General features: G+C 34.1%; 7 protein-coding genes and 1 pseudogene across 8 annotated transcripts; 5 read left to right on the top strand and 3 right to left on the bottom strand.

Annotated features, from left to right (window-relative positions):
- Positions 1–32,328: 32,328 nt before the first annotated feature.
- LOC120086218 (autophagy-related protein 8i-like) lies at positions 32,329–34,377 on the top strand. The gene is made up of 5 exons (XM_039042757.1): positions 32,329–32,436; positions 32,550–32,605; positions 33,183–33,235; positions 33,863–33,981; positions 34,092–34,377. Exons 1-5 carry the CDS (start codon positions 32,397–32,399, stop codon positions 34,178–34,180), a joined length of 357 nt encoding a protein of 118 aa, XP_038898685.1. The 5' UTR covers positions 32,329–32,396; the 3' UTR covers positions 34,181–34,377.
- Positions 34,378–36,760: 2,383 nt separating this feature from the next.
- On the bottom strand, positions 36,761–42,898 carry LOC120085833 (E3 ubiquitin-protein ligase HEL2). Its single transcript, XM_039042045.1, has 7 exons — positions 42,449–42,898; positions 41,111–41,416; positions 40,012–40,220; positions 39,506–39,554; positions 39,330–39,419; positions 39,119–39,181; positions 36,761–38,725 (listed from the first exon to the last, which is right to left on the bottom strand). Exons 1-7 carry the CDS (start codon positions 42,614–42,616, stop codon positions 37,139–37,141), a joined length of 2,472 nt encoding a protein of 823 aa, XP_038897973.1. The 5' UTR covers positions 42,617–42,898; the 3' UTR covers positions 36,761–37,138.
- Positions 42,899–71,183: 28,285 nt separating this feature from the next.
- LOC120086912 lies at positions 71,184–73,733 on the bottom strand. The gene has a single exon (XM_039043720.1). The coding sequence runs from the start codon at positions 73,416–73,418 to the stop codon at positions 71,472–71,474; it is 1,947 nt and encodes a 648-aa protein (XP_038899648.1). The 5' UTR covers positions 73,419–73,733; the 3' UTR covers positions 71,184–71,471.
- An 882-nt stretch (positions 73,734–74,615) lies between these two features.
- Positions 74,616–77,295, bottom strand: LOC120085198 (tRNA:m(4)X modification enzyme TRM13 homolog). 2 transcript variants are annotated; one of them, XM_039041088.1, is made up of 9 exons: positions 77,058–77,295; positions 76,887–76,952; positions 76,445–76,801; positions 76,112–76,364; positions 75,915–75,972; positions 75,630–75,716; positions 75,407–75,541; positions 75,026–75,164; positions 74,616–74,910 (listed from the first exon to the last, which is right to left on the bottom strand). In XM_039041088.1, exons 1-9 carry the CDS (start codon positions 77,129–77,131, stop codon positions 74,676–74,678), a joined length of 1,404 nt encoding a protein of 467 aa, XP_038897016.1. In that variant the 5' UTR covers positions 77,132–77,295; the 3' UTR covers positions 74,616–74,675. The 2 variants fall into 2 exon arrangements, with proteins under 2 accessions (XP_038897016.1, XP_038897017.1); XM_039041089.1 differs by having other exon boundaries at positions 76,445–76,771; positions 77,058–77,292.
- Positions 77,296–89,453: 12,158 nt separating this feature from the next.
- On the top strand, positions 89,454–90,699 carry LOC120087275 (peroxidase 5-like). Its single transcript, XM_039044223.1, has 2 exons — positions 89,454–89,684; positions 89,935–90,699. Exons 1-2 carry the CDS (start codon positions 89,454–89,456, stop codon positions 90,697–90,699), a joined length of 996 nt encoding a protein of 331 aa, XP_038900151.1.
- A 3,325-nt stretch (positions 90,700–94,024) lies between these two features.
- LOC120084577 lies at positions 94,025–95,992 on the top strand (annotated as a pseudogene).
- Positions 95,993–122,433: 26,441 nt separating this feature from the next.
- LOC120087269 (peroxidase 5-like) lies at positions 122,434–123,659 on the top strand. Its single transcript, XM_039044212.1, has 2 exons — positions 122,434–122,670; positions 122,880–123,659. Exons 1-2 carry the CDS (start codon positions 122,437–122,439, stop codon positions 123,657–123,659), a joined length of 1,014 nt encoding a protein of 337 aa, XP_038900140.1. The 5' UTR covers positions 122,434–122,436.
- Positions 123,660–129,162: 5,503 nt separating this feature from the next.
- LOC120087220 (peroxidase 5-like) lies at positions 129,163–130,600 on the top strand. Its single transcript, XM_039044133.1, has 3 exons — positions 129,163–129,402; positions 129,733–129,931; positions 130,020–130,600. The coding sequence occupies exons 1-3, from the start codon at positions 129,163–129,165 to the stop codon at positions 130,598–130,600; spliced, it is 1,020 nt and encodes a 339-aa protein (XP_038900061.1).
- Positions 130,601–144,179: the final 13,579 nt, after the last annotated feature.

Genomic DNA, 144,179 nt, shown 5'->3' on the forward strand with positions numbered 1-144,179 from the left:
ATGCAAGTATAGAATAAAGGGGCTTGGTAGAAATCTCTTGCTGCCCATGTTTTTACATTGTTTTTCTACTCGTGCTCAAAAGATAATCTCGCTCTCGCGAGGATCGGCCCGCTCTCTGCTTCCTCGCCCTAAGGTTCTCTCTCGAGTTGCTCTGAGCGATCTACGGCGTCACCATTCTTCTCTTGCTCCGCCTTAAAACGAAAGGAAAACTCTGCACAAAGACGAATTGATTAACCGATCAACCCCTTTTCTGAAGGATGCCTTTAGTATTTATAGAACATCCAAGGTGAATGATGGCTTCTCTCTCATGATTGATCAGATGGGACGACTTTAATTCTCCTGACTAATGCACCGAATATTTGTCACCGAAAAGCTTAATGTACTTGTTATCGTTAATCGACTGTCAACTTAATTCGGATTTGACTGTTATCAGCTTTATGTCCCATCGCAATTAATTAGCCTTTCACCCAGATGCGCCCATCATGTTGCGTTGACCAAGTTGCGGCAGTCCTTCTCGGGTGAATATTTGCGAACACGATCACCGCACCGCAAAGCCTTGCGGTAATGATGCGCTCGACCAATGATTTCCTATGATCGCAATTTCAGCCTTGCGTCAACGCATATTCTGCATAAAAATACAAAGATCAACTGTTCTTTTGCGATGAATGCATGCGACCACAATATTATGAAATTGATGCTTAATGGACGCAATTTATCATGTTTTATCAATGCAATCCAACATTGTTTAAGAACTTAGCACTATGATAACGTGCATTTTTGCCCGTTATCAGAAGCCTGGTAGACTAGTGGGTTCTAAAGATAAAAATCCTCAAAAAAAAAATAATTAATAGTAAAAAAGTCTTAGTTAAGTATGTAAATACCCATAAAGAAATTCATGATATGACTAGTCAGGAAGGTCAAATACCTAAAGATAATAATGAAATTTCAACTATGTCATAATAAGAAAAAGATGGAACTGAATTAATGTAGTTATTGATAGCATTTTTGCGTATAATATAGCTCTTGATATCATATTTGAAAATAAGGATCCTGAACCAAAATCTATTGAAAAATATTGACATAGAAAAAATTGGCTTCATTGAAAAGAAGTAATCGAGACAGAATTAAACTTACTTTCAAAATGTTAGGTCTTTTGACTAGTAGTCCAAACACCAAAAGGTGTCAAACCTGTGAGATACAAATAAATATTTGTGAGAAAAAGAAATGAAAATAACGAGGCCACAAGATATAAAGCAAGACTAATTGCAGAAGGTTTTTCACAAAGACCTGACATTAATTATGAGGAGACATATTCTCCGATGGTGGATGCAATTATACTAAGATATTTAATTGGCCTGAATATGTATGAAAGTCTAGATATGCATCTTATGGAAGTGGTCACGACATATGTATATGGATATCTTGATAATGATATTTATATGATAACCTCAGAAGAATTTAAAGTATTTGAAACATATAAATCAAATTCCTGAGAATTGTATTCAATAAAGTTACAGAGATCATTATACGGATTGAAACAATCAGGACGAATATGGTACAATTGCATGAGTGGATATTTGTTGAAAGAAGGATATCAAATAATCTAATATGTCCGTATGTTTTTATAAAGAAATCACAATCAGGATTTGCTATTATAACAATATATGTTGATGATTTAAATATAATTGAAACTCCTGAAGAGATTTCAAAAGCAATAGAATATCTTAAGAAAGAATTTTAGATGAAAGATCTCGGAAAAACAAAATTTTGCCTTGGTTGCAAATTGAACATTTAGCATATGTGATATTTACTCATCAGTAAACTTATATAGGAAAATTTTTGAAAAGATTTTATATGGATAAAGCATATCCATTGAACATTCCAATGGAAGTTCGCTCACTAGATGTGAAGAAAGATATATTTCAACTTCGAGATAATAATAAAGAACTTCTTGGTTCTGAAGTACCATATCTTAGTGCAATTGGTGCACTTATATATTGCTAATAATACAAGATCAAATATTGAATTTTTAGTAAATTTACTGGCTAGATATAGTTCTTCTTCAACAAAAAGACATTGAAACGGGATTAAGCATATACTCTGTTATCGCCAAGGAACAATCAATGTGAGTTTATTTTATTCAAATAAATCAAATTTTAATCTAGTTGGTTATGCAGATTCTAGATATTTATCTGATCCACACAAAGCTAGATCTCAAACAGGTTATCTGTTCACATGTGGATGAACTGCTATATCATAGCGATTGGTGAAACAGACCATAATAGCCACTTCCTCAAATCATGCCGAAATTCTTGCAATTCACGAGGTTAGTTGAGAATGTGTATAGTTAAGATCAATGATTCAGCACATTCATGAAACATATGACTTGTCTTTTAATAAAAATCTTCCAACAATATTATACAAAAACAATACAACATGCATATCCCCAATCAAAGGAGAATATATTAAAGGAGATAGAACAAAGCATATTTCACCAGAACTTTTCTACAGTCATGATCTTGAAGAAAATAGTGACATCACTGTACAATAATTTGTTCGAAGGATAACCTGACAGACTTATTTACAAAATCATTACCAATAGCAATCTTTGAAAAATTAATGCACAGCATTAGAATGCACGGCGACTTAGAGATCTTAAGTAATGTTTTCATGAGGGGGAGTAAATATATTGTATTCGTTTAGAAGTATATATTATATAAAATATGTACTTTTTTTTCTCATCACTAGTGTTTTTTCCCATTGGGTTTTTTCTAGTAAGGTTTTAATGAGGTATATTTCATATATATAATGGACATCTAAAGGAGAGTATTATTAATATTTTAATATATCTTAGATAGATGCCCAAGCTTAGTGTCAAAAGCCAAGTGTCCTCCTTTCATTACCATATGTGTTGGTCATATGTCATACAACAACCTATGCTTGGTGTCCAAATGTGTCACATCCTACTTGCCAAAATCCCTATAAATAAGTGGCCATTTGTGGATTTTAAAAACACCCATACATTGGGCAAAATCCATGAATTTTGGAGAAAGTGGAGAAATCTTAAGAAATTTTCATATTTCATATTTTGTTATTTATTTATTTATTTATTTATTTATTTATTTATTTTATATTATATTTTATTGCTATCCATGTTACCGTTGTGCTCCTCAAGTTCATAACATTGCTTACATTTTATTTTTTTTCATAATATAAAAATTAAAATATCATTTTGATTCTTATACTTTAATTTGGATTTTATTACATTTAATCCTTATACTTTACTTATTTGATTTTAATTGCTGTAATTTTGATAAATCTTAAAATTAGACTTTTTAAAATTAAATTTTATCAAAATTGATTAAATAATAACTATAATTTTCATGTAAGAAAAGACATTGTGTGAATATATTTTGACACTATATAAAGATAAGACTAAGAGGGATTTAAAAGAAAAACATCAATAATAATTTTGTTCACATGAGATTTCAAAAAGAACTTTAATTCGTGGAATAAAACTGATTTCATTGATTTATAGTGGTTACAGTCTCTAATATAAAATCTTTTAATGTTTCTCTCGATCGTAGACTATGATATGAGGGCTTCCAAACTATTTCTCAAATCAGAGAAGATTAATCTTCAACTTATAGATAGTAAAAAACAATTAACTGGTCAAATTTTTCTAGTGTTGGAATCTTTTGAATCTTGAATCTTGAATCTTGGAATTTTTTGGATATGTCAATAATTCAGTGCATTTCTCACCGAATGCTATAAAATGAAGGATGATCTCTATTTATAGATTTTTGAGGAAACTTACATGGGCTTGAGCTTAGTTGACTTTGGGTCTAACTTTTAGATTTGGACTTATTTGGACTTTAATCTAAGTCTACTCAATTTCACTAGGTTTGGATTATTTAGCTTTGGCTCAGTTTATTCTTAGCAAGCTAGAGCAAAATTAATCTCAAGTTCAACCACACAATGTGGCACAATTTGATTAGACTAGCTCACATTGATCAATGGACAAACAATTTGTAATTTGTCCCAAGTTTATAAACATACACATAATTTTGTAGTCTGTCCCAAATTTATAAACACATATTTTTCTCATTAATCTTTCACAATTTGTACTTGGCTGAATTTTCTGCATCAACAAGACGAACTATATGGGCTAGTTTTAAGAAGTATTAAAAATACAAAAACTAAAATTGGACATGTAAAAATACGTAGACCAAAATATTATTTTAAATTAATATAAATCTTTTTTATCCCTAAATTTAGAGAACGCCAATTTGTCATTATGTGTAGTAGATATATCATCAACATTTTTTAAGGCTAGTGACTTATTATTCTCTCACCATCATAATTGATGTGAATCGAAGAAAAAATGTCTCTATTGAATATAAATAGATTTATAGTTTCGAATCTCTCCTCTCATATTGTGCTAAAAAGATTGTATTTTTTTATATATATTATATACAAAATCAATGTACTTATAATGAATGGGTTGAAAAGAACAGAACTAATTATAAAAGTGAAAGTTTAAAAGACAAAATGTACATTGCTGTCCTTGAATCAGGTGCACAACCTTCCCTTGACTAACAATTTGTAAAATATCTTAATATTTATCCAAATAGGGTGATAATTATCATTTGAGACATTTTATTAAAAAAAAAAAACTTCCAAAGATCACCGATGAAGATAGTGGTAATTACAATTAAAAATTAAACCTTCAAATTTTTAGGAATATTAAAATTGGACCCTCAAACTTTTCTATAACTATTATAAGTTTGAGGGTTCAATTTTTATAATTAAAAATTGGAAGATATAATCGTAACTACCATTATATTTTAGGGTTTTTTTTTTCTCAATTATCCCCTCCCAAAAAAAAAACTATCATCTGCGGTCATTAAATCTTCCATGTAAACCATAGCTAATCATATTACACTGATGATAATAATAATTATTATTTTGAATACAACAAAATAGGATATAAAGATTTAAACTTCTAGAATTAAAAAATATATATATATATACCTTCTAATTTCAAAGAATAAAGTATATATATTTTATGTCCATTGTTGTTCAGCTATGAACATTTAAGTCGACCATTTGAAAAAATAATAATAAATGATAATAACATCAATGGTTGTAGCAAAAATAAAGGTTTTAATACAAACGAAATTATGGTTTAAATACTCCATTCTTACCATTAAAGGCATGCCCACTCTTTGCCATATCTATGGAAAATTATATTTTTAGTTTGAAGTTAGATTTAAGTTGTATTTAGATTTTTGAATTTTCAATCTTAACCATTTTATCTCTAAAAATCTTTAATTATTCCCTTCAAATCCATTCGAATCGTGTCGCGGGATGTTCATCATCAAATATGGGGATGTGGTTAGACTTAGAGCTTGTGGGTCAGTTCACCATCTACTTGACAGTAGGGGTGTTCAAAAAACCCAATCAACCTAACTCAACGTTTGGGTTGAGTTGGGTTCAAATAAATGAAAAGTTTATGGGTTGGGTTGGTTCATGGGTTCACCTAATATAACCCAAACCAACTCGAATTTATTATTAACTTTAAAATATATTTTTTTTATTACTTATAACATAATTATTTATACATATATTGATTTTAGTTTTATTTAATTCCAATATTTTTTGAATAATTTATTTTTCAACAACTCTTAAAAGTAGTTTCTTTGCATTCTAGAAAGAAAATCTTAATAAATTGAAATTGATTTGTTAATCTTAATTCAATATATGAAAATAATTAAATTAGAATTTTACATATTTACCTTTTTAGAACAAAATTTTAAATAAATAAACCGATTAACTTGAACCAATCCAACTCAAATATTTCATGGTTGAGTTGGGTTGAGTTTATTTTTTAATAAGGGTTATTTAGGTTGAAAAAATTTACAACCTAACAATTAGGTTGGGTCTAAAAAGTTTTTCAGTCCAACCCAACCTAATTCATGAACAAGTAAGAGAAGATAGATGGAAGGGGTGGAGAAAGAAGAGAGAAAAGAAGAGAAAAAATGTTTTTTTAAATTTTAATAAATAAAAAATATAAAAAATATAAATATACTTGTTTTTACCCCCAAAAAAAGTGTCAATTTGAAAATTTAGATATCCAAATGCAACTTATTCAAAACTTCATGAGCAGAAGTATATTTTCTTTCATTAAAAAATAAAAATAGAAAATATTTGTTAAAGATAAAAAATTAAATTAAATAAAAAGAGAGCATGAAGAAATAGTCGCATCGTGATAACATTTTTTTCATTATATTATAAAGGTTAAATTTAAAAAAAAAAAAAAAAATACTCCTAAACTTTGCTTCTTGTTTAAAAAATATCCCTTTATTTTAAAAATTGTCATATCGTCTCTAAATTTTCATAAATGTTTCAGAATTATCTTGGAGTAGAATTCTTTTGAAATTTTAGACATAAATTAAGACTTGGAATGATTTGGTATTGTGATTCAATTTTTTATTTTAGGTTACCGCCACGGTAATCGAGTCTGTTTCATAAAAGTTCAAGATAATATTGGAACTTTTGAAAATATAAGAGTATTGGTTTTTTGAAAAAAAAAAAATAATAAAGTTGAAGTATATCTTTTATAATTTAACTTATTCTAAAAGATATGGTGGAGAGTCACATCCCTCTAATTTTCAAGATATCTATTACATTTTAATAATATAAAGACAGAGGGAAGAAATAATAAAATCCAGCTGGTTTAAGAAACAAGAAAAGGATAGAATTGTCATTTGGCATGAAGCTGAAATTATTTGGTGAAAAGACAAAAAAAAAAAAAAATGTTAGCATTTGATGTCGGATCTGAGTTGGCGCTCGCTTAGAGAAGGTCAGAATTGTCCTTTTGACATATTTCACATTTGTATCAAATCTACTTGGTTACAAAAATAAGAAAATGCCCTAATGTCATGAACAAGAGCCATAATGCTTCTCATTTTTGTCTATTAATACTTCTCGTTTTTGTCACGTCCCTCGTGAGACGAATAATGTTGTCCGTGCTTTTGTGACTTTAACTTTCTCTCAAGATTTTTCTTGAGTTCCAATTTTTTTTTTCCAATAATATTCTCCTATCATTAGTGGTTTTATTCGTCCAAAAACAATAAGGAAATGGTATAATTGAGATTTCGCATAAAGATGGAAAGTATTTGGAAAAAGACTAATATCCAATGACCTTTTCTTTAATTAAAATAATAATAATAATAAATATCCGGAGACCATTGATTTTGCACTATCCTCACGAAAAGGGTAGATAATTGTCATTTTGCAAAATTATAGAAAAAAGGAAATTAATTTTACATTTAAATTGCTGAGGTGTTACTCATAAATAAATAAATAAATAACATTTGCTGAGGTGTAGAACTTTTTTTTAGTGATAATTGGTGCATCTCCGTGCATATCATTCAATTATAAAGAAAAAAATAGTAAAAAAAAATATATTTTTTAATAAAAATATGTTGCCATGTAGCGATTTGTGATTGTGCATTTTAATCTAACGTACAAAAATGAGTGTAGTCTAAAATGTGTTGAGATACTTTTTTTTTCTTTCTATTCTAAATTAAGGATGTGTTTGGTATGTGATAAAAGTAGAGAGTTGAGTTGAGTTGAGTTGATAATTATTATCTGGAGAGTTATATTATTTGGGGAGTTAAATTGTCTGTGTTTGTTGTGCAGAATTGAGTTAAGTTGGTAATTATTGTCTGTGTTTGTTGTGCAGAGTTGAGTTGAGTTGGTAATTATTGTCTGTGTTTGTTGTGCAGAGTTAAGTTGAGTTGAGTTGGAGAATCTGATGCAGTTTTTTGTGAATGAGATTAGTTCTATTTTTTTCTGTTTGTTTTTTATTCCATTCTTTTATTTTTTTAGCTTTATGCTTTGCTATTGTTGATTAATTTTCAAATATACACGTATTTTCTTAAATCATTTATGACATAAACTGGACAATCTCAATTTTTTTTCTCAATTTGTAGAACATAATAGATTATTTTTCATATATTCTTTTCAAAAACTGTAATAATTCTAATTCTCTTCAATTGGTAAAACATATCAATAAAATATATTTCATATTGTTGCTCAATTAATTGGTATATTGTATGTATATATATTGAATTTTTGTATATATATTAAAGGTATATATATTTCATATTGAATGTTTGTATGTATATATATCCAAAAAAAATTCACAAAATATATGTTCTTTTCAATATTTATTGTCACACCCCGCCCCAGACCACCTTCTTAGCCAAGATAAAAGTGTGACTGCAACAGTTACCAACTCTTGGGCTGCCACTTACTGCCTAATAACTCTTGTGGAATAACTCTGATACCAATTATAATTCATATGCAACGGGACGTCTTTAGGCCTACAATTTATTAACTTAGAAACATAATATGTTTAGAGTTATTACAACACTAGATTTACAAGTCCCAAAACCCACAAACCCTAGTCCCTATATGAACAATAGTAACGTGTGTACAATATTAACAGTAACCACCTAGCAAACGGTTACAAGTCTTTTGGTTCTTTAGTGGCAGAGCAGGCGCAGAGCTATCTTCAGAGGATTTGACCGCTACCTGTGGGGGAAAAAAATAAAACATTTGAAAATGGGGTGAGCTTACACCCAGTGAGTGACCGAGAAAACATAGTAAATTCTCATGCATAATTTCAGAAGGTAGTTTTATCTGAAATATAATTTAATGCAGCATAAACAATTTCCAAGCGTAATGTATATAAAACTGTTTTAAACATAAAAGTAAAATCATTTCTCAAATCAAAGTACTGTATAATGGGTAAAATAATCTCAACACTAACTGCTAGTCCAGAGAGAACCCTTTTGTTCAATCTCCGACTTAGTACACCTGTGGCCACATTAGGTACTACTGCTTAGATACCTTCTCCTTGTACTTTAGTATCGAGCTATTAGGATACCTTCTCCAACGTACTTCAGTATCCCGTTGGTTTGGTACCTTTTCCAACGTACTTCAGTACCAATAGATACCTTCTCCTTGTACTTCAGTATCTAGTTGGGTGGATGCCTTCTCCTTGTACTTCGGCATCGTATTTTATCAAAACTATTTAACAAATTTTCTCTTTAAAGCATGTAAGTATAACACATATACAACATGGCTTTAAAGTTGGTAACGCATGCTAGATAAAATATATACACATGTGTAGATAGTTTTGCAACAGTAGGCATGCGTTCAACTCACAATTCAAACTTGCTTGGAAACCACTTCATAAAACTAGTAGGCATGAGAATTATTTTCACAAATATGCTTTCTGTAAATGTTGTAATTCAAAACAGCTTAAAAAAACATTTTAGTTCGAAAACATTTTAGCCATTCATCTTGATTTCTTAAGAGTTTTTCACTCTAGTAGCTCCTCGGGCTCCTTTTCACCCCTAGAATCCAGATTCAACTTACAACTTAGATTACTCATAATTCTGAATCTTATTTTGAAATACTTCCTTCTACAAACTTATTCTAAAATGTCTCAGGAAGCTTACCCTAAAATTTCAACTTAAAAATTCTCGTGGTTTGGCCGGAATCACAGAATCTTCAAGACTGGCTCAGACTGATTCGATAGTCTGACCCTTCTGCATTCTTTTCAATCTCCAGCTCGGTTTCTTTGAGTTTTTTCCTCTGACAGCCCTACTCTGAAAACTAGACTTCTAGAGCTCTCGGGTGGCTTTGAAATCACTCCAAACGCACAAGTAGATTGGGAGATCTCTTCATCCAAAATTGATACGTTCTTCTCAACCCTCACTGTTCTCCCTCTCCTTTACGAAATTTATGATTTTGTGATTTGAAAATGAAATCCATGGGCGTGACGTTCCTTTCAATCGCGTAGGCGTGACATTCGAATGCAGCATCGGACAAGGCGTGACTAACGCGCTGCTCTCGCTCTCTCCCACTTTCTCGCTCAAAATCTCGTTTTCTCCACTCTCGCTCTCTCCCACTTTCTCGCTCTGTCTCTTATACACATCTAGATGTGTATAAGAGACAGGCGTTACTACATGCACAAGCTGCTCTCACTCTCTCCACTCTTGCTCTCTCCCACTTTCTCGCTAGTCTTGCTCTTTCCAATCTCGCTCTCTCCCACTTTCTCGCTCAAAATATTGCTCTCAATGATCTCGCTAGTCTTGATTTCAATGATCTCGCTCTCAACGATCTCGCTGATCTCACTCTCAACGATCTTGCTTTTAGCTCATACTTTTCCTTTTTCCACGATGTAAGTCTACCCATGTGTGTGCTCTGCATTTCAACAGTCGACATTTCTAGTGAGATTTTCTTCTAGAGCGAGATCCTCATCACAAAATTAGCGAGATTCAGCCCACATTTCTAGTGAGATTTCCTTCCATAGCGAGATTCAGCCCACATTTCTAGCGAGATTTTCTTCTAGAGCGAGATTCTCATCACAAAATTAGCGAGATTTCATTTGTCCACGGTTGAAGTTTCGACTTATGTACAATCCTTTATACATATTGTTTTCAAGTTTTTCTTTGTTTGTCGAGTTATGTATGTCGAAACTTCAACCTACGACAACCCTAATATATATATTGTTTCCAAGTTTTTCTTTGTTTATCGAGTTCTCAACGTTCGACCTCTATATTAATCCAATCCTCAACCCTCGACTTCTAGCAAAACAACAATATTTCTCTAATATAATAAGTTTTGAAAACAATCATATTAATATAAAAGGTCCTAGTTTTGAGGGGATAAAAAATGAGAGTTTTGAGTGGGTACAAAAGGAGGTTTTAATAACCCATAGATTTTCTTTATGGGCTTAACAAACATGGGTAATAAATACCCACCCAACTCAACTCAATTCATGCCCATTTATCAAACACCCCCTAAGTTTCACTAAATTGTTGTTTTTGTAAGTACATAGATTTGATGGCAAAAGTTGGATAAAAGATTCACTTGAGTTTCACATGCCCTCAACACTAGATTTATAATGGGAAAGAAAGACACCTGCAAGACAATGAAGAAGAAAACACATGTGTGGTGTCTTTCACAAAACCTTTGATTTTAGCAAAGGGTTAGAGCTAGTATGCAGAGCAACTTACCTTGAGGTGTATTATTTTGGATTGACAATCCTTTTTAGTCCCTAAACTTACATAAAAGTAACAATTTAGTCCATCAAGTTAAGTTTGTTATGATTTAGTCATTGTACTTTTATTTTTATAATAATTTAATCATAGTGTCAAGATTTAATGAATGTTTTTGCATAAATAAATCAATAAAATAATTAAAGACTCAATATTTTTTCAAAATACAAAGTTACATCATAAGCTAATAAAAATTGACATCTATTTTTTTTTAACCTTTTTAAGCAAGAGACTAATTATTACAAATTTAAAAGTATAAGAACTAAATTGTTACTCTTGGAAGAGAAATTTCGACCAATCATAAAATGCCATATGTTCCTATCTAGCAATATGATCTCAACATTAGACTTATCGAATTCAATGGTGATTAAGTACGGAGCGCGGTCAATAAATTTGGTTAGAGGTCCAATTGAGCTTAAAATTATAAATTGAATAGGGTTGATTAACTAAAGTTGCTCGAGTCCAAAGTCCAACCTAATTCAAGCCCATAGTGAAAATTTTAGGCCAAAGAAGATATTGGGCCCAAGCCCATGTAAGGCCCATGAAAGCTTTACAAATAGAGGTTTTACTCTTTCATTTGGAGAGGATTTAGAGAACTAGAGATTGAAGCTCTGAAGATTGAAATTCCAAAATTCCCAAGATCAATTTTTGCTCTCTTGAAAAGATTAGAAGACATACTAAAGCTCTAAATACTTAAGCTCTCAAGATCCAAAAACTGAAATTCCCAAGCTTTGAAGACTAAAACCCTCAAACTAAGTGCTAAAGACTGAAGCTTCTCAAGTTTCAAAGATTGAAGCACTTAAGTTCTAAAGAACTGAAGATCGAAACTATTGGAAGGCTTCAACAGGTTGACTGTATCTCCACAACCTACAAGCTGAAGATTCAATCTCCTTAAGAAAAAGCTCACAAGTCGATCAACAAGCCAAAGGTTGATCTAAGTAGATCAACAAGTTACAAGTCAATCCGAGATGATCAACAAGCTAGAGCCGATCCGAGCAGATCAACAATCTAAAAACCAATCCAAGCTTATCAACAAGCTAAAGGTTGACCAGAGCAAATCAACAAGCAAGGGGTCGATCCGAGCATATCAACAAGCTAGAAGTCGATCTAAATCGATCAACAAGCCAGGGGTTGATCAAAACTGATCAGTAAGCCAGAGGCCAATTCAAACCAATCAACAAATCATAGCCTTATCCTAACCGATCACAAATTAGAGGCTGATCAAAACCGATCAATAAGCCAGATGCCGATCCAACCCAATCAACAAATCCAAAGGTCGCTCCTCCAAGAAGATCATCAAACCTAAAGATTGACCATCCAATAAAATTATCAAGCCCAAAGGCCTATCATCTAAGAAATTCAACAAGCTTAAGAATTAAAGTTTACTTTTCAGAGAAAGCATCAAATGATCAAATATTAGAGATTATACTCACTATACTAAAATTAATATAAATACAAAGTTCAAATTCAACAGGTTAAATTTCTTCAGAAATCTCGTTGAGTAGTCACATACTAAAGTTCAACATTAACTTGTTACAAAATTGAAAATACATGGACTAAATTGTTACAAACCAAAGTTTAGAAACTAAACTGTTACTTTCGTGAAAATTTAGGGACCAAAAGTATTTTTTTGAAGGATAATACCTGCAGCGAAATAGATCGTGTCCCATTTTTTATTTTACAAAACAATTTAAAGCAGAGGATGGAAACATGGATTAAAAAAGATCAATTAAGCATGTTGTTCATAATGACTAGAGAGAGGAAAGAAGACATTTCAAGAACCCACCCTTGAAGAAATCAGTATTCTCGCTTCCTCTTTTGATCTACTATGCGAACTCGAACTGTCTCTCTTTCTCCTGATTTCACAATCACGAAAATGTAGCAAACACAAAGGAACACCACCACAAGGAATCTTTCATAATCTCTAGGATGAGAATCGACTAAGAGTTTGTGGGCTTCAGTGAGATTAATTTTTTGGAAAAAGGGGAAAAGCCATTTTGATGAGAGAATTTCTTTTTCACATAGGGAACCCACACAAGATGGAGAGAAAGAAACCAAGCCTATATAACCATTTCCTTGTGTTCTCACGATCTGTAGAGAGATTAAGGGGAAAAAGAGGGGAAGTTATAAAAATAACTCCATCTCATTTATTTGAATTCAAAAATTTCAAAACAAAACTAATTACATTAAACTAACTTTAATATATTTAAAAAATACTATAAGTTATATCCCATTTAATATATCACCTATAGTTTATTATATCGCATATAACAAGATTTATAGTTTATTAATCTCTCATATAGCCTATAGAATTAATATGAATCATATTGGTATTGATTTTAGTCTATAATTTTATATGAATCATGTTCATATAATTAATATTTGAATCATATTCAAATATTTATTTCTCTCAATGAAAGTTTATATTATAATGTATCATATACAATATATTCATTATACCTTATGTAATTAATTTCTTTCAATTAATTTGAACAATTCAAATTAATTTGAAATTAATTCAATTCTCATTAATCTAATTGAGCTAACAAAGAGACCTTATAGACATATAGATTAAAATTTCAATGATACTTGGTTAATTAATTAAATTTGTTAGTTAAATTAATCAACCTTCATTAACTGTCGGCCACTCCACTAAACACCGACAACTGCACTTTTCGTACTATAGATATATTCTTGTGTCCATTCGATATAACCAACCAAAAGTGCATTGACCCTTTACAAATTGCTCGTAAGTACAGATGCGTCAAAATTATCATTTTACCCTTATAATTACATCTAACTCCTTAAATGTAAGAATAAACAAAGTGCATGTGGGAACAATTTGGATCTTAAGCACTCTAAATTTCATTGATTTTAAAGATAGATCATGCATGCAAATAACATTGAAATTAGGGTTTGAGTTACAACATATGTAGCTCCAAATTGACCACCAATTCCACTCCAATCTTCTCACGAATTGGTTGTGAACCACCATGAGGGTCTTCCGAAATATTCTCTGGCCTTAGAACGAGATGATGAAATCTAGTGAGTGACTAAATTAGGGATGAATTTTATAATAGAAATTGAGAGAGAATCGAGGACTTATATTCTAAAACTCTTTTAGAATCTCTAAGTTGCCGAGAAGAATTTGTTCTTCAACTAATTTGAAAATCACCAAAACATCCTATTTATAGAGCAATTACATGCAAAATTGAGTTAACTAAATTTTGACACTTCAAAATGCACTCAATTTAGTGGGATAAGTGACATTTTGTGGAATCAACACTTTGCCAAATGAATTATTCACTAATTCAGTAAAAGTTGGATTTTTTCACCAAAAATCATTCTTAGATCCTTCCACTAAGTGAAATCAACATGTTGTCTTTTGACTATTTTGAAGTCAACATTTGACTTTTGTAAAATTTTAATTAAATACAATTTTAATTCAAAACTAATTTTGGAAGTTCCCACTTAGTGAAGTCAACTTTTAACCTTTGACCTTCAAAGCTTGGTGAAGACAACATTTGACTTTGAGCATCTTTGATTACTTCCATTTAATTCAAAATTAATTCAAATAATTAATTTTAAGTCGAATTAATATTAAATAATTCATTAAACAAATTATTTAATTTAATTTAATATTAAATTATTAAATCCAACACTAATCTCGATGAATTCTTATTTATAGTTTTAACATTTAATTCCCAATTGATTGATACACCATTAAATATATCGCATATATTTAAAGTTTATTCCCTAATTCGAATATGAACACTTCAAACTCACTCATCACATGGTTCTAAAGTTTAATCCGATATGAGCTAGTAGGGGGACCTAATGAACCTAAGATCATGAGCTCCAACGATCCGAGATGAATTGACTAAACTCTTTCAATCGAATCAACCAACAATTGTTAACTACTAGGACACTTTACTAAAGTCCAGTAGTTGCACCGTTTTCACTGTAGATATATTTCTATCCACTTGATTTAACCATGATCAGTAAGTCGATCCTTCATAGGTTGTTCATATTTACAGTTGGGTCAAAATTATCATTTTACCACTGTAATACATCTTGCTCCTTAATTCTTCACTTATCCACTAATGAACAATTGGTTTATGGTCTTACCAATAGACCGAGTCTCTCTTAGTCATAGAGAGGGTGGGGCCCCATGTTTAATATACTAGGAGTCCGTACTTAAGGGAACAACCTATCTGCTAACCTTGAAATTGAGTAGGAGAAAATTCCATCTTGCAGGACTATGTCCCTAGCTATTTACCCGGTCTTACCCCTAAAATGGGAGGCTTATTGAGCGACGATGTTGAGTCACTTTCACCCATGCAAATTAAAGGATAATTCTGAATAAATAGAAGCTCATAGTTAGCTCAAGATTAAGATCGAGTTACCTTAGTGTTGGGGTTGATGCCCTAAACTCTCGTAGAGTCCTATAGTTTGTAAACACCTGTATGAACAAATGCTTGTGATGTAATAATATGAGATATTTTCTTCACTGTTGTCTATGAAATATGAGATATTTTATTTGCATTTACTACAAACCAATAAACAAAGATCCCTGGTTGTCGTTGTAATTTAAGTATATATGTGGAGACATACAAGTGGATCGTGCCTTAAGTGATAGCCTAAATGGTCTTTAGTATATGGATATAAGAGGGAAACCTTATCCTTGTGACACTACGGATACAGACCGCTTTGTAGATAGTTACAAGTGTTGTGACGTGCTACAGATGGTCTGATCATGATCATTCATTTGGAGACATGCGAGCAAGGGTGTCCTATACAAAGGAGTTTATATAAGACCAGACTACGAAGTGTTTAGTTCGTTATATAATGTTGTTCATAATAGAGACTTTCATTTCACTAGGATGACCATAGGTAACAATTAACATAACCTTAATCCTGAGTGAGTTGGGAACTCCTGCCTATGAGGGTGGTCCTTTGATTTTCATGGGTGCGAGTGGCAAGATTGCCGACTCAAACCTACCACTTTAGGGATTTGTCTGATTGAGGAGCTGGGAACTCAGCTACACAAAATGGAATTCACTCATTCTGAAGTAGAGGTAAGTAGATAGATTGCTCCATTAAAGGCTGATTTCGGGGCTTGAACGATGTGGCACAACACACCTTCTTATGGCTCGAGAGGTGTCCACTTATAGTAGGACTATGATGTATTGTTCATTAGAGGAATCAGTGGTACTTAAGGAGTTAGATGTAACTACAGGGGCAAAATGATAAATTGGACCAACTATGCTTACGAGCGATCTGTGAAGGGTTATCGTACTGTTTACTGGTTATATCCAATGGACACAAAAATATATATGTAGTGAGAAGAAGGCAGCTATCGGTCTTTAGTGGAGTGTCCGACAGTTAACGGATGGTGGATCTCGTGATTAAAGAGTTTAATCAGCTATTCACGTACTGTTGGAGCTTTAAGCTACAGGTTCATAAGGTCCCCTTGGTAGTTCAATGGATTCAAGTTGAGAATAAGTTTTTGGGTCAGTTTGAAGTGTTCAAATTGACTAGAGGGAGTTTGATTATATATGATATGTGATATAGTTTACATGATGTATGAGATACATTGATTGGAAGATTTTGATATAAATGTGGTTTATATTTAGTAAAAGAGAAAAGGATTATGGTTTAAATGTTATATATGATGTGATATTAAAACTATTAAATGTTATATATGATGTGATATTAAAACTATAGATTATAAATATAATATGATAAGTTAGTTATTATATTTATTTATAATTAAAACAATATATGATAATTATGGGTAGTTTCTCCTTTAACCATGCGTGAAAGTGGGAGGTTATGTTCAGTTTTCAAAACTAAAGGATAAAATGAAAAATGTTTCATTTTGAAAGGAATTTCTTCATTGAGAGCATTACCAATCGTTTAGCTGAGACTATATGATAGCCTTCTAAGCGAGAGCCTAAACGATCGTGTAACGCGCTTCTCTCTAAATGATCATGTAAAGTTTTACTAAACGATCGCGTGCCTAGCGAGATTCTCTAAACGATCGTGTAAACGATCAAGCCTATTTTTTTTCTAAATGATCGTGTACCTGCTGAATTTTACTAAACGATCAAACACACAGAGTCTATACGATAGACAATATATTTTCCCACTTGCTTGGTCGTATAGTTCGATCGCCATTTCCTCCGTCCCTCTACCGAATCCAATAGAGTCCACACCTCTTGGATTCTCACTTCGAGAATACCAAGGTTGTTGAGTGGTGGTGTCTAAGAGGTTACTTATTCGTAGAGAAGATTGTTCGTGACTATTAGACGATTAGGTAGGCGATCTGGGCGAGAGCGAGAGATTTTTGTCCAAGTTCTTCACGAGAGTAAGAGATCAATAGAAAGGTATGTCTCTCATTCCTTTTATTTTAAATTTATAAAGCATGCTGTAATTTGTTAGAAGATGCATAACTTATTTGTATGTTTGTGAATGCCATTAATTCTGTCACAATGGATTTGAATCGATCGTGCTTCCGCTCATGGGTTCTTTTTGATAAGAGTTCCTTCACTTAGGTCATCAAAATGAAACAGACAATTTTAACAGTAAACGACATTATAAAGAAAAGTAACTGCTTCATGGTCCGATCTCATGCAAACATCTTTTGCATAGGATGCCCCTACTTGCATATCTCTACATGAACTATTCAGGATCACGTCGTTCGTCTTAAATATAAAGTGGGCTGCATCCATAGTGTTTCCAAGATAAGGTACCCAACCCTATCACTATACTTATAGACTGTTTTGGCTATATACTCAAACTTGATTCACTTTTACGTCTCCACATAAAGTTCAAGTATTCATACTATAGCCAAGGGTTTATTAATTTATTGGACTTAGGCTTTAACAAGTGCAATTTATAATTCAATAACAACTTTACTGAATATTCCTCAATAACATCTTTATTGCAAAATAGAATATGTTTAATGTTTACAAACTGCGAGTTTTAAGACATACAATCCGATGACTGAAAAAACCCGATCAACCAAATAACCAAAAAAAATCCAATCAACCCAACCCGATCCATACAGTTTGGGTTGGGTTATCAACTCATTTGGGTTGGGTTGGGTTGGGTTCAAATAAATGAAAATTTTATTGGTTGGTTTAGTTCATGGGTTTACCTAAAATAACTAAAACCAAACCGATCTTATTGTTAATTTTAAAGTATGTTTCTTTTACCTATGATACAATTATTTTTACATAAATATATATTAGTTTATTTCGTGATTTTTTTGGTTAATTTATTTTGCAATAACTCATAAAAATAATTTTTTAGCAATTTGAAAGAACAAACAATATACGAAAATAATTAAATACAATTTTTATATATTAACATATTGCTTATTTTTGGAACAAACATTTAAATAAATAACCCGACTAACTCGAACCAACTCAACCCAAATGTTCCATGGTTGGGTTGGGTTGGGTTCATTATTTAATAAGGTTATTTGGGTCGAAAAAATTTACAATCCAAACAATTAGGTTGGGTTCAAAAAATGCTTCAACCCGACCCAACTCAATCCACGAACATCCCTAACTATCACCTATACAGATCAAAGAAACGCCTTCATAGACAAGAGTTCCCAACTCACTCACGATTTAGGTCAAGTCACCTATGATCATCCTGATGAAATGTAAGTAGTTTCTAGCAACAGTGTTATAAAGAGAGACTATCCATTTCGTGGTCCAGTCTTATACAAGCTCTTTATATAGAATACCCACACTCACATATGTCCACATGAATGATCAGGATGAGATCATTTGTAGTACTTTACCATATAAATTAACTCCGAAAAAATGGAAAGTGAGTATTTAGTGAAAATTTGAGGTTAAAAGTGTAAACCTCGAGGCATAGGGGCCAAATTTAAGTAAAGTTCAAATGTCAAAGATAAAATTGTAGCATTTTGAAACCTAAGAACTATTAAAACTAAGCTCAAATTTTAAGGACCAAATGTATACCATTTTGAAACCTATGGACTAAATAGAAACTAGACAAAAAAAATTAATAATAATATTGATAAATTAACAATAAATTAAAATCCAGTTTATCAAAAAACATAAGAAAAGGGAAGAGTTAAAATTTTATTTAGGGGACGTTTGACGCACGATAAAAGCAGATAGTTGAGTTGAGTTGAGTTGATAATTATTATTTGGAGAGTTAAATTATCTGGAGAGTTGTATTGTTTGTGTTTGGTATGTAGAGTTGAGTTGAGTTGGGTATTGATCTCTATTTTTGTAAATGAAATTGATTTTGTTTTTTTTTTTTTTTTTTTTTTTTTTTTTTTTTTTGCTATTGTTGATTTTAATTTTCAACTATACACATATATTTCTAACTTTTCTAAGATAAAAAAAAAAAATTCCAATTATTTTCATTCTCAAAACATAACAAATTCTCTACAAAGTATTCATATACAAAACACAAAATTTTTAATTCAATTTTTAAAACACTCAAATAAAAGTGATTATTCCATTCAAAAACCCAAGTTAATCATGAATTACTTTAAAAATTAAAAATAACTAAAAGGATTAGTGCAATCAAATGAAACTATTGACAATGTTTTAGATAGAAGGGATGTCACTTAAATGTTAATCTTAAAAAAACCAAAATCTTACAATTTAAATCATAAAACCAACTATTAGATAATCTTTTATTACCAATTTCTGGAATATGAATTTACTTTTTTCTAAAATCGGTATAATTATTTTAGAAAATATTGTTGCCTGTTTTTTCTACTATTATGTTGCATCAGTGTAAAAACTATTTTTTTAAAAAAAAAAATTAAGCCATAACTTTAAATTCCACTATTTCGTTAGAATTATGTAATATTTGAAAACATCAAGGATATATTATTTAAAACATATTGTTGAACTTTTGATTAGTGAAATAATAATAGGACGTCGTATGTAATATTCTTTTTAGATCTAAGAAAAAATGAAATAGAAGAAAAATAATTAGGTCTAAAAGAATAACCATAGAAAGAAAATCAAAAAAGAGAAAGGAGGAGTTGAGAAAGAAAAGGGAAAATAAAATCCATACGAGCTAGACATAGAAAGAAGAGAGAAAATGAGAAAGACGAACCAGATGGTGAAAGAAGAGAAAAGATGAGAGAAGATGAGTAAATGTGAAGAGAGCATGAAGAGAGAGAAACGACAAAGTAATTGAGTAGGGATGGAAACGGGACTGAGGCATGGCGGGGATGTACTCCCATCTCTGTCCCCCCCATTCCCGTTTTGGGGATTGGAGTTGCGGTCGGAGAATCCCTGTTCGGGGATTCGGGTCCCGAGGGGAAAAATCTCCATTTTTTATTTTATTATTTTATTATTTTTATTATTTAAAATTAACTAAATTTAACATTTGTATTTAAAATTATAATTTTATATAGAAAATTAGTATTATTGTACATTAGTTGTTAAATTAAACATTACATGTTTTTTTATTATAAATTAATTAAAAAATTAAATTATTCTATTAGATTTTTAAAATTAAAAAAGAAAAAAAAATGAAACATACTATTTCAATAATAATAATAATAGTAGTAGTAGTAGTAATAATAATAATAATAATAAAATAATAATTTATTATTATTATTATATATTAACAATTTAAAAAAAATCGAGGCGGCGGATGGAGATCAGGTTCGAGGTTGGGGATTGGGTGGGGATCCCCTCCCGTCCTCGATCGGGGACTCGATTTAAATCCCCAGTTCGACCCCCGTCCTCAATCAGACTGGAGATCCCGCCCCGATTGGGTTGGGGACCCGACCTCGTGGGGAATTTTGTCATCCCTATAATTGAGGGAGTTGGGAGAATAATGAAAGCGCGTGGGAAAATGGGTGAGAGTGAGAGCGATAAAATAGTGGGTAATTAAACCCATCATTTTATTTTTATTAGTGGTCATCGAAGTTGGGCACACAAAGGTGGTAGGCAGAATATGTCACTGAAGTTGCTTGCCCAAAGGTAGTCGTTGGAGTTAGTCGTTAGAGTTGTCGTTGGAGGTGGTTGGTGGAGCCTAGAGTTCTTTGTCGAAGTTGGTCGTTCAAATGTGAAAGTTAGAGTTTTTTGTACCAATGTGGTTTTCGGAATTGGTTTCCGGATTTTCGTTGGAGGTGGTTACCGGAACTCGGAGTTGGTCGCGGAGTTGGCCACCCAAAGGTGATAATTGGAGTATGTCGCCAGAGTGTGGTAGCGGTAATCGCCAATGGAGACCGATGGGTGTAACCATTAAAAACATTGGAGAGAGAGAATTGGGGAGAGTTGGTAATATAACCAACTCAACCCCACCAACATTTAAAGTTGGTTGTCAAACATTGAGTTGATAAAATAACACCAACTCAACCCAACTCTCCTATTTGTCAAACACCCCCTTAGATATCCGTGAATCTAGAAAAAATAAGTTAAAATTTTAATATATGTTTAAGTTTAGAGTTTAATTGGATGAAATTGTAAATTGAGATGAAAATTGATAAAACTTGGAAAGAAAAAAATGCAAGCATTATTATAAATATTATATAAAAATAATAGATGCCCATTAGTGTCATGCTTAGTGTCCAATGCCAAGTGTCATTTTCTCATTATCACATGTGTTGCCTATGTGTCATTCAACCACCTAGCCTAGTGTCCAAATGTGTCACTTCGTACTTGCCAAAATTTTCTATAAATAAATGGTCATTTGTAGATTTTGTAGTGATATATACATTGGTGAGAATTCCACTTCAATTTACATATTATCCAATTTTATAATTTTAGTTATTTTATGCTTTTAGTTATTTTATTTATTTACTATTATTATATAAATATGTTATTATATTATATTTTCTCCATATCCGTGTTCCCGTTGTGCTCCTCAATTTCACAACACATTATCAGCACAAGCTTCTGTCATTTTTCTCGCTAAAGGTAAGTCTTAAAGGTATGTCGGTTTTTCCCTCTTTGTTATAATTAATAAATTTAATATTATTTTGTATATTCAATATCTATTAAATTTTTAACGTAAGTACAATATTTTATGATAGTGCTGCCATGAAAAATCTTACAAAATTAGAATTTACCGCCTTTGATATTAGGCAATAATTATTTATTATGGGTACTTGATGCCGAAATCCACCTAGATGCTATGAATCTTGGGGAGACTATTAAAGAAGGAAATATAGTCAGGACAAAGCAAAAACTATAATTTTTCTTCGTAATCCATGAGGGATTGAAAATGAAGTATCTTACAATAAAAGATTCTTGTATCTTGTGGACAAACTTGAAAGAGAGATATGATCATAAAAAATAGTTATTCTTCCTAAAGCTTGTTATAAGCCGATGCACGTGAGACTACAAGATTTCAAATCAATAAGTGATTACAACTCCGCATTATTTAAAATTAGTTCAAAATTATTGTTATGCGGAGAGAAAATTAGTGATGCTGATATGTTAGAGAAGACATTTTCTACATTTCATGTCTCAAATATGCTCTTGCAGCAGCAATATTGAGAGAAGGGTTTTAAACAATATTCTGAATTAATTTCATGTCTCCTCGTGGCCAAATAAAAAAACGAGTTATTGATGAAAAATCATGAATCTCGACAAACCGGAACAACACCATTCCCTGAAGTGAATGATATGAATTTTAATAGTAGTCATGGTCAAGGTCGTGATCGTGGCAGAGGGAGAAATAATTATTATTTTCATTGTGATCGTTCTAATCATTTAAATTTCAAAAGAACACACAAAATGATGATCACAAAGGAAAAGCTCCACAAGGTAAAAGTTAAAAAAGTGTTAAAATAAATGATTCCGATGCGGAATGACTGGGCATTGGTCAGTACCTATTGTATATCAAAACACTTAGTTGACCTCTATCAAGCCTCTCTAAAGGAAACAGAGAAAAATGTGGAAGCAAATTTTAGATACAGGATAATGACATATTTGATGTTGGATCAATATCAGCACACAGCGGAAGGGAACAGGATCCATAAGCACTCTAATTCATTAATTTTAGTTGAAAAGAAACATGCTAAAAATAGAGTATAATGGGTTTCAAGAACATACCTTGGCCGAACCAACGAAACTCTATTTCCAACGGCTAAATCCTCAAAATCCTTATGTAGACTACTACAAGATCTTCCCTACTATTCTCTTGGTGCTCTAGATCGAGTTATGGAACTCAAAATAAGCTGGAATCAAAGGAAATATGGAGAAAGCTCACTAAACCAACCCATTGAAGAACATCTTCTTCATCCGAATTTTTCAGCAAAAATTCAGTCGGTTCCTTGTCCCTTTCTTCATTCCAATCTCTTTAATATATTGTAGACTACCATGTAAAGAGATGTGCTGCATGGGATGCAACTCATGCTTGGAGTAAACTAAAGGAAAAGGTGGGTTCCTTGTAAGTTAGTTGAAGATGAAAAACCCCATTTTCAATTTTGTGTAATTTTTCAATTTCCAAAAACTATTTTGATTTTAAAATCATATTTTATTTCTAAAATCAAAATTTATTAATTTTACAAATTAAATTTTCATAAATTATAATTTTCTAATAAAATTAATAATAAATTATATTTTTAAACAATTTAAATAATTCTAATTAATTTAATATCCAATATTAAATTAATTTTTACACAAATTCATCTTCATGTATTTAAATCATATTTAAATATATTTTCTCTAATTCCGTTTGATTCTAATTTGAACGTTTCAAATTAACTTATCACACTACTCTAGAGCTAATCCATTTCCGAGCTAGTATGGACCTACAGATCATGGGTTCCAACGATTCGAGATTAATCGGCTAAACCCATTAGACCGATCTAACCCCCATTCGTTAACTAATGGGTCACTCCACTAAAGCCCATAGTTGACTCCTCTCACTGTAGATATATTATGTCCACTCGATATAACCATAATTAGTAAGTTAACCTTTCACAGGTTGTTCGTAATAACGGCTGGGTCAAATCTCTATTTTACCGTCGAAATTACCTCTTGAGTCCCCACTGATCCCCTAATGAACAATTTTTGTGTGATCCAATCACAAAACCAAGTCCCTCTCATGTCAAATGAGAGGGCGGGATCCCTTGTTCAAGCCCTAGAATCAGCACTTAAGAGAACTACCTCTCTACTATCCTTAAAGCGGGTAGGAGTGAATTCCCTCTTTCACTCTATGTCCCTAGCTATCTATCCGGTCTTACCTCTGAAATGGCAGTTATATTGAGCCAGTGCTGTTGAGCCAATCCTCACCTATGCAAATCTAAGGGCAATCCCAGATAAACAGGAATTCATAGTTAGCTTATTATTAAGGTCAAGTTACCTAGGCCATCACTTTGAAATAGTCAGTCTTAAACAGTAAACAGCATTATAAAGTAAGAATGACTCATTTCGTGGTCCGATCTTGTGTAAACTCTTTTGCACAAGGACACCCCCAACTCCTCATGTCCAACATGAACGAATTAGGATCACTTCGTTTGTAGCACTTTACAACTCCTTGTAACAACTACAGAGCAGGTTGTATCCAATAGTGTTACCAGAATAAGGTACTCAACCTTATCCATGTACTATAGATGATTTTGACTATTTACTCGAACCTGATCCACCTTTATGTCTGTACATAAAGTTCAAGTACTCATCCAATAGTCAATGGACTTTTAGGTTTATTGGATTTCTATTCAAGCAATAGATCTATTCAATAACACCTTTATTGAATTTTCAGAATAAGTTCCATTGTTTACATACCACGAGGTTTAGGACATAAAACCCAACATTTGACCCATCCCATATGGCAAATTTGGATGTGGCAGACTTCTTTGAATCTCCTGAAGAGAATATTGGCACAGTTGGTGGTACATCAAGTGTTTCTTTTGACTTTGAGAATATTTAAACTTAATGTTGTTTTTTTTTTTTTTTATCTATCTTCATGTTTTTTTTAATAACTTTTGTATATTTAAAGTGTTGTTTTTCTTATTTTAATTATTTCTTTTTAATGAAGAAACATGGATCATTTTCATATGTTGGGTGACTAAAAAATGAACAAAGAAGATCTATGTCTGGCAGACAATGCAACTACACATACAATACTTACAAATAAAAAATATTTTTTCAAATTGACAATGCTGAAAAAAAAAATAAATACAATATCAGGTTCTGCAAACTTGATTGAAAGTTTTGTAAAAGCAAATATTATTTTGCCTAGATGAACAAAATTTACAATTGACAATGCATTGTTCTCTAGTCACTTAAAAAGAAATCTTCTAAAATATATGTTACAATGGTTATCATATTGAGACTGACAGTAAGAATAATGTAGAATATCTATATATCATATCCACTGTCTCAAATGAAAAATGTATATTGGAAGAGTTGTTTGCTTTATCTTCTGGATTGTATTATACTCATATACGAGTAATTGAAACATATGCAACAATGAACCTGAAGTTCATGAATCCAGACATATTTACAATTTAGCATGACCGATTTGGTCATTCAGGATCTATAATGATAAGGAGAATTATTGAAAATTCAAATGGACACCCATTAAAGAACCAGAAGATTCTTCAATCTGATGAATTATTATGTGATGCTTGCTCTCAAGGAAATTTGATAATTAGACCATCACCAACTGAAGTGGAGACTGAATCACCTGCATTTTTAGAAAGAATTCATGATGATATATGTGGACCCATTAACCCACCAAGTGGACCATTTAGATATTTTATGGTATTAATAAATGCATCCAGCAGATGGTCACATGTGTGCTTATTATCAAGTCGAAATCTTGCATTTGCATGATTACTTGCTCAAATAATTAAGTTAAGAGCACAATTTCGTGATTATACAATTAAGACCATTCTTCTTGATAATGTTGGTGAATTTACATCCTAAGCTTTTGATAATTATTGTATGTCAATTGAGATAATTGTTGAATATCCTGTAGCTCATGTTCATACACAAAATGGTTTAGCATAATCATTTATAAAACGTTTGCAATTAATTGCAAGATCGTTACTTATGAGAGCTAAGCTTCCTTCATCTGTGTGGGGACATGCTATTTTGCATGCAGTGTCACTTGTACGTATTAGGCTAGTAGCTTATCATAAGTACTCGGCATTACAATTAGCTTATAGTCATGAGCCAAATATTTCTCATTTGAGAATTTTTGGATATGCAGTATATGTTCCAATTGCTCCACCACAATGCAATAAGATAGGTCCTCAAAGGAGGTTAGGAATATATGTTGGATATGATTCCCCATCAATTATTAAATATCTTGAACCCTTGACGGGTGATGTATTTACTGCATGATTTGCTGATAGTCATTTTAATGAGACAAATTTTCAATATTTGGGGGAGGAATTAAGAAGTTAAATTACATGAAATGCATCGTTATTGTCTCATTTAGATCCCCGTACAGATCAATGTGAACTTGAAGTTCAGAAAATAATTCATTTGCAAAATATAGCAAATCAACTACCAGATGCATTTATAGATGTAAAGAAAGTAACTAAGTCACATATACCAGTTGCAAATGTTCCATAAAAAATTAATATCCCAACACAACAAATTGTCACTAATGAGTCTAGAACACACCAGAAGCGTGGTAGATGAGTGGGTTCCAAAGATAAAATTTCTTGGAAAAGAAAAATAATTAATAGTCAAGAAGACTTGGTTGAGGATGTAAATGCCCATAAAGAAATCTTCGACATGAGTAGTGAGGAAGGTGAAATACCTAAAAATAATAATGACATTTCAATAAACTATGTCATGTTAGGAAAAAGATGGAATCGAACTAATGTAATTATTGACAACAATTTTGCGTATAATATTGCTCTTGATATTATATCTGAAAATGAGGATCCTGAACCAAAATCTGTTGAAGAATGATGAGATAGAAAAGATTGGCTTTAGTGGAAAGAAGCAATCGAGGCAGAATTAAACTCGCTTGCAAAACGTCAGGTTTTTGGACTAGTAGTCCGAACGCCAAAAAGTGTTAAACCTGTGGGATACAAATGGGTATTAGTGAGGAAAAGTAATGAAAATAATGAGGTCACAAGATATAAAGCAAGACTAGTTGCACGAGGTTTTTCACAAAGACCTGTTATTGATTTTGAGGAGACATATTCTCTAGTGATGGATGCAATTATATTAAGATATTTAATTGGCTTAACTGTGTATAAAAGTCTGGATATACATCTTATGGATGTATTCACAACATATTTATATGTATCTCTTGATATTGATATTTACATGAGAATCCCAAAAGGATTTAAGGTACCTGAAATATAATTCTTGAGAATGGTATTCAATAAAGTTACAAAGATCACTATATGGATTGAAACAATCAGGACGAATGTGGTACAATCGCCTGAGTGGATATTTATTGAAAGAAGAATATCAAAATAATCCAATATAAGTTTTTTATCATCCTGACGTCGAGCTATTTTTCCGCAGGACCTCCCCTACAGAATATGAACTTTCTACTTATGATCGTCACTAATTGAATTATAATCAAATTTCTTTGGGTCATTCACCAATGTCAGTAGTGGATGATTATACAATTAGAAAAAATTTGAATTCGCTTCAAATTTAAGTCTAAAATAAGTAAATCCGTTGATTAAAGAGTAAATGGAGCCCAGGAGGATTGACAGGGCGAACTGCTAGTTTTCGGATACGAGATATCCATCCTAGTCATTATGGACGCATTTGCCCAATTGACACGTCTGAAGGAATTAATGTTGGACTTATTGGATCATTAGCAATTCATGCAAGGATTGGTCATTGGGGATCTCATATGTTTTTGGTAAATAGTAATTTGTAGTTTTATCATTACATAATTGAGTCTTTTTTTCCATTACATCCCGAGCTACGTGTGTTTTTATATAAAAAAAAATCACAATTAGGACTTTCTATTATAACTGTATATGTTGATACTTAAATATAATTGGAACTCCTGAAAAGCTTTCAAAGGCAATAGAATATCTTAAGAAAGAATTTGAAATGAAAGATCTAGGAAAAACAAAATTTTGTCTTGGTTTGCAAATTGAGCATTTAGCAGATGACATATTTATTCATTAGTCAACTTATACAGGAAAATTTTTGAAAAGATTTTATATGGACAAAGCACATCCATTAAATATTCCAATGGAAGTCCTTTCATTGGATATAAAGAAAGATATATTTCGACCTCGAAAAGATAATGAAGAACTTCTTGGTCCTGAAGTACCATATCTTAGTGCAATTGGTGCACTTATGTATCTTGCTAATAATACAAGACCAGATATTACATTTTCAATAAATTTATTAGCTAGGTATAGTTCTTCTCCTACAAAAAGACATTAGAACGAAATTAAGCATATACTCCGTTATCTCCGAGAAACAATCTATATGAGTTTGTTTTATTCAAATAAATCACATTTTGATCTAGTTGGTTATTGTAAACTCGTAAATTGAATCTCTAAGCATAAACTTGACAAAATCTAATTTAGTGATTCTAAATAAGCACATGGACAGTGATGAATGATGGAAATGGAATGTGGATGATGTGTTATGCTTATTTAGACTTTATGCGATACTACTTCTAGATGTATGTGTTATTAATGAAATGCTTGTAGTATGTTATGCATTGTCACAAGTTTCCTTGCGCTGAAACCAAGTATAATTCTAACGCGAGTTTCTCGGTGTGATCTGAGGTCGAACACAAGGATTGCTTAGTTAGTGCGTTACGTTTATGATATATGCGACCGGGATTTTTCAATTAATAAAAGTTGTGTTTATACAGGTATTTAAAGTTGCGGTAAAGTAAAATTGTGCGATAAAGTAAAGTTGCGTTAATAAAATAAAGTGCGATAAAAGTAAACCTAAGCTAGTATGATACAAGGTACAGGATACTGATACATGATACTGAGTTTGAGACTGACTGTGAAGATTATACAAAGGGTCGTGTTATGCGATGACAAGTATTTATGTATGAATCAAAAATAGAAAAGATAACTAGTATAAACATCACAAGTTATTAATTGCATTAAAGACATAACTACGGTTACGCTTTCCTTTAGCGTACATCTCTCGGTGATCGGCCGTGTTCCCACATCTCTGTGGTGAAACAGGGATGAACGTAATGAACGCAAGATTGCTTCCATCTCTAGAAGTACTTCTCGCTTTAGTTAACGCATTCTTCTAACTTTTTCTCGACAGGAGGAATGGCATCTTCACCTTTTTCACTTCTGCTTTCACAGGTGAAGATGTCGTCTAGCATGCTTTAGCTAAACATATTTATTTCTTTAACACAGATTAATTTACTTGTTAGATTCATGCTAATTACCAGAGGATTAAGAAAACATCATGGAGAAAGCGATTCATGGAGGAACGGAAATAGACAGAAAGATGGTGATGGAAATAATCATGACATTTAATACTAATATTTAGCATCTGATACATGGTGTGAATGATGGAGATTAAGAAGATGAATACAATTGATGATAAAGAGATAGAAACAAATACAGAAGAGTGCCAACATCTTGATACAGATCTGGACGGTGGATTTGCTTGCCTGCGAATGGAATAAATGTAGAGAAAAGCTTCCTCTCAAGCTTGCTCATCTGGTAGAAGTGACCTTGGTACAGAGCTTCCACGACGGGGATAGAAAGGATTTGCCCTGAGACTCACCTCTTGGCCTTGTCTCTTAAAACTTCTCGAATCTTCTCCGATCAGGCTCTTCAGACCAGTCTCTCTCTCAATATACAAATATCAAAATATGCTCGTATCTAGTATATCTTCCAATAGAATATCAGAGGCTATTTATAGGCTCAGCTTTGACTCTCTGCAGTGTGGACTCCACTTTATTGTTATGGTAATTCCGGAAATGGTGGAGTGAATATTCCTTCTATTACGCGATCAATCCCATCAGAAATACACAACGGTCAGCTATACACGTGTCAGGATCCTCCGTAATTGCGTTGCTCTTTTGCATCTTCGATCATTTGTCCGTATGCGGTGTTGTTTTTTATTACCGCATGCGGTTGAGATTGCGTTAATCGCTTAGCTCTTGATCGATTGTTGCATGCGTCGTCATTGCGTTGATCGTCTATTCATTTCTGAATGATTAGCGCAATGCGACGTAGATGCGTTGTTCTTTTTGTCTTGAGCCATGAATGCATGCAATGACTTGATTTCCTGCAAAACAGACTTGAAATATTCTCTTCTACCATCGCAATGGTGTCAGTGGGTGTATTGATGACAATTTATAATTCTTGCATTTCTTAGCTAATTTCTCTACAATTGACGCAACTTTTCTTTCTTTTGGTCGCAATATCTAAATAAAACAGTATAAATAACTTGTATTTCTACAAGGTATCAATTATGCAAATTCTGGATATTTATCTAATCCACACAAAGCTGGATCTCAAACAGGTTATCTGTTCACATGTGGAGGAATTGCTATATCATGGCGATCGATGAAACAGACTATAACGTCCGCTTTCTCAAATCATGCTGAAATTCTTGCAATTCACAAGGCTAGTCGACAATGTGTATGGCTAAGGTCAATGACTCAACACATTCGTGAAACATGTGGCTTGTCTTCTAATAAAAACCTTCCAACAATATTATACAAAAACAACACAACTTGTATAGCCCAAATCAAAGAAGGATATATTAAAGGAGATAGAACAAAACATATTTCATCGAAGCTTTTCTAACACTCATGATCTTAAAGAAAATGGCGACATCACTGACAACAATTTGTTCGAAGGATAACTTGATAGATTATTTACAAAGACATTATCAATTGCAATTTTTGAAAAATTAGTGCACAACGTTGGAATCCTCAGAGATTTAAGTGATGTTTTCATGAGTGGGAGCAAATATATTCTTTTGAAGGTAAAATTATATGAAATATGTACTTTTTTTCCTTCACTAGGATTTTCTTTTCCATGTGGTTTTTTTCTATGTAAGGTTTTAATGAGGCATATTTTCATATATATAATAAGCATCTAAGGGATGTATTATAAATATTATACAAAAACAACACAACTTGTATAGCCCAAATCAAAGAAGGATATATTAAAGGAGATAGAACAAAACATATTCATCGAAGCTTTTCTACACTCATGATCTTGAAGAAAATGGCGACATCACTGTACAACAAATTTGTTCGAAGGATAACTTGATAGACTTATTTACAAAGACATTATCAATTGCAACTTTTGAAAAATTAGTGCAACAACGTTGGAATCCTCAGAGATCTTAAGTGATGTTTTCATGAGTGGGAGCAAATATATTCTTTTGAAGGTATAAATTATATGAAATATGTACTTTTTTTCCTTCACTAGGATTTTCTTTTTCCATGTGGTTTTTTTCTAGTAAGGTTTTAATGAGGCATATTTCATTATATATAATAAGCATCTAAGGGATGTATTATAAATATTATACAAAACCAACACAACTTGTATAGCCCAAATCAAGAAGGATATTATTAAGGAGATAGAACAAACATATTTCATCAAAGCTTTTCTACACACATGATCTTGAAGAAAATGGCGACATCACTGTACAACAAATTTGTTCGAAGGATAACTTGATAGACTTATTTACAAAAACATATCAATTGCAACTTTTGAAAAATTAGTGCACAACGTTGGAATCCTCAGAGATCTAAGTGATGTTTCATGAGTGGGAGCAAAATTATCTTTTGAAGGTATAATATTAATGAAATATGTACTTTTTTTCCTTCACTAGGATTTTCTTTTTCCATGTGGTTTTTTTCTAGTAAGGTTTTAATGAGGCATATTTCATATATATAATAAGCATCTAAGGGAAAGTATTATAAATATTATATAAAAATAATAGATGCCCATTAGTGTCATGCTTAGTATCCAATGCCAAGTATCATTTTCTCATTATCACACGTGTTGGCTATATGTCATTCAACCACCTATGCATAGTGTCCAATGTGCCACTTCCTATTTTCCTTTCTATGAATAAGTGGTCATTTATAGAGATATATATATTAGTGAGAATTCCACCTTAATTTACCTATTATCTAATTTTATAATTTTAGTTATTTTATTTATTTATTATTATTATATTATATTTTTTTTCATATCTGTATTATTAGTCTAACGATCTCCTACCTAAGCTATATGTTAAAATTCTGAGTGTGATTTAAATAAAAAAATATATTTTATCATCATCTCTTTTTATACGTCTTTCCCATTTGTACGGCATCGCAAAGAGAGCGCTAATGGGGAAAACCAAATCCTTCAAGGACGAGTTCACCTACGGTATGATTGACTCTCGTGGCTTGATAATTATCGTTATTTTTCATCAATCTTTTCTCTCGTTTGATATTTTTTTTGAGATCGATGTTTAATCACGGCCTTGATTTTTTTCGTAGAACAACGATTTGAGGAGTCGTTCGAAATATTGGCCAAGTATCCCGATCGAGTCCCTGTAAGTTGCAAAATTCTCGTCATATGTATCTTTGTTTACAGAAGATTCGATCCTAGTTGCATCTGTTTTGGATTTTGTCGAGAAATTGTACTAGAAAATGGTGAATTTGTGAATTAAATCGATATGTAATATCGGTGACTCAGAGCTCTGCAGGTGTCGAATTCTTAGGTTTTTATCCCTTTTCCTCTTTACGAATTTTTTGGGAATAGCTCGAATAATTTTCTATGCAGGATGTTTTTCAAATTATGTCCTATTGGGGAATGAAATTCTAAAGTTATCTGAGGATTTTAGTCAATGTTTCCTTTGTTATCCAAGAACAAAATTGTATGAGGATTTTCGCACATCTCGTGGCCTGTTGATTGTATTCAAATTCATTTTTGGTTGCCTTAGACAGAGCTATTGAAGGAAACACTCACTATTTTTGTTCCCAAAATTCAATGCCACGGAAAATAATATGCAGTCTCAATTATGTAATCTTCTTATGTCTGAGGTGCAAATGCTAGATAGATATTCATTTCCTCCAAAATCCATGGAAGGGAATTGATGGTTTTCCTTTTGTTCTTTCGAGTAATTGCAGGTAATTGTTGAGAGATATGAGAAATGTGAACTTCCTGAGATGGAAAAGAAGAAGTGAGTTTCCTCAATGTTTCACTTCTAATTTTATTGAACTGTCTGAAAATCATTTGAATGAAAACAAAGATTATCACCTCAGCATTACACTCTTTTCTTGATTGGTCATGTTTGTTTTTGTTTGGCTATAACTTCTTTGGTATTCTCTATTATCTGGCCATCCCAAAAACTTGTGTATTATTTGTCTATTCATACCTTAAAGATTAGTAAATTTAGTGTCGCGTGCTATTCTACAAATATCAGTGTGACAGTTATAATAGTTGAATCATGTTTTTGGCATAAAACAGTGTTCTATAGATTTCTCACCTTGTCAGTTATGAGTCTGTTTGATAATGTTCTCATTTCTTGTTTCCTACTCACGTTTCTCACTTTTTAAGTAACAAACTTGCCTGTTAAACATTTTTGTTTCTTGTTTCCAAGATTTAAAAAACCTTTCTGAAAAAGGGGCAATTTTTGAGAAACTATGAAAAAGTAGAAACGTGAATATGATAAATAAACAAGAACGTTATTAGAATAGACCCTTTCATACTTGAAAGGCAGTTGTGATCCGAATATAACACGACATATTGTGTCAACACAGTTTTGCTTTCTCTATTGAATGTCTTTTGTTTTCCTATTTGATTAAAGGTACCTCATTCCTCGAGACATGTCTGTTGGCCAATTCATCCATGTTCTGAGCACCAGGCTTCATCTAGCACCTGGAAAAGCTCTCTTTGTATTTGTAAAGAATACTTTGCCTCAAACAGGTAGAGTTGCACGTGAGCTGATGCTGCTGCCCATTTTCGTGCTCGTTCTCGTGCTTCCTTTTCAGTTCCAGTTACTAAGATGCTAAATAATTGACTCCAAATTTTTGCAGGTAGCTTAATGAGTACGGTGTACAATTCATACAAGGACGACGATGGCTTTCTGTACATGTGTTACAGCAGTGAAAAGACCTTTGGCTAAGGCTAATCTGATTGAGATTTGCGAATGCTGAAGCTGTATATTTATGTTATCTCCTTGTGTCAATATATTCCTTGGACAAATTTGTTTTTACCACGTGGACATTATCTCTAAATTATAATGTTGATATGTATATCATCCTTCATATTGCAAATTCTGTCAAAATTTGAATTATGAAATTGTTTCAAAAGTACAACCAACATAGGATGTGCCCCACAGATTGAGTGGAAACTTAATTCTCATTCAGATTTGTATGGGTCTCAATCTATTACTCCAAATAGCTTCGTTTGATAATTTTCTGTTTTTGGGGAAAAAAAAAAGAATAATGGATAAGCTAAATTTTCAATGACAGAAAATCAGAAATAAAATGATTAAGATAAAGAAGAAATTGTCGGTGCAGAAGAATAGGATTGTCTGTACGGATGATCAAATCAGCTCAGAAGCTTAGAAACATCTGAATAAGGAGAGAATGAAATTCAGAATACTAACGTAAAGTTTTTCAAAATACGGAGTATATTTTACCCCCAATGATTTCAATATTTTCAAATTTATTTTGGAACCACAAATTTTAGTTGAATTGTAAATTTAGTCTCTATAGTTTGGAAAATGTTAGAATTTGATTTATAATTAGATTTTAGTTCTATGGTTTGATAAAATCCTATAAAATAGTCGTGAATGAGATTTTGGAGAGGAAGGGGAGTTCAGAAATTGAGGCTAAGGTCTAACAATTTGACATCAAATCCGTGTTCATAGCATTGCAATATTGTTTGGTTTTGTGAAATGCTCCCTCAACCTTCGAAGCCATCATGAATGGCATATTAAGACCCAGCTATAGAAGTATTTGTTAGTCTTCTTTGACGACAGCCTGATTTACAGACGAAAGATAGAAGCCCATGTGGATCATTTGACTACGGTGCTTGATATTCTGGTAACTAATCAATTCCTGGCCAATTTTAAAAAATGTCCATTTGGAGTTCCATGTATCAATATTTGGGTCATATTACATCTTCAAAGGGCGTGATGATTTAACAGGATCAAGTATAAGCAAGTATGAGAAAATTTCGCAGCTAATGCATTGTCAAGACTACCTCTAGCTCTCGAGTTTGGCTTGTTCATTGTTGTTTCAAGGAAATTGTGAGATTACATGCTGGGACAATTTTTACAAATATATTTTGGGAAGAGTTATTTCGTTCGTTAGGGACACAGTTATGACATAACACTGCTTATCACCCACAACACATCCTTTAGTACAGCCACCCATTTGACTCCATTTGAGGTATTGTATGACTGACCCTTTCCTCCCATTTTATGTTATGAAAGTGGACTGAATGTTATAGGTGAGGTTGATATGCAATTGTGTGACCGAGATCCTATGTTAGCCACCTTAAAGCCTTGTCGCACAAGGCTCGGCAGCGCATGACCAAGGCAGCCAATGAGAAGCGTGGGATGCCATTTGGGGTGCGGGTAACGATAGGCCTTCCTGTTGATGTCATCTGGGAGCTTGCCATTGTAATTAATGAGCAATTTCCGAACGTCTACCTTAAGGACAAGGTGCCTCTTTGAAGTGCGGATAATAATAGGGCTTGAATTACTAGTGTATATACGTAAATCGTAAACATGCAAAGAGAAATTCGAAGGAGAATGGGAGATATTTTTAGTTAGATGGTCCCGATAATGTGGTATATAAGCCGTTTAGGTTAGTAGGAGAAGATATTTGCTGAATTACTTGTAATTGCTCTCTTTATGAGATTTTGGAGAGGAAGGAGAGCTTGTAATTGCTCTCTTTATGAGATTTTGGAGAGGAAGGAGAGCTCTCAAATTTTCGCTTAGTTTGTCGATAAATAAATTGAAGCTAAGGCCTATCATAATCATACTAAAAGGTGCACTATATCGATTTGACACTTGACAAAAAAAGAAGCACTACGCTTGAGTTAAACTTGGAGATTGACGGTAAAATAAGATTGAGCTTATGAACTTATTATCCTAGGTCGAAATAAGTTAATAGGATCCTTTTTCAACATCCTCGTGTCTATTTATGAGGATATCAAACTATAAAACCTATTTATGAGATTTTATCAAAACATAAAGACTAAATTCTAACTTTTAAAATCGACAATAAAGATCAAATTTATCATTAAACCTCAATTTTCCGTTGAAGAAGTGTTGAATAATAAGTCACTTTGCTGAGAGTACTAATCTATCCTTCTATATCAATTTTTTTTTTTTTTACAGAAAGTATTTTTAACGTAACACATCAACATTTTTATATACAACTCTCTAAACTTCACATCTCCTTCAAACTCACCATTGCACTCCTTATCCCAAACATCCCACGTCTCAAATATAGCCCAACATTAATCAAATAAAATTATTTTAAAAAACATAATGTCGTAGCCAGAGTTCTCATAAAATTAGTTTGAAAAGTAATAATCGCTTGTAATTGTGAGCATAATTCTTTATTCCTAATAAGATGTTTAACAGGAAAAAAAGAAGAAGAAAATCGCCGAGTTTCAAATTATACCCGAATTATAGACGCATCTTTTTCTGATGAACCCAAAACTTAATTAATATGAGAATCCTAGGGGAGAAAACAAGAAGTGAAATTTCAAAGAAATGTAGCATTACAAATAGCATCATCAACTTTGCAGTTTTTGAAAGGCAAGCATTCCTGTGGAAACATAAACCTTATAGAAGTTAAATACAGTAAAGTGAGGTCTAAACATCAGAAATTTCTTCATTATGCTCCCACTTCAACAAAAGGAACATATCATTATATCCACACTATAATATCAAAATGATAACTCAGAATATGAAGAAAGCATACCACATTACAGGCTGCTTTCATCACCAATGCAAAATTTCACCATCCTTTTGACCCATCTGGTTGTACAAATCCTCAGCCAGTTCGATCGAATTCTGTCACTTGTATATCCACAAAATGTTACATTTCATGCACTTGTGCTAAGAGAAAAGCCTCTGGGCACCATTTCGCCAAACGCCCCGAACAGGCAATACCCCTGTAGCATTGTTCCTGCCCTCTACTCTTTCGACTGGGTCCGGGTCTGAAGTGAGATTGGAGTTTTTTAAATCTAAGAGTGCAGCAACCGAGCCATCGCCTAATCGAACTCTATGGAACTTGGAGGTTTTCTTTTTTTGTTTGCTCCCCCCACCACCCCCATCCCCAGTGCTTTCGTTCAATAGACCAGTAGACAGTTGACTATTTTGTCCTCCTGTCCCACCTTGCTGGTTGTCAGACGAAATCTTCAATTTCCCTTTTGAAGCACGATACTCACCCTTCGATAATACCTCTACATCTTCCTCCAATGGCCTGAAACTCGACTGCAATTCCCGAACACTGCTCAAGATACTATCTGCTAATTTGTCCTTGGAACTGCTGTCTTTAACTTCTATAGATTTCCCTTTACCTTTCTTTCCCTTACTGTTGTCTTTAATTTGAATACTATCTTGAGCCCTACCATTTACTGGGATCACATCTTTATGAAAACTAGCATTATAGGTCTCCACAAGTTCTTTCTGTTTCTGAGGATCAGGACAGAGCCTAGCCAACTCGAGCAGAAGATGGGACAAACCGAACTGTTGCACGCAGTCTAGATACATTTCTGTGTCAATCTGACCCTGACGATATTGTGCAGATATATCCTTAAAAATGGCATATCTATCTTGGTCAAAATCAAGTGCAGCACGTATTTTTTCAACAAGAGATTTGTTTGCTGTCTGGACATCTTCCATGTTCATTGAACTCTGGCTACTTGAAGGTGCCTTCCACGCCTGTACTGTAGATACTGGAGGGAATTCATTAACTGAGGGTTCAGTATAGGCAATGTCGGTGAGACTGGGAGCCGAAGCAGAGTGGCTAATCCTACTGCTACTACCTGATCCACTTGAAGAACTAGATCGAGCTTTTGCATGCATCTGAGCAGCATTTGAGTAAGCAGAAACTGAAGGGCCATTATTAATAGTGACAACCCCCTTAGTCTGCCTAGAACTGCTTGAAGCTGCATGATTGGCATTTATAGCAGGCCAAGCTTGAGATGAGTTATTTGATGGTGGTAGCACAGGGGCACGACTTGATTTTGGCCAACCAGCAGAATTTAGAACGGTCACATTATTCCTCTGGCGGCGAAGATGAGCTGCCATACTGTCATTATGTATAGCATCTTTGTCCTGACTGGGCTTTGGATGGCTACTGCTGGATGCTGTTGAAAGGGGAGGAAAGGATGATTGCTCCAATTGAGAATTCCTAGAATGGCCCAACGCTTGAAGGTATCTAGAAGCTGATTCAGGATCTGTTGTTGCTAATGCTTCAAATGGTTCAATCAAGGGATCAATGTTGCTTATATTTTCCTGATCTGAGGCTCCTTGTCCGCTAGGTAATGGGTCATGATTGGTGTCATCAACATTGGCTGTTTCAAAGCTTTCTTGAATGGCCAAAGAAAGTAGATCATCAGAAGAATCACGACGAAATGTCCGTCTACCACGCCGATTATCTTGCTCATTACTTCTTCGATACCGGAAACTGGTTGGTATCTGAAAAAGATAGTGTTAATTGAGAAATAATGAAGGAAAGGGAAATAAGACATAAAAGAAAGGCATACAAAACACAAATTGAATTTCTTAGGCCCCATTTATAACCAAATTGGATTTTGAAAATTAAGCATATCATAACTACTTTCACTTATTGATTTCTTTGTCATGTTGTTCACATATTATGCTTTCAAAATCCAAGCCAAATTTTATAAACTAGAACAAATAGTTTTTAAAAACTTATTTTTGTTTTTGGAATTTGACTCAGAATTTCACTTAGGAAATATGAAAACCATGATAACAAAATTGAATGAAAACAAGCACAAATTTGAAAAACTAAAAATGTTATCAAATAGGGCCTTAAAAGACCAGAATTGCGAGAGCAGTAATACATACTTGCAAAGCAGCATTTCGCTTCGATCGAGATAGCTTGCCACCATGTTCAATAGTATTATGCCTCTGAAAAATAACAAATAGACATGAAGAAACAATGCACTGTAATGGAGCAACCCCAGAGCCTTACACACTCGAGAGAAATGAGCAAAAACAAAACAGAAAGCATTTAACTAAACACACATAAAAAAGTCCTTCCCATGTTCTAAGTTACCTTCATTTCCGCTTCAGATTGGAACACTATAAACTTTTTAGCAAGGCAGGCTTCATCTTCACAAAGAAAATGTCCTTGTCGGAAATGGATCTGTGGCCAAAAGAAGCTCACTATATTAGACTCAAAAACTCAAAAGAGTGTTATAAAAGACAGAATATCATTGTTAAACAACTTGCCTCTAGGTCATCATAATTCTTATAGTATTCATACTGTCCAGGATGGAGCCTGCAACCCCAAAAAAATTAAACAAATTTTAATCTTCGCTAAGTTAACAATGGAAAAATGATGAGGGTATAGAGGTGAATCAGTTCGGTACAAATTTATTTTTGACTTGAGATTTTGAAACTTGAAACATTTGATTCCCCGAAGACGAGCAATGAACCAATTGGTTCAGTTCTTTTGGATCCCTTCTTTTATAACCCCAACCCACCTACTTCATTTTGCTGACAGAAATGGACTTATTGAATACAATTAATTTTAACCAAAGAATTCTTTTAAAAGATATTGAATTCTGATTAAATGAGTTGTTAAACAAGTCTATTAGAAAAATATATTGACAGACTGACGGTTGTTCAAATAAAAACTAAAATGATATCAATTTGGTATAGTTCAGTTTTACGTTGGCTGCCAATTTAGTTTAAATTTGTACACCCTAGTCACAAATCAAGAATGTTTAGTTTACCTTTGGCATATATGACATGTATAATGCTCAGTTGACATATGAGTATACAGCTCATTATCTCCGTAAAATGGAGTTCTGCAAAATTCACAAATAGGGTGCCCGGTGAAACCACCTCTCTCACTCTCACTTCCGTCCACCTCAGAATCACCAGTGTGTATATGCTGATTCAATTGTGCTCTATTATATAGCTTTTGTTCACAAATAAAGACCTGAGACACCAGAAAAGCTAATCAGCACTATGGTTGCAATCAAAGAAAAGATCAGATAATTTCTGGTTCATGTTCATTGTTCACATACAAATATAGCCATCATAACAATGGATTATAAAATACAGGCGATAATATCGAACATCTGAAAAATACCAAGATGGATATGAGGTGGCAGTAACCCATATCTAAGTTTTTTTTTTTTTTGTTACTGTTGATATATTATACATTTAATATATTATTGCACTTTATATACATACAGATTGCTTGCTTAGTAGGTTTAACATATGGCTTCAAATTCTCCCGCAGCTTCAGAGTCTTGAGCTAGAATCTTAAGTCGATTAGTTTTGGCCTTTTCCCTCTTTTTTCATTTCCCTTCCTCTCTTCGTTTCGCTCTATCCTCTCTCCCCATCCCACGACCCAGTCCCAGCCCCTCTCTCCCTCACTAAAGAGGTATTTTTTGGAGACTTGAGAAAACAGGATTGAATTCTCTACTTTTTTTTTCTGTTCCTTCTAATTTATATTTAGTCTTTATATTGTTACATTTTTTCCACAATATTTTGTGTTACATATTTAACACTTAAAACACACCTTTTTTATTTATATTTTGTGTTGTATGTTTAACCTATAAAATGAGGTGAATTTTTTAAGATCATAATTTTTAATTTATTAAATAATATTAGAATAAATTATTAATTAGAAAACATTATATTAAACCTATCCCTCATTTTTTTTTTTTTTTTGAAATGTCCATTGATATATCCATAAATCAGAGTTATTGACATCAACATTGACATTCTCATCCTTGATCATAACTATCTACTTGGAGTGATATGCTATGAATTTCAATGACCAACCTTCCACAAGTATCTTAAAGAGAATAGCAAGCATACCTTCCTGCCTTCCAAACAAAGGCTGCACATAAACAACTTATGTCGATGAAACAAATGACCCTTTAGCTGCTCAATATTCCGAAATCTTCCTCGGCGCTTTGAGGCATCATTTGGTTGATCTTCACCTATCTTATCACACACACTGCATGACAACCTGCACATTGCTTTTATCATCTTGTAGTGGTCAACATCATCAAAAAATGCTTGTGTGTCTTCATGATACCAATAGGATCCACTACGACCCTCTCTTGGTTCAGAAGGAAAGACTGTGAAGTCGTTAATCGTCCTTGTATAATCTCCTAAGGCCTACAGCAGAATCAAACATGAATAGCATAAGCACAGCGAAATAACAAAACAGTCCTCAAACTCAAACAAATTAATGTATGGAAAAACAACAAATCCACCTAATTATAAATTTCAACACTACAATAACAACTGAGTTCTTGCTTGTCTCTTTATTTTTAGAATCATACATGAACTTTGATCAATGATGTACATGTCAAACAACCAAGACCAACATTGTCAGTCGGATAATAAATAAGGAATGAGGGATGGGAGCTTTGGAGTATCAAGAAGAACTATAACAAACCCAGATAATGGAGGTACTAAGATATGGCTGGAGGACATATTTTATTTTTAGATCGCGCTTCTTAGCAGCCATTAAGAATTGGTTGCATTGAGATCTAGAAGTGTTTTCCTTTCAGTTTGATTGTCATAAACTCATCTTTTCTCAACCTTATCAATGCCCAGTTGCCACCAATTAGTAGTGATGTTTTGGCAACATGTTCTGATAACAGTTCTCTATTTTTTGTTTTCAAATTTGTTTTTGAAAATTCAGATTGTATTATAAGGTATCATTACTATTCAGATTCAGATTGAAACCATTGTTCCTAAATTCATGGTTTTTTTTTTTTTTGTATTAATAAAAAGTAAAATTGTTTCTAATGCAGTGTCCAAACAGCCCTTGATCTATCAAAGAAAGCAAGGGAAAAACGAGAGAGAGAAAGGGAAATGAACTATAAGAATATCACATTAATATTGAAGCCAGGAGAAAAGGATTGAATAATCAGACGTTCGAAGTGCAAACGACATTCCCTTGGTATCGGTATGATAAACTAAATCGAACAGAAAACAAAAGCGTGTTCCTAATTCCGGATATTCATTAGAGTAAAAGGGAAAAAAAATATAATCCACAAAGAATTCGAATGCAACTACAGCAGCAAAGCACTTGGGAAATAACCAAATTGCATATGAAAGAAATCAAATATCATAATTCAACAACTAAATACCCCCAGAGAGAGAATGCGATCATAGAACGCGGAATAGCAGCACCCTCACCTTAGAGACGAACACGACGGCTGATTCAGACTTGCAGATGCAGCAGCGGCGATCACCACAAATGAATCGAAGACGAGCAACGCAGGTGGAGCAGACATCCCGATGACCGCAAGAGCCATAGGCAACCCATTCAAGAGTATCGGCACACACCGCACAGCTATCGTCCATTGTTCTCTTGTTGTCAACGGTTCCGGGAAGGAGAAAAGATCAATTAGATCCTGAAAGTAGAGGGCAATCCGACTATGAAGAATCTAGAACTTGAAGAACAAGAAATTATGTCAGATTAACACGGAGAAGAGGAATAATTAGAGAATTCCGAATGCCTAGGGTTTGAAGAACGAAGGACAATATTGATTCCCAGAAAGTTCTTGAAAGGGTCGAACGAGAATTCGGAGAGCCGCGAGGAAACTCACTCCACATACAAATATACAACTTTTATTTTATTTTATTATTTTCATTTCATTCCATGTTTTTCCCCCACAATTGCATTTTCTAACGAACCTTCTGCGTTCTACTCTAAACTCTAATCGGAAGTTGTTAGTCGGATTGGGCTTGGGCTTGGACTTGGGCCCGTTACCTGATTACAGCCGAAGCCCAATTGTTTCCAACTCTCTAATACAAGAGAAATTGCGTAGTCGTCCTAGATTTATAAAACATTGATATAAAGGTTTAAAATCTAATCTATCTTTTTCAGTTATTTGGGATGTTGAGTTGAGATATGATGTCTGGAATTCATATATATGTGAAGTTTATGTTTTTGTAGGATTCATACAATAGTGTTTAAGATGCAGAACTATTTGGTTTGAATTCATATGTTTGTATTTGAGATGCAGAATTGAGTTCATATGTCTAAAGTGTCTTGTGTAGTTTATTGAGCTCTAAATAATATGTTTTTATGATGACTATTTTTGTTTCAGATTTTTTTATTCAATAATTCGATCCATCTCTTGTGTTGAATAAAATATTAATTGCATTTTTTTCCTTTTAATTTTCAAAGTTTTTCTTTTTTTTCTTTTTTCTTTTTTTGGTGATGAACAAAAATCAACTCACTGCATTTATTATAGTAATATAGTTAAATAAAATAGAAAACCAAAGAGAAACTAAAACTTTTGATCCATAAGTTTTTTTTTCCATGAATTTCATCATCTCTTTTTTTCTTTCTTCATCCAGTTATTGTTGTTGTCTATTTTTACTCTATCATGATTTTTTTTAAATTAACTCTCCACTATCATCTTAGCAGTCAAATGCCACCACATTTCTTCAACAATTTCACTTTCAATTCTTCTAAATTCAGATGATCATTAGAGAATAAATCTCCATTCTTCATTATTTCTTGTAAAAAAGTGTTCCATGAAAAAAGTCTCCATTTTATGGTTTTGCTTTTTTTGTTGTGTTACATATTTTTCAACTGCATACATACTTTTCCAAATATTATTAATACTCATTTGATATGTGAATTCAATTAAATAAAAGTATGTTTTACAAATTTCTACGTATAAATATTGTACTTTAATATACTATTATTTATATAATCAACAACTCTACAACATACTTTAACAGTAATCAAAAGTGGTCATCAAAGATGATTATCAAAGATGATTTTCGTTGGAGTTTATAGTTAGAGGTGGTTGTCAGAGTTTGGAGTTGGTCGCATGAAGGTGGTATTGGAGTTGGTCGCCGAAGTTTTTCATCGAAGGTGGTTTTTGAAGCCTAAAGTTGGTCATCGAAGTTGGTCGCACGAAGGTGGCCATTGAAGTTGATCATCAAAGATGATTTTTGCCAGAGTTTTGTAGTCAAAGGTGGTTTAGTCGAAAATGGTTGTTGAAGTTGATTATCAAAGATGATTTTCGTTGGAGTTTATAGTTAGAGGTGGTTGTCAAAGCTTGGAGTTGGTCGCATGAAGGTGGTATTGGAGTTGGTTGCAGGAGTTTGTCGTTGGAGGTGGTTTTTGGAGTCTAAAGTTGGTCATCGGAGTTAGACACACGAAGGTGGCCATCGAAGTTGATCATCAAAGATGATTTTTGCCAGAGTTTTGTAGTTAAAGGTGGTTTAGTCAAGTCATTGTCGAAATTGATTATCAAAGATGTTTTCGTTGGAGTTTATAGTTAGAGGTGGTTGTCAGAGCGGACTTAGTCGCATAAAGGTGGTATTGGAGTTGGTCGCTGGAGTTTGTCGTTGGAGGTGGTTTTTGGAGCCTGAAGTTGGTCACCGGAGTTGGTCGCACGAAGGTGGTCCTCAAAGTTGATCAGCAAAGATGATTTTTACCAGAGTTTTGTAGTCAAAAGTGGTTGTCGGAGCTCAAAGTTGGTCGCATGAAGGTGGTATTGGAGTTAGTTGCTGGAGTTTGTCGTCGGAGTTGATTGTCAGAGCCTAGAGTTGGTCGTCAAAGTTGCTCGCTCAAATGTGGTCTCAAAGTTAATCATCGAATGTGATTTTCGTCAGAGTTTGTTGTCGGAGTTGGTCATCAAAGTTTGTTATCAGAGTATTGGGATTGGTATCCTAATTCTCTCAGTGGTATCGTAGTTTGTAAACATTTTGTACACATATTGTTATTAATAAAATAAATGTTATTTTACAAGCATTTACTCAAATCCAACAAACTAAGATCTGTGATTATTTCATATAACTTAAGCATGTATGTGAGACATACAAGTGGATCATGTCTTAAGTAATAACCTAAATGGTTTGTAGTAGATGGATAAAGGAGGGATACTTTATCCTGTTGATACTACGGATACGACCCGCTTTGTAGATGTTTATAAGTGTTATAAAAGGTTACAAATGGCCTGATCCTGACCATTCATATGGAGACATGCGAGTGGAGGTGTCCTATACAAAGAGTTTATATAAGACCGGACCACGAGATGATTAGTCTTTTTATATAACGCTGTTGATAATTGAGATCTACATTTCACTAAAATGACCATAGGTGACATGACCTTAATTCTAAGTGAGTTGGAAACTCCTGCCTATGAGGGCGGTCCTTTGATTTGTATGGGTGAAAGTGGCCAGATTGCCAACACGACAAGCCTACCATTTTGGGGATTCTTCTAATTGAGAAGCTGGGAACTCAGCTACACAAAACGGAATTCACTCCTTCCCTGAAGCAGGGGTAAGTAGATAAATTGCTCCCATAAGGGCTGATTTCGGGTCTTGAACATAGTGGCAACACCCTTTCTTTAGAAGAGAGGACTCAGTCATAGTAGGACTATGACTCATTGTTCATTAAAGGAATTAATGGTACTTAAGGAGTTAGATGTAACTGTTGGGGTTGATGCCCTAAAGTCTCGTATCCTGTAGTTTGTAAACAGTATATACGAACACCTGTGATTGTTAATATATGATATTTACTTCACATCTTGTTGTTTTGCTCGGTTATTTGTTTTATTTGTTTTACCACAAACCAATAAACATAAAATCTCTGGTTATCTATATGTGACTCGAGCATGTATATGGTGACATACAAGTGGATCATGTCTTGTGTGATAACCAAAATGGTTTGTAGTATATGGATATAAAAGGAAAACTTTATCCTGGTAATGCTACGGACGCGACCCGCTTTATGGAATGCTCACAAGTGTTGTGACTTGTCACAGATGGTCTGATCCTGATCATTCGTGTTGAGGACATGTGAGCGGGAGCGTCCTATACAAAGAGTTTATATAAGACCTGACCACGAAGTGTTAACGTCTCATTATATAACACCGTTCATGACAGAGACTTCACTTCACTAGGATGACCATAGATAACATGACCTCAATCCTGAGTGAGTTGAGAACTTCTGCCATTGAGGGCGGTCCTTTGATTTGTATGGGTGCGAGTGGCCAGGTAGCCGATTCAAACCTACCATTTTGGGGATTCATCTGATTTATGAGTTGGGAACTCAGCTACACAAGATGGAATTCACTCATTTCCCGAGGCAAGGGTAAATAGATAGATGACTCCCTTGAGAGCTGATTTCGGAGCTTGAACGATGTAGTGCCACACACCTTCTCTTGGCCCGAGAGGTGTTCACACATAGTTGGACTATGTTGTATTGTTCATTAGAGGAATCAGTGGTACTTAAGGAGTGAGATGTAACTATAGGGACAAAACGGTAAATTGGCCCAAATGTACTTACGAGCATCTGTGAAGGTTCATCGTACTCATGATTGGTTATATCCGATGGACACAGAAATATATCTGTGGTAAGAAGAGTTCGGTTGTTGGTCTTTAGTGGAATCACTGACAGTTAACGAATGGTGGATCTCGTGGCTAAAGAGTTTAGTCAGTTATTCATGTACCGTTAGAGCTTCGAGCCAAAGGTCCATTAGGTCACTTGGGTAGCTTAGATAAAGTCGAGAACCAGTGTTTGGGTTAATTTGAAATGTTCAAATTGACAAGAGGAAGTTCAAGTATATATGATATAATTGGACTGGTTAATTATATATGATATAATTGGCTAAATGTATGAGATACATTATTTTGGAGGAAATTAGATATAAATATGATTTTATCAAGTAGAGGAGAAAATACTATAGTAGATATATGATATTAAACTATAGGATATAAATATAAAATGATTATATTTATTAATTAAATTAATTGATTAACTATTTGATAATTAACGGATTTATCCACGTTTGTACGTGGAAAATGGTAACCGGCAGATTAAAACAATGAAAATAGTTTTCATTTTTATCATTAGTGCATTTCGTATTATCGCGCACCCAAAAGAATTCGTGAAAGCGATCGCGAGAGCCTATACTTCACTAAAATCAGTAGTCAGATTGTCTAGGTTAATGAATCCCTAGGTAGAACATTCAGTGGGAGGTATTTGGGGCATAAGATGCTTTATTTAAACCTTTCACTTTTCTCCTAAAGTCCACACCGTGAGATCTATCATCGGCCTCGTGGCACCTTTGGCGTGTCCCTCAAATGGATGGTGTTTAGGTAGGTCAATATCAAGATGGATGGAAAGAATGTTCATAGTAACTGGTAGCGGGAAGTACAACAACATATCTGTCTTTTCCCTATGGTAAGCGCATTAAGGCGAGACTCTGGCACCAAAAACGAAAGGTTACACTTACATGAAATAGTTAAGGGTTAACAATTCTGGACTGAAAAATAGTGGCTATTAGGTTCAGTTCCAAAAGTTGGTTTTGTCTAATGGTTGAGAATGTCTCATCCCAGTGAAGGGGCAACTGATCACCCCTCGGTGGCATTTGTTCTGACTCACTGGGGCATCATTACAAAATAGAGGTCTATAACCTAGGGTACATAGGATGGTGGTGCCGCACGCTGTGTTAGGTTAAGAGCAGGTGCGTGATAGCCTTAAAACACGTTCCCGGGGGGATTTCTTTCCTATGCTTGCCGGCAAAACTCCGTTTTGCCTTCCACACGTGCCACTGAAAGCAGAATGACCTCTTCTCATTGCCTGCCCCTCCTTGAAAAAAGGTCCAAGCGAAGCTCATAGGTTGGAAAGCAAAAAGTCTCTCCTATAGCTGGACACTTGTCTACTTAAAATCCGTTCTATTCTAGATAACAGTTCTGGTTATCGGCTTTTGCGATCCTTGAAACTGTTTTGCAAAACTAATTGGTTTAAAAATGGTTTAGCAAAATCTAATAAAGATTTGTTCGTATTTTCAGCAACTTTTTTTTCAAATGGCTACAGCTACCTTATCGTTGTTAAGCGTCGAAAAATTAATTGGCGACAATTTTTCAACATGGAAACACATAATCACGACGATCCTAATCATCAAGGATCTCATGTTCGCTCTCACGGAGGCTTGTCCTCCTATTCCAGCTTGAAATGCCACTTGAAATGTTTGGGAGGCATACGAGCGATGGACAAAGGCGAATGAGAAAGCCCGAGCCTATATCTTGGCAAGTTTTTTTGACGTCTTGGCCAAGAAGCATGACCCTATGATCTCAGCCCGTGAGATCATGGAGTCTTTGCGAGGGATGTTTGGATAACCGTCTGAACAACTTATGCATGAGGCTCTTAAATACATATTTAACTCCAAAATGCAAGAAGGCACCTCTGTTCGTGAACATGTGCTAAACATGATGGTTCAATTCAATGTGGTGGAGTTGAATGGGTCTACCATCGATGAGAGCAGCCAGGTTAGCATAATCCTGCATTCTTTGCCAGAGAGTTTCTTGCACTTTGTTAGCAATGTGATTCTTAACAAAGTGAAATATAACCTTACAACTTTCCTCAACGAGTTGCAGACTATCAATCTTTACTGAAAAGTAAGGAGAGGCAGAAGGGTGAGGTAAATGTGTTTCATCCTCAATGACGTTCCATAGAGGTTCGTTCTCAGGAACGAAGTCTGCACCTTCTACTTCTAACTCTACAAAGGGGGAAAAAGAAGAAGGATGGTAAGGGAAAAGGGAAGGCACCTGCTAACTCACCGCCTGTCGCCCCGAGGAGGCGTCCATCAGTTGCTAAGGGAAAGTATTTCCATTGCAACCAAGATGGACATTGGAAGAAGAATTGTCCTCGGTATCTGAAGGAGAAGAAAGCAACCAAGGCTAAGGCCAAGGCGGATAAAAGTAAATGTGATTTACTTGTGCTCGAAACTTGTTAAGTGGAGAATGATGATTCTGCCTGGATAATTGATTCAGGCGCCACTAACCATGTTTGTTCTTCTTTTTAGGGGATTAGATCTTGGCGACAGCTGGAGGCTGGTTAGATGACAATCATCGAGCAGGTCGTCTCAAATGTGGCAGTGGGAGGACTCCGGTTAACTTTATAGAATAGGTTTCTAATTTTAAATGATGTATATATTGTTCCTGAACTAAAAAAGGACCTTATTTCTATAAAGTGTTTATTGCAATGTAAATACACTATTTCTTTCAATTTGAGTAAAGCGTTTATTCATAAAGATGGTGTCTTTATTTGCACAGCAAATCTGTTATCGAATTTATATGTGTTAAGACCGTTAGCCATTAATTCCCTCCATAATACTGAAATGTTCAGAACTGCTATAACTCAATCAAAACATCAACGAATTTCTCTAAAAGAAAATTCCAAACTTTGGCATCTACGTTTAGGGCACATAAATCTCGATGAAGAATGGACTTCTAAATGAGTTAGAAGAAAATTCTTTACCCGTGTGCGAATCTTGCCTTGAGGGTAAGATGACTAAACGACCTTTTACTATAAAAGGTTCTAGAGCCAATGAGCCTCTTAAGTTAGTACATCCTGACCTTTATGGTTCTATGAATGTGCGAGCTCGTGGTAGCTATGAGTATTTTATCAGTTTTACTAATGATTACTCCAGGTACGGGTATGTTTATCTTTTGCAATGAAAGTCTAAATCCTTTGAAAAGTTTAAAGAGTTCAAGATTGAAGTTGAAAATGCATTAAATAGATGGATTAAAACACTTCGATCAGATCGAGGTGGAGAGTTTTTGGACTCCGCATTCCAAGACTATTTGATAAAACATGGAATCGTTTCCCAACTCTCAACGTCGGATATACCTCAGCAGAATGGTGTAGCGGAGAGGAGAAATAGGACCTTGTTAGACATGGTTCGCTCGATGATGAGTTACACTTCCTTATCGGACTCGTTTTGGGGTTTTGCAGTGGAGACTACGGTGACATACTTAACCGTGTTCCCTCCAAGAGTGTTGCAAGAACACCTCTAGAGTTGTAGAACGGGCGTAAAGCTAGTTTACGTCATTTCCGCATTTGGGGTTGCCCTTCACATGTGCTTGAGGCTAATCCCAAGAAGTTGGAACCACGGTCGAGGTTATGCCTCTTTGTAAGCTACCCCAAAGGTACACGAGGGGGTTGTTTTTATGATCCAACGAAAAATAGGGTATTTGTAACAAACGCTACTTTTCTGGAGGAGGATCATATAAGGGAGCACAGTTCACAAAGCAAAGTTGTGTTGCATGAGCTTTCCAATGAAACTACTAAAACTTCAACAAGAGTTGTTGAAGAGCCTGCTACATCAACAAAAGTTATTGATGGGAGTTCATCCAGTCGGTCGGTTCCACCTCAAGAGTTAAGGGAACCTCGACGTAGTATGAGGGTTACAAACCCACCTGTTCGCTATCTGGGTTTCACGGAAATCCTTGCTATGGTAGCAGATGGCGATGTTGAGAATCTGTTGTCTTATAAGAAGGCAATGGAGGATGTTGACCGGGATGAATGGGTCAAAGCCATGGATCTCGAGATGGAGTCGATGTACTTTAACTCAGTATGGATCTTGTAGATCAGCTTGATGGGGTTTGCCCTATAGGTTGTAAATGGATCTATAAGCGCAAACGGGGTGCTGATGGGAAGGTACAGACCTTCAAGGCTCGACTTATGACAAAGGATTATACCCAAGTAGAGGGAGTCGACTATGAGGAGACTTTCTCGCCTTTGCCATGTTAAAGTCGATCTGCATCCCCCTGTCCATTGCAGCTTATTATAATTATGAGATCTGGCAAATGGACGTCAAGACGGCCTTTCTGAATGGCAATCTTGAGGAGACTATTTATATGGTGCAACTCGAGGGATTCATAGCCCAAGGTCAAGAGCAAAAGGTTTGCCAAACTGAATCTGTCCATTTATGGACTGAAACAGGTGTCTCGATCTTGGAACATACGATTTGATGTTGCGATCAATTCGTATGGTTTTGACCAAACGTTGATGAACCTTGTGTCTACAAAAAGATCATCAACGCTTCAGTAGTCTTCTTAGTGTGTGTTGTAGACGATATCCTACTCATTGAGAATGATGTAGGTCTACTAACTGCAGTTAAGAACTGGCTAGCGACCCAATCTCTAAATGAAAGATTTGGGAGAGGCTCAGTTTGTTCTAGGTATACAAATCTTTCGGGATCGGAAAACAAAGTGCTAGCACTATCTCAAGCATCGTACATTGACAAGATGTTGCTCAAGTACTCGATGTAGGACTCCAAGAGGGGCCTACTGCCATTCAGGATGGAGTCACTTTGTCTAAGGAAATGTGTCCTAAGACGCCTTAAGAAGTTGAGGAGATGAGACGGGTCCCATATATATCTGGCATTGGCAGTTTGATGTACGCGATGCTCTGTACTGCGTCCAGACATCTGCTACGTTGTAGGCATAGTCAGTAGGGATCGGTCAAACTCAGGCCAGGGTTACTGGACCGCAGTGAAGAACATCCTCAAGTATCTTCGGAGAACGAGGGATTACATGCTCGTGTATGGTTCGAGGAATTTGATCCTTACAGGATACACAGATTCTGACTTTCAGACTGATAAGAACTTTTGTAAGTCTACATTAGGGTCAGTCTTTACTCTTAACGGAAGAGCAGTAGTGTGGAGAAGCACTAAATAGGGATGCATCGCCAACTCCACTATGGAGGCGGAATACGTCGTGGCTTGCGAAGCTGCTAAGGAGTTCGTCTAGCTCAGGAAGTTCTTGACAGACCTGGAAGTTGTTCTAGATATGTCTAGGCCCATTACCCTATATTGTGATAATAGTGGGGTAGTGGCAAACTCCAAGGAGCCAAGGAGTCATCGGCGCGGAAAACACATAGAGCGAAAGTATCATCTGATCCGCTAGATAGTGCGTCGAGGGGATGTGATCGTCACGTAGATCGCTTCGGAGCACAATGTTGCTGACCCATTTACGAAGGCTCTCACGACTACATTGTTTGAGGGTCACCTATGGAGCATGGGTCTATAGGATCGCCCGCGGCTAAACTAGGGCAAGTGGGATATTTTATTATACTGGGCTTTTATGCCCTAGTTTATTGTTTTGTACTAAATTTTTTTTGTATACCCCACTTCACTTTAGGACAATTGAGAAATTGTTGGGGTTGATGCCCTAAAGTCTCGTGTCCTGTAGTTTGTAAACAATGTATACGAACACCTGTGATTGTTAATATATGATATTTACTTCACATTTTGTTGTTTTGCTCGGTTATTTGTTTTATTTACTTTACCACAAACCAATAAACATAAAATCCTTGGTTATCTATATGTGACTCAAGCATATATATGGTGACATACAAGTGGATCATGTCTTAAGTGATAACCAAAATAGTCTGTAGTATATGGATATAGGAGGGAAACCTAATCCTGGTAATGCTACGGACGCGGCCCGCTTTGTGGAATGGTCACAAGTGTTGTGACTTGTCACAGATGGTCTGATCCTGATCATTCGTGTTGGGGACATGCTTTGTGGAATGCTTATCGTATAATATGATTATATTTATTAATTAAATTAATTGATTAACTATTTGATAATTAACGGATTTATCCACGTTCGGACGTGGGAGGTGGGCTGCGATGGTTATGGTAACCAGTGGATAAAAAACAATGAAGATAGTTTTCATTTTTATCATTCGTACATTTCGTATTATCGCGCACCCAAAAGAATCCGTGAAAGTGATCGCGAGAGCCTATACGATAGAAGCTCATCCATCTAAACGATCATCTACCTCACGTTTTCTCTAAATGATCGTAAACGTTTTTCCTAAACGATCGTTCAGTCTTTCATACACGATCGTGTAACTTTACTATACGATAAGCATTTCCGCTATACGATAGTAGAGTTTCATCTCCGACTTGATATCGTCTACACGATGCATTCTCCTCTGTCCTTTACCAAACTCACCAAAGGCCACTCTTTGGCTTTTTTACACCGAGGATACCCGGGTTTCTCTTGTGGTGGTATCGTCCCCATTGCATTGTTCGTGTACGTTCTGATCATGCTGTTGCAGTCGACATACTTATCGGGTGCTGGTAGATCGGTGGGAGGTTTTCCGCTGCTTAGGGTTCAGACATTCGAAGAGTGTCTTCATCTGGTACAAACCCTTTCCTTGTTAATTATTGTATTCTGAGCATGCCGATAATTATATTATATGCATAATTGTATGTGTTGAATGTATATCGTTTGTGTTTCGGTCGTTGTGAAATCAGAGCGATCTACACCCGTTCATGAAACTCTTGGTATGAGATCCTTCAGTAACTATACAGGACAAAATGATGAATTAGCCTAGTTGTACTTACGAGCGATTTGTGAAGGCTCTCGCGCTGTTGATTGGTCATATAGACATAGAAATATATTTGTAGTACGAAGAGTGCAACCGTCGGTCTTTAATGGAGTGATCAACAGTTAACAGATGGTGGATCTCGTGATTAAAGAGTTTAATCAGTTATTCACGTACCGTTGGAGCTCCAAACTATAGGTCCATGAGGTCCCCTTGGTAGCTCAATAGGTTCAAGTTGAGAATCAAATTTTAGGTTGATTTCAAGTGTTCAAATTAACAAGAGGAAATTCAATTATATGTGATATAATTGATATGATGTATTAGATACATCATTTGGAGGATTTAATATAAATATGATTTATATTAAATATCATAAAATAGAAAAAGACCTATAGTCTGTATGTTTCATATGATAAAATATTAAAACTATAGGTTATAAATATAATATGATAAGTTGGTTATTATATTTATTTATAACATATTAATTATATGATAATTAATTATTCTTTTTCTCTAATAACTGAATTGAGTGGGAGGTTATTGGAAGTTATATGGTGACTGTGAGATAAAAGAAAAATGGTTTTCAAAAATTAGATTGTTGATTCACTCTAAATAATCTCACGAAAAAAGCTATCAAGTAAAAAGGTTTTACTAAGCGGTAGCATCGAGAGCATACACGATCAAGTTACGAGTTTACTATACGATAGTTACTCACTTAATCGTTGCTACACGATCGAGTAGCAAAGTCTATATGATAGGCTTCCGTTTTCTAAACGATCTAGTACACCGTCTATGCGATAGACCAGTATTCATCTCCCACTTACTCGATCGTCTACTCGACCGTTTACCTCTTGCTTTCCTCAATCCAAAATCATATAGAGCCCACAACTCCTGGATTCTCATACCGAGAATACCAAGGTAACACTTATGGTGGTGTTTCTGTTCTGTTCGAGGATCGAGTTAGACTCGATTAGGATCGAGGTTCATTCAGACGTTCGTTGAGATCATATTTTATTCATTGCATTCGAGTTCGTGTTGTTGAACCAGTTGCTGAGCGATCGAGGGATACCTGAAGAATAGTTCTTCAAAGGTTTGCATACTTTATCCCTCGTATCTTCCTTTACAGGTAGCATGTTGTAATTTCTGATTATGCATAATCTGTTTGTTTTCATTTAGACTATTTGTTTGTGTGTTCTTTCTCAATGGGATTTGGAACGATCCGCTTCCGCTCATGGAGATCTTTGTTTAGATTCCTTCACATAGGTGGTTGTGAAGCCCAAAATTAGTCGTCGGAGTTGGTCACACGAAGGTGGTCATCAAAGTTGAGTCATCGGAGTTGTCATCAAAGGTGGTTGTCGAGTTCGAAATTGATCGTCAGAGTTGCCGTTGGAGGTGATTGTTGGAGTTCAAAGTTGGTTCTTGGAGTGTGGCGACGATAGTCACCGACAATGGTCGATCGATAGAGCCATTGAAAACATTAGAAGAAATGAGAGTTAAAGTGGGTTGATAAAATATACCATCTCAACTCCACTAACATTTAAAATTGGTGGACCAAACATTGAGTTGATATATTATACCAACTCAGCTAAAATCATGTTGGTGAGGCAAACACCCCCTTTGTGTTTTTTAAAATTGGGATGAGTTTAAATTTTGGATAGAAACGAAAAAAAAAAAATTGGTAATTTACTTATTGGAAAGAAAAAATTGTGCTAAACATATAGAGATAGACACCTCTAACCTTTCTTAAAACATGTAGTACATGTGTTATAAGTGATTTTGGACCAAATGGTACAATTGCCATTTAATGAAAATAGAAAAGATAAGAAAATGAGAGGGGGGGGGGGGGGGGGGGGGGGGGGGGGGGGGGGGGGGGGGAAGGGCAGGATATGGGCCAAAAGTGGCATTTCAGGACCAAAATGGGCCTAAGAAAAGGACCTAGCTTGAGCCTTGGGCTAAGCAAGTATGCTCGACCGAGCTTAAGCCTAATTGGGCATGCGTAACCAAGAGATCATTTTAGGTCCAGAATATGGACTAAGAAAGATGCTCAACCCGAGGTTGATCCTAGCCAAACATAAAACCGGGCACGTTCTTTGGCCCGGTAGGTTATCTTATTATCCTGAGATGACTCAGAAACCCGATGGAACAATGTCTAGGTCAACTTTTTCTATAAATATGTTAATTTCATACGAGATAATTTAAACTTTTGACTTCTTCTCTATTTCAGAGTTCTCATAAACTTGGGCATCAGAGCTTTTTTTTTTTTTTTTTTACAAGTCCTCTTTTTCCCCAATTACAAATTAACAGTTGTTGTCATGTGACGGACAAATGCGTTTTCTCTTGTACAAAATTTGACATCAATAACATATATGAAGATTCTTTCTTTAGAAAATAAAAATAGCAAGACAACAAAGATAAAAACAGAAATAAGAATTAAGAACAAAATGATCAAAATAAAGACTTGGTGTAAGGGTACGACAAATCTATGGTGGAGCATCTCCGATCCAAATTTTAGGGTGTTTTGTTAGGCGAGTGTGAGAAGCTAATAAGTGAGTAACTTTATTGCTTGCTCTAGTGGAAAGGGAATTCTTTACGGAATGATATTTTGAAAGAAGCTTAAGATTGTCAATGATGGGAGCAATTTCAGTATGTGATTGCAATGGAAATGAGGTAAAAATTTTACCTGTAATCAGCTAAAGATCCAACTGAAGCTACTTCAACTAGCTCATCTCTCAAACAAATAAGAAGTTTTAGTTAAAATAGTTAATCGAAACAAATTAACTACCTCTGTAAACTGAACTCTTTGTGTATAAATACTCAAACATTACTAAATCATAAATATGCTAAAACATTTGAGTGATTAGTTGAGAGAAAAAGATATGTAATACACCTTAGATGCTTTATAAAGATTTTTTCATACCTTCAATTGTGGATGTAGGTCTTTATGACCGAACCACTTAAACCATTGTGTTGATCTTCCTCTCATCTTTACATTTCTTGTAATGTATGTTGAAATCCCTTATTCACTTCTTCAATTTAACCATAAAAACACAAGAAAATTCGTAGAGGAAGATAACGAAAGAGAGCTAAACTTCAAGAAAGAGAAAGAAGCTTTCATAAATGATAGACAAAAGAGGGTAATGATTTTACTCTTTTAAATTGTTGCAGCTACGTGGCTTTTCTTCATCAAGCGTATCACCAACCACGGAGTCTTTTTTTTTTTTTTTTTGTGCTATGTTTAATGTTGAACATATTAATAGGCCCATTTTTGTTCCATCAATATAAATTTTAGCCCATTAAACATGTTTGTGGTGATTATGCTCAATTACTATACAGTTATGCTCACTTTAGCAATTAGATAAAATTTTTGCATACTTGAAATAAATCACAATATATATCTTTTTATGTGTAGCTCAATCCATCAAATAATTAGCACATTTTTTTAACAAAAGTTATGATTTATACATTTTAATCTCACCGTCTAATATTCAAAGAAGATGAAAGACTTAAAGTCTTGATTGTTGTGATTTTTGTGACATCCATGCATCAACTAACATTTTTCTAGACCAAGAAAAATAACGCTTAGCTAATAATACGAACTACATCCAATTGAAGAGTAAAGTTACAATTATCGTGCTTGCAACTCAACGACGACCAAGTTGGGAAATCTCAGTGTCGAGACGAGGACACTTTAAAGAATTCTCTACGAGCCCATTTATGAACAATCTAGTTCCATTATGGATTGACATACTTATAATTCGGGAGCCTAGGTCATATGCTAAGGTCCCTAAGCAATCATTTAGTGGAAAAGGAAGTGATCGAGTGATGACAATAGGCTTTCAATTTATATGGATTTCGCACTGCCCCTTCCACTCGGCACTGTCGGATCACTAAGGCCAACTTTCGTCCCAGAAAGTAGGGTGTATCTTCAAAAAAAGTTAACTTTGGCACTCGTAAAGAAGCGACGAAGCTTAGGAGAACGAGACCCCTTTTGAAGACAAGAGTAATCCGAAAGGCCCAATTCCTTATTCGATTTCTTAATCGATAAGCAGTCCGTAAGTAATCTGAGTATTTTGCTGGTGAACTCTTTTTTTTAAGTATCGAACTCATATTTAGTATATAATTTTGAAAGATATAGATGTTTAATAAACTAACTCGCATTCATTTTATAGTATCTCTTGCTATGTTAATTATGACTGTCTCAATGTCTTTAGTTTATTTTAAAAAATGTAGTTGGAAAAAAAAGTAAAAATGAGTACATCAGCTACATTTTAAAGCAACTAAATAATAAATTGATGCTACCATCTAAAAATTTGGTGTTTTCATGAATGAAATTTTCAACATATACATTCTCGTAACAAGCTGCATGCTTGAGTTACTTATAAAATTCGAAGTTGAATTAAAAAATATCTAAACATCCTTTTAAGTGCATGCTTTAAAAATATGTTCAATGGAGATTTATCGACTTTTGAATTTCAAACTTCTTCTAAACAAATGTATTTTTTTAAATTAAAAAAAGAAATTATTTAAAAAATACTTATAAATAATAGTAAAATAATACAGTTTATTTGTGAAAGGTCACGATAGATTACTATCAATGTCTATCAAATTTGTGATAGACTATTCTTTATATTTATCTTATAGACACAGATAATAGTCTATCACAATCTACTGTAAATAGACTGTGATATTTTACTATTCATAAATATTTAGATTCATTTTCTTATATCCGAAAATAACTCAAAAAGAGAGAAAAAAAGACAAAAAAAAGTAAAAGCAAATTGCTTGGAGTACACCCAAATCAAAGTCATAACAACATCGACCCAATTTTATAAAGTTCAAATAGGATAACTTTTAATAACATTTTCTTGAGACTTAGATTTGTTCATGACTTTCCGATAGGATTATTATTGAATTAAATTACCATTTTAATTCATATATTTGAAGTTCGTTTAATTTTAATCTTCATATTATCAAAAGTTCAAAATTTTAGTCTTTGTACTCTTAATAAATTTTAAATTTAATCTCTCAAAATAATTTAAAATAAAATTAATTTAATAATAATAATAACTTTCCGACAAAAAAATGAATATATTCTCAAAATTTATAGTAAAATTGCTTACAGATAATAAAAAGTCATTAAAAAATCAATAATAAACTAAACAAAGAATAGAAACTAAATTTAAAGTTTATTAAAACTACAAAAATTAAAATTAGATATTTAAAACTACATAGATTAAATTTGAATAAAGTTTAAAATATAGGGATCAACATGACATTCTAATCTTCTTATTATTATTAGTTTGCAAAGGTGAAATTTTGAAATTAATACTCCGTTCAAAAGTTAGTATTTTTTTTTCTTTTTGAAATTATGAAATTTAATTTTCAATCTTTTTTTATCCACTTTTAATTTTCCAGGGCATTGCAGTCAATTTAGGGAGTTGGTGAACGTGTGCAGGCTTTCCTTACCAAAATAGAACGGCCGCCGGCGGCGGTCAAATCGACTTGTGACCCAAGTTTGTCTATTAGAAGTGGGGCCCACCGCCACCTGCCTTAAAACCTCATCCATTTCTATTTAATATTTCATATTATATAAATAAGAGGTGAGCATAAAGATACCCAAAATCAATTTGACCGATTAAAATCGATATAATTGAAGTTGATCGGTCGGAATTAGAACTCGGTCAATTGATTTTCAATTTTCATGTAAAAAATTTTGGAAAATCGACCGACTGATATATATAAATATTATTTAATTTTTTTTAAAAAAAATAACTATAAAAGCAAGCTCACTACCATCATGTTAGATTTATTATTTTCTTTTTTATGTTGTCTAAATTTCAAGCCTACTACATAATTGATTCAAATATTTTCATAAAAAAATTATGGAATTAAATTTAAATGCAAAATAGATTAACCTAACAATAACATTTCATCAATTCATCTTTCATTTTCATTCATTTTGATTTTGCTTATAAACAAAAAAACAAAACTAATTAACCGTCGATCAGATTTCACGTACTTTTTTGGATTGATTTTCTTTGCCGATTTTCTCCTAAAACCGACACTGACCGACCGATGAACATCCTTAATATAAATCAAAGGTTTAAATCTCTTTTTGATTACTAAATATTTGTTATAGTCATTAAACTTTTTTTAAAAAATGTTGGGTGAAAATTTAATTTTATTTTTTTAAAAGAAAAAAAATTAAAGGGAACCAACCTTTGGTTGAGAATCCCACATTGGTAGATTTTGAAAAGGGAGTCTCCTTTTTGTACTTCAACCTTGGGCTATAGGTTTGGGCCTCAAGGGATACTAATGTTTTGGAGGTTCGCCATTGTTTCATTGGATAGGTGTGGCAAGGCAAGGTGCGTGTATGATTATTTTTCAATAAAAATATTTTTGTTATTCGTTATCAAAAAAGAAAAAAAAATAATAATATTTTGTCAGTTAGCCTTCTCGGTCTTCCCCCTCCGCTTCTTCTGGTCGTCCGCCTTCCGCGTGCACGTTCAGCGGAAGGCCTATAAAAGGCACGTCTTTTAGCAGTTCAAAGCTGAACATTCATTTCCATTCTCGATCGCTCTCATCTGGTTTTTCTTTCCCCGTTTTTATTTTTCGAGCATTCGATAACGATGTATTTTTGATCGAGTATTTTTTGGCTATTTTATCTTGGGGACGATGTGGTAGTAATTCTTGACCTGCTTGCACACTTGGACAAAGTAGCAAAACGTCTTAAAGAGAGCGAGCTCTGCGACTCAGCCTATAACGAGCTTTTGTTTTGTAGGTTCAGCTCCAAACCGTTTGCTGCTATCCCGAGGGTGTTGCCATTTCTAACAATTTTAAGATGCCTCTCTGCAATTCGCAAATGGCCTTCACCAGCAACAACGACATTATGACATCCGACATCAACCGTCCATTTCGGTTCGAAGGAGCAAACTTCAAATGGTGGAAGCAAAAGATGTTGTTCTTTCCTACAGTCAAGAAAGTAGCCGACGTATATACCAGGGATAAACCAATTGTCCCATTAGAAGAACCAACCGAACAACAAATAAACGAAGTTGCTGACTAGGAGGAGAAAGATTTTCTCTGTAAGAACTTTATACTAAATGGTTTGACTGATGATTTGTATGACTACTACAACACAATAAAGACAACAAATGAGGGCTGGGAAGCCTTGCAAAAGAAGTACGACACCGAAGAGGCGGGGTCCAAAAAATATGCTGTCAGGCATTATCTCAAGTTCCAAATGACGGATGAAAAATCTGTGGAGGCCCAGTCCTATGAATTGCAGAAGATAGCCCATGAAATAATAACTGAAGATATGCCTCTAGATGAACAATTCTAAGTTGATGTTATTATTGATAAACTGCACCCTTTTGTGGAAGGACTTTAAGAACACGTTGATGCATAAGATCAAGGAGTTTTCATTAGAGAGTCTCATCACCCGACTAAGGATTGAGGAGGAAGCCCTGAAGCATGACTAGAAGGAGGAGGTGAATGTCGTATATGGAAGATCCGCTTCTGTCGTGGTAAAACCTGACCAAAAGTCAAAAGGGACAAAGAGGAAAGGTCAAAACTGTTGCAACCAGAACTAACAGAAAAAGCAGAAACCCCCTTCAGGAGAAACGGTACAGTTCCTTTGTTTTAATTGGAATAAACCTAGACACAGAACTAGGAACTGTAGGAATAGACATTGTCCTGCTAGTCAGGTGAACTTGACAGAAAAACCGTTAGGTTTCATGATCACAGAAGTAAATGTGATTGGTGGTTCTGAAAGGTGGTGGATAGATACTAGTGTTACGCGCCATGTTTGTCACGACCTTAGTCTCTTTAAAACTTATACTGAAACTAAAGATAAGAATATTTTATTAGGGGATTACCACTCCACAAAAAGTTATTGGAACCGACGAGGTGGAGTTGAAGTTTACCTCTAGGAAGACCCTTATATTGAAGGACGTCTTGCACACTTCAGAGATAAGAAAGAACTTAGTCTCGGGCTATCTCTTCAACAAAGTCGAATTTACTCAAACTATAGGGGCAAACCTATATACCCTTACTAAAAAAAATGTATTCTTAGGGAAAGGGTATACAATTGAAGGAATGTTTAAATTAAATCTAGACCTTAATAAAATGAAATCTTCTATGTATATGCTATGTTCTATGAATGTTTGGCATGCTAGATTGTGTCGTGTTAATAAGAAATTAATTAGTAACATGATCAGGTTGGAAATGATACCTACGTTATCCATGAATGAATTTGATAAATGCGAGTATTAGTCATGCTAAAATTACTAAAACTCCACATAAATCAGTATTTAGGATTTTTTAGCCTCTAGATTTAATTCATTCTGATTTATATGAATTTTATGGCATCTTGACTAGGAATAGTAAAAAATATTTATTACTTTTATTGATGACTGCTCTGATTTTACGTTTGTATATTTGTTGAAAAACAAAAGTGATGCGTTTGATGCTTTCAAATTATTTGTTTCTATAGTAGAGAATCAATTCAATAGAAAGATTAAAAGACTTCGTAGTGATAGGGGAACTGAGTACGACTATGACAGCTTTAGTGAGTTCTTTAACTCATATGGAATAATACACGAAAAGACTGTACCTTATTCTTCTAAAATGAACGAAAAAGCTGAAAGGAAAAATAGAACTTTAGTTGAGCTAGTAGTTGCTATTTTACTTAGTTCAAAAACTGCGCCTTATTGGTGGGGTGAAATCATCCTTATCATTTGTTATGTCCTACATAGAATTCTAAAGTCTAAAAACACCACTTCACCCTACGAAATCCTCAAGAATAGAAAACCAAACTTGTCATATTTTAGAACTTGAGGTTGTCTAGCCTATGTAAGGGTTCCAGACCCTAAAAGAAAAAAGCTAACCAGTAGAGCCTATGAGTGCGTCTTTATAGGTTATACCATAAATAGTAAAGCCTATAGGTTCTATAATCTATTAAATCAAGTTATCATTGAGTCAAATGATGTCGACTTCTTTGAGGATAGATTTCCTTTTAAATAAAGGAATAGTAGGGGTTCAGGATCCAGTGGTCTAACCCTAGTTAGAAATCCTACCTCTATAGAGGAAACCGATCCATAACCTAGAAGAAGCAAAAGAACTAAAACCACCAAGTATTTTGGGGTTGACTTTCTATGTTGTAGAAGAAGATCCCAAAGATCTAAAAGTTACCTTGTCCTTCATTGATGCCAACTTATGGCAACACAAGCCATAAATGATGAGATAGACTCTCTTGAGTTAAATAGGACTTGGCACTTAGTAGATCTACCCTTAGGTGCAAGGCAATAGGGTGAAAATTGACCTTAAGGAAGAAACTTAGACCTAATGGAACAATTGACAAGTTTAAAGCTAGGTTAGTGGAAAAAGGGCTTTAGACAAAGAGAAAACGTAGACTTCTTTGACACCTTCTCCTCTGTCACTAGAATTACCTCAATCTGTGTCCTGTTTTCTCTCGCTGCTCTTTATAACCTCGTAGTACATCAGGTGGATGTAAAGATCACCATCCTAAACGATGAACTTAAAGAAGAGATCTACATGGAACAACTTGGGGGTTTTATAGTCCATGGTCAAGAAAATAAGGTATGTAAACTCGACAATTCTCTCTATGGTCTGAAACAAACTCCAAAGTAATGGCATGAAAAGTTTGATAACCTAATCCTATCTAAAGGTTTCAAGGTTAATGAAAGTGACAAATGCATCTACCATAAAGTTGAAAATAATCTTTGCACTATCCTGTGTCTATATGTAGATGATCTTCTAATCTTTGGGTCAAACTTGCACGTCATAAATGATATGAAATCTATATTGAGTGCAAACTTTGACATGAAAGACTTGGGGAAGCTAGTGTAATCTTAGGCATAAAAGTGACTAGGTCTGAAAAGAAATTTCTTTGGATCAATCTCACTATGTAGAAAAGATTATAAAGAAATATAATTATTTTGAATGTAAACCAGCTTGTACTTCTTATGACCCTAGTGTTAAGTTGTTCAAAAACACTGGTGATAGTGTTAATCAATCTGAGTATCCGAGCATCATAGGCAGTCTTAGATATACTGCTGATTGCACTAGGCCTGACATAGCTTATGCTGTAAGATTACTTTGTAGGTTTACAAGACGGTCTAGTAAAGAGCATTGGAATGCTATAAAAAGAGTTATGAGGTACTTTGAGAAAACTGAAAACCTAGGATTACATTTTCAGAAGTTTCCCCCTGTCTTAGAAGGGTTTAGCGATGTTGACTGGAACTTCCTTTCGGATGATTCTAATGCTATAAGTGACTATATCTTTAATTAGTAGGCGGAGCTATCTCTTGGAAGTCCAAGAAACAGACTATTTTAGCCCAATCTACAATAGAGTCAGAAATGATAGCACTAGAGATAACTAGCGAAGAAGTAGGTTGGCTTAGAAGTCTGCTATAAAAGATTCTCTTATGGAAAAAGCTGGTACCAGCCATATTGATCCATTGCAATAGTACTGTAGCAATCGCAAAAGTTCAGAACCATTACTACAATGAAAAGAGATGAAAAATACGATGTAAACACAATATCATTAGAGAGTTTCTCACTACTAGTGCAGTTAGAGTGGATCATATACTTACTGATGAAAATTTGGCAGATCTTTTGACGAAAGGACTGGCCAGAGGGAAGGTTTTCAAAACCTCAGAAAGGATGGGATTCATGCCTATAGAAAGATGAATCACTGTGAGGAAATCCCAACTTGTAGACTGAAGATCCTAAGAAACAGGTTCAACGGGTAATAACGGATCACAAATGATATGTAGTGAATCATGCTAAAATAAACACAGAGTTCATTCTTATGACTTAGAGTCTGAGCGTGATATATTGAAGCTTAAGAGAGGTTAAACTCAGTTCTTACTATACTTGATGACAAGTGGGGTACCTAGCTACAAAAGTACTCTTGATAGACTCACCTATGTGAATGTGAAAGTGAGGGTCGCTTCCTATGGAGTTTTTTAGGCTAACTTTCTAGAGCGCTCACTAAACCGGGATACACGTGCTAGGCCTTAAAGCACGGGCTTTCGAACTATACCCTAATGACACTATGTGTAAGATGTTGTTAGAGATAGAGTTCAAAATCAAGGGTTACTCTAGTATATTCTGAATCATCTACACTACATAAAGGTTCAAGTCGTAAGACAACTTTACTTATGCACAGTGTTGGATAAATTGGAACCGCTCGATGAAAAATTTGTCTTTTCTTATGTTTAAATTTTCAAGTGGAAGGTTGTTGGGTGAAAATTTAACTTTGTTTTTAAAAAAGAAAAAAAACTAAAGGGAGCCAACCTTTGGTTGAGAATCCCAAATTGGTAGATTTTGAAAAGGGAATCTCCTTCTTGTACTCTAACTTTGGGCTATGGGTTTGAGTCCCAAGGGGTACCCATGTTTTGGAAGGAGTGAGGAGATAAACCAATGTGGATTTGGTAGACGTCCCACACGCGCACTGCCACTGTCTGCCCGATCGGACGAGCGTGGCGAAGTGCATTGTGTGATTATTTTTCAATAAAATATTTTTGTTATTTAGTTATTAAAAGGAATAATAATAATAATATTTTGTCAGTTGGCCTTCTCGGTCTTCCCCGTCTGCCTTCCACGCGCACGTTCAGAGGCTAAACGCATTTCCCTCTCGCGGCAGTTCAGCTCTGAAGGCCTATAAAAGGTGCGCCTTCCAGTAGTTCAGAGCTGAACATTCATTTTCATTCTCTTCCATTCTCGATCGCTCTCCTTTGGTTTTTCTTTCCCCGTTTTTGTTTTCCAAGCATTTAGTCAGAAATATGTGTATTTCGGTCAGTAATGGTGCATTTCTGGTCGAGTCTTTTTTAGGTTGTTTTATCTTAGGGACGACATGACAATAATTCCTAACCTTCTTGCACACTTGGACAGAGCCGCGAAACATCTTAAAGAGAGTAAGCTCCGCGACTCAGCTTATAACGAGCTTTTGCTTTATAGGTTCAGCTTCAGACCGTTTGTTGCTATCTTGAGGGTGTTGCCATTTCCAACAAAAAATACCTATCTTGATTCCTACTATTAAGATTATGTTAACTTTTTAATACAACGATGAGATAGATTGTATTTTTAGATGATTAAGGTGACAAACAATAAAATTGGAAAAAATTCTTATTTACATTCATAAATTTTGAAGTTGTATTCACTTGAGATAAGGGAAAAATGACCCAAAATGCAGTATAAAAGTAAACAAAGATAGAAGAAAATGAAAAACAAATAAAGCGCAATCTCAAATTGTGTTCTCGATCGAATCCTGAACCTCATGGTTGGTCAAGACGAGGCATCGAGCGACTTACAAGCATTGTTTTTTGAATCTTGATGAAGACCTTGGAGGAGCAATAACAGAGGAGATCAGAGTGAATTTGAGAAATTTAGGAGAGAGGATACACAAAAGAAGAGTAGCGAGTGAGGAAACATTTTCACTCCTTTTTAAAAAGTCATTTAGAGTGGTTACCAAATATTAAAAATTTTATTAAAAATATTTTCCTTTCAAAATTAAACACTTGAAAATCGATCCAAACACACTTCTAATTGTCCTAATTTAGTATATGTAATTTCAAGAAATCTTAAATTTTAGTTTTCTTGAGTAACTATTTAGTTTTTTTTTTTTGTGCATCTTTTTTAAGTACAATAGTTGAATTCTTAACCAAATTCCTAATACAAAAACAAGTTGTTAAAAGCTAATTTTTTTAGTTTTTAAATTCTTGCTTGGTTTTTTAAACCATTGGTAAAAGTAGACAATAAAGAAAGAAATTTGAAGGTGGAAGTAGGGTCTGTATGCTTAATTTTCAAAAACCAAAAACTAAAAAATGAAATGATTACTAAATAAAGCCTTAGTGTTAATGCTCCCAATAAATATTAAATTTAGTCATTCAAAATTAATTTTTATTTAAAATGGTTAAATAATAATTTTTTTTGGGAAAAAAATGACATCATGCGAAAATATTAGAATGCTAATTAGACAAACTCACAATTTTTACTCACAATTTTTTTAAGGAAAAATATAAAACGAACTAACAAGAAATACTATTTCTAAAATTAATTTATTTAAACTAAAAAATAGACTACTAAAACTAGACATTTGAAAGTATAGAAACTAGGAGTGTTCAAAAAAATTCGATGACCCAAAAAAACCAATCAACCTAACTCGTGTGATTTCGCTTGGTTATTTAACTCATTTGCTTTGGGTTGGGTTGAAATACATGAAAATTTTATGGGTTGGGTTGGTTTATGAGTTTACCTAATATAGTCTGAACTTATCATTAATTTAAAATTATGTTATATTTGTTACTAATAATACAATTATTTACACAAATTAGAAAATTAAGGAAAACATTTACACAAAATAGCAATTTTTTTTTTTTTTTTATAGAGACTGATAGAAATCTATCAGTGTCTATCGATGATAGAAACTAGTAGAAGTCTATCATTGATACCATGTGATAGACGCTAATAGAAGTCTATCATTGTCTATCAGTGTTTTTTTTTTTTTTTTTTTTTTTTTTTTTTTTTTTTTTTTTTTTTTTTTTGCTATTTGTGTAAATAGTTTGACATTTTTTCTACTTGTGAAAATTTTCCAAATTGTTTCATAGCAATTTGAAAAGAAAATGATTATACAAATTGAAACCGAGTTGTTGATCTTAATTCAATATATAAAAATAATAAATCAAATTTTTACGTATTTACAGTTTACTTATTTTTAGAATAAAATTTTAAAGAAATAATTCGAGTAACCCGAACCAACCCAATCCAAATATTTCATGGTTGGGTTGGGTTCATTTTTTAATAAAGGTTATTTGGGTTGAAGAAATTTACAACCAAAACAATTGGGTCAGGTCTAAACAGTTCATCAACCCAACCCACGAACACTCCTTTAAAAACTAAAGGAAAAATTACAAAAATCACCTCTTAACTATGAGATTAGTTACAATCATACCCATAAACTTTCAACTTGATCAATTATGTCCTTGTAGTTTCTTATTAAATTAATTTTTAGATATTTGTAGTTTCTCCTTCCTCTCTTTTGTTCTCTCTCCTCCCTCTCCATTCTAATCTCTCTCTCGTTGTTTCTTCATCAACGAGAAACTTCCAGAATTCTAAAAGGTTACATCGCTCTTTACAATCACACCCAGATTTTTTAGATATTTCCAACATGCTTGTTACTCACTTAGGAAATCCCAACGAAACAGAGGTACTATTTCCAAAATTCTAAAAGGCTACATTGCTCTTAGCACCACCATTTTCACCGATCTCTGTTACATTCTTTTCTCTAATAATCCCTCTTCTTTTCTCGCCCTCGTCCCCTTCATCGTTTTTCTCGCTGCTATTCTCTTCCTTTGTGAAAGCCCTTGCTCCACTAAAATGAAACAGAGTACTCTAGAGAACTCCAGATGCTTCTAGGTACTCAATGTCGTTTCTCAGAACTAGAATATAATTAGTATATTTTAGTTAATATTTAATTTAGTTATTAATTTAGATTACTTAGTTAATTGTCTCATTTTCTTGTAAGTATAAATAGCTAATTTAGGGTTTATAATAGGGAGCTTTTGATTATCTTTGAAATAAAACATTGTTTTTAGAGAGTCTTCTCTCCTCTTTAGGGATGGACTTCCCTTGCTTGACCACAGATTTAACTTAATACCTCAACCCGCTGCATCAGTTTCCGTCACTGTCTCCGTCATTCTCTTAGCCTTCGAATCGATCCCAAATCCCAACTCATTCTTATTGAGAATTTCTCCACCGTGTTGCTGACTTTGCTCGCTTAACTTATGGTAATCCCACTCCACTAGTTTCTCAAAACCAAAGCTCGGTTTGGTCAGGTTGCAGAGGCATTGCTCGTGGAAGAGGGTGCAACAGAGGGGTGGCGGTGGTCGAAGAAGATCACACGATTGTTGACGTAATGTAGACGGTCAAATTTTTTATTTATGAAGGGAATTGGTAGTGATGAACAATATCAGACATATTGGATTGGCTCTTAGATGCATCGACACAATCTTCATATCACTGATGAGCATTTGGGGTTTCTTGGCCGAATTTTATTAGGACCAATGTTGAAGGATTTCATCAAATGTCAATTTTGAGATGAGAAAGAAGATGATGAAGATGGAGGAGAGAGAATGAGAGAAAAGGAAGAAACCACCAAAATCAACAATTAAAAATTAATTTAATAAAAGGGGTTGATAGCAATCATTAAAAAATTCATAAGGGGATAATTGATCAAACCGAAAGTTCACGCCTGTGACGGAAACCAATTCCATAATTTATGGGTGATTTTTGCAATTTTCTCCAAACTAAATTAGTATGAAATTAAAATTATATAGGCCGAAATGATATTTTAATAAAAGCTTGGTTATATTAATTAAAATTTCATTTATAATTGTTTCAATAAATCTTAAATTTTTATAAATAAATCCATTAAGAATTTTTTGGTTGATAATTTACGCCTATTTTTATTTGATAGTCATAATGACCCTCATGATAGGTGGGATGAATTGTAAACTTACAAAAATAAAAATTACTCTCCTCCCTTGTTTTCTTAATTACTATAAATTTTCTTTTCAACAACTTTGGCATTTATCTTCCAGTTCCACCCAATAAAATTTCAACTTCTTATAATAGCTGTCCAACCACATTTTTCAAATGAATTGGACATATTTTTTCTAGGAACAGAATCAATTCTTTTTAGTAGTATAGAATAAAAAAGAAAGAACACATTTATAAAATCACAAATCACAATATCATCCACCTATAAAAGTGATATTCTAACATGATCATATAAGGTAAATTGATTTTTCAAACATAAAAAGCTAGATTGTAATTAAACAACTGAATTATCATTTCGAAAACAAAAAGAAAAATTTGTTATATGCATAGTATCACAAAATATCATAAAATACATAATCTTATATACATAAGAGAATTTGAATCTTACGATTTCATATTGTCTCCTTAAGATAGTTTTACTCATCCTAATGCCTACGTTTCATGAGTAATTGTCTCCTATGAATTTATGATAGAATAGATTATCTTTTTTTTTTTATTATGTAAGTAGCACTTCATCCATAAGATCAAACGAACTAGGTTAAATTATAAAAATGTTCCTGAACTTTACACTTTGTGTCAAAAATATCGTTAAAGTTTCAAAAATTTCAAAAATACCCTTAAACTTTTAAAAAAAAGTTCAAACAATACCCTTACTATTAGTTTTGGATGGAAACCATTAAAGTTTTGTTTAAAAAATATCCCTGAATTTTCAAAACGTTTCAAAAATACCCTTAACTTAATAAAAGTTCAAAAACACCTTCACTATTAGTATTGAACAAAAATCATTAATTCTCGTGACAAAAATGACTTTAAAAATAAAAAAAAAATAAAAAAATGCTCCTACTTATACACTTGGTTGAAGTTTTCTTAAGTTCGAAAAAACTAATTTAAAAATAAATTATATACATATCCTCACTTTTTTCTTATAGGTAATCTCATATTTTTCTTAATTTTCCAATTCTTAGCTTACACCAATGTTCTCAACAACCAAAATAAAAACAAATATTTTAAGTTAAAACATAAAATACCACAAAATTTCACAAAATTCCAAAATCAAAATCTCCTCTTAAAACATACCGAAACGATAAATAGTTAAATAAAAAAAGTATTTGACTATTTATGATACATATAGGCACTCTCATATTTTTCTTAATTTTTCAATTCTTAGCTTACACTAGTTTTCTCAACAACCAAAACATACCAAAACGTTGCGACGCTGAAGGCTCCCTCATGAAGCGTTGGAGAGCAGGAGTGCCTCTTCATGCACGAGTATCAAATGAAGAGCGATGTGGTGCCGTAGGGTAGGACTGTAACGCTTGCCTAGCAAACTGTCTCTATGAATGACGTGGGACACAAGTGTTCATAGTACTTGCACAACGTCGTACCTCCCCTTACTCGATTTCACCGTTTTGCCTCCCCATTGCTTGCTAATTGCTCAATTTAAGCCCAAATTACATTTGAAACGTCCAGACAACTTCTTTTGCTCGATAACCTATCTAGGAACTAAAATAAATATTAAATTACTAAGAACTAACATGATTTAGGCTGATACTTTTTTTATTTGACTATTTATCGTTTTGGTATGTTTCAAGAGGATATTTTGATTTCGAAATTTTGTGAAATTTTGTAGTATTTTATGTTTTAACTTAAAATTTTGGTTTTTCTTTTGGTTGTTGAAAAATTTTGTATAAGCTAAGAATTGAAAAATTAAGAGAAATGTGAAAGTAGTTATATGAACAAAATGAGGATATCTATATAATTCATTTTAAAATTGATTCTTTCAAATTTTAAAAAACTTCAAACAAATTGATCAGTTGGAACATTTTTTATTTTTTTTTAATTTTTAAAGTCATTTTTGTCACGAGGAATTAACGATTTTTGTTCAAATACTGACGGCCGAGGTACTTTTGAACTTTTGTTAAGGTATTTTTGAAAGTTTTGAAAGTTAAAGGACATTTTTGAAACAAAACTTAAATGGTTTCCATCCAAAACTAACAAGGGTATTTTTTGAACTTTTTTTTTTAAAGTTTAAGAGTATTTTGAAATTTTTGAAACTTCAATCACATTTTTGATACAAAGTGTAAAGTTCAGGGACATTTTTTTTTCTTTTATAATTCTCACTAAATATAAACCGAATTTCAACAAATTTATAAAAAAAAAAATTAGAGAAGAAAAGTACTCGTGAAAACATTCAAATACAAATTGGAGAAAATATATATTTATATATTAATTAATGACAATTTAAATAGTAGTGTCTTTTCTTGGATTTGATTATTTGTGAAAAGACATACATTGATGAAACAATATAACTCATAAACCACACGTATAGTCAAGCCTAAAATTATACATTCCCATCGGAAAGTTGGAATGCTATCAACCAAAATTCAATTGTATAGAATGTTCCTTTTTTATTTTAGAATTCAACCAAATCTTAAAAAAAAAAAAAAAAAAAAAAAAAAAATCCACGTGGCACATATATCAATCAAACGTTATCCAAAGCGGTTCATCAAACTCTCCTTTCAACTTCTCACCAACTACCTCATCTTTCAAACTCAACCCATAAAGCGCCAGCTCACTCCCATAATACCACGTAGGAGTCCCGTTTTCATATCCATTCCACGTCAGCCTCCTCAACCCGGTTCCATCCAATCTCACCACAAACAAATCGCCATAAGGCTGAAACTGATTGGGGAAAGACACTGGCTCCGCTGTCACCCCACTCAAATTCGCCGTAAATAAAAGCCATTCCCCGTCCCTACTAAAACACACGTGGTTAATCCTCTCTCTACCCACGTCACTAGACCCTTCCGGTCCAGCAACGTGTACTCTCCTCAACCCCGAACCGTCGGGTCTAATGACGTAAATACTAAATGCTTCGGTGTTTTTTGGATTATGCATGTTTGAAGAAAATACTATGAGATCTCCCGTCGGCGACCAACTTGGCATCGTGTCGATCCACGGTCCGTCGGTCAACCGTCGTAATTCGCCGTCAAACTCGCCGTTCACGGCGTCGATGATGTAAAGATTCTTGTGTCCCGACCGACCGGATCGGAAGACCAGAAACTTACCATCCGGCGAGCACGCCGGAAAGGCGTTGTTTCCGGTGTCGTCTTTTGTGAGAATCTTCACTTCACTGGCAACTTCATCACCATCACCACTGTTGAGATCATCAGAGTTGATCGTGATCCGAGCAATCTGAACCGTCACTGTTACCTCCCCGAAAATGGGCCCTAACGAAGTGTAAATCACGTTTTTTTCCGATGGGCTCCACGAATTGTAAAAAGCGGTTCGATCTTTTAAAACGGTCCAACATTTTGAACCGTCCGATTTGATGATTTGTAATCCGTTGAAATTGGGATTAAACGCGATTAAATCGCCGTCGGGTGACGGCGTTGGGAACGAGCCGTTTATTCGGATCATACGGAGTTCTTTAATTGGGGAAATTACCGGGTCGAGATATGGAATTGTTAACTCGCTCTGAGCTGACTCGCCGCGGAATCGGTGGTACCCGATGGAATTGGAATCGGGCGAGATAAATGGGTTGTAATGATGGAAATCGGGATTCAATTTCTGGGTAATTGGGATGAATTCGTCCGATTCGGAATTGAAAATTTCGATGTGTCGGAATTTACTGTCGGCTCTTCGTGTAGCAACGGCAAGTCGTTTGCTGTCGTTCAGGGCAGCCGGAGTGAAGCAATGGAGACCCGCCGGAGTGACCCTGATCGGAACCGGGGAAACAGAGGAAACGGAGGAATCGAGTTTTTCAGGAATCTCCACTTTGAAAATGCTCCACCACCCATCGTCGGCCTTCCGGTGGAAGAAGACAGTGGAGTCACCGGACCACGACGGCCATCCACCCCGACCGGCAACCACAACCCGACGATTTGGGTCAGAAGATTTAAAAACAACAATTGCTGTGTGGAGTTCGTGAAATTCGCCGCCCCAAGAACGAGATTCATAAGAAGCAACCGCCACAAACTTCCCACTTTTTGAAACCGCCGGACTGAAATCGACGGAGCCAGGAGGAGTCAGCCGGGTAATCGAATCGCCACCGTCCAACGAAGTGGAATACAGAGCAGACCAGCTCGTGAAGGGCTTTTGGGGGTTTTCATGAGCAGAGATGAAAAAGAGTCGATCATTTCTGACGATGGGTCGGTCGTGAAAGAAGCTTCCGGGGGCGGAAGGGAGCAATTTAGGGGCGGAATTAGGGGAATCGGAGAGGTAAATTCGAGAGGAGCCGGAGCGTTCAGAGATGAAGACGACGGAAAGTTGGTTATCTAGAAATTGAGCGTTAAAATTGACGGAGATTCCATCGGTGAGGCGGTGTTCGGTGGTGGGAGAATTGAGTGGAACAGAGAAGATATCGAAGCCGTATTGTTGGAGGCCGATGGTGGTGAAGAGGACGGCGCCGGTGGGGTTATCCATTTAGGGAAGTGGCGAAAGTGAAGAGCGAGTGATGGAGAAAGGAGAGAGATTAGGTTTAAATTAATGGTGGAGTGAAATTGGGAAGTGGAATCTTACGTAAGAGATGAGAAAATGGATTTGGATTTTTGCTGTTTTCATTGAGAAAAATCTTATTAAAATCTTTCTTGGCCGACAAGCAGAAACGTTCGAGTGTGGAACTTGAACACCAATCGATACTCAAACAAAATGTCGAAGAATAAAATAAGAGTAGCTCTACAGCACTCGCTTTGCATGCGAGAGGAATAGGATTCGGATTCGATACCCTACATCTCTATTTTTTGTGTATATCTTATGTCTATATAACTCTTCAATTGCACAGATTTAGGAACTTTGAATTCGTTCGTGGATTTTAAAAAGTGCCTAAAATTGTGTACCATAGATTCTTGAAATTTTTAATTCAGTATCTTAATAAATTCTTGATATTTCTTTTTTAATTTACATATAATCTAAATATATAATTAAAATAGAGTTTCATTCAGAATAAAATTTAATTTGATATTGAAAGATCAATTATCAATTTAAATTTTTTATGTCATTATCCCTTAAATACAAAATTGAAAGTTTAAAAACTTAGAAGGGTATCTAAAGTTCATGGACATTTTACATAATTTTAAAAGCTAAGAGAAGAGACTAAATAAATGGAAATATAAAAGTTTAAGTTTCTTACTTTGTCATCAAATTTTACTATTGTTTTTTCAAAATTTGAAAACTAGAAAAACTAGTTTTTAAAATTTAGCTAAAAAGACAAATCTAAAAAATCAAAGATCAAAGACAAAATGGTTGCCAAAAGGAAGGTCCATTTTTTTTAGTTCTCAGTTTTTTAAAACATTAGTAAAAAGTAGACAAGAATACAAGAAATTTAAAATTTAAAAGTGAAAGTGGTGTTTATAGGCTTAAATTTTAAAAACTAAAAACCAAAATCCAAATAGTTAGACAAAGCCGAAACTAAACATACATTTGTTATTTACTATTGTCAAATTTTAGAACTAAATGTGTACCTAACTTGAAGATTCAAATTGAGATGTCACAATCTGAAAACAACCAAACACATTTTAAGAAACCAAGAAAAAAAAAAAATGTGATCTCTTACGTCATCACATCCTTGGTTTTCAAAGCTTGTTTTTGAACCACAACCAAATAGGCAAAACTGTTCAAGAGTAAATGTTAATCCACTTATTCTCATCACAATAAACCATTAAAATTTCAATTATACAGCATCTAAGTAGCACAAAAATTTCTGCATTTAGCAATCAGTAAATGGTTTTCAGGGGAAATGGTAGATGGGACATACTTAACAAGCTGACTTTCCAACCCATATTCCTTCAGCCACATTAGTCTTCCCATATCAATAATCTCCTTGCACATAAATCCCAGGACTGCCCTTTCCACTGTATTCATATCTTTTACAATGTCGTCTACCGTGCTTCCATTCATTTGATCGCCTTCATTTTCACTGCAATGATACAAGAATTCAGTAAAACCTACGTAAAATGCCCATCATCCATCAGGAGGTTGCAATATGAACAGAAAAAGTAAAATTTGTGTACACATCGCATGATAGAGGATACCTATATTGAAGATATGTTTTCGAGTCAGAAACGTCTGAAATATCTTCACTGTGACTAGCATCCACTGCCCAACTAGTGAACCATGTAATAGCAAGAAATTCTTCTTTTGTGATTCCCAGTTCTAATAAATACCTCTTATCTGCAGGGAAGATCATTTTTAAACAACTACTGAGCACTGGGAACTGCTTTTGTCTAAAGTTAAAAAAAAGAAAAGAAAAAAGCTACCTCATCTTTTTTCAGTATAACAATTGCGGATAAGGGGATTCGAACTACAGACCTCGTGGTTACTAGTACACTCGAATGCCAATTGAGCTAAGCTCTTGCTTCAAAAAGCTACCTCATTTGAAGCATATATTCGCAAGATGTAAAAGGATTGCTTACTTGTGTAATGCTTCCATTGACAAAGGTGATGACAACATGTTGCTATCGCCAAACCACTCAACTTTGGCTTATCTCTGCACTGTTCGGTATCAGCAAGATAAGATTGTTTGGTAAGGCAACATCTCAGAGCCAAATCTATGAAATCAAATGGGTAGAAATTAAGACATCTTTACTTTGGGTAAGAACTATAGTTTACAATACATTCATTGCTATAATTCACAACCTGTTGCAGGCCCGCAGAGATGTTTACCAATTGCTAAGTAAGAATTATGCCTCAGAGCTTCAACAGCATTCAAGTTTAGATCTTCAACTGAAAGAAATAATTTAACCATACTTGCGTCATCAAGATAAAGAATCAGATGGAATTAACACGACAGAACTTAATCATGCTGCACTTAGGACACAATAAACAATTTCGGTACGCAAGTATATGATTATACTGTATTTCTCTAGCCTGTTAAAAGACAGTTTTTGAAAAAAAACATTAACAAAGTTTGCAAAAACTTACTGTCAATTCTCAAACGCTCTAAAATTAAGCTCTCTTTCTGTCGCAGTGATCGATCAGCCTAGTAATTGCATTGCATAACAAAAAAAACATAAATTTACAATGATGTAAAGCTAAATGAAGTTTCATATTGCCAAAATTTAACTGATCAAATTGCTAAAAATCTAGACGTACATAAGGGTGAAATCTTGAATTTTAACCTTCAGTTTGTACGATTTCCTCTCAACTAGAAACACCCTTTTGATACCATAACAATCGGCAAGCATTTGAGTTAAGTAGCCTCTTCCTGCTCCAAACTCAACCACAGCGGGGACGACATTAGCTTTATTGCCATCTGATCGCTCACCCTCACATTGTTCACCTCCATCATAATTCCTCAGCATTCCAAATTCCTCCATGTTTCCGAGAATTGAAGCCTGCTGCAGAACATGTTTCTCTTGAAATGGAATTTTCCTTCCCAAAAGAAAACAGAGCATATTTTAGAAAACCCATTAAGTCCCATGAAAGCCATTAATTGCTAACAACACAATTACCTATCTATTTCCCCTTTAATCCACATATTGCAAGCTTCCTTTATTTTATAAGAGTCTTGAATATCCTTGCATATCAGATCATGAAGAGCTCTAATCTTTCCAAGAAGGCGATGAAATTGGGGTCCAGACATACCATAAACGATATTCCTCTTCATTTCAGAGGAAATGCAATCTGATAAACCCGAATCCGATTCTTCCGACGACAACAAATCCTCTTCCCCAGCATTGATGCCCTTTTGATAGAACGGTTGGACAGCTAAGGATTGAGTTTGTTTCAATAATGGACACCTCTTTACATGCCCTTCAAGATTTTCTCGAAGCACAAAGCTAGAGAAGTGAATATAGAGAACATAAAGGCTAAGAATTGTTACCAAATTGGAAGCTATATACCAGAGTTGACGAACACTTAAGTACACAGATGAGAAAGAAAGATTAAACTTACTGAGAGGGGTCTACAGGACATGGAACCATTTCTCCATCAGCTCTGGAGCTGTGATTGCCACAAAATCTTCAAAATTTTCGGAAATGAAAGAAAAATTATTAGAGAACTCAGCAATTGAAATAGCCATTAAATTCCAGAGAAATAGAAGGGGATGAGAAATGACGGTGGTACTTAGAATCGTTAATGGGAGCAACTGCACAGAATCTGTTCTTCTTCGGAAGCCAAAACTGACAACGGGAAGCCATTTTAAAACCCTAATTGTTCGTTGGCTGTCACTGTCTTCAAGCTCGAAACGAACCCTAAAACCTTACAAAACCGTTCTTCGCGGGGTTCGTTCTTTTGAAGAAGCTGTTTGTTTGGATATTAGAAAATTTTCATTCCCATACGGAATATGGATATTGCCTTGAACGGGACGGTTATTCTTTGGGGGTGGATAAATGGACTCTAATGCAATCTACCTAAATAATTTCATTTAACTATATACTTTGGGGGTGTTTTTACTCTTTCAATTTTAACTATAGACTTTCACTTTTATCAAATTGACCCTTATACTTATATGTATTAGGAAAAATTTTCATTTACCTAACTTTTATATCAATTTCCTCCTACCATCCTTCCAAATTTTCTCATACCATCATTTGCACACATCCCGTGTCATCCCTGCATCAACACTACTTCTCCCACATTACCACCTACAACATCACGTGTCACCTTCAAATGGTATTAGAGCATTTTATTGCATGCATCATTAAGGGTGGAATACTTTAGTTAACCTACCATCAATTACTTACAAGCTTTTGTTTAATATTTGTCTAATCTCCCTTTGTGATAATAATCAAATAATGCTATTATTTTCTACTGAATAATCGTTGGTAAGCTTGATGTTTTAGTGTTGTAGATTTTTTGCATCTTGCTTATTTCTCACAATAGATAATTGGAAATTTGTTAATATTTTAAGTTTTAAATTTTAATGTCTATGTTAATTGAAAAATTACTCTCTAAAACCCATATTACAAAAGACTCAAACATAATTGAAGATTATGCAAATAACTCTTAGCTCTCCATAGTCAATAGTTAAAAGCTTCAAATAATAAAAATAGAAAAAAACCTCCACAATTAGGACATACCAAACTTGTTAATCAAATAGGAAAATTTGACTTTCTTCAAGATTATCTAATCAAGACCACAGAACAATTAGTCAGTTAATAAACTCTGAGAAACTCTTCATTTATTCTCAAATAATCAATTCTTTAACATCAAGAAAAATATAAATTTCTTCATATAAGATTAGTTCAAGTTGTGGTAAAACCTCTTTATAGGTCTAGATACTCGAATTCTTTTAATATTACATGATAAAAGACATAGAAGATTTTCAAACTCAGTTTTTTCTATAGTTGAATCAAATCTTGAAAAAGGACTAGTTTACTTTAGTTGTTATCCATATTTTCCTGTCTCATTAAATGATCCAAACATATTTCAATCCTTAATGCTTGATATTAAGATTCTAAATATAGATTGGGAACCAAGTATTAAATCCATACTAGCAAAATTTGAATACATTACAAATCAATGTATACACAATTATCCCCTAAAGCTCTTAAGACTTCCCCTAAAGATCAAACTCTTTTAATGGAAGCCAACACCGAATACCCGAATACTTTTACTCCAAAAATACTATATTGGAATCAAATTACTCATAATCCTAGATGTAATTTAGAATGTGCCTTTATACCTTCAACTGAAGATCCAAAATTAACTCAAGTTATTGAAAATGAAGATGACAGTGTAAAGAAATACAATTTCAATCTTCAAGAATAGAACTTCCTAAATTTTCTATTACTTATGAACTTACTTAGCCAAGTACTTTTATAAACCTTCGAGGAGTCCGATTTGATAACATAATACCACGACCTTTTTATACAAAAGAAAAAAATCCACCTTTATCTCCTACTCATTCTGATATGCAGAAGTATTAATCAATTAATTGCTATATGTAAACCCTTTACTATTAATAAAAACTTGATAAAGAATTTTGGTCGGACAAAAATAATTTTTTAAGAAATACTTTTTTTTTTAATTCTTTAACAAAATTGAACAAAGTGATTTCTGATGAACATTACAAAACAATGGAAAAACTTAAAATACATATATATTTCTTCCCCGAACGAAACATAGGATATATTATCAAGACATTACATCCCCTTTATATCAAACTATTAACACAAATACCTTCTCTCTCACATGAAAGACTACAAATCCTACAAAACACATAACTTTTACACATCATTCTTTAGAAGAAATTAAGTTTCAAAACAACAATGATCAAGAAGTAGTAGCTTCTCCTTTCAAAATGATTGACATACCTAAAAACGAAACAAAAGTACCAACATTAAAAGATATTAAAAGTATACAATTATAAAATAGTTATTCCAATAAAATTTTACATACAATATCCAACCAAGTAGAAAGAATAAAAATCTAAACTCGAACCCCAACATTATCCTATCAAATCTCAACCTCAACCGATTGATAAAACAAAACCCTTATTCAAATCTTTTGAAATTTCAGATAAGGATTTAAAACTAATTAATTTTTCAAGTAAAGAATCCAACAGTATCCTAGATAAAATTAACCTTCAATTACAAAATTTAAGCTTACATAAGCTTCTAAACATATAAATGCATCAACATCCAAAGTTAACACAATAAATGAATATCCCAATGAAATTAACTTTGATGTCAATAAACTGGAAGACATCCTACACATTCGATCAAGGTTGTCACTGGGAAGCTATAGTTAAGGTGCACGGGGTCTTATCGTCTAGCTGTTGGTACTTTGCATTAATGCTTACTTGGATCAATAAGCAAACTCATTTTCTGGAATTGCTAGTTGGCCTTCAAAAGAGCATTTCCCTAATCTAATGCCATGCCCTAAGTCCTAATATCCTAATGTTGCTCCGATATCGGTATCAGCATCGACATCGACAATTTATCCAGGTGAGACATTCTTGATTGAGAAAAAATGATTCCCTCTAGCAGAAAGAGACTCATTCTTGTACAAAATCTTCTTTTTTTGTAGCATTGCTTCAATGATCTTAGGAGCACTAACAACTGACTTGGCCTAGGTCTATCTTCTTGACGACTAAGGAAGACTTTGATTCTGGCAAAGAAGTTCTTCATAGCTTTCTTGAATATAGCTCTTGTTGCTCTTCTCTGGCTAAGATGTCACAATGTTGGCCATCTTTGAAGGATGTCTTAACCATACGGGTCAGAGTGTAGATCAAGCCCAGGAATCCCTCTCTTTCTTCTAGATCTGATGCTTGAAGATCAATTTTGGAATCTTACTCTTTAGAAAATAACAAATCCTAGACATTCAATAGTAAAAATCTATTACTGTAGACCTTTTTCTTGCCATGCAATATAAAGAAGGACATCAATTAACCTAGGCTCAATATATTGGTAATGACATCTATGAATAGAATATAGGTGACATAATAGAACATAAAATCCTAAATTTAATGCATGAGATGACCTTAGCAACTATAACATATAAAGTACACCAAAGTACTGATCACCAGATTGTCCAAATGTTGATATCTGGATTTATTGGAAATTTAAAAGGATGGTGGGATAACTGTGTATCCCAAATAGACAACACAAAAATCTTAGCTGCTATTAAAATTGAGCAAAATGGTACAGGAATAAAACAAACACAAGACGCCATTGCAACCTTAATTTACACTATTACTAAAAGTTTTATAGGAGAACTTGTCTAATTTCAAGAAAGAAATTATGGAGTTCTTTCTAATCTTACTTGTCCAAAACTTCAAGATTTTAGATGGTATAAAAATGTTTTCCTAAACAAAGTGTTCACTCGAACGGATTGCAATAATCAATACTAGAAAGAAAAATTTCTCTTAGGATTATCAAAACTATTTGCCAAAAACGTACATCAAACAATTAGACAAACATATCAAGGGACAATTCATTTTAATAATTTAATCTATGAAGAATTAATCAAGTTTATCGATAATGAAGGTTTAGTTTTATGTATAGACCTCAAACTGAAAGCAAAAATGAAAAGTAAATTTCATAAACAAAAACAAGAATTATGATCCTTTTGTGCTCAATATGGACATGAGAAAATTCAGGCACCATCAGAACCAAAAAAAAAAAAAAAAAACCAAGAAATTTAAACGAAAATATTATAGAAAACCTTATAGGAACCAAGGGCCCTATAGAAACCAAAGATATTTTCAAAATAAACAAAATTATGTATAAAAATAAAAAAGAAGATTTAAAAATTATAAAGCTACTAAGAAAAGAAAAGAAGGTATTTGCTACAAATGAAGGCAAAAGAGACATATAACCCCTAACTGTCTTATGAAAGGAAAAATTAATAGTTTAGAAGTAGAAGAAGACCTCAAAATCCAATTGTTAAACTCATTAGAACCATCTACTATTTTTCTTCCTCAGAAAATAATGAAGAATCCTCTTATGATCAAACTTTTGAAATACAAGAAAACATTGACGATACTGTTTTTGAACAATCATTATCCTTTAGTGATAATCAAATAAAAACATGTACATATAATAAAAATATAAAAGTTATTTCAAAAGACCGAAAGATTCTTTTTGAAGCTTTAGTCAAATTGAGAATTCAAAAATTAAAAGAGAATACTTTGAAAACTCAAAGATCTTATTATTGAAGAACCTAAACATCAAGATATAACACATTATAGCCTTAAAGAAATATTTTTTCGATTCGAACCTAAAACAAAATCAAACTATTCCAGATCTTCAAAGAGAAATAAATACATTAAAAGAAGAAGTTTTTAATATCAAAAAAGAAAATTCTCAAATTAGATTTGAACTTTTATCCCTACAAACTCATCAATTTGGAGAGGAAAAAGGTTAAGTCTTTTGAGAGAAAAATCTCATGAGTATCACATAATCTCATCAATTTCCACTTGGCCAAGTTGTAAACAAACAAGAAATTCTTCCTTTTAAAGGTCTTACATACACAAAATGCAACTTTGAGTTTGAAAAGAATTTGACACTAAAAAATCCACTAATTCAAAGTGGGATTTAGTGGGACAAGTGTCTTCAAACGAAGACAATGTTTAGCCATGCAAAAGTTGGCATTTCCCACTTACAAATGTTGGATTTTTCCACTAACTTGGCAAAGTTTGACTCTCAAAGTCCAAAGTCAACAAATTTGGCTTTTTGGCTTTCAAAATCAAAAGTCAACAATTTGACTTTCATTGTATTTTTAACCTAATCAACCAATTTAACTTTTAATGCAATTTTGACCAATTTCATTTAATTTCAAAATTAATTCTAATAATTAATTTTAAGATTAAATAATTAATTAAAAAATTTAATTTAATATTAAATCCAACAATAATCCGAATCTATATGAATCCTTATTCATAATCTTGATATTTAAATCTTATTTAAATATATCATATTTTCTCTCTCTTTTATGTTTAATTCACAATTAAACATTAGGTTAAATATATCGTATATATTTACCGCTTTACTCCAAAAATCAAATTTGAACACTTCAAATTCATTCATCACACTATTCTAAGGTTTAGTCCGATATGGGCTAGTAGGGGGATCTCATGGACCTACAAATCATGAGCTCCAACGATCCGCGATTAATCGGCTAAACTCTTTAACCTAATTAACTACCCTTCGTTAACTACCGGGCTACTCCACTAAAGCCAATAGTTGCACTCCCTTCACTGTAGATATATTAAGTCCATTCGATATAACCATGATTAGTAAGTTAACCCTTCATAGATTGTCCGTAATAATGTTTGGGTCAAAAGCTGTTTTACCCCTGAGATAACATCTTTCTCCTTATGTCCCATTGATCCTTTAATGAACAATTGGTTTGTGATCCAATCACTAAATTGAGTCCTTCTCGGGCCAATGAGAGGGTGGGACCCCTTATTTAAGACCTGAAGTCAGCATTTAAGGGAACAACCTCTCTACTATCCTTAAAAGCGGGTAGGAGTGAATTCCGTCTTGCACCCTATGTCCCCAGCTATCTACCCGGTCTTATCCCTAAAATGGGAGGCTTATTGAGCCAGCGCTGTTGAGCCAACCCTCATCCATGAAAATCTGAAGATAATTTTGAATAAACAGAAGTTCGTAGCTAGCTCAGGATTAAGGTCAAGTTACCTAGGTCATCGCTTTGAAATAGTCACTCTTAAACAATAAACATCGTAATAAAGTAAGAGTTTCTTAATTCTTGGTCCGATTTTATGCAAACTCATTGCATAGGATGCCCCCGCTCCTCATGTTAATACATGAACGAATCAAGATCACTTCGTTTGTAGCACTTTACAACTTGTAATAACTATCGAGTGGGCCGCATCCAATAGTGTTACCAGAATAAGGTACCCATCCTTATTCGTATACTATAGACCATTTTGGCTATTTACTGAACTTGACCCACTCTTATGTCTCCACATAAAGTTCATGTATTCAAATAATAGCCATGGATCTTTAGTTTATTGGATTTAGACTTTATAAGTGCAATTCACATATTCAATTATTGAATAAATGTCAATAACATCTTTATTGATAATATAATATGTTTAACATTACAAACTGCGAGTTTTAAGACATACAAACCAATACATACAAATCAAAGGACTGCCCTCATAGGCAAGAGTTTACGACTTACTCAGGATTTAGATCATGTTACCTATGGTCATCCTGGTGAAATGTAAGTCTCTATTATGAACGACGTTGTATAATGAGACTAAACATTTCGTGGTCCCGTTTTATACAAACTTGTATAGAATATCCCCGCTCACATGTCTCCATATGAATGATTAGGATCAGATCATTTGTAGCACTTTACAACAATTGTAACATCTACAAAACGGGCCATATTTGTAGTGTCACCAGGATAGGGTATCCAACCTTATCCATCTACTACAGACCATTTAGGGTATCACTTAAACATATCCACCCGTATGTCTCTACATACATGTTTAAGCTACAAGATAACCTGGGATGTTAGTTTATTGGTTGTGGTTAATGCAACTAATTTTGAAATAAAACATCACATATTTTATTACATAAATAAAATATTTGTACATTAAAATTACAAACTATAAGACCCTATAAGATTTAGGATATTAACCCCAACAAGAAGATAGTGAGGTACAAAGCCAGATTATTGGTTAAGGGATGCAACCAAAATAAGTGACAGAAATCAGACATAAGGATTTCCATGAGCAGTAGAAGGATCGTTCTAAATTTCATTCGAATTTGACACTAACAATTACAGTCAATAAACAAAAACTAATAGGTCATGCACAATACGAAATTACAGCATGCTTTAAGATAAGATCAAGGGATCGAATATATATACATTTAAAGGCTCATTCTTCAAACTCCCTCAATCACTCTCCAAGCGTCCAAGACAGCAATATATGAGCACTCGAACACAACGACCGCAACACAGAATTATCAACAATGAACATGAACCCAACGAATGACCTCCAAAACCTCGAACTCAGTTGAGTTGAGTGAAGACACCACCAAAATGGTTACCTTGGTATTCTCGGTGTGAGAATCCAAGAGTTGTGGGCTCTGTATGATCTCGGTTAGAGGAAGAGACTGGAGAAACAACAATCGTGTAGACGATTGAGCAAATGGGAGATGACACAGTCTATCGTATAGACAGTGTGCTCAATCGTGTAGAAGAAGGTAGCCTATCGTATAGACAATGCCCTGTGATCGTTTAGCTATGACTAGCTGAGTGAACTATCGTATAGTGACACTCCACGATTGTTTAGTCTCTTTATGAGATATCGCTTAGTGAAACGATTTCACTTGATAGCATTCTGTGAGTTTCTTTCCGAATCAAGTAAGTTTCCAAAATTAGGAAAACACTTTTTTTTTTCATCTCATGGTTACTATAAAACCACCAATAACCTCCTACTCAATTGGTTATTAGAGAAAAAGAGATAATTGTCAAATAATCAATATTATTATAAATATATATGATAACCAACTTACCATATTATATTTATAACCTATAGTTTTAATATTTCATCTCATGAAACATATAAACCATAGTTCTTTTTCTATTTTATGGTACTTAATGTAAATCATATTTATATCAATCCTCCACTTGATGTATCTCATACATCACACTGATTATATCATATATAATTGAATTTCTCTTGTCAATTTAAACATTTCAAATCAACCCAAAGAACTGATTCTCAACTTGAATCCATTGAGCTACCAAGGGGACCTGATGGACATGTAGCTTGAAGCTCCAACGGTACGTGAATAACTGATTAAACTCTTTAGTCATGGGATCCACCACCCGTTAACAGCAGGGCACTCTACTAAAGACCGACAGCTGCATTCTCCTCACTACAAATATATTTTGTGTCTATATCAACCAATCAACAGTGCGATAACCCATCACAGATCATTCGTAAGTACAATTAGGCCAATTTACTATTATGCCCCTATAGTTACATCTAACTTCTTAAGTAGTACTGATCCCTCTAATGAACATAAGTCATAGTCCTACTATGACTGAGTCCTCTCTTCTAAAGAGAGGCTATGACCACTATGTTCAAGACCCGAAATCAGCTCTTAAGGGAGCAATCTATCTACTTACCCCTGCTTCGGGGAAGAAGTGAATTCCATCTTATGTAACTGAGTTCCCAGCTCGTAAATCAGAAAAATCCCCAAAAAGGTAGGCTTGTTGAGTTGGCAATCTGGCCACTCTCACCCATACTAATCAAAGGTCGCCCTCAAAAGCAGGAGTTCCCAAAACACTCAAGATTAAGGTCATGTCACCAGTGGTCATTTAGGTGAGATGTAAGTCTCAAGTATCAACGACGTTGTATAAAGAGACTAGTCATCTCGTGCTCCGGTCTTATACAAAATATTTGTATAGGACACCTCCGCTCGCATGTCTCTACATGAATGATCAGGATCTATCATCTGTAGTAGTTCACAACACTTGTAAACCTCTACAAAGTAGGCTGTATTTATAGTGTCACCAGGATCAGGTATCACTCCTTAATCCTTATACTACAGACCTTTTTAGGTTATCACTTAAGGCATGATCCATTTGTATATCTCATATACATGCTTAAGTTTTCATATAACAACCATGGAGCTTTGTTTATTGGATATGAGTAAATGAAAAATAAAATAACTCTTATTTTATTCATAACAATGTGTACAGTGTTTACAAACTATGAAACTCTAGGAGAATTAGGACACCAATCCCAACAAAAAAGGGCATTAACTTTGATGAGTTCTTCTCTCTAGTGGTCAAAATGATATCTATCATAACAATGTTGGGATTAACAGCAAGTTGCATGAAGAGATCTACATGGAGCAACCTGAAGGGTTTGAAGAAAAAGGGAAAGATAAACTTTTTTGCAAGTTGAAGAAGAGTCTTTATGGACTTAGACAGACATCAAGGCAGTGGTACAAGAAATTTGATTCGTTTATGATAAGTAATGATTATAAACGAACTACAGCTGATTCTTGTGTATATTTTAGAGAGTTCCCTGCAGGCAACTCCATCATTCTTTTTTTATATATAGATGATATGTTGATAGTTGGATAAAATGTAGATATGATTCAAAATTTGAAGAAAGACTTGTCCAAATCATTTGACATGAAAAATTTCAGTCCTGCAAAGCAAATCTTAGGTATGGAGATTGCTCGCGATAGGAAAGTTGGGAAATTGTAGTTATCCTGGGAGAAGTATATTGAACCAGTGCTAGAAAGGTTCAATATGAAGTATGCTAAACCTGTTAGTACACCGCTAACAACTCACTTTAAGCTAAGTAAGAGAGCTTGTTCTACAACAGAGAAAAAGAAAGAAGTTATGTCATCCATTCCTAACTCTTCTACTGTTGGTTCATTGATATATGCTATGGTGTGTACTAGACCTGATATTACACATGCAGTCAGTCTAGTGAGTCGTTTTCTATCCATCCCAGGTAAGGCTCACTGGGAAGTAGTGAAGTGGATTTTCATATACTTGCAGGGCACCTCCAAATTGAGTTTATGTTATGGAGGTAGCAGACCTATGCTTGAAGGCTATACTGATGCAGACATGGCAGGTGATCTTGATAACAGAAAGTCTACCTTAGGTTATGTGTTTACATTTTCAGGAGGAGCCATCTCATGGAAATCCAAGCTACAAAAATGTGTAGCATTGTCCACAACTGAGGTAGAGTATATTACAATAGTGGAAGCAAGCAAGAAGATGTTATGGCTTAAAGGTTCCTTCAAGTGTTGGGTTTGAAACAAGACGAGTATGTTATATTTTGTGATAGTCAGAGTGCTACAGATTTTTAACAAAAATCTAATGTATCATACTCGTGTTAAACACAATGACATTAGATATCAATGGCTATGAGATGTGATTGAAGAGAAGAGATTGAATTTGCGGAAAGTTCACACTGACAACAATAGTGCAGATATGTTAACTAAGGTAGTTCCGGGAAGCAAGATTGAGCTTTGTAGTAAGCATGTCGGGATGAGGTTCAAGTGATCATGGATGTGATTGAGTCTTTCCCGTGTTGGGTTAGAGGGGGAGATTATTGTGGATGTCCAACCCACTTGTTGCACAAGTAAGACTTTATTTTAAACTTGTGTTTTGTGAGCACAATGGGGGCCAATTTTTTGAGTTGACCCATCTTGAAAGCCATAGGTTTTCTTTTATGTGATATGAAGATGACCTAAGGGAAAAGAGATTGAAACAGAAGCAAAAAATAGGAGAGAAAGATAGCAGTTCGATTTTTCAGTGACAGCTTTCACAAAGTTGTCGATATTTGGAGTTTGAACCGTTGGATCGTGTTGAAATTTGGTCAGCCTATTTGGGACACATAAATTCTCGTTTTGAACGGTTAGATTATTGTTTAGAGCTTTGGTTTGTCCGTAATCGTCGATGAACAGAACCTATAAAACTAGGTGATTTTCATTCTTTTTATCTCTCAAGTGTTCATCTTTTATGTACTTAATATTGGCAGGTAGTGAACTTTTGTAAGATTGATTTGTATTCTTTTTCCCTCAATTTTATCGTAATAAGAGAAGTTGAAAATGGTGGACTCTTCACAAGTCCCGTGGTTTTTACTCTTCACATCGAAGAGGTTTTCCACGTATACTTCGTGTGCTCTTTGCTTAAAGTCTTCTAGAATTTTGTGGTTTATTGTTGTCTATTGTTTAGTTGATTGCTTGGTGATTATTTGATGATTTATTTGTGGTTTTTTGAAGAATAGTTAGTTGATTATTTTGGTGGAGATCCAGTTGTTATATTGTTTGGGTTTTATCACCATGAATTCAAATAAAATCCAAGCTCATCACTAATAAACACGACTCTAACTATTTCACATTGTTGGAAACTCACAGTAATGGTTTGTAGCCCTCACAAGGGATGGAAGCAATTTGCAAATGACAATCTTGACAGTGTGGAGCTCACATCTCGACAGCGCCCTAAAGTGCCTAAACGTAGGGGGCAATACAACACATAAGATTGTCATTTAGATTTGGTAATAAAAGGCTATTGTGCATGTATCATAGATTGTATATTTTGTTGTAGTATAATAAACCATTTATAATTATTTTATATACAAATATTTTATGTTCTTTACTTTTGTAATTTATTATTTTATAATTATTTTCCCATTTCTTTTTAAAATTTTTGCCCTCACATTGATATTTATACAAATATTTTACCGTATAAATCTAAATGTTGTCTTACTTTATAGAAATGATGATTAAAAATAGTCAATTATAGTCTAATTGAGTCATAATCAAAGTTTCATGAACTAATTTTAACAATTTCTATCCATTTTTATAAAAAGTTCTTGAAATTTGAATTGATATTTCCATAAAATAAGGACTTGGATATTTTCATCGATATTGATATTTCGAATCTTGATCACGGGTAAAAAATATGAATAAAATAACTATATTTTAATGATCCATCAATTTTGATTAACAAAATGTAACAATATTTTTATTTTTTATAATATATTGTTTGTCATAGTCAATAATATTTGTCTCCAGTTAGCACCATTGAAAAATTTTGGGAATTGAATTAGTACTTCATAAGAGTTGATTAGAGAAAACAGTTCAAACTTAGAAAACTTAATATTTTCGCATCTTGCAATGTCATGTCTTCTCTGCTAGTTACTGTTTTCAACACGCGTAATGATTAGGTGTAACTTGTATCATAGACACATATCTCCTATAGTAAAATAAATAATAATAATAATAATAGTTTTAGTAAAATAAATAATAATAATAATAATAGTTTAGTTTAATTTTTTTGACCACATGACAAATCTTCATTGGATAATTGGTTAAGTTGCACAACTAGCACCTAAGTTTTTTTCTTCAACACCTGTATGGTTTGTTTTTCCATAAGTAAATTTTAAAAAAACATCATTTCCTCACACACACACACCCTTTCTCAAGCTATAATAATTCTATAAATACAAATTTTATCTTCAACATTTTCTTCACAAACCCAACAAAAAATACCTCACCAATGGCTTCTTCTTCTTCCCAAAAGTTCCAACTTCTCTCAAAGCTTTCCTTCATCATCATCCTCCTTTCTCTCTTCATTTTTGCTTCTGCAACTCTACAAGTGGGTTTCTATAAACCATCTTGTCCTCAAGCTGTAGCCATTATCAAGAACGTCGTAGACGAGGCCATCGATCGCAACCCCGGGATTGCTGCCGGTCTCATCAGAATGCACTTCCATGACTGCTTCGTTAGAGTACGCTTCAATGTTTCCCTTACATTTTCTGTTATTTTTTTTCCATATTCATAGACGTAGAATTTAAATCATCACTAAAATCAAAAGACATGTCAATTATAATTTATAATAATTATTGATTTTCATTTGTTGAATTTTCTACAAATTTTCAAGTCAGGATGAAAGAAGTTTTAAATTATTAATATAATTAAAATTACTTTAATTAACCTATTGGCATAAACTTTTAGATTAATGGATGATTTAATTTTAGGGTTGCGATGGTTCTGTACTATTGAAATCCACTCCTGGCAATCCAGCTGAGAGAGAGCATCCTGCGAACTTTCCAAGTTTGCGAGGTTTCAAGGTTATTAACAAAGCCAAGGTCCAAATCGAGACCGTTTGTCCCCAAACCGTATCTTGTGCAGACATTCTTGCCTTTGCAGCCCGTGATAGCGTCTATAAAGTTGGAGGCATTAATTATGCCGTCCTAGCAGGCCGTCGCGATGGTCGTGTTTCAATAAAAGAAGAAGCCAATACTCTCCCACCTCCCTCTTTCAATGCCAAGGAGCTCATTAATAGCTTCGCACAACGAGGGTTGTCAGCAGCGGAGATGGTGACTCTTTCAGGCGCACACTCCATCGGAGTAGCTCATTGCTCCACCTTCTCTAATAGACTTTATTCCTTCAATGCAACTCACTCACAAGACCCTTCAATGAACCCTAATTATGCCGCTTACTTGAAGACGAAATGCCCGGCGTTGTCGAGTGATCAGCAGCGGACGGTGGCGCTCGAGTTTTCAACCCCGAACCATCTTGACCATCAATACTACATTCAGCTGAAGAAGCACCGTGGGCTGTTGAGGTCAGATCAGATATTGTTGAGAAGCCCTTTCACTTCAAGAATGGTGTTGGAGAATGCCAATGATGGCTCCAAATGGGCCGTTGAGTTTGGAAAGGCAATGGTTAAAATGGGTTCTATTAACGTCCTTACAGGATCACAGGGTGAAATCAGACGCCATTGTAGTTTTGTCAATTGAACTTTGAAAGATGCTTTTTAATATGATTTATGATTAATCGGTAACAAAGAAAAAGGGAAAATTTGTAATCTCCTAAATTAATAAGAATATTTAATATTTAGTTAGTTGTTAATTAACTTTTTAATATGGGTATATTCCTTGTTTTTTATGTTTTTCTTGCTAATTTAGGTAGACTATACCACATTGGAAAAATTGAGAGAGCTAATAATGCTTATAAGATACCTAGCAATTTCTCTTATTATATTATCAATTAGTTTTGATATGAAACTCTGTATTATTTATAGCTACTATGATATTAGACCTCATGAAATCCATACGTTGGTCTTATAGAAACAAATTTTTCAATGATTACAACCCTTCTATGACCGCCATTAATCTTCACGCTTTTTATAATCCTTAATCTCTTTGCTTTTATCTTTACTGGTTTTGGGCTTATCTCTAATCCTAAAACTTTTGTAACTTCTCCATTGTGCTTAATGAAAATCCATGGAGAGATAATGAGGGTGCTAAGAAGGTGTCCACTTAGTATCCGGTGCATCCCCTGATCCACGTATCATTTTCTAAAAAAATAAATGCAAATGAACATGGTTAATGCTAGTTAAAACTTTGAATCTCCACTTTAACAATATTATTAAAATAATAATGGGCCATTCCATATTCTAGTTCAAACATGACATTATATATTTGATTTCACTTAAAAAATTTCATGCTAGTAGAGATATTGTCTATACTTATATAGAATTTTTCTCTCTTCTTAATCAACATGGGATATTGTTGTATATCCTCGACAATATTTCGTCTCGAACAAAAGATCATCCAGTTTCTCCCTTAAATTGTCTACAAATATCCACTAGCTTCTTAGGCACATTTGAGACTTTATTTTTATAGAGACCTAACTTTTCTTTCCTAAGCAAACGACCTAAATAAGAAAGGCTTAGACCCCATTTGATAACCATCTCATTTTTTTTTTTTAAAATTAAGTTTATTTTCCCATTTTCTTTTAATGGTTTACATTTTTCTTATGTATAAGAGTTGAATTCTTAACCAAATTTCAAAAACAATTTTTTTAAACTACTTTTTTTTTATTTTAAAAAATTGGCTTATTTTTGAAATCATTAGTACAAAATAATGACAAAGCAAGAGATTTAGAGGTCAAATGGCCCAAACTTCAATTAGGTGAAGTGAGCTATTATAGCCCACTCACTATTTGAGTCCCTAATTATAATAGTTGTTGTTTTCAACTATTATAACCTACGATTAATTACAGTAATGTTATTTATGAAATCTCTCTTTGCTAGAGTGTTTACTATTTCAATACCTGCCTAGAATAGTCTGTTCTCAAACATAGACTAAAATAGTTTACACCCTAAACACAAACTATTATAACCCAAACTATAGTAACAAATTCAATATCCCAAATGCCTCTTTAGATGTGGAAGAGAGATTTATAGGATCAATTTTAAAAAACTAAAAATAAAAAACCAAATTATTACCAGAGGCCTTAGTAATCGTAGACCATATTTTCTATATAACTAAGATCAAGTACTCTCTTTTGTTGCACCCTTAATAATTATTGTAATGTTACATCTATATTATTCTATAATATATATATAAAAGAGAATCTTTTGTTTCCGTTTTTGCCCTTTTTTTTTTTTTTTTAATAATTTTCTATTTAAACTTTTCTAGATACCAAAACTCTTTTGGTGTAGATGTCTATTGAATTTAATAGGTGCAATTGATATCAACGGAATGTAATTTTTCAAGATGGAGCATAATTCTTCGAATAATCTATGCGTCTATTGAGTTCAATAGATACAATATGATCTCAATGTGTCGCTGTTGTTTAGGTGGAGGTGGTTTACACATCAAACTAGTGCATTCTCAATTAAGAGTGAGATGCATGTATAATAAAAAAACATGGTTTCCTTTACAATCTTGAAAAATGTTATATGCGATCTAAGTTTAAGAAAAATAACAAAAATTATAGAGAGACAAACCTTTAAACGTAAAACAAATTTAGATATAAAAAATTTAGATTAACACATAAGAGTCCAATCTTGAAATATTTTCTAAAATTGTAAGTGATCGATTTATAAAATGTTAACACAAAAAAATTTATATAAGAGAAAATATAAACATTTGGGGACAAAAAGTTACTAGAATTTGTAACATAGAACAGGAAAAACAATTTGAAAAAGAATTTTAGAGAGGGAAAGAAATTAGAAAGAGGAAGAAAGATTTTAGAAAGAAAAAAATTTTAACCAAAAAAAAAAAACCATAAAGAAGATAAAATTAAGTTCTTTTTATTTTCCTTATGACATTAAATCTTATTTATATTTCTTATTAAATTTGGTAAATATTTAAAATTTAAGATATTTATAATTATATCATAAATAATTTAATTTAAGAGTTCGTTTTTGTTTTGCTTATTGTAGTTTTAGAAAAGAAAACATTTGTATATGTTATTATATCATTTATTTGTATTGGAATTCTTAGTTTCTTTAAAGAACTAAATACTATTTTAAAATTTAAATTAAGACATTGACATTTTCACGTGTTTGATAACCTTAAAAGCATGGAAGGGCAATTTAAAGGTTGATGATATTTATCTGTTAAACCATCTATAGTTTGTTAAATACGTGTGGATTATTGAAGTATAATTAATGAAGAAAATATGATAGCTGAGAACAACGATAATTGCATGACAATTATTGTAGTGATAAAAGGACTTCAAATTTGTTTGGAAACGCATAACAATGAGTTTCGTGTTTGCCAAGGATATATTTCCATTGTTGGGATTTGCTATTTTGAAAGGAATTCTTCTTCTTATTTCATAACAGAAAGCGTTTTTTTAACAGTTGATTTCACATGATATCAGAGAACATGTGATCTAATAATTTCTATGTTCAAACCTCTGCAATATTATTTTTATTTCATTCCTCAATTAAGATTGAGAGAAATTATTTTAAATGACAAACCTGCTAAAATATATTTTGTTTCACTTTCCTGTATTTGAAAACAACCGTTTTAACTTGTTGGGTCTTATATATATTTCAAGATAATAGGTGAAGAAGAGTTTTAGATGGTTAAATTCTTGGGTTAATCAATGCCTTAACAAATCTGTAAGAATTATGAAGCTTTGAGTTGAGAGAGAAAAAATAGGAGTTAGATTTTTTGGCGTGCAAGATCTCTATTGCTTTGCTTGTTAATAATATTTTATTTCATAAAACTTATAAACCCTTTCACTTAAAATCGACGTTAAGTATTGGTTTCATGATCTATATTATTAATGAATCCGTAGAATATATACTCATACAAATCTATGATGTGTCAAGAAACAGATTTGAACTGGTGATACGAGGATTTTAAGTCCCCTGCTCTAACAATTGAGCTATCCCGACCATTTCCGACACATTATCCTTATTTTAATAGATGATTTTGGTCAATGTCAATTGTAAATCATAAAAAAAGTATTCCAAAGTCTTCTTTTTGAAGATTCACGAAATTTCAGAACTTGGATAAGACTTTGGAAGTTTTAGTACAATAAACAATATTGTTAATCATTCAAATTTCATAAGGGGGATTACTTGCGCAAGGATGTTAATAGCATAAATTTTTTTAAAAAAGGATTGATTCGGTCTATCTATGTTCAATTTTTATGGATTTCAATTGATTCCTCGTTACCGTTCATAATATAAGTAATAGGTAGGGATGACAGGATTTGAACTCGTGACATTTTGTACCAAAAACAAATGCGCTACCAAGCTGCGCTACATCCCTTTCAATTGGTCTACAGTGTCATTGTAGAGAATCCTTGTCTTGTTTTCTACATATTTTATTTATTTTCTCCATGGGTATACACAAATTATCTTGTCATTTCTTATTTTTTTTGGTCTCGTATCATATATAAAATATAATAAAAAGATTTATATACCATATGAAATAATAAATATGAAATCCACCGTAAAGAAAAATAAATATTTGGGGTAGGGCATAAAGCGACGTATTTGGATTCAAGGCTCTACGTGCTCTACGTCTGAAGGATTTCTGAATCCCTACTGCTTATATTTAAACTTTCTAAGGCCCACCTCATGGTATCAAGGTTGAAAGAGATAAACCGAACAAGTATAGTCGCCTTCTATTAGGATGTACTATTAAACCAAAATTGAGATTATCTGCTAAGAATTATGGTAGAGCAGTTTATGAATGCCTGCGGTGGATTTGATTTTACCAAAGATGATGAAAATGTGAATTCCCAACCATTTATGCATTGTACAAACCATTTCCTATTTTGTGTGAAAACTATTTATAAATCACAGGCTGAAACAGGTGTAATCAAGGGATATTACTTGAATGCTACTGTAGGTACATACGAAGAAATGATCAAAACGGCTGTATTTGCTTGAGAATTGGGAGTTCCTATCATAATGCATGACTACTTAACAGGTGGATTCATTGCAAATACTAGCTTGGCTCATTATTGCTGAGATAATGGTCTACTTCTTCACATTCACCGTGTAATGCATTCCGTTATTGATAAACATAAGAATCATGGTATGCACTTCTGTGTACTAGCTAAAGCATTACGTATGTTTGGTGGAGACCATATTCATGCTGTTATCGTAGTAGGTAAACTTGAAGGGGAAAGAGAAGTCACTTTAGCCTTTATTGATTTACTACGTGATGATTTTATTGAAAGACTGAAGTCGCGGTATTAATTTCACTCAAGATTGGGTCTCTTTACCAGGTGTTCTACTAGTGTCTTTCGGTGGTATTCATGTTTGGCATATGCCTACTTTAACCAAGATTTTTGGAGATGATTCTGTATTACAATTCGGTGGAGGAAATTTGGGGCACCCTTGGGGTAATGCACCTAGTGCCGTAGCTAACCGAGTAGCTCTAGAAGCATGTGTACAAGCTCATAATGAGGGACATGATCTTGCTCGTGAGGGTAATGAAATTATCAATGAAGCTAGTAAATGGAGTCTTGAACTAACTGCTGCTTGTGAAGTATGGAAGGAGATCAAATTTGAATTTGAGGTAATGGATACTTTGTAATCCAGTAATTACTCTTCGTTCTTTTAATTGTAATGGATTTTCACAATTAAACTAAACTCGACCCAATCTTTTACTAAAAGGATTGAGCCAAATACAATACAAAGATATTATTATGTATCTTTTTGCTAGATATACAAAATTGAAATAAAAATCTAAGACGAAACAACTTAAACATTTTGATTGTTGTGCTGGATCCGCAATTAAGCCTATGGATCCTTAGGATTGGTGTAGTCGTTTAATATATTATATCCTATAGCATCGTTTCAGATCCGGGATCGAACCAAGTATCACAACTTCTTCTACCCATCATGTATATTGTCCTTTTTGTTCTGGCTTAGAATACAAATTTTTAGTACACGAGATTTTACGAAAAAGTTCTTCTTATTCATAGGGAGAACAACGATTTTTTTATTTGAATTTGACATAACAAGTGAGAAGTCGCTATTTAAAAATTAATAATTTAATTGATTTAATTGAAAAAAAAAAATTCTCTTTTGCAGGAACGCTAAGTATCATTTCACTATATATATAACATACAACATAAACTTTTTTTTTTTTTTTTTAAGACCAACTTGTTAGTAGTTAATAATCCTAGTGATTAGATTTAGATCCTATTCTGATAGGAAATGAGATATTCAAATTATTATTTTTTATCGAATGACTATTCATCTATTGTATTTTCATGTAAATAGGGGCAGCTCTATGGAAAAAAGATGGTTAAATTCGATGTTGTCTAACGGGGAGTTAGAATACTAGTGTAGGCTAAGTAAATCAATCAATAGTATTGGTCCTATTCAAAGTGAAGGATCAATTATAAATAATATGAGTAAAAACATTTCCTAGTCATAGTGATAGTTACAATTCTTGTTATAGTATTGTTGATGATTTAGTTGGCATTCGAAATTTCGTATTTGATGACACTTTTTTTAGTTAAGGAGAGTTCCGGTATAAGAACTAGCACGAATGGAAGTGATTTAACTAGAACAGAAAGTTCTAATGATCTAGATGTAACTCAAAAATACAGGCATTTGTGGGTTCAATGCGAAAATGGTTATGGATTAAATTATAAGGAATTTTTGGAATCAAAACTGAATATTTGTGAACAATGTGGATACCATGTGAAAATGAGTAGTTCAGATAGAATCAAACTTTTGATTAATCCAGGTACATGGAACTTTATGGATGAGACATGGTCTCTTTGGATCCCTTTGAATTTCATTCAGAGGAGGAACCATATAAAGATCGTCTTGATTCTTATAAAAAAAAGACATAATTAGGCACAGGTAAATTAAATGGTATTCCCGTAGCAATTGGGGTTATGGATTTTCAGTTTATGGGGGGTAGTATGGGATCTGTAGTAGGCGAGAAAATCACCCGTTTGATCGAGTATGCTACCAATCAATTTTTACCTCTTATTTTAGTGTGTGCTTCTGGAGGAGCACGCATGCAAGAAGGAAGTTTGAGCTTGATGCAAATGGAAAAAATATCTTTTGCTTTATATGATTATCAAACAAATAAAAAATTAATCTATCTACCAATCCTTACATCTCCTACTATTGGTGGGATGACAGCTAGTTTTGGTATGTTGAAGGATATCATTATTATCAAACTCAATGCCTACATCACATTTGCGGGTAATTGAACAAACATTGAATAAGATAGTCCCTGAGGGTTCATAGGCGGCTGAATATTTATTCCATCAGGACTTATTCGATCTAATCATACAATGTAATCCTTTAAAAGGTGTTGTGAGTGAGTTATTTCAGCTCCACGCTTTTGTTCCCTCAAATCAAAATTCAATCAAATAAAGCCTTAACTAAAAAAATTCAAAAAATGAATTTTTTGATTTGTGACGAAAAAGTAGTTATTTAGTTTATAGGAATGAAAGTGCAAATTGGAAGAATGGATTTTTTTAGTAACATAAGATTAATTTGTAGAAAGAATCACACGGTGAGTTTTTTTTTTTACCGATATTTCTTACTAGTAATTAGGAAACCCCTATTAAACAAAATAAAAGGGCAAATTTTTTCTTTTGCAAAATTTGGCAAGTGGAATAAAATGAATTTCATGCTTTCTTCTTAACATTACATGTGTATATATAATTCAACTATAGCAAATAGTGGCATAGAGTCTTGCATCTTTCTACATCTCTAGAGGATTTCTAGTTTTACTAAGAATCCTTATTGTTGGATCGGATTATAACTAACTTTTGGGAAATTTGTAAGAAAATCTCACTACAAGAAAAATGGGAACTCAACGGCATTGGGAGTTAGGTCGTTGGAAGATACGGTCTCTCCCGACGAAGTAAAGGACCTTCGAGAGTTTTCGGGGAACTCCCGACGGATTTTTCGACGCCCGTCGGGTGGCGTCGGGAGAGGGGTCTGGTTTAAACCAGACCTTTCTTTTTCCTTGTGACCATCCAAATTTTTTTTCTCTCTCAAAAAACCCTAACCCCCTCGATTTTTTAGCTGCCACCCTTCTTCACACCGGCCGCCCCATTTTCCTTCTTCCCTTCATGCTCCCGCCACTCCCCCTGTCGCTGCCACTCTTCAAGCCTGCCCTTCCCCCTTCGCACCTCCGTCAACCGTCCGCCGCCGCCTTCCCCTTCATTGCTTGCAAATTTGTTGTTTATTTTCAAGCTTTCATCAAGGTTCGTGTACATCCATTTCATTTATTTTCTCTTATTTTGTATCTTAATTTAAGCCATTGTTTTTAATTTCTAGCATGTTGGTAATATTTAATTCTTAGCATGTTACTAATGTTGGTAATTAATGTTGCTAATGTTTAATTTCTAGCATGTTGGTAATCTAATGTGAATATGAATTATGGATTGTTGATGTTATTGTGGAGTTTAAAGAATCTATTAGACAATAAAACTAAATTTTGTGTCTAATAGAAAATTGAACTTTAAATTTGATCCCAATAGGCTTATAATTTTAGAAGATGTTGAATAGATGAAAGGCCTATATTAGACACAAAATTGAAAGCTTGGAGACGTATTAAATAAAAACATTTGAAAGTTGTTAAGACAATTTAAGCGGCCTAGGGACCTATGTGTTTATTTTGCCTTAACAAATGAAAAATTATGGAACTCAATGGTTTAGTAATACTTTGTACTTTGTCCTCTAATCCAGATATTGTTTTGGATTATAAGTTGGTCAGAAAAATATTATTTTTAAGGATGAATAAAGAATGGATTAAACTAAGGAATAAGTTATCAGTGGAGTATATAGAAGGAGTATACAAATTCTTAGATATGGCAAGGTTTCATGTAAATGATTCCGAACGAATAAGATGTCCATACAAGAATTGTATGAATTCAATTTGGAAAAAGATAGATATTGTGGAACGACATCTATTACACATATGGAATATCTCCCTCATATGTGAATGGGTATATCATGGAGAGCCAGTAAACTTATCTAGAAGTCATACCAAGTCATTCAATACAGGATGTTGAAGTAGATAGTATAGAGAGTAATGCTGTCGAAGAAAATGAGATGTTGAATCTTATAAACGATTTACAAGTTCCAATTGAAAACGAAAATGCAAATGAAGGAAGGATTGAGAATAATGAAATGTCCTTTAATGGTCAAGAAAGAGATACCACGAACTTATTCGAGAATTTAATGACCGAAGCACATAATGAATTATACCCTGGGTGTTCGCAATTTTCGTCATTAAACTTTTTAGTGAAGTTGATGCATATCAAAGTTCTAAACGGCTGGAGTAACAAATCGTTTGACATATTGCTGGAATTGTTAAAAGCAGCGTTTCTAGCTGGCACCTCTATACCTACTTCCTTTTATGAAGCCAAGCAAAAATTGCGTGATTTAGGCCTAGGTTATGAGTCTATTCCTACGTGCAAATATGATTGTGTATTGTATTGGAAAGAATTTGCAGATTTACAACAATGCCCTATTTGTGGTGAGTCTCAGTACAAAGTTAATGATGGTAAGGGTAAAAAAATACCACATAAGATATTGCGTCATTTTCCATTGATATCGAGATTAAAATGATTGTTTGCATCAAAATAAGGCGCTTCTGACATGAGATGACATAAAGATAAACGAGTTGAAACGGATGATGTATTGTGACATCCAACTGATGCAGAGGGGTGGAAACATTTTGATTGTGAATTCCCTCATTTCGCTTTAGATTCTCGAAATGTTCGTTTGGGATTAGCTTCAAATGGCTTCAATCTGTTTGGAAATATGAGCACTTCTTATAGTATGTGGCCTATGGTGATAATTCCTTATAATTTGTCCCCTTGGAAATGCATGAAGGAAACAAACTTCTTCATGTCTTTGCTCATAACTGGTCCAAAATCTCCTGGAAAAGAAATTGATGTTTACTTGCAACCGTTGATTGAAGAGTTGAAAGAGTTGTGGACAATTGATGTGCGAACTTATGATTCTATTGCTGGTGAGTTTTTTCAACTATATGCTACCTTATTATGGACGATTAATGACTTCCCTGCATACGATGACTTATCTGGGTGGAGTACAAAAGGTTATCAAGCATGTCCAATATGCAAAGAAGATAACTCGTCCTTCGGGATAAAAGGGAAAATATAATTTATGGGACATCGACATTATCTTCCAGAGAATCATAGTTGGCATCGAAGTAGAAAACATGATGGAAAAGTTGAACGTAGACCTCCACCAGTCGTAATGAATGGAGAAGAGATATTACAACAAATAAATACGTTAAACTTTTCTGTGCTTAGCAAACATCCGTCGAAGCAAAATAAAATAAGAAAGCGAATTCTAAACTGGACTAAAAAAAGTATTTTTTTTTTCCAACTTCCATATTGGTCCAGACTATTGTTACGACATAAATTAGATGTAATGCATATTAAAAAAACATATTCGACAATTTGGTGGGCACATTGTTAAATATTGAAGGAAAGACAAAAGATACAACAAACGCTCAATTGGACTTACAAGATTTGGAGATAAGAAAGGACCTACACTTGATACAGGTCGAGAACAGATTTGTAAAACCATACGTAACATACACATTAACAAATGGTGAACGAATTTCGTTTTGTAAGTATTTGAAATCAGTGAAATTCCCTGATGGATTCGTATCTAACATATCACGATGTGTCAAAGACAAAGATGGAAAAATATTGGGGCTGAAAACACACGATTGTCATGTGTTGCTTCACAGACTACTCCCTATTGGTATTCGAGCATACCTACCGAAGAATGTATCCACTGCTATTGTTGAGTTGTGTACATTCTTTCGCGACTTATGTGCAAAGACAATATGTGTAAGTGATTTGAACAGACTACAAGCAGACATCATAGTCATACTTTGTAAATTGAAGAGAATATTTCCCACCTGCCTTTTATGATGTAATGGTACACCTTGCAGTTCATCTACACATGATGAAACCAAAGTGGTGGTGTCAGTTAGGTACAGTTGGATATCCTATTGAAAGAAGTTTACGAACATTAAAACAATTTGTACAGAACAAAGCACGTCCCAAGGGGTCTATAGCGGAAGCATATGCAATGAATGAATCATGGAACTTCTGCTCGCGATATCTAAGTGGGATTGAAACGAGATTCAATAGAGATGAACAAAATGATGATAACATTCCTGATCATGAGATATTTGGTGAATTTGAATTATTTAGGCAGAAGGTACGACCATTAGGGGCGTCAACTTTACGGACGCTATCAGCAGAGGAAAAGCGTATTGCACATTGGTACATTCTCAACAATTGTAAAGAAATAACAAACTATCGCAAGTACGTTTCAAACTTTTTCCTTTTCTAAATTATAGGGTATCTCCTTTGATATAACATTTAAATGATAAATATTGTAGGCAACATTTGAGGTTAATTTGTCGTGAAGCTCAAAACGCCTCTGACTTATATATAAAACATCAACGCAAATTTTTCGATTGGTTCAAATCTCAGGTATACATAGTCATTTTGTAGGCAACGGTTGAGGGATGATTCATTCTTCGTATTCATTTTTAATGTATAAGTAATTATTAGGTTCTACAACGGCGCGAGAGAGAAGATATCTCCGATGATTTCTTTTCACTTGCAATGGAACCTTCGTCTGAGGTGCGCTCTTACAATGGATGCATTGTTAATGGGGTACGGTTTCATACTGTAGAGCATGATAATCGTCGAGCTACACAAAATAGTGGAGTCCTAATGGTCGGAGAGATCAGTGAGAACACAAGTGTAGATAACAATTTCTACGGTGTTGTAGATGAAGTATTAGATTTGCAATATGCAAACAGAAGACACGTTTTCTTGTTGAAGTGTAGATAGTTTGACATAGATAACAACAAAAGTAATAGGACACATGTGGATTTAGGATACAAATCGATCAATACATCACACTTTTGGTATGTCGACGAGCCTTTCATCTTTGCTATGCAAGCACAACAAGTCTTTTACATTGATGACATCAAACATGGTAGCAATTGGAAAGTTGTTCAAGTAGTCCAAAATAGAATATGGGATATACCGAAAGTAGATGATGTTGAAAACGCACAACTAGATTTACTAGAAATTGTTGGTGGTGTCTGAGTGGATGAAACCATTGAGGAGGTTACTTTATGCAGAGTTGACGTTGATCCTACAGTTGTGGAAAGACCAATTACTATACATGGCGATCATCACTTCATAAACAATGATGATGAAGAACAATTATCTCCCAATAATAGTTCAAGTGCTGATGAATAATTTGAATTAGATTACGATGATGAGTAATGATGTATCTACTAAATTCTCTTTTTCTCTAGCTTAGATGTATTTATTTTTAATTTAATATTGTTTTCTCTCTTTTGTATTTGTATAGATATGATGTCAACTCCTAATAAGCAACGGGAGGCTGATGAAGAATTCCAGGAGTTATATCTAGGCAACATGGTATCTTCTGTGGGTGATACTTCAGGTTAGTATATTTTGAAATATATTCTGTTAACTGAAATACATCATAAACTGTTTTAAATTTTTTAATCTTCAGATAGTGTCTCAGCATCTAATCGGAAGAAGCAAGAGCATTCACGGAACATTGAGTTGGAAAAATACGTACAAAAACATGGGAGAATCACAATCGTGATAAATGAGGGGGAGACGAAATCGATATCTCAACATTCGGTTCGTTTTAGTAATGCCATCGGCGTCGCCGTGAGATCCGCATTTCCAGTACGTTGTCGTACTTTTGCTGAGGTTCCAAACGAGTTCATAGAATTGGCTAAAAGTCAATTATTGGTAAGTAATTATAAGTTTATTCTTTTACAGTCATGAACATCATCTATGCTAATTCTTTCCTCCCTCTTTTGTAGGCTCATTTCGATCTTGATCTGTCCAGTCAACGACTTAACCGTTTCAGAGAACATCAAATGCAAAACTATTCAAAGAATTTAGATCAGATTTACACAGACATTATAGAAAGTGTGGAGATCCTCAGTAAGCACGTTGCCAGTTTGCCTACTTGGCTTAAAATAGGCCAGAAGATTGGTATTTTTTTGTGTGACTGCTTCAAGAGTGAAGCGTTTCAGGTACAATATTTATGTGTGTGTATCATTGCTGCATTTACTAATACATCACACTATTACATATTTTTTTTTCTTAAAATGTAAGGAAAAGTCTGTGACGAACTTTGAGAAGAATAGAGAGAAATACCGTGTCGACCACGTAGGGGATGGATCAAGTCATTCTAGTAAATCAGCAGAAGTTGCAGGCAAAGGAGGGTCGGGAAATATGACGTGTTTGACCTATGTATAGAGAAACACATCTAAATGGTTTGGCAAGGTTTGTGAACGAGGCAGCTGAAGTGCACATGTGTAACCATCTTTTTCTTTACTTGTCGTATTTCTTATTTCACTTTAACTTTAGTTCGCTCGTTCTACCTATTTAATAGTTTATTGTCTAGCTTCAAATGTTGGAATTACAATCCGAGTTCCCGTACTGTAGAGGTTCCTCAACCACTAACAGAGGATGAACATCTGTTGAGACGGTTTTAGGTAGACGACCCCGATATTCAAAAGGTCTAGGTTGGGACCCTAAGCCTAAGTCAAGAAGGAGTACCATGTCATCAAGCTCGTCATGTACTCAAGGAACGGAGGCAGAATGGATGAATTGAGAGTCAATTTCCAATAGTCTCAGTCGAGGGATTAAGGAACTCGAAGATGTTCAGGAGAAGAATGCAAGAGGATCATGCGAGACAAATGGAAGAAATGAAAAAGATGATTGAAAACATGGTACGATCACATAGAGGAGACCCATCAAATTAGGTATGATTACTACATTATTTAGTTGTGTAATATGTTGCTATCCTGAAGTTATGGTAGCAAAGTTTAGTTATGTCTTAAGTAGCTTTATGCAGTTATGGTAGCAAAGTTTAATTATATCTTAGTTATGTCATTTAAAGCTTCAACACTCTCATACAAATTAGATAAGCATCCCACCATGCCTTGATGTTTCAAAAGCCCAATCACAGTCCCTGAATCTCGCTCTCTCCCTGAATCTTGTTTGCAAAGATGCCCTCAGCAGTTTCATACCCTGATTGACATCCAAAGTAATGACTCTCTCTACCAAAGCACCAAATTCTTTGATATTAAACTTGTTCAAGGGAGTAATACTAGAAATGGTGGACATTGGTTTCATAGTCAAATCATCCATCACCATGTAAGTAACCGCATCCTTTACAAACCCTCATCCCACATTTCTTTTTGCCTGTGTAGTTGCACTATGAGGTGGATTCACAAATTTATAGGCTTGGTTCATAACATACGAACAACTCAGACAAAGATATTTAGGATTACTAGAAACTTTATAGTCATATCTATAAGAGCACATGTATAACTTCATTTGATTAGCTGAAGATTCAATATTAGGCAAAAGCAAGGTAGAGCTAGACAGTGAAACTTTAGGCATCAAAAGGGTATCTTTGCTCTGATTTGGTTGTAAATATGTGTCATTTAAAGCTTCAAACTCTCATAAAAATTAGATAAGCATCCCACCATGCCTTGATGTTTCAAAAGCCCAATCACAGTCCATGTATCTTGCTCTCTCCATGAATCTCGCTCTCTCCATGAATCCCGTCTCTCCTGAATCTCGCTCTCTCCATGAATCTCGCTCTCTCTATGAATCTCGCTCTCTCCCTGAATCTCGCTCTTCTTCATCTCTATGTAATTCTCGCTCTCATCTCCTGAATCTCGCTTGCAAAGATGCCCTCAGCAGCTTCACACCCTGATTGACATCCAAAGTAATGACTTTCTCCACCAAAGCACCAACTTCTTTGATATTAAACTTGTTCAGGAGAGTAATACTAGAAATGGTGGACATTGGTTTCACAGTCAAATCATCCATCACCATGTAAGGGCTAGAATCTCGCTCTTTCCCTGTCTCTCGCTCTCTCCCTGCCTCTCGCTCTCTCCCACCATGCCTTGCAAAACATATGTTAATTTAATTCAACTTTTTTTTAAAATCTTAAAAGGGATCATTAAGATGTGTAATTGTTATATTAAGATGTGTAATTGTGCTTTTGTTCGTTTATGCTTGCATATGAATATGATTCATATCATTGAATTTTGTAATGTAAGCAATGAATAAGAAATTCTCAATTGTTATATTCATCCTAAACTCATAAGAAATTCTCAACTGTTATATTTAATTAAGATGTGTAATTGTGCTTTTCCTTTTCTTTTGATCTTATTTTTATTATTAAATTAGAGGGAGCCTTAACTTGTGATAACAAAGGAATTAAAAGGGAGACTTAAGCAAATTACATAGCAAAGGGGTAGTTAGCCCAATGAGCCCCAACTATGGATTTGGCTAGAATCAAGGCCCATCATATCATCAAGAGAAATGAAAGGCCCGCAACAATTGTTGTTTCAATATTCCTAAGGCCCAAACTTGCATAAATGGATATGGATTTGAATTGAAAGCTTTCCACTTGGACCCATTAGAATAAAAGAAGAAAGGGTAATTGCAATAAGTGGTACTTTTAGGGGTATTAATCAAGTGAACAACAATATATTTAAAGAATTGTAAAATAACAAAATTTATCAGTAATAGACTCCATCACTAATAAACTCTTATCAGTGATAAACTCTATCATCAAAAGACTCCTACCAACGATGAAGTCTATCACTGATAGACTCTGTTTCTTTCCCCCTTCCAAGAATATTTCTTTACTATTATTCTACCCCATTATCCTATGCATGCACGGATATTATTTTGAGATAAGCTAGCCCTTCTTACATACTTCTCATGCAAATTTAATTTTTACTAGATTCCAATCTAAAAGATCATATAGGACTTTCGAAAATTGAAAAATAGAGAAAATTGAATTGTTTATCGATATAACATTTCAATGTTTTTGTTTTATTGTAGAATGCTGTTCGGAGATGAGCTGGGACAATTGTTGAAGATGCTGTGTTCGAGAAGTGTTCTAGATGTTGTTCTCATTTTACTTCTTTTAATGATTAAAGATAAATATGACGTCAGGAGAAGCCAGAATTCCTGTAGTGTCTTTATGAAATTTTATATTAAAAAAATGATAAGACAAGATAATAATTAAAATAATGCAAAAGTTAATTCTGATACATATCATCTTCAATTTGTAGGTAATTAGTATTAAGAAAGCTGACATGAATCTTATTTGTCCAAACGTTCTCAATATAATTTTATCTAGAAGTTTCATTTATCATTAAATACATTTCAAAGGAAATTATTTTCATAGACTACAAGAAAAGTTACTTTCACTGACAAGTAGAGTGTTACTAAAAGTCAGGTTTTAGTAATGCATAAAGAGTCAGTAAAAACCACATTTTAGCGACGCGTACACAACAACGCACGCATAAGCGTTGTTAATACTTTTAATGATTTTTTTCGTCTCTTAACAACACATTTTTTGCACCCCTGAAAGTGATATTTCTTGTAGTGAGAATTATATTCAAATTGATCATTTGCATACTAAAGGTTAACGGTTTAATTGATAAATTGTAAGTCTCAGATGATGTTTATTTAAACGGTATGCAATGAAGAGTATAAATTAATATAATAATTACAAAAGTTCAGTGAATGGTTGAAGTTGAATATAAATTTATCTTTTTCTTAAATCTTATATAAATCTTTGGGAAATTATTTCAAATGGTAAACTATTGAAAATAATAGTAAAAGTTTAGAACTATTAATGATATATGCTGATAGACTTAGTGATATTGATATCAACATCTATCATTGATAGTTCTAAAATTTTGCTATATCTTGTAAATATTTTGGTTTATTTTTCTATATTTAAAAATAACTCTAAATCTTTTGTGCAATTAATCACTTCCTTTTTCTATTCATTACTATATTATTGGTCAACATGTGTAAGTAGTATTTCAAACTTTTTGATATTCTTTTTGTTTTTCTTTTCCTTAAAAAATATTTATTTTCCTAAAAGAATTAGTAGCATGGGAAAAACATTAGAAAACAATATATCGTACTAAAAATCTTAATTAGAGCAAAACTACTATATTTTGATATCGTTCCATTTATCGTAACTTTAATAAATTTTAAACATAATTTCTATTACTCTTAAAAAAATGTTGGTATCTACCACAAGTATTCCCTTTATAAATATTAAAAATATATTCAAATGAAGTCTTTTCTCAAATGAAAATTAGTATTTTTATTTGACCAAATTTGATAATATTAAATTGAAATACAACAATAAAAATTAATCTTAAGATTTATTGAATGTTGAGAGATTAAGTTTTGATGCCAAAATGAGTTTAAGTCATTCAATAAAATACTTATAATATTAACTTTGTAGACAGAGAATCAATTCTTTCCATCCCATATATTATTAAAAAAAGACTGAATTTTACCTTTAGAAAAATATAGAGATAAAAATAGAATCAGTCTCAAAATATAGGGCTAAAACAATATTTTGACCTATATAATTAATTTCAAGTTGACATCAATTGAGAGTCTGCCTATGATGTATTTTCTTTTTCTCCTTAGAATCTAAAATAAATATTGACGATTTCTTTTACCACGTTTTTAATTAAGAAAATCTCAACGGTCAAATAATTCTTATTATTCTTCCGGACTAATTCATAATGGATTTGGGTTATAACCGCTTTTAAAAGATTATTTTAATGAGTAAGCAAAGCATTTGGATCCAGTCATCAAATTAATTCTAATTAAAATAATTTTAACTGGTAAAACTAGTTATTAATTAATTTAATAAAAGTACTTTTTCAATTATGTTGATTTTCAAAATCTAACTTAGTCTAGCTTTTCAAAATAACTTCTAGTGAATCTTTTAATTGGAAAGGAACAATCACACCTTTGTGAATATTCATTGTTATACGAGTGACTTTAGATCGTAGGCTAGACATAAAATAGAGGACATAAGCAATTAGGCTGAGAAGATAACAAAGTCTGACCTAAAAAATAGCACCTCGTGACATTTTGGGACTAGGGAAGAGGATTAGCTCAAGTCAGACTAAAAAAAGTGCTCAGTCTTGGTCCTCGCAAAATAACTAATGAGACATTTCTTTTATATTCCCCGGTCCAAAACATCACTCTAAGATCAAAATGAGCTTAGGAAAGGTGTTCGGCCTCGACCAAAGCTGAGGTCGACCTTGGTGAAATACGAAACGGGGCACGTTCCTCGACCTAGTGAGATGAAGAACTATCCCAAAGCTACTTCGAAACCTTATTAGGATAACTTAGATAAACACTATTATAAATACATCATTATAGCTCCAGAGAAAGTATATCAATTTTTCACTTACAAACTCTTAATTTATTGCACTTTTTTGCTCCTTGACTTAAGTATTGAAGTTTATATGACGAGCAACATATCGATGTGCAGGTCTTCTTATTTTGCGGATAAAAGAAGATAACAGAAAAATTGATGTAAGCATGGTAAATATTGGTTGTCTCTTATACCCCTTATTAAATTTCCACTTTCAATTTCAACCACCAAACTACCAAATTAATTCACATTCTCCACCTAAATTTATTCACAAAAAATTAATTTATCCAAAAACCATTAACAAAAAATTATTCACACAAATTTTTTTAATTATTCTTATGTCCCTTATTAAATTCTCACTTCCAATTTTAACAACCAGCCTACTGTTGAGTGGTGTGTTCTAAAACTTGCAGTTTGTAAAGTTCAACATATTCTATTATCAATAAAGATGTTATTCAACATTTCTTAAGTTGTTATTGAATCTTTAAATTGCATTCGTAAAGTCTAAATCCAATAAACTAAGATCCATGGCTATTACATGTATACTTGAACTTTATGCAGACACATAAAGATGGATCAAGTTCGAGTAAATAGCCAAAATGGTCTATTATATACGAATAAGGTTGGGTGCCCTATTCTAGTAACACTATTGGATGCGGCCTATTCTGTAGCGATTATAAGTTGTTGTAAAAGTGCTACAAACGAAGTGATCCTATTCATTCATGTATTGACATGAGGAGTGGGGGCGTCCTATGTAATGAGTTTGCATAAGATCGGACCAAGAAATAAGTCACTCTTACTTTATAACGCTGTTTATTGTTTAAGACTGACTATTTTGCTTAGATGACCTAGGTAACTCGATCTTAATCCTGAGCTAACTATGAACTCCTATTTATTCGGGATTATCCTTAGATTTGCATAGGTGAGAGTTGGCTCAACAGTGCTAGCTCAATAAGCCTCCCATTTCAGGGTTAAGACCGGGTAGATAGCTGGGGACATAGGGTGCAATATGGAATTCACGCCTACCCGATTTAGAGATAGGAGAAAGGTTGTTCTCTTAAGTACTGAATCCAGGTCTTGAACAAGGGACCCCACCCTCTCATTGACCCGAGAGGGATCCGATTTAGTGATTGGATCATAAACCAATTATTCATTAGTGGATCAGTAGGAGCTTAAAGAACAAGACGTAATATGGGGGTAAAATAGCATATTGACCCAGTCGTTATTATGAACAACTTGTGAAGGGTCGACTTACTGATTATGATTAAATCATGTAGATACAAATATATCTACAGTGAGGAGAGTGCAACTATCGAGCTATATTGATGTGACTTGATAGTTAACGAATACTGATTAATTTGGTCTAAAGTGTTTGAGCCAATTAATCTTAAAGTTGGAGCTCATGATCTGTAGGTCCATAAGGTCTCTCTACTTGTTCATAAAATATGAACATCTTGAATTAATAAATTGAGTAAATTTGGAATGTTATCAATTTGAAAATGTTCAAATTGAAATTTAGGGTTTGATTTTGAAATTTAGGGTTTGATTTTGAATAAGTTCAAAATCAAATTAGGATTTATGTAATTATATTTGATAATTAAAGTTTAATTTATTGAAATTAAACAAAATTGGAGAGTTTACAATATTTAAATATTGATTTAAATATTAATTACTTGAATTGGATTCATGTTTAAAATTAGTTGTGTGATTAATTTAATATTTGATATTAAATCAATCAATTAATTAAATATCAAATTAATTTCCAATCTTAATCCAATTTAATAAATTGGATTTTGTTTTTTAAATTTGATTAATTATGAACGAATCAAAATTAAATTTTAGTTAATTGAAGAATTGATTGACATTTGAATTTAAAATAACAAATTGGAAATTAGAAATTTGATAGTGGGTTTTTTCCCACAAATACCCAAGCATGAGGTGTTATTCATGCAAAAATCACCCATCAATTTCCACTTGATTCTGAAGTAGCTGCTGGCATTGATGTCTTCTGAAGTGCTTGCATGAGATGGATGATTAAAAAAGTCTCCATAATTGCTCAGATGGATGAGGGCTGAAGCTGGAAAACTAGTTTTCTAGAGCTTCATCTTCTTCCTCTCAAACCCAGAAAAATCACCTCACAAATCCACTCAAATTCAAGTCCCACCACACAAATTCAAGGCCAAGAATAGTAGAGAAGATCTCTTGGTGGTTCATTGCCGATTTAGAACTGAATAACATGAAGTGCAACTTGGATTATGGAGAATTCTTCAAAGGTATGTTGAAAATGAAATCCACTTTATTTTTCTGCATTAAACATGCTTTAGAACTCAAATTAAATGTAATTAGAGTAATTATTGATTCTGTTTGCTTCCATTGGATGCTAGTATATCCTATCACCTACCAAACTAATTCACAAAAAATTATCTACCTAAATTTATTCATAAAACTAGTAGCTTATTTTTTGGACCGCTTGCTTCTTCACCCCTTCTTGCCTGGTCCCACCCCATTTCCTAAGTCGCTTGGCCTCATACTTGGCCGGTACCGAGACCGGGCCACAAACTAGCTCGACCGTCCCTCCCCCCTTCTCATCCGATCCCGCCCCGTTTCCTAAGTCGCCCGGCTCTATACCCGGCCGGTCCCAAGATTGGGCCAAAACCATACCCGACAATTCCTTCCCGGTCCTGCCTCTTTTTCAGTCAAGCCCCTTCTCAGTCAATCTTTCTCTCTCTAATTACCTCGGTCCCACCCCATCTCGCCTGACCCATCCCCCTTCCTGGTCAAGCCTTCCCAACCCCTTTCTCGGTGCCGCCTGGTGAATATCTAAAGAAACCTAACCAGGCTTCATCGAATTGAAGATGATCAAAGTTCGAAAATTGGAGTTTAAAGCAAAAAAAATGGTTTCTAATGTACAAATCAACTCATATACTATCTATAGGACTCAAAATCATTCTAAAATGCAACTTTTTTTTTTTTTTTAAAAGAATTAAAAAAAATTATGAAACCCTATGAAAACCCATAAAATCAAGATGCCAAAAAATCTAAAACCAAAACCCTCTTAAAATGTGCATAAATACTTACTCGATGAGGATGAACTGATGAACTTGAAGATGATGAATCGAAATATTGAAGAAAAACTAAAAGAATGTGAGGAGTTGTGAGGAGTTTTGAAAAGATTTTGAAGGGTTGTAAGAAAACGGTCATGGAGGAAGGGATTGAGGTTTTGAATCATTTTCTTAAAAAATGGTATAATGGTCTTTTCCTACCTATAAGGGGGTCAAAAATACAATCTTTTCTAAAAGTGGTTCTTTTTTCCAAAATAAAACCTCCAATAGGTCATTTTTCCCAATTGTCCAAGATAACAAGGGAAATTCGTCCATTTTCACTTCTCTCTTGCTACATTTGCCCTCCCACAAAATAGATAAAACAAACTTAAGTAATCTAGATATAATATTAAAATAACTTGATAATCTTATTTTAATAAATTAAAATGAGTTCTTTAATTTTCAAATCTGTTAAAAATATAAATACATATATACCTCCATTCGAATATTGGAGTAGATATTTGTTTCAAATTCCCAAAAAAATAGAAGTTGTACATATTGGTTTCACATTTCCAAAAAAATAAAATAAAATAAAATAAAGAGGAGTTGATTTGCAGATTGTGTACAGGGCATGTGAAGGGTAAAAGTGGAAAATATACCTTATTTTTTTTGCCTCACTTCCTTCACCATTAGCCATTTTTTTAGTAAAATGTAAAATTAGACAATTTTCAAATCGTACCTCCATTTTTAGCCATTTGTTGCAATTTCTCTTTAGAAAATTGAGAGAACATTATTCCAATATATGCTTTTTTCAGCAACTTATTTATTATTAAAAGTATAAAAACATGTAGGACCTTAACATAACATTGTAAATGTTTCAGAGATTTAGCATTAAAGTAGAAACCCTTTAGAATTTCAAATGAAAATTGAACCAAGAATCAACATTGATTGTTAGAAGTGTATGATGGACACTCACAAATAAATAACCAACAAACGATTATTTGAGAGGAAACAAAAGCACTTCTAAATGAAAATCTTTTCAAACTTGGTTCACACTTTTGATTGAACTCTCTTTGTGTGTTCTTCTCTATACACTTGATGCATCAACAATGTAAATATCAATACTATTTATAGGATTGTCATGGGTAAATTTAAATACATAACCCATACCCTAATTAAACATACATGAAACAATTAAAATCCTATACTTAATTGATGTGAAACTCTATTAAATTAACTCTTACAATTAACGTACTTAATTAACTCTTACATTAACATACTTAATTAACTCTCATCCTTTAATTTTTTTCAATTCTCATAAATTATTTAATCTACAACTTATCTAATTAAAACATGTTTAATTTTTAACTCCCCTTAAACATGTTTTCTGAAAACTCAAGCAAAGTTCTTAACTTGTTAAACATATCAACTTTGAGTGACTTTGTGAAAATATCTGCAATTTGATCTTCAGTCTCCATATATTCAATTTGAACCTTCTTTCTTGAAATGCAATCACTGATAAAATGAAAAATTGTATCAATGTACTTGCTACGATCATGGAACACTGGATTCTTTGCTAGAGCAATTGTTGACTTATTATCTACATGGATCACAGTTGCATCATCTTGCAAAATTTCAACTGTCTTAAGAAAAATTACTTAACCAAATTGCATGACAAATACATGAGGCTACAACAACATATTCTATCTCACAAGTAAACAATGTCACAATAGGTTGCTTCTTAGAACTCCAAGTAACTGCAATATTACCAACAAAGAACACATATCCAGTTGTACTTTTTTGGTCATTAACATCTCCAGCCCAGTCACTATCACAATAACCTTCAAATTTGAATTCTTTATATGAAGAATAAAATAATCCATAATCAAGCGTATCTTTGAGGTAACGAGGAATTCTCTTTGCCATTTTCAAATGAGTAATTATAGGAGATTCCATAAATCGACTCACCAATCCAACGTTGAAAAGAATATCTGGTCATGTGCAAGTCAAGTATTTTAAACTTCCAATTAAGCTTTTGAAATATGAAGGATGAACAATATCTCCTTCTTCAAATTTGAACAGTTTTATCCCAACTTCAATTGGAGTTGTGATAGGATTAGAATTGATCATCTTGAACTTCTCTAGAATTTCTCTACCATATCGTTTGTTAGAGATAGAAATAACTTTCTCTGACTACTTCACTTCAATGCCAAGATAATATGACATCAACCCAATATCTGTCATTTCAAATTCTTGGTTCATTGCCTTCTTGAGATCTTCAAACATACTTTCACAATTTCCTGTGAAAATTAAGTCATGCACATACAGACAAACCAACAAAACATTCCACATCATTAGTCTTAATATATAGAGAATGTTCATAAGGACATCTCAAATACCCATTATCAAGGAAATATCTGTTGATTCCGCTATTCCACATTTTAGGTACTTGTTTCGATCTATACAACGTCTTCTTTAATTTGAAGACTTTATCTTCTTGACCTTTCACAACCTAGCCAAGACGTTGTTCTTCATATATTTCTTCTTCCAAATATTCATCCAAGAATGCTGATTTAACATCCATTTGAAAGATCTTCCATTAACTTTGAGTAGCATTTACAATTAACAACCTTATGATTTCGAAGCGAGCAACAGGAACAAATACTTCATCGTAGTCCATGCCTTTTATTTGAGAGTAGCCTTTGGCAACTAATATTGCCTTATGCCTCTCCACTTCTCCCTTTTCATTTCTTGTTGTCTTGAATACCCATTTGATACTGATTGCTTTCTTTCCACTTGGAAGAGTAGAAAGTTTCCATGTATCATTCTTCTTTATGGCTTTTATCTCTTCATCCATGGCAGTCTTCCACTTTTCATCTTGCAAAGCTTCTTCAAAATTCAAAGGTTCAGTGTCACCAAATAGACAAAAAAGAGTAAGATTATTAAAAATTTGACTTAACTCTTCAGTCTCATCATATATGTCTCGTAAACTTCTCATACCACAAGGTCCTTCACTTGAACTTACAGAAGATGAAGGTGTGCTTTGTTGTGGAGTGATTGACGATATTGGTGGTGTTGATGGAAAAGTAATGTCATTAGACTCATCATCATCATTAGGAAAAAGTAAAAACTTATAGTCTTTGGGTTCATCATTCCAATTCCATGTTGTTTCCTCATCAAACACAACATCTCTACTTACCATTATCTTCTTTGTATCTGGATTATAAAGCTTGTAGCCTTTTGAGCTTGTATCATAGCCGACAAAAATATGCTTCTCACTTTTATCATCAAGCTTCCTATGCTTTTGATCAAGTATATGTGCATAAACGATATTTACAAATATTCTCAAATGAGCAATGGATGGCGTTCTTCCTGTCCATGCTTGTTGAGGTGTTTTGTTCTACAAGCTTCTAGTAGGACAACGATTGGACAAGTATACAATACATTAAACAGTTTGTGCCCAAATTTCTTTTGGTATCTTCTTACTTTTCAACATGCTTCGAGACGTATTGAGTATCGTTCTATTCTTTCTTTTAACAACACCATTTTGTTGAGGAGTCCATGGAGTTGTCATAGGCTGATGAATTCCATTTTGTGTGCAAAAATCTTTGAATTCATTTGAAGTGAATTCTCCTCCCCTGTCTGGTCTCAAGGTTTTTAGGTAATAACCACTTTCTTTTTCGACAAGAGCTTTAAAACTCTTGAACATTCCAAATACTTCTGATTCTTCCTTGAAAAAATAAACCCAAGTTTTTCGACTGAAATCATCAATAAATAGTAAGAAATAATTATTCTTACCGAAAGAACTTGATTTAATTGGTCCACAAAGATCAATGTGAACTAACTCTAGCGGTCTCCTTGCTCTTGAAGAGGATTATTGTCGAAAACTTTTCATTGCTTGCTTGCCATAAAGACAACCTTCACAAAATTGATCTGGATGTTTGACATATGATAATCCTTTCACCATATTGTTCCTTGCTAATAGTCTCAAACCATCAAGTTTAAATGCCCAAGTCTCAAGTGCCAAATCTAAGATGGATCTTTCAAACATAATTTCAAATATTTAGCAACATCAGTTTGAATGTTTAATAAAAACATTATATTTTTCATCCTTGCACTTTAGCAATCATATTATCACGATTATCCCTTATCAAAAGACTATAACTCTTCATTAAAATATTATAACCTTTCTCTAAGAGTTGTCCCAAACTCAAAATATTGTTCTTTATATCAAAAACATAATAAACATTAGAGATAAACTTATGCTTCCCATTCTTCAAGTTGATCAAAATCTTACCTTTTCCTTTAACAGGAATTTTTGTTGCATCATCAAATATGATATTACCACCAACAGATTCATCAAGTTCCACGAACATTGACTTACATCCACACATGTGATTGCTTGCACCGCTATCAAGATACCATGCATTATTTTCACGTGTTTCTTCACCTTAGCAAAGATGACTTACTGCTTTATTTATCTTTCTCAGCATAATTTGAATTTTTTCTACTTTATTCCTACATTCTCAAGAATAATGACCAAATTTATGACAGTTATAATATTCAACCTATCTTTTATTGTATCTTTTTTCATTATTTGATCTTTCTCCCTTTGACCTTAAATAATTTTGTCTTCCACGGCCTCTTGATGAATTGGAGTTTGAATTACTCTCACCAAATTTTCTTTGACTGTAATTTCCTCGACCTCGACCTCTGAAATCAACACATCCACGATTGTTACCACGTTCTCGACCTCGGTTTCCTTTTTCTTGGCTATCTTCTTTATCTTTCAATTGCAACTTTGATTGAAAAAGTTGCTCAGTTGTTTGTTTGTTCTTCTTGAGAAGCTTCTCTTCATGTGGGCTTGTAAGAAACCCATAAGTTGATCAACGGACATTTTACTCAAATCCTTTGATTCTTCAATAGCTACAACGATGAAATTGAATTTTTTATCCAATGAGCGAAGTATCTTTTCAACCACTTGCTCATCATCTATCGTTTCACCATATCTTTTCATTTCATTTACTACTACTAGCAATCTTGAAGTATAATATGAAACCAATTTAGATTCCTTCATATGTAATGATTCATAATCACCTCTCAATTTTTGGAGCAAACCTTCTTGACTCGATCTACTCCTTTGTATGTATTCTCTAAAATTTTTCATGCCTAATGTGCAGTAGTTTCTCCAGAAATTTTCTCAAAATTTTGATCATCGATGGCTTGAGGAATGATGGTGAGAGCCTTTTGGTCTTTCTTTCTTATATTTTTCAAAGCTTCTCATTGAGCTTGATTTAAAGTCAAATCACTTTCTCGTTCTTCATAACCATTATTGACAATTTTCCATACATCTCGTGAACCAAGTAGAGCTTTCATATGAATACACCAACTGCTATAATTTTCTTTCATAAGTCGAGGCACTTGGAAGGGAACTAAATTGTTATTTGCCATTTGCAAAACAATTATTGTTTTTCAAACTCAAGCTCCATACCACTTTGTTAAAAGCATGTGATGGACACTCACAAATAAATAACCAACAAATGATTATTTGAAAGGAAACAAAAACACTTTTAATTGAAAGACTTTTCAAACTTGGTTCACACTTTGGTTGAACTCTCTTTGTGTGTTCTTTTCTTTACACTTGGATGCATCGACAATGTAAATGTCAATCCTATTTATAGGATTGTCATGAGTATTTAAATACATAACTCAAACTCTAATTAAACATACATGGAACAATTAAAATTCTACACCTAATTCATGTGAAACTATACTAATTTAACTCTTACATCAACATACTTAATTAACTCTCATCCTTTCATTTTTTCAACTCTCATAAATAAATTAATTTATAACTTATCTAATTAAAACATGTTTAATTTTCAACATTGATAACCTACTAGTATTAGAATATACAGTGGGTAAATATCAATGTTTTTTTCATCATATGCGAGATGGGGAATTGAAGTACTATAGACCACCTTAAAGTTTATAGTACACCAATTGAGCTTATATGCTCATGTTCGATGAATATTAATGTTAAGCAGTGTTAAAGTATATATTTATCACAAGTTGATCTTTACAAGAAGTGTACAAAAGTATAAATACTACACTAAAACCTAAGAATAGAGCCTACAAAATCTCTAACCATGCTAAAGACTCTCCAACTAGGAGAACTAAGTATACATTCACATCTTCCCTCAAACTCAAGGTGATGAGGTTGGAATCAACTTGAGTTTGTTAAGTAGTTGGAGAAAATGACTAGGAGACAAAGTTTTGGTGAAAATGTCAGCAGATTGCTCAGTGGTGGAAACAGATCGTAAATGTAAAGTTTTACTGAGAAGATGATGATGCACAAAGTGACAATCATTCTCAATATGCTTGGTGCGCTCATGAAAAACATCATTGTGAGCAATCTGGATGGCACTATGTCACAGTGAAGACTAGTTGTAGATGACTGAGGGACACCCATATCATCAAGAAGCCAACGAAGCCACAAGAGCTCTGGTGTAGCATCAGCCAGAGCGCGATATTTAGACTCTGTACTAGAACGGGAAACAATACTCTCTTTCTTACTTTGCTAAGAAATGAGAGAGTCATCGAGGTACAAACAGTAACAGGAGGTGGAACGCCGGTTAGTAGGATCACAAGCCCAGTCAGCATCAGAGTAGCCAGACAAAACCAGGGAAGATTGGGAAGAGTACTAAAGTCCATGTCCCAAAGTTCCTTTGACATAACAGAGGATATGAATAACAATAGTAAAATATATGGTCCAAGGAGCAGCCATGAATTGACTAACAATGTGAACAACATATGTAATGTCAGGATGAGTGACTGTCAGATACATGAGGCTGGCAATAAGTTGACGATAGAGACTGACATCCTCAAATGGACACTATCAAATGGAGTCAAGCGAACATTGGAATCGAGTGGTGTTAGAGTCGTAGCAAAGTCAGTGATATTGGAGCACACTAAACGATCTGAGGCATACTTCACTTGAGACAACGAATAACCAGCAAAGCTTAATGATACTTTAAGGCCAAGAAAGTAACTAAGTGAGCCCAAATCCTTCATCTCAAAGTGTTTTCCAATGTAGCATTATAGATCAGAAACAACCTGAGGATCATCCCCAGTAATAATCATATCATCAACATACAAGAGAAGAAGAACAATACTATGAGTTTTCTATCGCATAAATAGTAATGTGTCATGAGGGCTGGATGTATATCCAAGTTGAGTGATGGTGGAACTAAAAGTTGCAAACCAAGCTCGAGGAGCTTGTTTTAAACTATACAATGCTCGACGAAGGAGACATACCTTCTGGGATGGAAAAGAGACACCTGGGGACGGTTTCATGTACACCTCTTCAGATAAGGCCCCATTAAGAAAGACATTCTTGACATCCATTTGAGAAAGTGGCACTGTTTGGTTGCAACAACTACTAAGAGACACTGAATAGATGTCATTCGTGCTACAGGTGCAAAGGTCTCTTCATGATCGATCCTATACTCCTGAGAATAGCCTTTTGCCATTAACCGATCTTTATAACACTTAATAGGACCTTCAGAGTGAGTCTTAATCTTGTAGACCCACTTGCAATCAATAGGCTTTTTACCAGGGGTAAATCAACGTAGTCCCATGTGTGCATCTTGTCTAGAGTCTGAAGTTCTTCTCTCATAGCTTGCTGCCATAGGGGATTAGTATTTACCTCATGAAAAGAGGTAGGTTCAACCAAGGATCTGATAGTAAAAAAACAGTGAAAATCTCGAAGATGAGTAGAAGGTGCCCTTACCCTAGTAGAGCGTCGAGCAGGAGAAGCAGGGTTATGAACTGGTTCAGTTTCCACAAATGACACAGAAGGCTGATCACGATCAACAGAGACTGGCACAAATTGCTCGAACTCAGCTTCAAAGGAGGATGCAAAGGAAGGAAAAAGATCAAAAGCATTGTCGGAAATATAAGGAAGATGACTCAATAGAGAATCATGAAAGGTCGAGAGACCAGAGAACATAGTGTGCGCCCAAAAGATGACATGCTGAGAGATGCGCAATCTATTAGATAGAGGATCCCAAGAATGAAAACCTTTGTGTTAAGTTCCATAGCCAAGGAAGCAACAAAGATGTGCACGTGGTTCTACTTTGGTATGTTCATGAGGGTAAAGAAGTATAAAACATACACAACCAAAGACCTTGAGGTTAGAGTAATCAAAACAAGTATCGTATAAGCTTCGAATGGAGCAACATTTTGAAGAACAGAGGAAAGAAGGCGATTGATTGTGTAGATAGAGGTAAAAGCAGTTTCACCCCAAAATTTTGCAGGGCCGAAGGCAGATAGAAGTTGGGCTCAGACAGAGTTCAGAATGTGACGATGTTTCCATTCTGCTCGCCCATTTTGTTGAGAGGTACGGGGACAAGAGCGCTGAACAAAAGTGTCTTGCTGGGTGAGAAAGGAAAGGAGACTGGAGTCTTTATATTCCAAGGCGTTATCTGTATGCAAAACCTTGATTGTGCGACAGAACTAGGTGTTAACTATATTAGCAAAATCAATATATATTTAAGATAGGGAAGAGCGATGTTGAAGAAAATATATCAAGGTAAACCGAGAGTAATCATCAATGAACAAGAAAAAATAACGATACTCATTGATAGTGGAGATTGGAGTAGGTCCCCAAATATTAGAATGAACTAAGTCAAAGGGTTGATCACTTATAGAACTGGATTGGGAAAAAGATAATGTAGGTTGTTTTACAAGTTTTTCAAACGGTCAAAAGATACAAATTTGGAGACATTATTCAAATTGTTACTAGAGATTAAATGACGGAGTTTTTGGAAGAAGCATGATCGAGACGAAGATGCCACTGATATATAGTAGAGTTAGTGACAGTAGCAGAAAGAGAACAAATAGGAAGCTGAAGCGATGTGAGTTCAAACAATCTTCCCACTTTACGACCTGTACCAACTGCCTGTCTCGTCTCTGGATCCTAAACCTAACTCCTAGTAGAAGAAAAAGACACAGTTAAACCAAGATTACACAATTGCCCGGCAGAAACAAAGTTAAAGGTTAGATTTGGAACACAATAAGTATTAGAAAGCTGCAACTTGGAAGTGTCAACGAAGGCAACATGGGATATGGTCATAAAACTACCATCAACAACATAGATGAGAGGAAGAGATTTCATGGCAGAAGTGGGTGTAGTTAGAAGAGAAAAATCAGACGTCATATGGTTGCTACAAGCAGAATCAAGAAGCCACTTATTACTTGGGGAGGCTACAAGCGTGGAGGAATTGGATGAAATCACCTGTTTAAGCACGTCTTGTTAGTCACTCATTTGTAAAGTAGGTGGATAAGGTTTAGAATTAGCAGAGGAGACAGTAGCAACGATAGAAGCAGAGCTAAGACGAGGTTTAGACCGTCGAGACTTGGAAGTATGTCCCGATGGTTGCGGTGGTCGTGTAGGGTAGTTGTCCAGAATATGACCTCGTTTGTGACAGTATATGCACTCCATTTTTAGGTAGTCAGCAAACTTATACCCAGTAAGCTTGCAGTTTTTACAGAAGATAGCTTCAGAAGTACCAGAAAAATGAGGATCAACAAACTTATACCAATCAGCAAACTTATACCCAGTAGGCTCGGCTCGGCTTGACAGATCAGCTTGACTTGGCTCGGCTTAATAGGATCGGCTCGGCTCTACTTAACAGGATCAGTTCGGCTTGATCGGATCGGCTCAGCTCTACTTAAGCGGATCGGCCAAGCTTGTGTCAGATCTTAAAGCACATCAGATCTAGAAGATTTGACCGGATATGAAATTTGGAGCTTAAAGGCTTGACTGGAATGCCTGGCAGAATAGAGGACTGGCGAAGGCGAGCAGTTTTGACCGGATCTGGAACAGAGGAGCGTCGAAGCTTAGTCGGACTTGTGGAATAGAGGAGCGTTGAAGCTTGACCGAACTGGCAAGTGAACTCACGTCAAAGCTTGACTGGACTGGCAAAAAAGAGAAGCGTCAAACTCGGGTTGCGTAGGCAGCAGTCTTGACTGGATCTAGATTTGGAAGCGCATGGAAGCGAGCTAACTCGCCAGATCTAAGGAGACATCTACCGAAAAATTTGAAGCCGAACAAATTTGAATCAAGGAGAAGTTATGGAAGAAAGAGCTCTGATACCATGTTAAACTATGTATTTATCACAAGTTGATCTTTACAAGGAGTGTACAAAAGTATAAATACTACACTAAAGCCTAAGAATAGAGCCTACAAAATCTCTAGACTCTCCAACTAGGAGGACTAAGTATATATTTAAAAGCAGTATAATAATATAATAATGACTACAATAATTATTTTTTTTAAACTTCATAACAAATATTAAATTTCTTACAATTCCAATCCAAAAAAGGATAAACCCAAGAATTTATGTTAAGATATCGAATTTAACCAAAAGTTGTCATTATTGTTTTTTTTTTTTTTTTTCAAACTTGTAATTCAAACCATCCCATTGAAAAAGAGGTTGGAAAATGTCATACTCTACATGTAGATATATGATATTCTCCCTCAATATATACCTACTACAAAGAAAAAATTAATTTTTTTAAAAAATATCCCATTAGGGGTTTTGTTTTTTCCTCTAGTCAAATAATTAATAATTAACCTCCATATTGTTTAAATATATGATGAGAGAACAGATCAAACTTTAGAAAACTTCATACATTGACAGCTTTCAACACACACGGTTTCGTTTTACTTGAGAAATAATTAAACCCTCTGGCTCTATAAATACCATAACCATAATCATCTCTTCATATTAATCCAAAAACTCAAAAAAAAGGAATAAAAAGTTCTTTAGTTCCTCATTTTTCAATCCTTCAAAGCATTATTATTTCTTACAAAAGTGTTCAAATTTATAATTTTAATGGCATCTTGTTCTCAAAAGTTGAAACTTTTCTCAAAGCTCTGCTGTTGCATCATCATCTTCTTCCTCTTTCACTCCACTTTGGCTTCTACAACCCTAAAAATGGGGTTCTATGAATCATCTTGTCCTGATGCTGAGGCCATCATCAAGAATGCTGTAAACCAAGCCATCTCCCAAAACCCCGGCATCGCTGCGGGTCTCATTAGAATGCACTTCCATGACTGTTTTGTTAGAGTAAGTTTCCATCTTTCCTCTGCTTTTATTCTGTTTATCTTTTAAAGCCATTTTAATACAATTCATGGAACTTCAAGTTAATATCATTTAATTAATATTATATAATTTAACGTACTTCAAAGAGAAATTTCATACTTCAACCCCTTTAATACTACATTTCCTCTCTCATTAGTATTAAATTAACATTTAATTTTTTAATGTGATTTTAGGGTTGTGATGGCTCCGTGTTGCTAAAGTCCACACCCAACAACCTAGCAGAGAGAGAACATAGAGCAAACTCCCCAAGCTTACGAGGTTTCGAGGTTATCGACGAAGCCAAGGCCAAAATTGAGGCTATTTGTCCCAATACCGTGTCTTGCGCCGACATTCTTGCTTTCGCTGCCCGTGACAGTGCATATAGAGTTGGAGGTATCAACTATGTAGTACCAGCCGGTCGTCGTGATGGTCGCATATCAATAAAGGAAGAAGCTGGAAGTCTTCCTGGTCCCTCTTTCAACGCCGAGGAGCTGATCGAGAGCTTCGCCAAGCGAGGGTTGTCGTCAGCAGAGATGGTGACACTTTCTGGTGCGCACTCCATTGGAATAGCTCATTGCCCTACCTTTTCCAAGAGGCTTTATAACTTCAACACAACTCATCCACAAGACCCTTCCATGGACCCTTCATATGCTGCGTACTTGAAAACCAAATGCCCACCACCGGGTGGCAATAATGGCGGTGGAAGCGAACAACCGACGGTGGCGCTCGAGTTCTTCTCCCCGAATCGTTTGGATAATTGGTATTATATTGAGTTGAAGAACCACCGTGGACTGCTGAGCTCCGACCAAACATTGTTGAGTAGCTCTTCCACTTCAAAAATGGTGTTGAATAATGCTAAGTATGGCCATCAATGGGCTGCTAAATTTGGAAAGGCAATGGTTAAAATGGGCTCCATTGATGTTCTGACAGGTTCACAGGGTGAGATTAGACGCCATTGCAGCTTTGTTAATTGAGATTTGGGAGATGATTTAGTTTTAATCATCTGATATATTAATCTGCAGCAAAATAACACCTTTTGCTGTTTCTTCAAAAAGAAAGGGTCCAATTGTTTTGTTCAAATTCATTTATTTGTTTATTATTATAATTATTATAATAATTATTATTATTATTTTATGTTGAAGTAGCTCTGAAAGTGTATATTTCTCGGTTTATTATGTATTAAATTGTAATTCCTTTAGTTGATGCTTTTTTATGAAATTATTTTTATAAAAGGTAATACTTGGTAACATGTCATGATAAAAATCACTTTTATGCCTCCCTTTATTCACTCACGTTAGAAAAGAATTAAAATATTTTAAAAAATAATTAAGAAGAATTTTCCACATAATATGATTGGAAAATTTAATGGAATACATAAAAATAGGTGGTGTTTGGATACACACCTAATTTTTCTTAATAATGAAAATAATAATGATAATTTTTTTTAATAATAATAGTAATTTAAGGTATTATTATTATTTTTAGTACATCAATTATTGGGACGAGGGATCAGACCTTTAATTTCTATAGAAGATAGATCATGATAATAATTGTGGAACTAAATTCACTTTGACTTAAAATTTCACACTTTTGAGTTAAGATATTACTAATTTGTTTGTCCTTTCTCATTGGATAGGACTAAAAATTATGTGGTAAACCAACATGAAATTAACTGATGACACTGGCCACCACTATGTGACTTAGCTAACAAATTTTTACCGTGTATATATAAACGAGAAAGTACCTCAATTTTATATTTAACGATTATTAGGAGGCCTGCAAATTTTTCAATCCATATTCAATGTTAATGCTTATTATGTGATAGCCATATACATTCTATAAAATTGTTATATAAACAATATCACCAAAAATTAGAAACTATATAATCATTGTATATCAGAGAGAATAATAATTTATCATTCTAGTATCTGACTTTTATGAGTAATTATCTTCCAGTATAGAGTATATTATCTTTCTTATATCCAACAAACTATATTTTATGGAAATAAACCGAACCTCGACAAATTAATAAAAAGGAGTAAGGTTTTACGAAAGAAAAGTGCATACAAATTTTGGTTCAATAATGCAATTTGAAGAAGAGGTATATCTATAGATTACTCGTGACCATCTAAATAGTCACGTCTCTTCTTCATGTTGGTTAGTTACGAAAAGACATGTTCATTCATGAAATAATGCAACTCTACATGAATGATCACATACCATTTATTCCAACATAAATTGTTATGGAAGGATATAATCACAAATGCTCAATTATGGAGCACAAAATCAAAAATATTTTGTAATTATGATGCCTTTATAATTGCTTTAAATTGGAAGACTTTTCTATAGCCTCTTCATTAGTTGTATTTTCACCTTTTGAGCTATTCTCTAGCTCTTATGAACCTTCTTGTATATTCCTATATTAGTAATGCATCACTCTGGATCTTGAGATATGATGAGGATACTACTAATGTGTTAACCTAATTGAGATATTCTAGTACATACATCTACTAATTCCTTCTTCCTCGTACCTTTTTTTTTTTTTTTAAATAATATACATTATCCATGAAATCTTCATTCTAACACGTGTATGATGACATTAATCTAACACTATTAGAACCTTAAGTAGAATGTATCATATTACATTGTAATATAGTATTCATTTTTATAGTTTTCTTTTAGGGGTTGTTTGGAGTGCTGAGTTGAGATATGATGTCTGGAATTCATATGTCTAGGGAGTTCATGTGTCTGTGGGGCTCATAAACCTGTGTTTGGGGTGTTGAGTTGTTTTATCTGAGTTCATATATCTATGTTTGGGGTGTTGAGTTGAGTTCATATGTCAAGAGCATCTAATGCAGTTTATATATATATATATATCAATAATATGTTTTTATGAGAATTATTTTCGTTTGAAAACTTTTTTTATTCAATAATACCAAATATTTTTTTAAAATAAACTATGGATTGCATTTTGTTTTATTGTTTTTTAGTACACATGTATTGTTTGGGAGTTATGGGAAATGGAGTATGATTTATTTTTGGATCATGCAATTAAAAAAAAAAAAAAAAAAATTTAAACAATCATTTTACAATTTTGTGCATGTGACATTCCCAATTAAGTTGGACAAAGTTATATTTGATTCATTAAAATAATAAATTTAGATTTATATTATGACTGGATAATCTTAAAATGCAATTGTACTATAATGACCTTATTAATAGTCATGTTACATATGGCTAGCACAAAAATATGTAACAAATGGCCACATTCTCCTGTCCAATTATATGATATAAAAAAATATATATGGTATGGTCCAATAAATGGCCAAGTCCATTTATAGAAAAAAATTTACATGAACGTCCATCCAAATCCTCCATTTGATAGATATGTTTAACAACTTTCTTCCGCCTCCCAAACTCTAGTTCATACTTTTTTTTTCTTGTCATGATACAAGTTTATGTTTGGATTAATTTAGAAAAAAGATTTTCAAAAAATTATTGTCATTGAAACACTTTTGATAAAAAAATGTTTAAAATAAAAATAATCATGTGTTTAATAACTCTTTCACAAAAGTGTTTTTATTTACTAGTTTGTTTGGTTTGTGATATGCTGAAAATGTTCTTATTAATATAAAATTACTATAAAGACGACTATAAAATAATATGAACTAATAATTTAAAATAATGGTCATCAGAGTAAGTGGAGGTGGTGGCTGAAATTTGGCTGAGGTGATCATTACAAGTAGTCGGTGAGCGGTGGTAGTTAGAGTTGGCTATGGCTGGAATAGCAATAGAGGCATCAGCATGGTGATAAGGTTGAGTGTACCGTCACCAAATTAGTAGACATGGGTATAAAATATCGATGGCAAACGAAGTTGGTCCCCCAAACACCAATATCATAAACTCATCTTAATTCATCTCAACTCGTCTCCTCACCCTAAACACCCCATCAGTATATATTTTCGTTAGTTAAGAAGTACTAAGAGTTCGAGGTATGGTTGATGTGTCTGATGAAACATGCTAGGTATTATCTATTCGAACAAAAACTTGAGTCCAACTCATCTTTATACAGTCTAGACTGCACACCAATAAAAATTTTCTATGTGACAGATTTTTATTTATTTTGAAAATTAGATTATTTTTATTTGTTTACTATATTAGAAATATGGGATGTATAAGTCTAGTACAATCTTGCTGCACCTAATCATTGATCTATCGATTCGTCGACAAGAAATTATGAGGTGGAGGAGTGTGAAAACTCATGAGAGTCGAGAGAGAAATTTAGAGAGAATATTGATAATATTAGAGGTTTCTAACCAAGATTATAAAGGAGAGGAAAACAATTCAATATAAAGACTAAAATAGGCACAATATGTTTTAGCGAACTCCCTTGTGTCTAAAGCTCTAGTGAGTGTGAGTATTCCTTATTACTCCTTACTCCGAGTGGTTTCTATGCTTGTTTCTCGTGATATAATTTTTTAGTTTATATGTTTTTCTTTTGATTGTATTGTCCTTAAAAAAACTAATGAACATATAATATAACATTAATATTAAATAGTAAATTACTATTACATTACTATTTAATACTCTAAAAAGGAGAGAGAGCGAAAGAGAAAAAAGTCACTTAATTAAGCTAAAAAATCAATAAAAAGATAAGAAATATACAAGTGCTCCCTTTGGCTGCAACACCTATCTCTCAGGGAGTTGTATAGTCAAGAGATCCGTGGGGATTTTGCGGAAATCAGGTTCCTTGTGTGAAAATTTTCTCTTTACCTTCATTTTTTTTAACAATTTTTTATTTCAATTAAACATATATTTTTAACCATTCTTTAAAAATATCTATTACAACATTCATTTAAATAAAATATTATCCATTTTGATAATAAAAATAATAATATGTATTTAATTTAAAAAGATATAATTAAAATGTTAAATTCTCATAATTTTTATAAATTAAACTTCAACAATTAGACAAATCATATTTTAAATATTACAAACATCTAAAAATTAAGGTAGTAAAATCTTAAACTTAAATAATTAAATCTCCATAATTATCTTAATAAAGTCTACAAAAAAATAAATATATATTATATATATATATATATATATATATATATTATATATATAATTATATACAAAAGTCGGGGTGGAGCGGGGACACGGGTCAGGGTTCGAGGAATATATTCCCCATCCCCGACCTCAAATTGTAAACAGGAAAAAAAATTCTCACTCCCTCTCCCATTCCCAATGTATTCGGGGATTCCCGCCCCGTTTGGGGTGGGTCCTCGCAGGGTCACAATCCCATGAATTTTTTGGATATATCTAGTCTAGTCAAATATTGGCACATGGTAATTTTTTTTTTATAATTTTTTTTTTTGTAAAAAAATGAGGAATATGGGACAAGGTGCAGCCTTGCCCATAAGATAATATCATTTATTCATAATTATTTTCCAAATTTCATAGATAAAAGTGTTTTTTTTCTTAAAATTTAAATAATTAAATAGACATGAATTTCAAAATCCAAAAAATATCTAACTACAGTGAATAATATATATTTTGAAAGTTTAATATTATAAAATATATATATATATACATATATATAGTTTACTACTTGACATGAATAAGCGTATGACTTAATATTTCTTTTTCTCTTTGATTTTTAATTTTTTTTTTTAAATTTAAGGAAGAATCTATCTTATACTTCCTTGAAACTTAGTAATACACATATCTTTTTCTACGTTTTTTAAATTAACAAAATTTCAACGTTAGACTATTTCAAAATGAATATATTTTTTTTTTTAAAAAAAATATAGATGAGAATAATTAATTTAATATATCATTAATCTATAAGAGCCTTGGTATGCAATCTAAATTTTGTTTTAAAAACATTTTGTGGATTTGGTTACCATATTAGATATATTCTTTCTTTAATAACGACCAAATTGCAAATTTGTTTGCCTAGGATGTATTTTTTTTAATTCTATCATTCTCTCATACATTTAATTATGTTATAAGCACGTGTCCTATTGTGATGTTATTACATTATATATATTGTGCAAATATTTAATTCTATCTAATATACCTACTCCTTTGGCCAACGCAGCCCCAAGCATTCCATTTGTTGCTAAGTAAACGTATTTTAAAATTTCCCACTAGGGCTTTGTTTTCCTTAGTCAATAATTACCTCTCTAATTCCCAATCCATTTGTATTTTATTTTATTTTATTTTATTTAGTTACATAGATGACAATATAAAAGTTCAAACTTAGACAACTTCATATTACTTATAGCCACCTTTTTGATTTGTTCATCATTGTTCAACACACAATGTTGTTAATTTCTATAAGAAACCCTCATATCCTCAAGCTATAAATATACATTATCAACACCCCTAATTTCTTCATCAAAATTACCAAACAAATAATAACATCATATCATTGCCTAAACAAATCCCTCTTATTTGGCTCTTCTTTACACAATGGCTAATCCTTCTTCTTCCCACAAGTTATTCCAAGTACTTTTCTCCAAGCTCTTATGCATCATCTTCTTCTTTTCCCTCTCCACTTTTGCTTCTACAAGCCTAAAAGTAGGTTTCTACACTTCATCTTGTCCTGATGCTGAGGCCATTGTTGAAAGTGCGGTAGAAAAAGCCGTCTCTACAAACCCCGGCATTGCTGCAGGTCTCATCAGAATGCACTTCCATGACTGCTTTGTTAGGGTACGCTTCATTCCAACGTTTTTTTTTCCTTTGTTAGTCCCTATAGCTTTAAATGTTATAATTTTATCTTCTGATTTGATAAAATCTCGTAAATAAGTTGAATGATTTGATACGTTCTCTGAAGATGGATTTTAACTTTTAAAACATAGTGACTAAATTCTTAACTTTCTCCAATTCATAATGACTAAATTCAAATTTAACCTTATTTTTAAGATTTGAACTTAGACATCTTTGCACTTTCTATCATATATTTACTTAAAAAAAAATTTAAAGCATAAAGACTAATTAAATACAACTGAACATTGAGGATAATACTTATAACTTTTTCAGGGATGTGATGCTTCCGTGCTTCTAGAATCTACTCTAGGAAATCCAGCGGAGAGATATCATCCAGCAAACTTTCCAACCTTACGAGGTTTCGAGGTTATTGATGAAGCCAAGGCCAAAATTGAGGCTGTTTGTCCAAATACCGTGTCCTGCGCTGATATTCTTGCCTTCGCTGCCCGTGATAGCGCCAACAAAGTTGGAGGTATTGTTAAACTATCATTAAACTCATAGGCTTAAATTTTGATACAATAAAATAGATTTAATCTTCTCTATTCATATATTCTTATCAGGTATTAACTATGCTGTGCCAGCAGGCCGTCGTGATGGACGCATCTCAAGAAAGGAAGAAGCTAGCAGTCTCCCTAGTTTCACTTTCGAAGCTGAGAAGCTCGCCAGTGAGTTCAAGAAACGAGGGTTATCCGTGGCGGAGATGGTGACACTTTCCGGCGCTCACTCCATAGGAATAGCTCATTGCCCTACCTTTGTCGACAGGCTATATTCCTTCAATACAACTCATGCACAAGACCCTTCCATGGATCCCTCATATGTTGATTACTTGAAGAACAAATGCCCACCGCCAAGTAGATCTGGCAGTGACCCGCGCGAGCAGCCAGCCGTGGCACTTGATTTTTCAACCCCGCATCGTTTGGACAACCGTTACTACATCGAGCTAAAGAACCACCGTGGGCTACTGATCTCCGATCAGACATTGTTGAGCAGTTCCTTGACCTCTAAAATGGTGCTGAAAAATGCCTATGATGGGTCCAAATGGGCAGCCAAGTTTGGGAAGGCAATGGTTAAAATGGGCCACATTGATGTCCTCACAGGATCGAAGGGAGAGATCAGACGCCATTGCAGCTATGTGAATTGATTTCAAAGCTTCTTTTGGATCACAGGTTTAATCTGAAGGGGAAAGAAGAAGATTTTTGTGTGTGTTTTTTATGTAAAATTTTCATTGCTTTGTTCAAATTTATTGGTTCTTTTTTCTCTGTTATAACTCAATAAGTGTGTATACTTTTCTGTTGTAATTCTTTTGTTGTTATATGAAGCTCTTTGTAATTCTTTTCCAGTGAATGATATTTTAATTTGTTGAAATGTCTTGAATCTATTACCATGTGTTTCGAAGGATGAAACACAGGATCTCCTTAAACTTAAGTTGTATTCCTATTTTTGTTATTTACGCTTTTGATCTTAGGATTTCGAAGAGTACACTCTATAGACTCTCCAACTCTACTAACATATTTGACTTTGTAATTTGATATTTTTACTCATGGACGTATAAGTAGTCACTACACTATTAGTGAACTATTAATGATAATCTCTCTATTGATTTTCTATTGTTAACATTTTTTTTAATGGAAGCATATGCAAATTCAACAAGAATACCTTGATTATAGATGATAGGGATATTCTTGAGAGTGTGTAAAATCTTTATTGTTGAGTATTGCATGAAATCTTCAATTTCAAGTATTAGAGCTCGAGTAGAATTCCTATCATTACTCTCATTTTGGCTTCATCAAATTTTGTTTAGAGTCACCAACATATTTGTCGATCTAGAAAAAAATATCGAGTTCATACCTAAATAATGAGAAAAGTAATATCTTATTAAGATTGTGAGATTTCTTGATTTTTTTTTCTTTAATGTGAGATCTTTAATATGCCTCCTTAAGATGGTGTCTTTTTAGATTCACCATTCTTAGATCAAATTTCAATTTTTGTGTTTTTTTTTTGGCAAAATGCCTATTTAGACTTCATTTGCTCTAAAATTAGATTATATGAGATTTCATCTCAAAATCAATTGACGATGAGATGAATAGTCATTCTATCTCATTAACATTTTGAGATTTTCTTTAATTTTTCCAATGGATCCTCAATAGTTGAGGGGTTATTTTATAGGAGAAGTTTCGCATTTACACAAATTCTATTGAGTGTGCATATTATTGAATAAAAAACAATTTAATTTGTGTAAGGAAAGATTTTACTTAAAATTTGGAAAATATAATATTATTGTGATTGTATTAGTACTAATACGTGGATGAATGAACTCATAGAAGTTTAAGTGGTGATGACTCAATATAGGTGGAGAGAAAAACAGTGGAGAATAATATTAATTATCAGCGAGACTAGAGGATGTGCTAAATTTAATCCTAACATTTTATTAAATTTATGGGATTGAAAACAACCTCCCTTCAAAACAACACATTTTAAAAAAAAATCATGCAATAAATTGATTTTAAACATGACGATAAAATCACTCTCAAATATGTCACTTACATACATGCACACGTCCACCCCTACGCCCATGCACGTACACACATGCACTATCCAATTCAATTCAAATGGGTTGGGCTAAGATAATTAAATGGTATCTTTGGACGAAGCTTGAATCGAGCTGAGGCTAGATTTGGGCCGATCGACCTTAAAGCTTTGGGTTCATTGATGAAACTGAGATTAGACTAATATAGGGTTCTTTTAAAAAAAATAGTCAAAATAATTTCCACTTATAAAAATGACCAAAACACACAAACAATTAACTGAAGTTTTAAGAAAAAAACGACAAGTATATCCCTATTAAATCCCTACATTCTTGTGTATTTAAAAACAAAATCTGTTGAATAAAACAAAATTCTGTTGAATAAAACCAGTTTCTTAATGAAGTTCCAAAACGAATCATCTCAAAAAAGGAAAAATTGACGAAAATCGTAAACTTCACCCATGATTTTTTCATTGCCAATACACTCTCGTTCAAAAAATATTGGGTTTTATGTCCTAAAACTCGTGGTTTGTAAACAATAAACTTACTCTGTAAATCAATAAAGTTGTTATTGAAATGTGGATTCAATAAAGTTGTTATTGAATATATGAATTGCTTATTTTTTTTTTTAGAAATAAATCCAATAAATTAAAAGATCCATGACTATTACATGAGTACTTGAATTTTATGTGGAGACATAAGAGTGGACTAGGTTCGAGTAAATAGTCAAAATGATCCATAGTATACAAATAAGGTTGGATACCTTATTCTAGTAACACTATCGGATGCGGCTCACTCTGTAGTTGTTACAAGGAATTGTGAAGTGTATGAACGAAGTGATCCTAATTCGTTGTGGTGTCATGAGGAGCAGTGATATCCTGTACAATGAGTTTGCATAAGATTGGACCAAGAAATAAGTCACACTTATTTTATAACACTGTTCACTATTTATGACTGACTATTTCATAACGATGACCTAGGTAACGTAATCTTAATCTTGAGCTAACTATGAACTTCTGTTTATTCGGGATTATCCTTAGATATGCATAAGTGAGGGTTGGCTCAACAGCGCCGACTCAATAAGCCTCCCATTTCAAGGATAAGATCAGGTTGATAACTGAGGACATAAGGTATAAGATGGAATTCACTTCTACCCACTTTCAGGGATAGTAGAGAGGTTGTTCCCTTAAGTGTTGACTCTGGGTCTTGAACAAGGGGCCCTACCCTCTCATTGGCCCGAGAAGAACTCGGTTTGATGATCGGAACACAAACCAATTGTTCATTAGAGGATCAGTGGGACTTAAGGAACAAGAGGTGATCTCGGGGGTAAAACAGACATTTGACCCAGCCGTTATTACGAACAACCTGTGAAGGGTTAACTTACTAATCATGGTTATATCGAGTGGACATAATATATCTAGGGAGTTCAACTTTGGACCTGTCTCTTATACACATCTAGATGTGTATAAGAGACAGGATTGGATCACAAAAAAAATTATTCATTAGTGGATCAGTGGGACTTAAGGAACAAGAGGTGATCTCGGGGGTAAAACAACCATTTGACCCAGTCGTTATTACGAACAACCTATGAAGGCTTAACTTACTAATCATGGTTATATCAAGTGGACACAATATATCTATGGTGAGGGAAGTGTAACTACTAGGATTTAGTGGCATGACCCGCTAGTTAACGAATGAGGGTTAATTCGGTATAAAGAGTTTAGCGAATTAATCTCGGATCGTTGAAGCTCTTGATCTGTAGGTCCATTAGGTCCCCATACTAGATCACAAACGGAATAAGCCTTAGAATTGCATGATAAGTTGATTTAAAACGTTCAAATTTGAATTAAGGGAATTAGTAATTATATGTGATATAATTAAACATTTAATTTTGGAATTAAACGAAATTGGAGAACCAATTAAATATTTAAATATGATTTCAATATTAATTTCATAAATAGGGATTCATGGTAGTGAAATTGGTGTTAAATTAATTTAATATTTGATTTTAAATTAATTATAATTAATTAAATTATTTAAGTAATTATTAATTAATTTTAATTGTTAGCGAAGTTTTTGATGTTCGATACCATGCGATCTTAGCCATGTGGGAGACTGTGCATAAGAAAATCATACGTACCCCTTTTGAGAAGGTCCTTTGTCTAGGGAAGAAGACTCACGAGATATTCGAAGCTATTTTCAACATTAGTGGTGCCAACCTTTTCCATCTCAGAAAACTCATAAATGAATACTTTCAAAGTGTGGAGAAGTATAATTAGTTCCAGTCATCATTTTCTTCTCAATTGATTCACACAAGTAAAATCCAACGTCTGAAGGAGGCCAAGTTTAATCTAGAGAAGATATTATATGACAAGAGTAGTGCCCTTACTAAGAAGAAAGCACTATTAGAGCACGATTCTCAAGCCTTGGAAGAAGAGGATGAATTGTTAGCGAAGCTAGAAGCCATCAGAATTGATCAAGTCGAAATATCCAAGTTCTTCTGAGAAGAAGATCTTTTGAATCAACATAAGCTTGATGCCTCAGGAATGTGAGGGACCATGAACAAGATTGAGACCACTTCAATTCTTTTTAATAAAGACGTCAAGGCTTTGGATGTACTACGCTAGATTTAGAAGCGATGCAACAGGAACTAGGGAATTATAATTGCGTACCATGATTTGACGTTGTCCCTTTTACTTAGTTTCATGCGCCAGTCGTTAGTGGCTTTAGGGATTTTTGTAATTTTGAGCCATTTTAGTTGCTGAATTTGTTTACTGTAGTGCCCAAAAATATTTCTTATATGGAAGCCACTTTTTTTTTTTTTTTTTTTTATGACGAATTCCAATGCTTGAAGCTTCTTTTAAATTTTCACTTTTTATACGATTGAACTCATATATTTTTTGATCATGTGACTGAACTTAAATTTCTTTAAGCTGCATACGTACACTTTATAATGACAGGGATCAAGTCATAATGTAGTTCATTTTTTTTTTTTTGGGGGGGGGTCACCTTTTAAGCTCATGCGGTCAGGAGCAACGTGTAGTTTGTACTCTTATGATAAAAAGTTCCTCTACTTTTTTTTTTTAACATTCGTTAATTAAAAAACTTCATAAGAAACTTGTCATTAATTGGGTCAATTCTTAATACGTCTTGATCAACGATCTTGTATGCTCCATTTATATGGACCTCTGTGACGATGTAAGGTCTATCCCATTTAGGTGTGAACTTATTTCCTGTATGTCTCATTGTAATATTGGGTCTTTTTACAACAAGCACTTGATCACCGACTTGAAAAGATCAAGGCTTTATGTGCTTATCAAATGCTTTAGACATTCACGCTTGGTAACACTCCAATGCTGGTTAAGCTTTTAGTCTTTTTTCATCAAGTGCTTCCAATTCTTGAAGAGTAGCTTGACATTTTCTTTTGTAGTCAATCCCTCTTGTATCGCCATCCTTAGTGATGAAATTTCTCTTTCTAACGGAAAGGCAGCCTCTACCTCATAAACAATAAGGTATGGAGTGACTTCTGCAGGGGTACGATGAGTGGTTCGGTAAGCCCACAATGCCTCACCGATCTTCTCCTGCCAATCACTCTTTGACTTAGAGACAATCTTCTTCAGTAGGTTGCACAATGTTTTATTGAATACCTCTGCCAACCCATTTGTAGAAGCGTTGTACATGGATGACTTGAACTGCTTGAACTTGAACTTCTCATACAACCTATCCATCAAGCTATTGGAGAACTACCTCCTATTATCAATCACGATTGGATGGGGGATATTGTACCAATAGATGATATGAGTGTGGATAAAGTCCACCACGTTTTCTTTCTTAGCTTCCCTCGAGACGATAGCCTCAACCCACCTTGAAAAGTAATCAATGGCTGCAATAATGTAAGAATGTCCCACTAATGACTTACATGTTATAGGGCCAACAAGATCAAGCCCCCACACTTCAAAAGGCCATGAGGTTATAATTGGATGTAGAGGCTCGGGTGGTTAACGAATGAAGTGTTGGGGTTGATACCCTCAATCTTGTAGGGTCCTATAGTTTGTAAACATTTTATAAATAAAATCATTTTGTATTTAATAAATTATATGATATTTTAGTTGCATTAACCACAAACCAATAAACTAACATCCAAGGTTATCTTTATAACTTAAACATGTATGTGGAGACATACAGATAGATCATGTTTAAGTGATAACATAAATGGTCTGTAGTAGATCGATAAGGCTGAGTACCTTATCCTGGTGACACTATGAGTATGGCCCGCTTTGTAGGTGTTACAATTATTGTAAAGTGCTACAAATGATCTGATCTTGATCATTCATGTATTATACATGCAAACGGGGATATTCTATACAAAGGAATTTGTATAAGACCGAACCATGAAATGTTTAGTCTCATTATATAAGACCGTTCATAATAGAGACTTACATTTCACTAGGATGACCATAGGTAACATGACCTGAATCCTGAGTGAGTAGTGAACTCCTGCCTATGAGGGCAGTCTTTTGATTTGTATGGGTGAGAGTGGCCATATCGCTGACTCAACAAGCCTACCATTTTGGGGATTCGCCTGATTGTGGAGCTAGGAACACAGCTACATAAGATGAAATTCACTTATTCCTCGAAGCAAGGGTAAGTAGATAAATTGCTCCCTTAAGGGTGATTTCAGGTTTTGAACAATGTAGCACCACACCCTCTCCTAGCCCGAGAGAGGTTTAGTCATAGTAGGACTATGATCTATTGTTCATTAGAGGGATCAGTGGTACAAGGAGTTAGATGTAACTACATGGGCAAAACGGTAATTTGGCCTAGCTGTACTTACGAGCAATTTGTGAAGGGTCGTCGTACTGTTGATTGGTTATATCCAATGGATACAGAAGTATATCTGTAGTGCGAAGAGTGCAGTTGTCGGTTCTTTAGTTGAGTATCCGACAGTTAATGGATGGTGAATAATGTAATTAAAGAGTTTAATTAATTATTCATGTATTGTTGGAGCTTCAAGCTATAGGTCCATGAGGTCCCCTTGGTATCTCAATAGGATTTAGTTGAGAATCGATTTTTGGATTAATTTGAATTGTTCAAATTAAAAGAGAGATTTAATTATATATGTTATAATTAAATTGTTTCAATTATATGGGATATAACTGTAACAATGTATTTGATACATTATAGTTTAATGGGAGGAAATAAATATTTGAATGAGATTCAAATATATTTTCTATGAATGTGAATCATAGTTGTTAAATTTAATATAAATGAGATTTATATTAAATGCCATAAAATAGAGAAAAGAAACTATAGTTTATATTATATGTGATACAATATTAAAACTATAGATTATATGTTATATTTGATATAACATATAATTTAATATATGTATATAATATGATAAGTTAGTTATCATATTTATTTATATTATATTATTATTATTTGAATAATAAGGAAGAGAGTTACAACTCCTTTCCCCATTTTTTCTCTCCACCCACATTAGTGGGGTGGTTATGTTTTATGGCAAGTAGAATAAAAGAAAAATTGTTTTTTTTCTTCTTTGACATGATTGCTGTTGAACGATTGAGAAAGAAAAATTACAGAAGCGTTATGTGTTTTTTGTGTTCTTGTAAGAGTTCTCAATCTTCTTCCTCCTCCACATTAAACCTTTCCCTCTTAACCAAAATAGTCATAGTCCACCATTCATGGGTTTTCACCTTGAGAATACCAAGGTTTCCATTGTGGTTGTGTCTGGGGTTTTGGTTCGAGATTAATCTTGAAGAAGGTCTTCAAGAAGTTGGTGATTTTGTTTGAGGGAAAATCGTGAAGAAAATGTTCTACAAAGATAATGTTTCTTGAAACCTTTTCTTGAAAAGCATGGTGTAATTTAGTTTTAAATGCATATCTATCTGTATGTTTACTATAAACTTTGTATTCAATAATTAATGGAATTTGGTTGATCCGCTTCCACTAAAGATTCTCCTCATACAAGTTTCTTCACGAAGTTCACATGGTATTGACAAGCCTCACACTTCTTTGCATATTCCATCGAATCTTGGATCATCCCTAGCCAGTAGTAAACGATTCTTTTCAGCTGGAACTATAGCTTTGGTCTATATTGATGCGCGCTACATATCCCAGAATGCACTTCTTCTAAGGCCTTCATTGATTCCTTTTTTCCAAGGCATTGAAGAAAGATCCCTTCCAGGGAGTCACGATATAATACCCCTTTGTAATAAATGAAGTATGCAACCCTCCTTCGAATCTCGGTTTTATGGTGGGGATTTTCTAGAAGCCTCCCATGCTTGAGGTAATCTATGATGGGTTGCTGCCAGTCTTCTTCATCAATTAAACGAACTGATATCACATTTGTTTCTTCACATGCTGTCTCGATCGGAGGTATAACCCACCTTCGAAAAAGCAATATATTAAAGGACACATCATCTAGAACCGTCAGGGAATTAGCCAAGTTTGCCAAAGCATCCGCCTTCTTATTATCCGTCTTCAGGACATGCTCTAGTGTCATGCTTTTGAATTTCTCCATCAACTGTTTGGCATAAATGAAGTAAGGTTCAAGTCATCATGCTTCATATCATACTAAAGTAAGAGCTGATTGATTATCAACTTCGAGTCACTAAAAATCTCTATGTATGACATTGCAATCTCCAAAGCCATTTGGAGGCCGATTATTAAGGCTTGGTATTCGCCAACATTGCTCGAGCACAACTCAATAAACGTAAAGCTATAAGTCAACATGTGTTTCTCTAGTGAAATGAGGATGATGCTGCCACCGCACCACTTCTCCAGATGCACCTTAAAAAAACATGATCCAAGGCTCTGTGATTTCTGTGAGGAGAACTTCGCCATAGGCAAGTCTTCACTTAACTTCCAATCTGATGAAATTGGGTGATCCGCCAAGGATTCGGACAATGCTTGTCCTTTAATCGCCTTTTGCAACACATAAACAATATCGTATTGCTAAAGCATGATTGCCTATTTAGCTAAACACCCTGAGATGATTGGCCTAGAAAGAACGTACTTGATGGGGTTGGCTTTTGCAATTAAACGAACTATAAAGGCTCGCATGTAGTGTCTCAACTTGTCGATAGTGAAGAAGAGTGCAATGCACATTTTCTCAATAGAAGAATAATTGATTTCAACTCCATTTAAAGTCTTACTTAGGTAGTAGAGGGCTCGCTCTTTTCCCTTCTTTCCCTCTTGTGCCAATAATGCTCTCATCGATCTTTCTTGTGCGGCAATGTATAATATCAACGACTTGCCTGCCATAGAAGCACCTAGGACAAGAGGACTAAGCAAGTACCTCTTTATGCTGTCAAAAGCATTTTGGCAGCCCTTGTCCCATTCAAAATTTTCTCCTTTTCTCATCAGTCTTTGGAAAGGTTGACATCGACCAGCCAAGTTGGAAATAAACCTGCGGATGTAAGCCAAGCGCCCCTGAAGACTTTTTAACTCATGTAAACTCTTTGGCCTCAATATTTTCTGAAAGGCATCGATCTTGGATTGATCTATCTTGATCCATCAATGCCTCACAATGAAACCAAGAAATTGCTTTGAGGTTACACCGAACGTTCACTTTAGAGGGTTTATCCTCAACTAGTATTTTTGCATGTGACCAAACACAACTTTCAGACCCGCTAAATGATCTTGTCATTTTTTGGACTTGATCACGAGATCATCCTCATAACATTCTACGTGTTTGTGCAAAATATCATCAAATACCTTTTGCATGGCGTGTTGGTAAGTAGTGCCAACATTCTTGAATCTGAAGGGCATTACCTTGTCGCAATATATTCCTATTGGGGTTATGAAGGCCGTCATTTCCTCATTAGCAAGAGTCATTCATATTTGATTATACCTCAACGACCCATCCAGAAAGAATAGAGCCTCATGTTTTGTTGTCGTATCAACCCTGATCTTCATGATGGACAATGAAAAATCATCTTTCAGACACACACTGTTTAGATCACGAAAGTCCACACAAACATGAAGTTGTCCATTATTTTTTTCTAATTGAGACAATGTTAGCTATCCACGTTGGGTATTTGACTTCATGGATAAACTCTACTTCAATTAACTTATTGACTTCAACTTCCATTTGAAGAATATGTTCTGGTCGAAAGCATCACTGAGCTTGCTTAATAGGTCGACATCCTTGTTTGATTTCGAGATGGTGGACTATTACCATCAGATTAAGCCCTGACATTTCTTTGTATGACCAAGCGAACACGTCCCTGTATTTAGTGAGCAAGCTCATATATTTGCCTTCTTTCTCTTTAAAGAGAGATGCGCTAATGAAAGTTGGGTGTGGTTCTGCCACTGTGTCCAGATTCACTTCTTTGAGTTTGTCCGCTGTGGACTAACCACCATCCTCCAGACTCAGTGGAGCATCTTCCACTTCCTTTTTGGCCATATCATCTTTAGATTCTTCGGTGATGGTAATGTGGTGACATGAAGTTTCATCTTCCACCTGTTCTAGACTTCCATTTTGAGAGTTGGTGAAGACAACATCGTGCCTCTTTACCTTCAAAAAATATTTGCTTGTGTTTAGAGTGACAGAGGTCTTTCTCTTCATTCGTGAAGGCATGGTATTGTGAATGTCTTTGTTGCTTCCTACCTCACAAGATGATTTATTGTTCGATGGCCTTTCAGTATCCTTATGGCTGAGGCGCCGCCAGATTGATGCACAAGGTATCAGATCCATCTTTCTTATGGCTATATTGGAGATGTCACTGCGAGTTTCTCCCTTGCCCTCTATCTCACTAAAGACATGTTTGCTGAAGTGGTCCTCAACACCTTTGCACTTAAGGTGATAAAAAATGGGCGTATGAGGTTTTCCTTTGTTTTTATTTGAAACCGCACCTAACCTCTAGAAGGCTGATGGTCGTGCCACCACCAGGGACCGACAGAAAATCTTCTATTCTTCTTTGTTATGTAAAGTCAACCTTCGAAAAGTCGAGCATCGGGTAGATCCAGGGGTCATGCATAGACTTTCTCTCTTTGCTTCCATCAAGCTCAATCTCTCAAAGTCCAACGCGTGTGCAACAGACATTTTGATACGGTCGAAGGCTAAGGTTCTTTGATCCTTGCCCTCATTTTCTCCTGCATCATAGACTTCTTCTGTAGTTATATGATTGTTGTTGACCACCTTTTCCTTTGCCCTTCTGGTTATGCGAACTGGCTTTGACGATTTATATCCAAGCCCCTTCCTCGACGCAGATATAGCGTGCCCCTCTTGCAAAAGCTTTTTCTGGGTCGAAGAAAGCTTGGGTTGCTCATAAGTCTTTAAGCTCTTAAACTCGGTGTGAGTCATGAAGTCATAACCCACCTTTGCCAACATTTTGTAAGCTTTAGGATCGAGTCCATCTTCTATTTGCTTGTCTAGTAGATTTAGCTTTGTCAAGTCCCCCCTTGTTTTATGGATTTCCTGCTTCATTATTGGCGTGAGTGGTGTAACGAAACTCTCCTTTAAGATTTCAATATCGCCGACTTGTAAACCTTTGGAGCATTCTGTAAAAGGTGACTCACTCTTTCTGCGTCTCAAGAAAGGGACATAGCGTAAAATCGGAGGATTTGGAGCCTTTTCATCCTTCGAAATCGGTGTTTCTCCAATGCTAGTGGATGTCTTATTTCTTCTTGAGCTGGAGGTTCGTGCCTTGTTGCACGTTTCTTTCTCGGTATCTACTTGTGACTTTAGCCTTGATTCATTTGTTTCCCTTATAAGTGGAGCCACTGCGGGCATTGCATCACCAACACACTCACTCTTCAAATAAAACTTCGCATATGCGAAGTGAGATTCAACTTTTAAAAATGGATTAGAGTTTGCTTCAACTTTCTTAATCCCATCCTGATAGAACTGGAAACATTGATGCAACGTCAAGGTTATCACACTATTTTCGTGAATCAAAGGGCGTCCTAGTAGCAACTTATAGGTCGTCTTCGAATCTATAACATGAAACAATGTGTCAAACTTCAGATCACTAATGAGGATTTCTAAGCGTATCATGCGTATCGCCCTTTGGCTGCCTTGGTTGAAACCTTGAGTTACCAACTTGTTATTCGATAATTCTTCCATGAGGATGCCCAATTGTTTCATAGTCGTCATAGGTATATTGACAGTTGATCCATTATCGATGAGAATTCAACCGTCTCTCTGCTCTCGAATGTATCCCGAGACGTACAAAGTCCTATTGTGCAACTTTGATCCCAACAGTAGATCTTCATCTGAAAAATCTATGGACATACATCCCAAGGCATACACAGTAGAGGTCAGTACAACAGATATGTTGGATTCTAACAATGCGTCGATGAGGGCCATCTTGGTTTTTTGAGGGAGTGACAATAGGTCATCTATGTTGAACGATGGTAAGTATTTTGATCCTTCCGTCATCTTCGATGAACCTAGAGGGATATGCTCTTCCTCTGCAGTGCCGACAATATGACATGCAACAACCTCTGGCGTTTTTCTCGAACCGTTGCCATAGAAGTTCTTCGAAGGGAAATCTCCTAACGTCACCTATCACCTGGTTTGAGGGAAGTCCTCATCTTCCTCCTCAACAAGCTTGGGCTTCTGAGCCTTCTTTTTTTCCTTCCTTTTCTGAGTCTTGCTTCCTCTTTTATAACTCCGATAGGAGCGCAACTCTTTTTGGGTAGGGCTTGGCTTTCTCTTCTTTCAGTGCATTATAAGAATCTAGCCTTCGTCATTATCTCTATCAACGTTTTCTTCCCTATTTTGAAAATTAGTGACTTGGATCTTTTGCTAAAACCGTACAACCGTAGGTTCGAGTGTCCCAAACTGAATCAAGCTCTCTCTTTCATCATAACATATAATCGATATCGAAGCGCTTAGAGTTACTACCACTGCGACGCGATTTTTTTTAGCAACCTTATCTAAGTCTACCTCAATCTTCCTCTGTCAAGCCAACCTTAGGATTAGCTTCTTTAGCACAAACCATGTTTTGACTGGGTGGCTAACGACCCTGTGATGCTTGCATTAGTTCGGATCATCTACCTTCCCTGCTTGTTCTAGTCATTTACATTCTGGTAGCTGGACAAGCTACATTTCTAGTCACTCGAGCACATCTGTGATATCAGAGTCAGGAAACGGATAGACTTTTTCCTACCTCTCTTTCAATGTCAGTCGGTGTCTTTCACCTACATCGTCTTTCTTTTCAATTTTCCTTTTCTTTCTTTTCGAAGAAACTTCAGCAGGGTCACATTAACAACCATTGATTCCTTTTCAGTGCCTTTCACAATCTTCTTAGCGCCCTCTATCTCATTCTTATCCCTCTTCATCTCAGGGATCAGGAAATCCTTCATTCCCCTATTGGCGATGCTTAACTTCATATCATGGGCGTGAGTCGCCAATTATTCAAACATACGTGGCTTGATTTCCTGCAGAATATAGAGAAGTCCCCAGTGCATATCTTGGGTGCACATTTCTATAGTAGACAGTTCGATGGGTTGGTCTTTGCAGTTCAGACTCAGAGCTCTCCATCGGTTAATGTAGTCGATGACTGGCTTCTTTTTCTGTTGCTTGGAATTTGTCAACTTCATCATGCTGACAGTGTGTTTGGTGCTGTAGAAATGGTTCAAAAATTCCCTCTAAAGCTGCTTCCAACTATCGATTGCCTCAAGCTCTAAGTCAGTGTACTAGTCGAAAGTGTTTCCTTTGAGGGTTTTGACAAACTCTTTGACTAGCAGATCTCCTCTAGTTCCCACGTTTTCGCTTGTCTCCACAAAGTGGGCAATGTATTGTATCGAGTTGCCCTTTTCGTCGAATTGTTGGAACTTCAAGGGTTGGTACCCAACAGGCATTCTCAAGCTGTCAATTTTCTGGGTGTACGACTTGGAATACATAAAAGAGGTCTGAGCCCTTATGGAAGTCATGATCATATCCTATAGTTGTTAGAGAGAGAAGCAACAAAAGCTGATTGTTGCGATTGATTTTTCTGCAGCACGGTTTTTCCTTTGTGATTTGCTTTGACAGCAAAAGATAGACTTGATTCAGTAGCTTCTCGAGACTGCATCTGTTCTCTCAAGGTAGAAATTTCATGATCTCACTCCTCAACGACCTTCATCAAAAAGTTTATCTTTCTTTCCATTTTTGTCATGGCCGCCTCGACTGTTACGTCCACCATCATGACAGAAATCACATCTTTGTGTGATTCCCTTTTTG

This window comes from Benincasa hispida, chromosome 9 (genome assembly GCF_009727055.1).
Source record: "Benincasa hispida cultivar B227 chromosome 9, ASM972705v1, whole genome shotgun sequence".
In the NCBI taxonomy this organism is placed as follows: Eukaryota; Viridiplantae; Streptophyta; class Magnoliopsida; order Cucurbitales; family Cucurbitaceae; genus Benincasa; species Benincasa hispida.

What these genes read in the sequence shown, in the direction of transcription:
- LOC120085833 (XM_039042045.1), bottom strand. Translation starts at nt 42,616, where the DNA reads ATGGACGATAGCTGTGCGGTGTGTGCCGATACTCTTGAATGGGTTGCC. An exon ending in CCGTCGTGTTCGTCTCTAAG is followed by an intron (nt 41,417 to 42,448) that starts GTGAGGGTGCTG and finishes ATTCTGCTGTAG; the next exon opens with GCCTTAGGAGATTATACAAG. An exon ending in ACATGTCATATATGCCAAAG is followed by an intron (nt 39,555 to 40,011) that starts GTAAACTAAACA and finishes TTGGGGTTGCAG; the next exon opens with GCTCCATCCTGGACAGTATG.
- LOC120087269 (XM_039044212.1), top strand. Translation starts at nt 122,437, where the DNA reads ATGGCATCTTGTTCTCAAAAGTTGAAACTTTTCTCAAAGCTCTGCTGT. An exon ending in TCCATGACTGTTTTGTTAGA is followed by an intron (nt 122,671 to 122,879) that starts GTAAGTTTCCAT and finishes ATGTGATTTTAG; the next exon opens with GGTTGTGATGGCTCCGTGTT.
- LOC120086218 (XM_039042757.1), top strand. Translation starts at nt 32,397, where the DNA reads ATGGGGAAAACCAAATCCTTCAAGGACGAGTTCACCTACG. An exon ending in CAAGGACGAGTTCACCTACG is followed by an intron (nt 32,437 to 32,549) that starts GTATGATTGACT and finishes TTTTTTTCGTAG; the next exon opens with AACAACGATTTGAGGAGTCG. An exon ending in CCTGAGATGGAAAAGAAGAA is followed by an intron (nt 33,236 to 33,862) that starts GTGAGTTTCCTC and finishes ATTTGATTAAAG; the next exon opens with GTACCTCATTCCTCGAGACA.
- LOC120087220 (XM_039044133.1), top strand. Translation starts at nt 129,163, where the DNA reads ATGGCTAATCCTTCTTCTTCCCACAAGTTATTCCAAGTACTTTTCTCC. An exon ending in TCCATGACTGCTTTGTTAGG is followed by an intron (nt 129,403 to 129,732) that starts GTACGCTTCATT and finishes TAACTTTTTCAG; the next exon opens with GGATGTGATGCTTCCGTGCT. An exon ending in TAGCGCCAACAAAGTTGGAG is followed by an intron (nt 129,932 to 130,019) that starts GTATTGTTAAAC and finishes TATTCTTATCAG; the next exon opens with GTATTAACTATGCTGTGCCA.
- LOC120086912 (XM_039043720.1), bottom strand. Translation starts at nt 73,418, where the DNA reads ATGGATAACCCCACCGGCGCCGTCCTCTTCACCACCATCGGCCTCCAA.
- LOC120085198 (XM_039041088.1), bottom strand. Translation starts at nt 77,131, where the DNA reads ATGGCTTCCCGTTGTCAGTTTTGGCTTCCGAAGAAGAACAGATTCTGT. An exon ending in ATTAAAGGGGAAATAGATAG is followed by an intron (nt 76,365 to 76,444) that starts GTAATTGTGTTG and finishes TCTTTTGGGAAG; the next exon opens with GAAAATTCCATTTCAAGAGA. An exon ending in GGAAATCGTACAAACTGAAG is followed by an intron (nt 75,973 to 76,111) that starts GTTAAAATTCAA and finishes TGCAATTACTAG; the next exon opens with GCTGATCGATCACTGCGACA.
- LOC120087275 (XM_039044223.1), top strand. Translation starts at nt 89,454, where the DNA reads ATGGCTTCTTCTTCTTCCCAAAAGTTCCAACTTCTCTCAAAGCTTTCC. An exon ending in TCCATGACTGCTTCGTTAGA is followed by an intron (nt 89,685 to 89,934) that starts GTACGCTTCAAT and finishes ATTTAATTTTAG; the next exon opens with GGTTGCGATGGTTCTGTACT.